Source organism: Momordica charantia (genome assembly GCF_013281855.1).
Source record: "Momordica charantia cultivar OHB3-1 chromosome 4 unlocalized genomic scaffold, Mcharantia_2.0 BLBB01000004.1, whole genome shotgun sequence".
Taxonomy (NCBI): domain Eukaryota; kingdom Viridiplantae; phylum Streptophyta; class Magnoliopsida; order Cucurbitales; family Cucurbitaceae; genus Momordica; species Momordica charantia.
The window spans coordinates 23,661,711-23,805,351 of NW_028275162.1; the positions used below are offsets into that span (position 1 = coordinate 23,661,711).

The 143,641-nt window shown below is 33.9% G+C and overlaps 11 protein-coding genes across 25 annotated transcripts; 5 read left to right on the plus strand and 6 right to left on the minus strand.

Annotated features, from left to right (window-relative positions):
- Positions 1-290: 290 nt before the first annotated feature.
- Positions 291-5,824, minus strand: LOC111011847 (Chaperone DnaJ-domain superfamily protein). The gene is made up of 9 exons (XM_022285763.2): positions 4,832-5,824; positions 3,709-3,968; positions 3,395-3,627; positions 3,098-3,233; positions 2,880-2,977; positions 2,546-2,611; positions 2,346-2,435; positions 1,290-1,466; positions 291-829 (listed from the first exon to the last, which is right to left on the minus strand). Exons 1-9 carry the CDS (start codon positions 5,422-5,424, stop codon positions 794-796), a joined length of 1,689 nt encoding a protein of 562 aa, XP_022141455.1. The 5' UTR covers positions 5,425-5,824; the 3' UTR covers positions 291-793.
- A 796-nt stretch (positions 5,825-6,620) lies between these two features.
- Positions 6,621-9,542, plus strand: APPR6 (Tetratricopeptide repeat (TPR)-like superfamily protein). Its single transcript, XM_022285651.2, has 2 exons — positions 6,621-8,598; positions 9,125-9,542. Exon 1 carries the CDS (start codon positions 7,019-7,021, stop codon positions 8,504-8,506), a length of 1,488 nt encoding a protein of 495 aa, XP_022141343.1. The 5' UTR covers positions 6,621-7,018; the 3' UTR covers positions 8,507-8,598; positions 9,125-9,542.
- A 436-nt stretch (positions 9,543-9,978) lies between these two features.
- On the minus strand, positions 9,979-12,903 carry LOC111012021 (keratinocyte-associated-like protein). Its single transcript, XM_022286044.2, has 5 exons — positions 12,750-12,903; positions 12,129-12,287; positions 11,465-11,516; positions 10,530-10,596; positions 9,979-10,263 (listed from the first exon to the last, which is right to left on the minus strand). Exons 2-5 carry the CDS (start codon positions 12,282-12,284, stop codon positions 10,173-10,175), a joined length of 366 nt encoding a protein of 121 aa, XP_022141736.1. The 5' UTR covers positions 12,285-12,287; positions 12,750-12,903; the 3' UTR covers positions 9,979-10,172.
- Positions 12,904-13,841: 938 nt separating this feature from the next.
- On the minus strand, positions 13,842-19,980 carry NADK2 (NAD kinase 2). 3 transcript variants are annotated; one of them, XM_022285992.2, is made up of 8 exons: positions 19,575-19,974; positions 16,780-18,720; positions 16,210-16,331; positions 15,977-16,118; positions 15,663-15,887; positions 15,452-15,526; positions 14,519-14,620; positions 13,842-14,294 (listed from the first exon to the last, which is right to left on the minus strand). In XM_022285992.2, the coding sequence occupies exons 1-8, from the start codon at positions 19,812-19,814 to the stop codon at positions 14,091-14,093; spliced, it is 3,051 nt and encodes a 1,016-aa protein (XP_022141684.1). In that variant the 5' UTR covers positions 19,815-19,974; the 3' UTR covers positions 13,842-14,090. The 3 variants fall into 3 exon arrangements, with proteins under 3 accessions (XP_022141684.1, XP_087978551.1, XP_022141685.1); XM_088122425.1 differs by having other exon boundaries at positions 19,588-19,729; XM_022285993.2 differs by lacking the exons at positions 13,842-14,294; positions 14,519-14,620; positions 15,452-15,526 and having other exon boundaries at positions 15,738-15,879; positions 19,575-19,980.
- A 1,830-nt stretch (positions 19,981-21,810) lies between these two features.
- On the minus strand, positions 21,811-35,271 carry LOC111011989 (ubinuclein-1). Of its 6 annotated transcripts, none has more exons than XM_088122426.1 (14): positions 34,677-35,269; positions 33,847-33,933; positions 33,569-33,655; positions 33,358-33,434; positions 31,456-32,062; positions 29,075-29,174; positions 28,866-28,975; positions 28,331-28,414; positions 27,622-27,747; positions 23,616-23,753; positions 23,479-23,526; positions 22,901-23,002; positions 22,737-22,787; positions 21,811-22,616 (listed from the first exon to the last, which is right to left on the minus strand). In XM_088122426.1, the coding sequence occupies exons 1-14, from the start codon at positions 34,944-34,946 to the stop codon at positions 22,143-22,145; spliced, it is 2,361 nt and encodes a 786-aa protein (XP_087978552.1). In that variant the 5' UTR covers positions 34,947-35,269; the 3' UTR covers positions 21,811-22,142. The 6 variants fall into 6 exon arrangements, with proteins under 6 accessions (XP_087978552.1, XP_022141686.1, XP_022141687.1 ...); XM_022285994.2 differs by having other exon boundaries at positions 31,456-32,059; positions 34,677-35,268; XM_088122429.1 differs by having other exon boundaries at positions 22,477-22,616; positions 22,901-22,995; positions 34,677-35,271.
- A 4,878-nt stretch (positions 35,272-40,149) lies between these two features.
- On the plus strand, positions 40,150-62,099 carry EFS (histone-lysine N-methyltransferase). Of its 6 annotated transcripts, XR_002601463.2 has the most exons (20): positions 40,151-40,432; positions 40,567-43,659; positions 43,806-44,007; positions 44,442-44,611; positions 44,772-44,860; positions 46,365-46,496; positions 46,761-46,877; positions 47,537-47,629; positions 49,544-49,621; positions 50,295-50,351; positions 51,543-52,323; positions 52,405-52,460; positions 54,335-54,414; positions 54,541-54,623; positions 54,739-54,818; positions 55,425-55,504; positions 58,300-58,345; positions 58,868-60,342; positions 61,319-61,444; positions 61,569-61,758. XR_002601463.2 is itself a non-coding variant. In XM_022285819.2 (18 exons), exons 2-18 carry the CDS (start codon positions 40,812-40,814, stop codon positions 60,122-60,124), a joined length of 6,249 nt encoding a protein of 2,082 aa, XP_022141511.1. In that variant the 5' UTR covers positions 40,151-40,432; positions 40,567-40,811; the 3' UTR covers positions 60,125-60,441. The 6 variants fall into 6 exon arrangements, 1 of the variants encoding a protein (XP_022141511.1); XR_015790171.1 differs by having other exon boundaries at positions 40,150-40,432; positions 43,821-44,007; positions 61,319-61,758; XR_015790170.1 differs by lacking the exons at positions 61,319-61,444; positions 61,569-61,758 and adding an exon at positions 61,834-62,099.
- A 7,661-nt stretch (positions 62,100-69,760) lies between these two features.
- LOC111012003 (kinase with adenine nucleotide alpha hydrolases-like domain-containing protein) lies at positions 69,761-73,648 on the plus strand. 2 transcript variants are annotated; one of them, XM_022286018.2, is made up of 10 exons: positions 69,761-70,132; positions 70,248-70,345; positions 70,583-70,832; positions 70,921-71,634; positions 71,738-71,992; positions 72,093-72,253; positions 72,344-72,420; positions 72,501-72,648; positions 72,740-72,889; positions 73,057-73,648. In XM_022286018.2, the coding sequence occupies exons 1-10, from the start codon at positions 69,958-69,960 to the stop codon at positions 73,297-73,299; spliced, it is 2,271 nt and encodes a 756-aa protein (XP_022141710.1). In that variant the 5' UTR covers positions 69,761-69,957; the 3' UTR covers positions 73,300-73,648. The 2 variants fall into 2 exon arrangements, with proteins under 2 accessions (XP_022141710.1, XP_022141711.1); XM_022286019.2 differs by having other exon boundaries at positions 71,738-71,986.
- Positions 73,649-78,878: 5,230 nt separating this feature from the next.
- On the plus strand, positions 78,879-88,819 carry USP (UDP-sugar pyrophosphorylase). Its single transcript, XM_022285718.2, has 17 exons — positions 78,879-79,177; positions 79,275-79,379; positions 79,858-79,974; positions 80,762-80,902; positions 81,010-81,106; positions 81,982-82,109; positions 82,187-82,258; positions 82,850-82,914; positions 83,708-83,768; positions 83,854-83,971; positions 84,599-84,723; positions 85,379-85,455; positions 86,033-86,138; positions 86,321-86,380; positions 86,645-86,725; positions 87,898-88,137; positions 88,470-88,819. Exons 1-17 carry the CDS (start codon positions 79,061-79,063, stop codon positions 88,602-88,604), a joined length of 1,845 nt encoding a protein of 614 aa, XP_022141410.1. The 5' UTR covers positions 78,879-79,060; the 3' UTR covers positions 88,605-88,819.
- Positions 88,820-89,383: 564 nt separating this feature from the next.
- On the plus strand, positions 89,384-90,483 carry LOC111011820 (putative calcium-binding protein CML44). Its single transcript, XM_022285719.2, has one exon. It carries the CDS (start codon positions 89,789-89,791, stop codon positions 90,287-90,289), a length of 501 nt encoding a protein of 166 aa, XP_022141411.1. The 5' UTR covers positions 89,384-89,788; the 3' UTR covers positions 90,290-90,483.
- Positions 90,484-91,145: 662 nt separating this feature from the next.
- Positions 91,146-93,789, minus strand: LOC111011902 (chalcone synthase). The gene is made up of 2 exons (XM_022285880.2): positions 93,574-93,789; positions 91,146-92,319 (listed from the first exon to the last, which is right to left on the minus strand). Exons 1-2 carry the CDS (start codon positions 93,734-93,736, stop codon positions 91,337-91,339), a joined length of 1,146 nt encoding a protein of 381 aa, XP_022141572.1. The 5' UTR covers positions 93,737-93,789; the 3' UTR covers positions 91,146-91,336.
- A 5,938-nt stretch (positions 93,790-99,727) lies between these two features.
- LOC111012006 (Tetratricopeptide repeat (TPR)-like superfamily protein) lies at positions 99,728-103,492 on the minus strand. 2 transcript variants are annotated; one of them, XM_022286022.2, is made up of 5 exons: positions 103,183-103,491; positions 101,983-102,121; positions 101,637-101,668; positions 101,081-101,167; positions 99,728-100,025 (listed from the first exon to the last, which is right to left on the minus strand). In XM_022286022.2, the coding sequence occupies exons 1-5, from the start codon at positions 103,429-103,431 to the stop codon at positions 99,876-99,878; spliced, it is 657 nt and encodes a 218-aa protein (XP_022141714.1). In that variant the 5' UTR covers positions 103,432-103,491; the 3' UTR covers positions 99,728-99,875. The 2 variants fall into 2 exon arrangements, with proteins under 2 accessions (XP_022141714.1, XP_022141715.1); XM_022286023.2 differs by lacking the exon at positions 101,637-101,668 and having other exon boundaries at positions 102,020-102,121; positions 103,183-103,492.
- Positions 103,493-143,641: the final 40,149 nt, after the last annotated feature.

Sequence of the window (143,641 nt, forward strand, 5' to 3'; positions counted from 1 at the left end):
ATCTATTGCTTTCTTCTCCCGTGAGAGAGTGACATTAACCTGGATAATCTAGTTACTTCTGCACCTTTTTCGACCAAATCATCGAAACTGATTGATTTAATTTCGAAAAGTGATCAATTCAAATCTTTCCAATAGTTTGGTTTGATCTAATTTCAGCACCCTAGTTGCTCGAAAATGAAACTGTGCATCACCACCTGTCTTTCCAACCTTCCAAACGTAATTAAAAAGAAATGTCTAAATCAGGGCCTAACACTAAGAAAATGAGTCATTCTGTAAAAAGAATGTGAAAGTTCGTTTAGAAGAGATTCATCATGATTACACAATTCAAGGACATTCTTGCCAGCAAACAATACAAATGGTTGAATGTACACTTCAGTAAACACAGTTTACAGAAGACAGATAAAAAAGATCTTTCCAGGAGAAAGAAAGAGGAAAATCAAAGAAATAAAACTCTCTACAAAAGCAATGAATCTGGCGCAAATTTAGAGGATTCTCAGCTCTATTGTATGGTGAAACCGTGTAAACCACAATATAATTTGGGTATGAAACTATGTTTTCTTTTAGCCTATGAAATACAAATTTCTGGTATTACCCCAATGTCAAGTAGTCACGACCCTTCATATCTTTCTCCAAGAACATGTCGAATGCAAGACATTCTCAAGACTGACCTGCAGAAAGCAAATGATTCCTGTTGTGCTAGTTTATTTAGTCTCCTCTCCCCAATTAGGATGTTCATACTTTGACAGTGACATGGTGGTTGACGTTGAAGAAAACAATCATTGAAGGTGTGTCTCTAAAGTTCCTCTTTGCTGAATTTATTCCAAGCTTCCTGTTTCATTGCAAAACGAGTTAGACAGTAAGAGATGACAGTCAAAACAAGCAAAACTAGTATTGCTGGGTCCACGGACGGAGTGAAGAAGGAGGGGAACAATTGCACATTTTTACTCCACCCTAGTTGAGACAAGAAAGTCCCCGAAAAAATGGAAAGAATAGTAAAAAAAACAATCATTTGTCTAGTTCTTCTAGGACTACTATAATTTGTGACAGAAACCTTCCAAATAGGAAATCAAATCATCAGGTCTTAATCTATAAATCTACAAATAATCAGTATCCACATTCAGTTTAAAAGCGCGTGAAAACGAATAACCCAATTCTCTAACATGTAAACTACCTTGAAAGATCATTCTTCCTCATCATTTAAAAACCAGATACCAAATTTAAACCAAAATTGGAATGTGCTGCAGAGCGGAAAGAAGAAAAAGGAGAAATTGAGAATATTGGCAAGTCACCTTAAGGATATCAAAAACCTTCTCTGCAGTATATTTCTGTTCAATACTGGCACCCTTCTGTTGAACCTTATCCGGATGGATGCACAAGACTGCCTTCCTATAAACTTTTTTAACTGAGGTAGAAGTAATCATATCTGTCAATGAAACTGGCTCCCAACCACATTCGGACCAGAGAACCTAATCACCAGTAGAGTGGAGATTAATTAGCATGCCAATAGCTGAATGAATCTATATTGTTGCCAATTAAAGCCATAAAATCTGGTCAGGTTCAATGTGTGCTCTCCTAATTTAAGGTTAGAGGTGGCTTCTTTATGTATATAACTATTTAAGTGTCTACAAGAGATTCTGAATGTCTGTGTATGTATAAATATATAATAAACACAAATATTGTGGGTAAAAAGAGATTAAACAAAAGAAAGAATCAGTAGTCCTTCCAGCCCCTGGGAATAGAACAACAAAACCCGAAGAAGCATATGTTAGATATAATTTTTTGAATTCAGAATCAATAATTAGTATCCAAGGTCATGGCCCATAAACATCATACACCATACAATTCAATAATAAATGATCAAGTCCTCTCCTCACAAGCATCATCAATTGACGGGGAAGTAAACACATCTTAAGAGTGGTTACAATTAACAATATTACCAAAGGAGAATTGATGGTTTTAAGCCTTCTTGTATCCTCTTAAAACAAGCCTATTGCAAGATCCAACAATGACTTATTGCTGTAAGAAGTCAAAAGGAAAATTTATACATTTTAGGTACTTTGATTTTCCATTATCCTCAATACTAGCCTACATTTTAGGTACTTTGATACATCATAAAGCAATTCCAAAAATGAGAAGTTTCTTCTCTTCAGGTGGATTAAAGGGGAAATGCACGAGCATATTAAGATCTTCTACTCTTCTCTTGTTGTTACTTGTTAGAGACAAGAGTCAAAAAGTACTTAGCTAATTGTACAGTTCACATTTAAAAAACAAAAAAAGTAGAAAATAACGGATGCTTGGTAAGGAACAACAGAAGTAGAGAGAAAAACTAAAACCAAGAAACGCACATATTGTAATGATGATAACAGTGCACGCATGTTGCCTTCCTTCCCTGCAGCCCAGCGCTTAATATCAGCATCTAAAGACTCAGCAATCCTCTGGTCAAAGCAAACAAAACTGGCATTAAACCAACCAAACCTATGTATTTTACCTAAATGAGAACTATACTTGTAAAATCAAAATACAATTACAACAATCGAATACTAACACGCTTCTCTTCTTGTTCATGCTGTGTTTGAAAGTCACGCTGATTCAAATCAGCCACTGCTCTTGCCTGAATTTAAAACATTAAGATGATGTAAATTCTCCTGTTTAAAGATAAGCCAAAAATGGAAATGAGAATTTGATAACATTTTGCCATAATTACTTGATAAGAACCCCACTTTTCCCTTAAGTCTATGCCTTGATACCTACTAGGAATCTATTTGGACTGCTTTTGATTCAATGACAAGAATATCCATCTAAGAAGATACTAGATAGATCTAGCCTCTAATAGGTAGACAAATTGTAACAAAGAGAAAAGAAGAAAGAGAAACACAAACTGCACGCTCTTGGGTCCGTTGTAGACGCCCCAATCTAGCTCTTCTTCTTTCTTCACTCTCTCCCTCAACTTCTTCAAAATGTCCAAATGAGGGAGCATCTACCATTAGAGAAAAGAGGGGGGGAAATCAAAATTTGAAGGATTGAAGAAAAATAATTAAGAAAATAGTCATCAATTACATATAATCATATACTAAAGCATCATTCCATGGTATATCACCTCCAAAAACCGATGCAAAGTCATCCACGAGATTTACAGCAGAAGAAGATTTTTTTATGTTGGATGAGGCTCCTGAAGAAGTTCCCTTGGGTATTTCAGGTGGTTTGTTGTATTTAGGAACGTCAAATAGAGGATCCTGAAAAATAACCCCCACAACATTTACAGAACTGTTCATACAGTAGTTAAGGATACAAAAAAACAAGCATAATATTGCTCCAACTGCAACTGCAACAAACTTTCATTTTTTTTTCCTTTGTACAAAATTTGATGGTGATTGAATGAAACAATGGCTCTCACCACAGTTGCTGTTCGTGACCTTGGAACACTTTTTGATCGAAAACCCACATTGAAAAAGGAGTCCAGATCATCTACAGTCTTTTGATTATTTACTGCTGCAGCATGTGCATCTTTACTATTTCTATTCGCTGTGCGTGTTGAAGCATTGACTTTCCCTTCATTGCTATTATTCTGCACATTCCCCCTCGCAAAATCCTCCAATTCATCAATAGGAGAGGAAGAGAAGCTCTTAACTGTACAGAACATCTTAATCCTGTCAGATTATGATGAGATTGAACATACCAATATTTATGAATTTAGGGAAGCAGAAGCACCTTTATCTGCCTTATGACCTGGCTTTGGTATTGGAGGAATTCTGAATGGTGGGGAAGAGCTTGATGAGCTGTCAAATTTTGTGCTTCCAGACTTACTGAACTTGCTAATTTCCTCCAAGGGATCTGAGAAAGCCTCAGATGAATTATAAGATGGGAGTGAAGTCGATTCTAGTTCTATAAAAGGATCTCTTGCTGAACTGAAAGTTGATTTAGTTGTATGAGAAGTTGATGGCTGGGACAGTTTGTCTGGCACGCTAGCTCTGTGAAAACAAATAGAAGTCTAATGCATCAAATTTCAAGTAAATACACTGAAGAGAAAAATGGACCTGCGGGCAGAGAATGGCATGGAAATGATCTAGTCAACAATGGCAACATGTAGAAACCATAGAGAGTTCGGCAAAAAGGGAACATGGGGAAGATAGAAATTTGCATTCTACAAAAACAATTAAAATTTGTTTTCCCCTATTGAAGAGGGCTTCTGTTGCTGAATGATATTGTAAATACTCTACGCATGATTAAAGATAAATAAAAATTGCTAGTCTATCATGGTATTAACTGCAGAGGCAATGTTGTCAGTTTCATTCCAGTTAGTTTGTACTTCATTGACAACAAAATGCTTTGATTGGTAAGCAAGGCTAAGCTAGTATTAATATGCCTCATCAGCAGAAACAAATGTATGCTGGCTAGTATTTGTCACTTGAAATAAGTATCGTCAAATTTTAATTTTCTGATTTGAATGTTGCATATATGGAACCAAAACAAGGAAATTATAAGCATTTCATCAACGACAAGTTACAGATACCATTATAAAACTAATCTTACAGTAAAGGAAATGAAATTGTGAAGCCAAGATTGTGCCTTGAGTTGTATAATCTTCTTGTAGTTATCAATTAAACTGAGTAGCTTCCAATATGATATCTAAGAAGCTAGATATACACAATATATGAATATAATTCTATGTCAGTCTATTAAGAAGTTTAATCCACATACGCACGATGGTAGAGCAGATTCACAAACAAAAACTAGAAATTAAACCACATTTTTCTGGTACCAACAACATAACTTAATGAAGGCACCTCAAACAATGCAGGCCAGTTTTGCGAGCATCATACAATAATTATACCTATTAATTCGAGAGTTGCTATTGCCAAAGCCAGAAATCAATTCATCAAAAGGGGCTGCGTTATTTGCTGCATTTTTTAATCCGTTCGGCTTCGGAGTAGTTGTCTTAGTCACATTGCTGCCAAAATCACCTAGCAAATCATCAATCTGAGAAGTTTGATTCAAAGAAGAGGAGAATGATCGGAGCGGATCCTCCGTCTTTGCTGTAACCGAGCTCTTGAATCCGGGAATCCCACCAAATACATCATCATAGGCTGGATCTGAATTCTTCGGCTCAAAAAATATTGAATCGTAGCCAAAAGAAGACGGAGCACTAGCGGAATTCCCCAAATTTTTCGTCGAATGATTGAGACTCCCGAAAAGATCATTGTAATCATCCAGCCCGCCGTAACTGTCGGGTTTAGTGTTTTTCTGAAAAGATACGTCAACAAAACCAGAATCGAACGAGGATTTGCCGTTCAAACTCGAATTGTACCCGGAATTCCGAGACTGGAAGGATTTTGAGGTAGTGGGTGTCTTTGAGGCAGCCATTGGAGCCGATTTTCCTTGCGGCTTCAATCCAAATCTTTCGGTTAATACCCCAAACTCGTCCATTGCAGGCGTAATCACAAAATCAAAACAATGGGATCACAGTTTTAGCTACGAATTCTGATCCCGTGACCTCGATGAAGAGTAAAGTAAGCGTGAGAATTTTCTATTCCCCCTTTTTTCTTCCTAACGCAAAACCAATCTTCTCCAAAGCAAAAGCGAGCTGGAATCCGAATAAAAGGAACTGGAAAACTGCACAAAACAGGAATCGGAGAACGGCGGATCGAGGAAGGGGATTGGCGATTAATAAAAACTAAAAAGTGGGGAAGAACGAAGAATTAATGCCGCAGATAATTGAACCATAAACAAGATTTTGAGGGGAAAAAATGGAAGGAGAGGAGCAGGTAAATTTAAATTAATCCAAAAATAATATAACGAAACAGCTTCGTGCCCCCCTGGTCTTCTCTCTGTGTACGTATAAATATTTGAGTGGAAGCCACGAGGCAAACAGCTGCTCACCCTGTCGGTGATACCCTAGCAATGGAAATTTCATCAATTTTATCACGTGAGCTTATGGAATATTTACTAGATAAATTAGTTACTAAAAGAAATTACTTTATTAAATTAGCTTTATTCAACCTGGTGAGGATTTGAATCTCACGTTAATAGTTTTTTTTTATAATAATCTTTAAATATTATTTTATCCATTTAATTTTGATTTTAATTTATTTTAGATACTATATTCTTAAAACTTCAATTTTAGATACGTTAAGTTTTTAATACAATTTAATTACTACGTTTTAAAAAAATTACATAATTAGTTTATGTATATATATTGTCACCTCACTTAAGAAGCATATTTTGAAGTTAACTATCAAAAGTAGTTTTTTATGGGCTCAAATGAAGTTTAAACCATAAATTTTCAATTTCACCCGATAACATTTTAAATTTTGGAAAGTGTTGCCATCTCCACCTTAAATTTTAAAAATGTTGCAACTTTTATTTTTGATAAATTGTTATTTGAAAATTGGTTGTAAAACGTTATTTTCATTCGCCAAAGAATTCAGAGGATACATTTTTTTATTGAAATTTGTAAGTTTTTGCCAGAATTATTAATCATCAAATCAATTAATTAAACTTAATTTTGTGCTTAGGTTGATTTTCATTAAATCGAAAATAAGATGTTTACGGTGAAAAATTGATTTTTTTTCTTTTTTTTTTTTTCTTTTCAATAGAATTGAACCAATAAACAGCTTCTAGTGACTCAAATCAAAACCCCTAAAATTCGTCGGAGTGTACAAACTGTGTCATCGGAGCAGAAATTCTAAGCAAAGTCCGGTGCCATTATTATACACCAAGTTGTATCGCACTGAGCATCACTGTCATCGGCCACCAGGCGGAAGGAATTTGTTCGCTCTCGCTGCCGTCGTTTCGTTCTTCCAGTGGCGCGAGGAAGAAGATGACAACGGTACGACACACTCGCTGTTTTGGAGTTGTAATGGATTAATAAAATTTTTCTAGTTCTGTTATCTTTTTTTTATTGTCCTGACAAAAATTTGAACTAGCAATAGTTCGGTTTGGGAATGAGTAACTTTCTGAGGCTGTGCATTCAATTAAATGGCGGTTTCTTCCACAATCTTATTCTCCATTACTTGTATTCATGTTATTGACACTGTTTGAGGCGAAGTTCAATTCTGGTACCATGATGAGAATTTGCAGCTATCAGAGAAATAATAAATTTCCAGTATGTAGATTGTTAGCTAGGCTGTATAGTTCTGGTGAACAAATTGATACGGTATCGGATTCAATCCGACGTATATGTAAAATCATGATGACATGCCAAACCCTGGCGCTTGATACCGCCCTTGACCAAAGTGGGATTAGGATTTCACCTGAGATAGCTGAGGCTGTCCTCAAAAGATTCGAGAATGCTGGCATGTTAGCTCACAGGTTCTTTGAATGGGCTTCCAAGCAACGAAATTATGTCCATAGTGTGAGGGCTCACCACTCTATGATTGAGTCCTTAGCTAAGATAAGGCAGTACCAGATGGTGTGGGATCTGGTGAATGATATGAGGAATAAGGAGATTCTAAATGTTGAAACCTTTTGTATTATCATGAGGAAGTATGCTAGAGCTCAGAAAGTTGAGGAAGCAGTATATACATTTAATGTCATGGAAAAATATAACATGAAACCCAATGTAGCAGCATTTAATGGGTTGCTGAGTGCTCTTTGCAAGTCCAAGAATGTGAGGAAGGCTCAGGAAATTTTTGACAGTATGAAGGACCAATTTGTTCCTGACTCAAAAACCTACAGCATACTCATTGAAGGATGGGGTAGGGCTCCAAATCTTCCCAAGGCAAGGGAGGTTTTTAGAGAAATGATTAATAGCGGCTGCATTCCTGATGTAGTGACATATAGCATTATGGTTGATGTTCTTTGCAAGGCAGGAAGAGTCGACGAGGCAGTTGGGATTGTAAAAGAAATGGATTCTAATAATTGTGAACCATCATCATTCGTCTATAGCGTTTTGATACACACTTATGGCGTAGAAAATCGGATTGAGGATGCAGTCTCTACATTCTTGGAGATGGAAAGAAATGGAGTTACAGCTGATGTGGCAGCATATAATGCTTTAATCACTGCTTTTTGTAAAGCAAACAAGATTAAGAATGTCTATAGGGTGTTAAAGGACATGGATTTAAAGGGTGTTCACCCGAATTCGAGGACCTGCAACATCATTATAAACAGCTTAATAGGCAGTGGGGAAACAGATGAAGCATTTAGAATATTTCGCAGGATGGTCAGGGTGTGTGAACCAGATGTAGACTCTTATACCATGATCATTAAAATGTTTTGTGGGAAGAAGGAGCTTGATATGGCTCTTAAAGTCTGGAAGTATATGAAGAAGAAGCAGTTCATTCCGAGCATGCACACATTTTCTGTTCTCATTAATGGACTGTGTCAGACAGGCAATGCTACGAAAGCTTCTATCTTGTTGGAAGAGATGATAGAGAAGGGAATACGGCCTTCTGGTGTCACATTTGGAAGGTTGAGACATTTATTGATTAAGGAAGGAAGAGAAGACGTTCTAAAATTTCTGCAGGAGAAAATGAATCTACTTGTCAAGGAGCCATTGTGTGATTGAGGAATCTCAGCTGGCTGGTGCCTGGCTGCCGAGACGAAGTCTTGGAGGTCTGCTTTCTGTCAGCAGGACCAAATATTTTTTTCCATTGTCAGGTAACCATTTCCCCTGTTGGCCTGCTCTTTGAGTTGAATTCGCTAAGCCTCACTTGCTATCCCAGTATTTGATTCAAAGGAACCTATTATCTTTGCATTTAAGGTCTCATGTATAGACATTATTTCTTTTGACACTGGATTCTTAGGAAATTGCATATTCGGCCTGCAAACTAACTTTTCCAACAATAAAAGAACATAATGTTGGACATTGAAAAAATCAAAGATTAATTACTTAAAAGTAGCCTTACACTTTAACATGCATGCAAATATTATTGCTTCTATACATCGGTTTTTGGATTAGTATTGATAGAGAAAGTAAACTTGGATAAAGTATACTATTTCAATGCTAGGATTTATAGTTTCTGTTCACATTCACTCTTTTCAAGTTTCCCATATTTCATTATATTATTATTTGCAGGCTGAATGACATGCTTTTTCTTTTTCTTACTTTCTTTTGGTGGGATGGGTCATGGGTGGTGGGGGAACCAATTCGTTTCTCTAAGTGCATTTCTTACTGCTTTTGCAGAGCTGAATTACAAAGGCTTAGCAAGAGGGTCAGATGGATTTGAGTTGCCACTGCTGATTTCGACAGATAAGTGTTTGTTTTCCAGACGAAGTCTCGAGCCATTTCTCGCTTGAGCCTCATCCTAGTTCACTTGCAAGTGATTTTACAGGCAAAGCATCAAGCTATTTCTCAAAACCATAAAAGCTGGTGGTTGTATGCAGAATCTGCACGATCTTGCTGAAGAGTTTTATTTATATCTGATCAAGCGTACAGGCTATGCATTTAAATCTTTTTGGCTTGGAGTGAAGAAAAAGTTGTTTACCAATCTCTGCCCTAATTTCGACCCTGCATGTGTAGTAGTTATTTTACTCCCATCATGTAACTGCAAACTAATTGGTAATTATAGTTCAAAAGCAAAATTTTCAGGTCATGGACCGTATTTTCGTTCTCTTGTTATAATTATTTATTAGGAAGATTAAAGAGTAAGGACGGGAGCAGGCACTGCTTTTGGAAGTGCTTGCTGACAAATGTCGAGAGCTGCCCCTCTACAAAAATTACTTGGGGGCACATTTGAAAATAATTTTAACATAACTTTTATCATATCACTATAAAATATTATTATGATTTTGACAATAACACAGCAAAAGTTACATGTTAGCCTACCACAGCCATTACCTTCAAACTAATAAATGCATGAGAAAATTTGAAGATATTATTTTAAGAATTTGAATGTAGCAAATTGGTAAACGTTTTAGAGATGAAGGTAAACAGCAAGCGACTATTATTTAGGGGGCAGTTCCTAACTAAGCGACAGGACCTCTAATCAGGAAACATTCCATACCAAAGAAAGAAAATATAGTTTGAAGGCAGTAAAGTCAACTTAACACCACCGTTAATATTATGATAATGATAAATGTAATTACTGTTCCCATTGCCGGCCTCTCCCCCAAATCAAAAACAGAAACAAACTACTCAGCACCATAGGGTGCAGTGATCCTGCAGTAGCTAGAGGGAGTGAAATATAAAATCTCAAAAACGTAGTTCCTGTCTGAAGAGCTTAGTTTCCATCTCAGTGCCTTTTGCCTCTACATTCGATTTTAGAAAGCGCCACCCCTGAAAGCTTGTTCAACTCATACAGCAGTCCACCGGAGAACAAGAAACTGCAGCAGAAGAAAACAGTAATTTCTCAAGATACTCAAAATTTTAGAATCAATCATATTGTTTTGATATGGTTCTTGTAAATCTCAATATTTGAAGGGTAAATAAATGTCTCAAGTCTTAATGGTAGGATTGGTTTTCAGCCTTATAATCACAATTTTTTTAATCTTTGTGAGGTATTTATTCATTATGGTGGTTCCTTCTCCATTCTTTTCTCCCATGGGACGTAGCTACGAAAACAGTAAAAAAGTGTGATAAGTCAAAATACCATGTTGTGATGCAAACTCTATGAACAGTGCTTGCAGCAATCAATGCAACTGCTTCTGCTACAATGACTACACAAGAAAAGTAACTGGTTAATTAATTCTGATTCATCTCCAAGGAACTTGGCAGATGCAGGCACTATGCTGTTGTTTATGTTAGCCTACAGAATTAACTCGCATTAAGGTTTTCAACCAATATCAAGGAAAATTAATTTGTTACAGAAGAACATAAAAGAAAATAGCATCTTGAGGACAAAGTTTCCAACCTTCCAAGCTCATTTTTAATCAACTTCAAAGAACAAATTTGCAATTGAATTTGAATGTCTACAAACAATAGCATTAAATCTAATGGATTCTATTGGCAGGCATTACAACAGCTCACATTACGATCTTTCTACATTCTTCAAGAGTAGAGCTTTAGCACAAAATCAGGAGAGAACTATTTTAAACAATGAAATTTCCATTTCATGCATGATTGACGAATCAAGTGTAGGACATAATCAACAAGCATTCAATCAAAAGCATAATCAAAGCAGTAGGATATGAAGATATGGGTATTGATAGCAGCCACAAATACATAACTAGGTCCATACACAAATTTATTTCAACTCACTCGAAAATCATCAACATTCAATGGCATTAAGGAATTGATTATTGGAACTTAGCCACTCGGTGATATCATAAAAGTATATAGTAGTTGCCATGAGTGTTAACCTCCCCCAGCATGTGAGGATTAATTATTTAAATTAACAATAACAATTATGAACATTTGTAGAAAACAGTTTTTTTTTATAAGAAACATTTGTAGAAAACAGTTAGGCTTCGTTGTAGTTAATTATACAAGAAATCAACAAATATTCTAGTCTGCTGCACTAGAAACAGACAAACTTATTAAGCAGAAAAAGATTGTGCAGACAAGAACACAAGCGACTAAACTTACCAGCTCCCCATCCAGTTCGCACGCCACTTGCTTCCTGGAAGTTTCCTATGAACTGCAATAAATAAATCAAGAGAATGCAAATTATCATGATGAATAAAAAATTTAAGCTGAAAAGCATAAATTGAATGTAAATTGAGCTCAAAAACAGCATGTTGTAATAGAAGCAATAGATCACGATCCCAAATTCAAAATTCTGTATACATGCTGATGAATGAAGCAATCAGCATGCAGCTGAGGCATTGCATAACTTGTCTTAAATGCATGAAATACAAATGGTTCCATAACACTTGACAGCATCATTTCTAATATGAAAAACCATTTCTCATACAACGAGATTGGACTGGAAGTAAACATAAAATGGGGACTCCAACGCTATAATAAATGTGCCTAGAATTGTAGACAAAGGAATGTTGCACAAATCCTTGTAAGTTGTAATCGATGCATGATGGAAGGCGACAAAATATCCCACAATTTATTCAAGCGATATCAGGCAAAAAAAATGTGACAAAGGTGGATGCAGCTGCTAAGGGGACAGGGTTGGAGTTATTCCAGAATTTCTCTAAACTCCCTCCCGAAAAAGCCACCAGATCCAGTTACCCTAGAAGATGAAATGCATCACACGTTTTGTCAAGCTGATAAAAGGATAGAAAGCGTTTGAACTCACCGTTAGAAGAACTAGAAATAGAAGAGAACTGGTGAATCCTCCAAGTATGGTAAACAATTCCGATGAAGCCAACTTTCCTCTATACATCTCTTGAAGTGAAAGAATGACAATGAACAGAAGAAATGAGTAAAGCATGGAACTCCCAGACCCCGCCATTGCCTTCAATAGTCACAAGCACAAAAACAATCATCAACTATCGAACCACGAATAATAACAGCAACAGAAATCACAAACCAGCCAAACAACTAGACCAGTGATTAAAATGAGCAACAAAATACACCCAATTGAGAATGCATAATTCGGAGCCTCACATGTACAAAAATTAAAAAAGAAAGAGAAAATGCGGATCCAAAACCACAGGGGGAACAAACATCTCAGCGTCACGCCTCCACTACAAGCAATAGATTAGTTCTAAATAACCTAGTTATAAGAATCGACTAATCAGAATCAATCGAAGGCGGAGCAAAGATAAATAATTTGAAGCAAAAACCAAAGGACGATGCAATTCAGTTCAAATTTGCTCAGTCGAGTACATAGAAAAGTAAATTGTAGATCCAATTTCATCTTTTCCACATGAATTTCCCAGCAACCTAATGGATCGAAGGAGAGCTAAGCAAATACCTCAGGCAGCAGCTCAATCGCAGAGGCTCTCGGTTCTCTCTTCTCAGACGACGCGTCGACGGTTTACGTCGATGGCCCCCTTACTAACCTGCTCTAATACTTCGCGTTTAAAGAGCGAAACGGTGTCGTATCAAAAGTACATTTTTTTGTTTTAAAAAAACTAGAAATAATTGCAAATTATATTTTCGCTATTGCCCATTATAATACAAATTATAATGTAAAAGGAATTGTAAAAATGTTATCAGAAAATAATAATAATAATAATAATAATTTTTTTTTTCTATAGAAGCTGAGAAACATAATTGAAGCTTAAAAGCTGAATTTATTGAAGGAAAAAATTTGGCTCAAGGAAAAACTCCATCTTGATATCATTAAATATTTTATAACTTATTATTTTTTTTTCATTTCTCTCAATTAATCGTCAAATATTCAATAGTGTTAAAGAAAAAAATTTTTTCCATTTATAAATAGGGAAAAAGTTTATCTTCTAGAGCAAAAATCCTCTCCTCTAATTTTTTATGTACGAGCACTAGAAATTTTTTAATATATGAATTTTACTTTTAGAAAGGGATTTTTCTTTTTCTTTTTATAATTTTTACGCACGAAATTTTTTGAAATATAGTCGTAAATTTATTATTAGAGAGTTTTCTTTATACGTAAAATTTGTGTTAAAATTTTGTAAATAAAAATTAAAATGATCACTTTTAAAAAGTAGAATGATCAAAATGTTCGTTTTATAGACCAAAATGAACTAAAACCGAAAATAGAAAGACCAACATAGTATTTAAATCAGTAATTCAAAACTTAAAACACCTAGACCTTTCATATTGCTATATTAAGTTTTTGGGTTCACAACATAGATTGGTCATTATAGCAATTTTTTTTCTTCACTTGTAAGTGTAACAAAGCTTATCAATCATTAATGTATGTGTAATTTACAAATGAAATAACATTATACCATTAACAAACGGTGACTATAGAGCACTTGATCTCCACTTTAAACAAGATTCAACAGCAATGGGTGAGAGCCATTTCCATGAATTAGGTGCACAAATCACAATGAAAGGTTGCATTATTTGGAGAGAAGGCAGATGAAGAAATCTATAAATTAATTTTTTTTCAATACCCATTGAAACTTCAATGTTCCAATTTGAAATTCCTATCAAATGACAGTATACAACCATCTTTTCTTTCACTTCTGATGAGAAAAGAAAGGACAGTTCAATTATATCCTCCTATGAGAAACTGAACTATTTACTGTAAAAGCCAAATTTTCTATATCTGTACAGTGATTTACAGAAACCTGATTTATTGATCTGAGATGATGTTGATGGTGTGGCTTCAAAGGGCCTTCTGATCAAGTCTTTCATTCCAGTTGAGGCAGCGAATCAAGCTGCGAAACCAATCACCGGTTTGATCAGACTTATTTACGGTTGGGAGCGGGTGCCTGCTCATGGATATCCTGACAGAATCTCCTCTGGAGAGTTGCTGCCTTCTCTTTCCATCAAAAGAAACCCATGCATTACTTCGCGCATCCTCGGGAATCTGTCGATATAAGTAGCACCATCTTCAATTAAAACACTAAGCTACAAGAATCAAAACTATTGTAGTAGATTAATCTCGAAACGAGTATGCATTTAATCCCTGTGTAATATATTATAGGCAACCGGAGGTATAGACATCTGAATCTTATGTAAATAACTTGAAAGACATTGCAGGTATGAATCGACACAAGGCTGTGTCAATAGCGTTGTTCTAAATGATATCACCTTTAACTCGAGTCGTGCAGAGTCTGGAAGTATAACTGGTCTAAATGAAAGAGAATGGGGACAGATTGGAGTAAAAAGCATGCAAGGAACGTTCGGATGCACCTGCAAGATAGAAGAATATCGGTTCAAAGATGAACAGTCACATTTATTAAAAGAATAAAAGCAGCACTACTCAGCGTTTTTCTTGCTTTCTACATCAAATAACTTTCTGTGTGACATAAAAAGAAGTATATTCGCCAAAGCTCATAACTTAAGTAACAAGGTAAACAAAATTACCCTCTATTGCAAGGAGGGCTAGTAATGATATTTTATTGTGCAATTGGATAATGAAAATAGCAGTCTCAGAAGAAGGAAAAAGGTATGACAGTAACGCGAGAGTCGGGAGAGAACACAAGAGATATATTATGATTTCTGCACAAGATGCATGCCACACAACACATAAGTCGAGCAGAAGCTAACAAACTCAGTAATTTCACCCGAGCTCTCCATAATCACTTTCAAAAACTACATTTTCCATTATGCATACCTATGGCCACAAGCCACTTCAATAAGTTGATATGTAAAAAAGAATCAGTATGACAGCAAAACTGCTGTTTTCAGGAAATTAAAGGTCCAGAAAACCCCAAATGGTGAACATAGTGGTTAAGGCTCATGGTTTCAATTCAACTAAGTTATAATGACTTCAAGCTTGTGGCCACCTATTTGCAATACTAAATATCTCCTAAGTTTCTATTTCAGACAATGCAGGATTGTGGCTAGCCCCGGATTTCATATCGAGTAAATACTGAGAGGTCAGAGGATTTTTGGGTATTTTAAGAAAGTACAAGTAACAATTCATAATACTCTAAAAAAACCAAGATTTATTTAAAAAGTTTTGAAAATTTTATGAGTCAGTAAAAAATAGTTGCCTGCGACAGAAAAACATTAGATTACCATAGAACCCCCTGCTGCGGTAGAGTAAGCAGTACTTCCAGTAGGTGTGGCCACAATGACTCCATCGCCCTGGACCTGAAAATCATTTCCACTCAAGAATTGACTTTCATATAATTGGTGGCTGCAGCCAATTGTTCAAATGATATCACTCTTGAAGATAAAATATGATGGCCAACATATTAGCGGCACTAATTTCCAAAAAGGAACCCACCTTTGTTATGAGTCGATCATGTTCATAACATTCAATTTTAGAAAGGTATGGATTGGAGCCTCGATCAACAACAACCTCATTGAGAATATTAAATAACTTCCCAGGAATAGCTTTGCCATTTCGAAATATTTCACACTGAAGACGCATCCTTAGAGTTATGTAGACACCATCCCGTGAATCATTTCCATGAATGACTTGTCTTAAGTCCTGCCTATAACTATCAAACTGTATCAAAAATTATTATTATCAAACAAAAAATCATTAGTGTTGGAGTTAATCAGAAGAAACCAAAAATCTTGAGTCAAAGAGCTTACAGTGTGAGAAGTCAAAAATCCAAGGGACCCCAGATTAAACGAAACAACCGGGGGAACAGCACCTCTAAATAAATTTGATGCATGGAGTATAACTCCATCTCCACCCAAGCATGCCACCAAATCAACTTTCTCATGCAGGTCACTGCACTAAGCACAAAACAGGATAAGCAAATCCCTGAAAAGGAAAATGTAACAATTACATCGACGTAGTCATAAGATCACAAATGCTGTACCTGGTGTCTTGACTATAAAAGGTTTGGACAAATCCAAACCCTGGAATTCTTGCAAATATGTCATGTACATCAGGTTCGACAAGGACATGCATCTTCTCTTGATGATGCAAGAAAGAGGCTACCTACAAAATAAGATGAAGGATAATGTTTGAATGGACAGAAATTATCGCGGACGAAAGAGAAACGTTCAAAGTCAGAATTCAGAATTCCACAACAGTCATCCATGAAAAATGAATTCAGAAGCTTTAAACTTGAACAAACACAATATTCTATCCAGAATGCTTGACATATTTCTATTCATTTTTACAGGGTCCATGTATTTGTCAGTTTTGGGCAGAGGAAAGTCCAACAAACAGAAGAGACCATAGTTAGAAAAGTGCACAAACTCCACTTATTTTCTGACACAACGAGAACCTATACGCTTATAAGTTTGATTGAAAGTGTCACACACAGTATCTACAGTTCCCTATTCCCCTTAACGATTAGGGATGGAGTTTTCCCTATAAAATTATATGTCATTTTAAACTCGAAAGGTATAATTCAAGATTCCAAATTCAGCTTTTGTGGTACCTCTTTCGCTTCTTCCATGAGCTCTTGACCCAGCTTTTTCAGAAGTAATACAGTCTTAGGAGTGGATTTCCACATAAGCATTTGTTGCTGTGTACTAGGATGAGTAAAGGCCAAAGAGGATTCAGTCACTTTTTCCCTGGCACATGAGAACCCGTCTGTTCGAACTAAAAACATCTCCGCTTTCCTTCTTGATTGCACCCTTACAACACCAGTGGCAGAAGCGCACATATTTCCTTCAACAGATTCCATGTCAACATTTCCAGAAACTGAAATTGCTTGACCATTGCTCTTTAACTCTTTTTTTTCTGATTCAGACTGAAACTTACTTCCAACGGCAGTAGAGGCTTCAATCGTCACAGAATTTCTTCCATCCACTTCAAGTCCATTAAGAACAGGATTGGCAGATACATGACTATCACCATTGACATACTTCATCTTCGTAGTAGATAAATAATGGGTGTTTGAGGATGTATCTTTTACACTTGGGCTGCCGTTAAAATTTCCCGCCTCCACAAACCCAGATTTAAGATTACTATCGTCAACACTAAATCTTTGAATTCTTCTTGCAGGTAACTCTGTAGAAAGTAGCCATTTTTCTCTCTTTTTTAAATGATGGTTGAAGTAATTTTGAGGAGAAATCTTTTTCGTCCTAAAAAAATTGGACATTTCTTTTTTTGAAAAAACATTGCATGGAGGAATCTGAGCTTTCAGGGGGTCAGTTTCAATGCCAGATTGGGACGGATACTCTTCCCCGCTATCAACTGCTCTTGGAGATGTCAGATCTTGTGTCGGAATAGGCCCGTGGAAAGCTCCATTTACAGTCTGACTTTCTGTCTCAGTTTGTGCACAATTTTTTTTACTAATCAAATCAATTGAACCATGACGAGCACTTTCTACCAGCAAAGATTGGTTGTCTTTTTCACAGGTAAATGTTTCTTCAATTTTAGAAATTTCCAGTGATTCTTTTGCTCCATTTTGATTATGTTCCAATTTGGAAGAGGTGTCTCTAAGTGGAATGTCACCTGCAATCGTCTGATTGGATACAAGCTGTGATTCACTACGAGTCACATATTGCCTCCATCTGGATATCATGGCTGATGTTCGCCACACACCTTCCTTACTGTGAAGATAGATTGGCCTATTGCTGCCATCTGAAACTAATGATGAAAACTTCTCAACCTGATCCACTGTTGGTGCAGTCCTAACTTCAACAGGAATCTTGATCACTTTAACTTTCGCAGAACAAATAGCATCATGTAAGAATGCATTATAAAAGTCATCCTTCACTGTCTCTGCCCGAAGATCAACAATCGTTTTAAACCCTCTCTCTATTAACCACTTCAGACCTTCTTCTGTTACCTGACCACCACTCCAAAAGGCTACATCAGAATTTTTTTCCAAAGTTTCTTCCTTGAAATTATGTAGATAAACGGGATTCCAATTAGCAAACAATGTATGGCAGGGATAATCCTCCCCTCTAGTAAAACCAGAATCATAACAGACGTTCTTCAGCCTCTGAAGTTTCCCCCATACATCCAAGCTCCGGTCATCACCAGGAGTCAAAAAGTTTTCAAGAGCAACATGCAAGCTTTCACAACACCTCTTCATCTCACTCCTAAAGGCAGCCAATGGAGGTAGACTATCCTCCGTTACATCTAAATTTGCAGCCTGAAAACAATTCATGGCAGCTGATCTTCCAGAAAGTACATCCTCCCTTCCTTTGTTTAGAAGTGATACTAAGCATCCGAGAACAGATACTATTTTATCCTCAATTACAGGATTTTCCCCAGGTGTGAGATCATATGAAACGCTACATTCTCCAGTCAAGGGATTGCAAAGTGTATCCATCAGCACAGAGTGGAGTCGTTCAGCAGTTCTGAAGATTCTACAATATGCCTCAACTTCTGCAATATCACCAGGAACCGGACCAATCCATGGCAACTGTAATAGATCAAAAATGGGAATGACTTACAATCGAAAATCAAAGGGGCAAAGTAAAACACTTGAAACCATCCTACAGACATCTATCTCACTGACACGCTCGCATACAGCACCAAGAAAGTTCATACATAAAATAGAAAAAGAGCATCCAACGTGGAGTACAGTTAAATCATGCCATAACAAAAAGCAAGTGCAATAATAAGGTGCACATGAATGGCTCAAGTACCCAAGAAGGCCAGAACTCAATATAAACTGCTATTTAAGGGAGATCTCAAGAGGGAATTCATTGGCTTAATTATGCAGCAAAATCCTATCTGCAAAGACGATGTAGATAAGGTTGACAGTGGGTGGGGGCGGCAAGGGGCCAGAAGCAGGAAGTAGATGGTTGTCGCTGGTTTATGAAACAGCAAGTATATATACCACGGCAACATATTCCCAAGTCCATTTTAAAAATATTGGATAAATACTCCATTTTCTGAAACCCCGCGATTTCAAGCAACTTGTAACTACATAATAATGATTAGCAGAGAGCCTTCAAATGCTAAAGAACTGAGAAGACCAAAGATTATATCATTAAACTAAAAACAATGGGTAGACCATCCTCATTGCCACAGCATCATGCTTACTATTATCCAGGAGCAATTAATTAGCCCGGACCTTACCGAACTTGATTTCGCCATCAACAAACCTTATCGTTAGCTCAGAGTTAGCCCCAGGTACAAACTACAAAAAGCTATCCCATCTTCAACTAGGGGAAGGAAAACGAGATTTACTCTCTCAGCCAGTTAACCGAAAACACCACGAAACTGAAAGATCAATGAAGGGAAAACAAATGGCAATTAAAAGTCAGAGACCTGAAATTCGGACCCGGAATTCAGAGATACAGACTTGGAGAGCTCCGCAGTGACAGCGAACTTTAGCCGCCTCCTGAGTCGCTTCCACGTCTGCAATTGGAATCCGAGAAATCTGGCATTACATGAAGGAAGAAGAGGCCTAAAAGGGGAGAGATACGAATGGATCACGGTGGCCGGAAGAGAGCGATTCATGCCGACGGCGATGGCGTCCAACTGCCACTCGAAGCAACATACCACCATGTAGAGTTTGCTGAGCTCTCTCTCTCTTCTCTCTCTCTCTCTACAGTGAAGAATAATGATATGGGGATGAAGAAAAAACGACAAAGATGAACTCGCAGAGAAAAATGGCGGGTGGTGTCGGGTTTCAGATTATTTCAGCATTATTTGTGGATGCCATTTTTAGGGATTTTCTTCCAATAACTTTGATTTTTGATAAGTGGATTTGACGCCTATGGCAATATCCAGCCCCTTTTTTCATTGGAGAATATATTCTTTTTTTTATTTCCTGATTTTTTTTCGTTATGAATTATTTGTCGCATACACTCACAAATAATAATAAAAAAAACTGTGGATTTAAATTTTAAAAACCATATATTTGTAAGAATTACTTAATGAAATAAAACAATTTAAGGGGTTTTTTCTTTTTAAGCAAAATTAGGGGTGTTCAATTTGGTTTAAGTTAGGTAAGGAGCTCATTTGAGATGGTTTGATTTTAAATAAATTCTACTCATGCAAATTAGGAGTTTTGTTGGCAGTCCCTGTGAAATTAATAAAGCTAAACATAACTTAATCTATAATTTAGACATATATTCTCGATAAAAATTAAAGTGATCTTTGAACTCAAAAATAAAATTGAACTTAAATTTATTGATGGCAAAATATATATTTTACTTATGAAGTAACATTTACCCACAATTTCACTCGGATCTATATTCTTATACTCATTTTAGAAAAATGTTAAAATATTATTTTTGAGCTCTCAAATTTTGGAACATAAAGTTTCAATGGTCTATTTTAATATTTATACTTTCAAATTGTTGATTTTTTTTCACTAACTTTTAAAATGTGACCATTTTGGTCATTGTTGGTAAAATAACCCAAATTTGATAGACAACAAAAACTCTTTTGTAAAAAGTTATGGTCATATTTTAATAAATTTAGAGATTATATTGTCATGCTATAATTATAATAAATAAAATGACATAAAAAAATAAAGGAACTAAAATAGTCGGTTCAAAAGTAGAGGGACCAAAATGTAACTTTTAAAAGTATTGGACAAAAATAATATTTAAATCTAAAACTTAACTAATAATAGCATTATTTATTTTATTATCGACAACTGCCTACCTTAGTTATTGTTTATAAGATAGAGATGATAATAGAGACATATCATACCTCACTAATATGCAATTGAGCAATTGAGAAAAGATAAGGTCTGAAATAGTTGCCAATTTGAATTTCTATTCCCGATAAAAAAGTCGTAAGTTTGAATCTCTACTCTCATAGGCTAATGTATTACAAAAATCTATGTGAAATAGTTTTTTTTTAAGTTTGAAAAAAAATTTATTTGAAATTTCCTAACATTTTTTACTATAGTGGCAGAACAATAAATATCACCCCTTTTTATATTAAAAAAGAAACATCCTACAAACAGAGGTCGATTCTTTTTTTTTTCCTGAGAAAGTAGAGGTCAACTCAAGAACTTAACAAAAGTCGTAGAGTTGATAGATAAAACTTTAAAACAATATTAGAGAAGAACAAAAATAATATTTTAATCTAATTTTTTAGTTAATCTATAATGTAGAGGTAGAGATTTTAAATTCTGACCTTGCAAAAAGTCATTTTATATTCTTTAACTAATTTCGCTACGTTGAGTTAGCTTAATAGTTCAAAGCTTATGGGACATGGTTTTTTTTCTTTTTTGTAGTATAAAACATTGATAATACATTATTGCTAAAAGTATTATAATTTTCATTATTCTTTTTGCATAATTGTAAAAGGATTGGCTTTAACAATCTAAATCATGCATTTTGGTCAGACAATTTAAGTTCAACGATCAAATTATTCACCTTCAGCAGAAAAAGTCACGAAATTTTATTGATGTAGATTAATTGATCAAACCTTAAAATTACCAATGTCGAAAACTTTTATCGATGATCGTCCTGCAATCATCGAAGTGTGAGTTTCAAGCTCTAAATCTGAAGAGCTCAAATTCTCTCATAAAACTAACAGAAAATTAGCATAGAGGAAAAACAAATAATTAGAACCATAAGAGTTGGAAAAAAAAAAAGAAAGAGGCCTTCAAATTGACTACTTTCCAAATAAAATTGCTACTTGAGCTCTCCCTACTTTAAGATACATTTCTAATCCAGAAAGCCCCATGCACGAACATGTAATTACAAAAATGGCTTCTTTTTTCCTGGCTTTTTCGGGTCGATAAATGAAACCCGAGAATGAGAGAAATGAGGGAGGAGAGGGGGAGAAAATTTTGTGGGATGCAGTGAGGGTGGTGATGTGTGACAGAACATTATTATGGTGTAGATTAGACGCATGGGAAGTAATATCATGTTAGCTTGACTGTTCCAGACTTGGAGGAGCAGCTGATTGAATGTTTGCCTTTGGAGGAAGACTGGCAGTTGGCTTGTTGATGGGCTTGTGTTTTTCATCTCCATGTTGGATGGGCGCCTTCTCGGGACGATTATGAGTTTCGTCCAACTCCAGCTCTGCCTTCCTCTTCGTCTTTTTCTTCGTTAATGCACCGTCCACCATTCTCATGTCTTCGAGGGAACCGCTTGAGCTTCCCTTCAACTTCTCGGATTTTAGCCTGTCTACGTTTCCAATACTCGTGGAAGGACATGGTAGCTGGGCCATGTTAGCTGCCGAAATAGACACTGGCTTGGCTGCTGGGACTGGTTGTACACCTGATTCAGAGGCTAATCGCTCCCTGGCGTACTGTGGCTGAGCTACTGAACCAATCTCAGTTCTAACTGTATCATCTACTCTTGGTGGTAACATCTTTTTCCTCTTGACTTTCTCTTGATCCTACCAAAGAATGGGAATGCGAAAAGACAACAGTATAAGGAACAGCCAATATAAATCCAGAATGTAACACGATGAACTTAATCTAATAAATAAAAAATCGACTCAGGGGGATGAGTATACATTTAATTCTGTCAACGAAATAGAAGAGTTTGGTTGCTGAAGTTTACATTCCTAACAAGAGGCAAGGGTCTCAGTTCTATATCAGAGTAGAACCTCAGCGGAAATTCCTGATAGGCTGATGATAGCTTAATTAGGGAATGAAAGAGAGAGGGAGAGTAACATACCTTATGTCTACCGTGCAACGCTCTACGTCTCTCTTTTGCCCTACATATTGCACGTTTGATTCCATGATTATCCATGAACCCATTTGGCCACAATTCTGCAAGCTGGAAAGATGGGACGATAGCCCATGACACAAATTAAAGATTGCACAAGTTTAGAAACTAAGATATTGATAAGAGGAGGTAGAACTAACATGACAAGATTTTCACCTAGTTTAAATTGGGAGAAAGAGACTTCAGAAAAAACCAGAGAGAAACTACACGACTGATAACAAAGACTGGCAACTAATACACAAAGTGCACGTGAACTGTAATAAAGAAACCATATTTAATTGAAAAAATCTTTTTCCAGATAAGAAACCATCCCATTGAACTTAAATTACAGACTACTAGGTATCCATGAAAAACAAACAAACAGACTACTAGGTATCCATGAAAAAACAAAAACTGACTGCTTTTATGATATGTTATGAGACCACTTGCTAACATCATCATACTCTCTCCCTATAATGGAGGTGGCAGCAACCAGATACAACTAATAGCCGATTGAGAAATCAAAAAATAAATGAGAGAACAACTACCTCTGCGTACAGCTTTCTAATTTGTGGACCAGCATCCTCATCCAGTCCCTAGAATCGTTAAGAAACAGAGATGAGAAAGTTTAAAGATAATCAAAAGAAAAAAAAAATGAAGGTTCACTGAGAACATGAAGCAGTACATCAACAAACAGATCGTAGAGATCACAAATCTTGTCCTCCAATGAAGGATCCATAACAAACTTTTTTTTAGGGACTCCTTTTTCTTCAGAAACAAGTTCACGGAGATTTTGAGGTGCTCCAGCTTGTTGTTCGAATGCCTGAAAGATATTTGATACTCTTATCAACAATGCTCTTGAAAACCTCTTCAAGCCCCAAAGAAACCAACTAAAAATAAAAATTAAATATTTAGATTGTACGGAAGAAACCCCTAACCTATATAAATTAGTTTAATATGATTATGAGCAATGGCTTATTCCACAAAAAAAATTTTGAAAACGTATTTAGTTGAAGTTTGTTAAGGTTAGACTTGAAATTACTATTCACGGACTGATTTTCAATGGAAAGCTTTACTTATTATTAGAAAATAAATTTCTGCAAAAAAAAAAATAATAATAATAATAAATTAAAGAAAACAGGTGAAAAGAGCTTCCAAAAAGGCAAATCAAACATGTTCTCACTAAACTTCTAAAACGACAGATTTTAAACTTAATTCCCCAACGGCCCTTAAACTTGAAGAATGAAACCAACTAAGAAATTTGATAGGCCTCTCCTTACCTATCTGCACTAGAAGGATGGTATGGGGACTACAAACAGGAATGTGGAAGCAATAAATGAGGGAAGGGGAAGTGTGGAGCCATATAGCACTACCAAGAGGAGCAAGGGTTTAAGCTTAGGAAGGAACTTAAGTGATATATAAGAAGTTTTTGGTTCAGGTTTGAGAGAGAGAAGCTCTCGAATCCTCCTTTGTATTGTTATCCTACTGCTTGATAAAATAATACTTTGAATCTTAAGCAGCTATAGCCCAGAGAGTGGCGAGAACTTCAGAAAATGCCAGATAGTAGGAAAATGGAGCAAATTAACACTATGGAGGAAAATATGTCTAAAGCACAGGAGAGATTGTTCAGGTGTTCGTAGTGCCATGGATGTAGGGTTGAGGCAGATGAAAGGGGAGATGCAAGAGCAAGAAAAGAATATGGAAAACATAACAAAAGGATGAAAGAAATGTGGCAGCAGAGTTAGTGGGAAACACTGCTCCAAGGCAGGAGTACGAGGTGCAATCCTCAGTGAGAGCAACTTAAATGGGAACCCAGAGGCAGTGGGGACGAAGAAAAGAATAGTCAGTGAGGAGTCTAGAAATACCAATCTTCAATGGGAAGGAGCCTGATGACCTGATTGTTTGAAGCAGAGTGGTATTTTGAAGTGAATAAACTGTTGGAGGAAGAGATGATTGAACTGGTAGCAGTACATTTGGAAGTGGGAAGCTTATTCATGGTTTCATAGTGAGAGAGGGAGAAGGCCCTTGAGGAGTTGATCGTGTTGCAATGACACTTGTTGGATAGATTTAGACCTTCGTAGGATGAAAGAGTGTGAGAGGTTTTAAGCTAAGCGTCCAGGTATAACAGTGAAGGATATCAGAACCAATTTGAATTATTAGCAGCACCATTAGAAGGAATTTCAGAACGGTTGTAGGAGAATTTTAAACCAAATCAAGGATAAGAAGTTAGAAGGAATGTCAAAACGGCTCTAGGAGAATTCAAGCCAAATCGAGGATAATAAGTTAGCCTTAAAGGTCCAACAAGTCTACCTTCATTCCACAACCCTAGGTGTGAGGGCAATCTATGTCCAAAATATTATATATAATCCATATGTGGAACTTATAGCAGGTATCCAGAGCAACAGAGAAAATTGCAATTAGTCAACAAGATCAAGTATATGGAAGTTTAATGAAAAGCAAACTACAAGCTCAGCAAGATAAAGGTTTATGTTTTTCATGTGATGAAAAATACTTATATGCTGAACCAGAAGGTAAGAGGTATACTTTAGATGTTATTGATTGGAAACCTTTGAATTACCAGTGTAAAGCCGGTTTAGAGGCAGCAAGTAGCCTTGGAAATATGACGTCGTTGGGTCCGGATGGTATGACAAACGAATTTTTTAAAAGATCATGGAACATCTTGAGAGGTGATTTAGTAGAGGTGTTCTAAGATTTTTACGAAAAAATGGATTATTAACAAACACACAAATGAGACTTACATTTGCAGTATTCCTAAGAAGCTGAAAAGCAACAAGGTGAATGAGTTTAGGCCTATTGGCCTTGTGACTTCTCTTTACAAATTATTGCTAAGGTGGTAATTGATGGTGCTCAAGCAGTCAAACGGCTTTGTAGAGGGCATATAGATTCTTGAGGCATTCGTAGTGGCTTCTGGATATGATTCGTAATAATGGCAAGATCAAGATGATTGCATAACATCACCTCTGTAGAGAAGAGATCGTGCAAGAATTGAAAATTGTCAACCACCAAGACCTCATAGTACGAGGTGATAATAGGAAATGGGATGTTAGTGAAAGGGGTGGGAGATGTGTCAAACAGTGGTCCTGACCCTACAAGAACAATCAATCATGGAAGAATTCTTATCACTGCCACTATGAAGTGTCAATATATTCTCAAAGAGAGTCAACCAAGGCAAGCTGAAAATAATGTTTAAAATTGGAGAGGAGGCCATGGGCCTACCACAATAGACATCTTGTGTTGAAATTTTTGGGTGTGCTTAATACCAAAATCTTTCATGTTTCCTGGACCACGCCTTCGGCGGGCATAACTGTCCACAATTATAGGGGTAAAAAGGTAAAGAGCTATTGATTCAGGGTCATTAAAAAAAAGGGACCCCCAAGGTAATCCAAATCTCAGGTTTAGTTTCCTTGACATCCAAGACGAACAATTTATGGAAGGAGGGCCATGGAATCTAGACAGAAATCAATGTGATCTGAGCTAAAGTAAGTTGCAATGGTAGGAAAAATTTAAGTTAAGAACGGAGGAGATTATCAACAGGTTTTACAACAATTCACCCATGCGTTCCTAACCCTTGCAAGCATTCCTCCAACCATAATCAGATCAGGATCATGCTATAACTTTAAACTCAAGTACAACGGCTGTACATATTCGATCTCATGATTGCTCACAAATCAAAAATAGGGGGATCAAATGCTTGGTCAGGGATATATTGGCAACAAGAGGGATCAGACCAAGACCTGCCCTTACTCCAGTCCTGTATTATTGGTCAAGAAAAATAACAGCAACCAAAGGTTTTATGCCAATTATCATTCTCTAAACCTCAAAACTACCCCATATAATTTTCCAATTTAACGGTGACGGAACTATTTGATGAGTTAAATGGTACCAACGTATTTTCCAACATTGATTTTTTCTTTTTTTCTTTTTTTTTTAACCAGAAACAAACTTTTCCAACATTGATTTAAAATCAAGTTTTCATCAAATATATATAAAATCAGAGAACACCCATTAGGCTACTTTTTGAATGCATGATGGACACTATGAATAAATGGTGATGCTGTTTGGTCTAAAAAAATGCTGGCTAACATTCCAATCCTTAAACGAGCAACTTCATTTTGTAAAAGTAATCTTGAAGTGATCTTGGACTAACTTCATTTTGAAACTTTCTACGAGTAGGATATTTGGATGGAAAGAAAAGGAAGAATTTTCCATGATGAGAAAAAGGAATTTTGAGTCCCCTTGGGATTTTATTTTCTTTCATATGTCTAGTTAGAGCCTTAAATTCGTAATTATTTTCTTCCCTTAAATCAATATACACTTCAACTAAAATAACACCAAGTTCAAAGATGAAGTTATTTAAAAAAAAAAAATAGATTAGTCATGTCTATATTGTGACCAATTGAACAGCCTTTCTACAATCTCCTTGGTTGTTGGGGTGAATGGCATCACCCTTTTGTACTTTTCTTATTCCTTTGGTGAAAAGCTTGTTTCTTATCAAAAAGATTTACGTGTAGAAGTAAAATACATGCGGTTAAAAGAGAGAGAGAGAATGTATGGTAAACCGCTTAAACTTGAGCATTCAGCCTGCCAAAGGAGCATCTTTGTAGTAAAGCAATGTGTTGGGTGTGGTAGACATAGGAAAGAGTAGTAAAGAAGGATTCAAAATATAATACCTTAGACTCCATGGATAAAGGCCGGATTTTAATCATCTCGACGACTTCTTTCTTTATCTGTTGAAACCTATCATCCTTCTCCTGCTTCACTGAGATACCCATGTTGATCATGACTTTTAAATTTCTCTATAGTAGGACATTGCATGTACAAATATGAAACATATCAATAAGCAGGAAAATTATATAGAATCAAGGTGAACAATATGATAGGATAGTTTCCACGGAATAAGAAAAAGAAAAATGGATAAAACATATTTCTTTTAAACCAAGTTTATAAATATCAGAGGTTAAACTACAAAGCTGTTGCACAACGCAAATTCCATAAACTCTTCATATAACAAAATACAAGCAACTCATCCTATTCAGGGAGTCAAAACTTACAGATGCAACTCATCCCATTCATTTATGTTAAATAATATAAAAATTAATCTTACAAATTGTTATCTGGCAAAGCAAAGGTTTTGAAGTGAAATTGACTATTATCCTGGTACCTTTGTGATTACATAAAAAGTTCAGAACCCAATTCTCTAAACCCAACAATAAACTCTCGAAAGAAAGAGTAACGGGATAACAAAATGTCCGAGTTTATACTACTAAACTCCTCCATGTGCATGGCTTTGACGTAAATGTAAAACTAAAATTGTAGAATTACAAGAGGAAAAGAGATTCCAAGCGCTATATTCTTATATTATATAATAGAAAGCAATACCTTTAGAGTTCGCAGTTGTATCAAGTGACCAAGAATGCTCATAAGTCGGTTAATCAACCCTTTTGATAATTTTCCATGGCTCGCCTGATAAATACAAAAAAGTTAGAACCCTTTCAGTTTTCTAAATATAGAAGAAAGAAATTTCATATGGTTGATCATAAGCACTTCATTCAACACATTTGTTCATGATTTTTGCTAAGAAGAAGTACAATGTAAGTCAGGAACAAAAGGCCACAAGTTGAAAACAAAGAAGATAGCTACAAAGATTGTTGGAACTTGGAAGATGCTAACAAACTATAAACCTTGAACAAAAACTAAATTCCACGTTTCCCAACGCACTTCTCCTATTGATAAAAACAAATTCTCACGTTTCTCTGTTTCCTCATTATCACAATAGTTTTCACTTTGTTCTTAAAGGGAGACCAAAGTCAAGCTGAAAAATAAAATTCTTTTACATCCCTGGCAGCAGTCCTATTCAATTCCACGCCATAAGTCAGAATAACATGTACATTAACCAACAATAACAGCATCATACCGCTAATCTGGCAACTTTAGCAAGCTTGAGTTTGATTTCTCTTGGCAATCTCCTTTTGACAGCCTGAGATGAATTGTCAGCCTCTGGATTTTCCGTAAGGGGTGGCCTAGCTGCAATATTTTTATATTAAGAGAATAATTAGATAGGTTGCAAAGAAGGCACCACCGGTGAAGTAAAAACTAGGTATTGAAAAAGAAAAGGAAGCTTACATTCCGCAACCATCTTTTCTAACTCTCTTATAGCTTTTTCCAGCAGGGAACTCTTTGGCCTAACACTAGAACCATCCTTTTTGTGCACATATGGTGTTTTCTGCATGGTTACACCAAAAGTTGAATCTATGATAGAGATGATAAATAAACAAAATTTCCAAAATAGAAATACCAAGACATGATAAAAATAAATAAAAGTTTTTTAATAGAAAACCGAATGATATAAATAAGAGACATAACAAGACAAGGATGAAAATATCCTGCAATAAAGAAAAATAAAATTACAAAAGAAAAGGCCATTGATAAAATTTGAAAAAATTCAGAAGTTTATGCATTGAACCCCTCAGCCCTAACAGGTACACAGACAAAGAGGGAGACAAATGGCAGTAGATTCATTTTGTAACCACATAAGAGTGAAAAGTAGAGGATACCAAATCCTCCATTAAAGATTCATTCCTTCCAAAAATCAATATTTGGAGTATTACCACTACCTAAATAGTTGACAGACAACTTCCAATATAACACTACAGTTTTCCTACCAAATTTTTCATTGCCTCAGAATTCAAGTTGAACCGCAGAAGATTGACTCGTCACAATTGAATCCCAACTCACACTATCTAGAATGTCTCCAAGACTGAAAAGAGTTCTTAATCTTAGTGGGACCATCAGCACAAAAAAGTATGTATCCACGAACTATAAGTGGGTTCAATGCATGTTGTCTTCCCCACTCTGAAGCCTTATAATAAGCTAACCTTTCCCCATGGCATACCACTTAGCACATTTCCTTCAAGTACAATTTGAAGCCAAATCCTTCTATTTTCAAAACTGATAAAATAAAATCTCAATCAATTAATCAAGGCATGTTCCAGTCTAATGAAAGTCCAACATCTTCTCGTTATTCTTCTCCTCCCATTGACTACCTCATTTGCAACATCTACCACCAATAAACGCCATTTGATTCACATATGCAGCACACTCTATTCTCCTTTTATCATTCCTTTCACCTAAACTAAGAAGCAAACAAAGTTATATCCAAGTATTATAGCAAAAAGAAAATTAGCATTGAAGTTTGAATCGATAGCTAAATGTCATGATCAAATAAAACTGGATTAAGTAGTTGGATTTATGAAATTATTCATTAAACAATGTTATTAAAATCTAACACTTCTTGCTATACTAAAAAAAATATTAATTACTTTTTATCTTACAGAGCCAACAATTACTAAGCCTGGTCAAAAATTTTCTTTCATTATTGAATTTTCAATTTTTATTTAGTAAAACTTTTAGTTGTTCCAATTCAGTTTCATTTTGATTAAACGTAAAAACTAGTTCTTAGCTACCAAGTTGGAGCATAAATTTGGTAATAATGATTAATGTAGCAAAGATCAACATAATTCTAAAAAAGGTAGACATTAGAAAAAGTAAATAATAAAAATAATAGATCAATAAATTAAAAAATAATAAAAACCATACTAAAATATGTCTGCAAAGTAATAGTTCAAAATCAAATTCTCATGTCCAGTATATTTTATAAGAAATACAAAAATTCCAAAGATACAATGAAACATCAAAATTATATTATACAAGTTAACAATAAGAAATAATTTAGATATTTAATAAAAAATATAGGCAATATCAAAATAATTGAGTTCAAGATCTAAAGAAAATTTAATGAGAGTTAGGAAATTAGAATTTTATTTTATTTTAAAATGTACCAATAACAATTAATAAATTATGCAAAATCCACCGACCGAGCATAGTTTAATGGATAAGACACTAATTACCTTCCTTGAGGTCAAAGGTTCAATTTCCCACCCCACATTTGTTGTACTAAAAAAAGAAACAAAACCCATACTAAAAGGTACGTGCTAGCAAGCTCATTTTCAACTAATAAAACAGAGAATTAACATATATCTCGAGAATCATCAATTGATCAAATCACAGGTAACCAACCCATTCAATACTAACCAGCTTCCAAAAGCACCCCATAGCCTTTTCCTTTTCTCTTCAGTAAATAAACATGTCTTGCTTATATTTGTGTAGAAATGATTATATAACAAACCAACCCTTAATTGAGTAAAAGCTGAAGAAAATTTTCATCCATTCAACCACAAATCTTATTCCTATTAATAAAGGGAGGGAAACAAATTCCATTTCTATTAAAAGAAGGAAAAACATGAACCTTCTCAATAAAACTTATACATTTAACTAACAAGTTTGGGTGGCACAAATCACAAACACCCATCTCAACTTTAGAGGTTCAACTGATGAACAATTCAAAAATAAAGTTTGCCATAGACTAGTAAAGAAAGTTGATTCATTTTCATAAACAATGATGAATCAGTACTTGTTCGTCATTTAAATTGCTTAAGAAAACTTACTGCTGTTTGCATGGAATACTTGCCCTCTGGCAAATTAATGTCTGGCAATTCACGAATGCCGTGTTTCTCTTTCAACTGAGTTGAGGAATCTACCTCTTCCACGCTATTCAATGGCCTCCCAGGTTGGGGTTTGAAGGGTGCATGGGCACTTTTCTCAAGTAGGTTCTGTTGTAAGGAATCAGATGGTCCACATGACTCTTTTGATTTGCTGGCAAGGTTCTTGGATGGGACAATACCAGGCTTTGATGGATCAAGGTCCTTCGCTTCTGCTACAGAAGTAGAGGTATCGCCATTATAAACTTTAATTGATGTAGAAGGGTCCAATGTCATTTTCGTGTCACCAATTTTTTTTTTGGAACCATGTCCAGGCATGTTCAATTGATTCTGCAATTTTTCATCTTCACGATGTTCATGTGTGATAGCCATGTTTTGTGACAGATTAGAAAAACTCTTTGCAACCATGAGTGCTGTCTTTCCCGTAGCTATCTTTCCTACTTTTGTGTGCTTATTTGATGAGCGACCATCATGATTTTCAGAATGACCTTTCTCTAAATCTTTTCTGCGTCTTTTCTTCAACTGTTGATTAGGCTGTCCAGACGGTTCACTTCTTTCCATGGATACAAGAAGTAAAAATGAGCATGGAAACTAGAATAAGTAAAAAATGAGAATATAAAATTCCAAAAAAAAACACTAAAAACAGAAATTCTAACATCCTATGTTCCAAGCATAAAATCAAATTCTTCTTGTAAGCAGAACACTGAAACCACACACACCCACAAAGTGAAAATAGAGAATTAAAAGATTGAAAATTTTTAAAATGTTACTCGTTAGAAATGGTGAAAATAACAAAACAATGAGGCACATATATTTGTTAAAAGGGGCCCTCTCTAAGCTTAGCTCATTCCTGACTAAAATTCTCAATGCCTCTCCTAACAAACTACTGCACAACAGTCAGCGGCCACCTATCCTCCAAAAGTCCTGAGCCCCTGGTTCCCACATACACAAATTCCTCCTAACTAACTATAGGATTATCAACATATAGGTAGGTTTAGTATCTAACGCCATGTCAACCACATCATCTACTCCAGTTGATCAATTGGGCTTGACTGACTAACCAGGCTTCCACACCTGGACTCAGCGAACTTACTCACTCATTTGGAAGTTTGTATCTTTGAACAATTTTTGTTCCTTTTAATATTCAATGAAAAGTTCGTATCTTATTCAAAAAAAAAAGTAAACGTAATAGGTGATCCATCTGGCACCCTTCGAGTTGTTACATCTGTCCATCAAGTTAATTTTCCTCAAGGTGAAAACCTGAGAACACTATAATCTATTCGTACTTCTCCCAGGTAGCTTTCAAAGGCCAGAAAATTTTTTACAGTTATGGTAGATTGACAAGAAATGTAAAGGAAGGGATTTATTCTTCGCACTTTATTTTGAGTAAACCAAATATGGACCTTTACTTTTCAAGGCACTGACCCCAAAATGAGCTTTGCTGCAAGGAAAAGAGAGTGGTACCCCTATAGTTAAGCTTGAAATTAGGCAACTTGCAAGGAAAATAACCTATCAAACTTAAACATACTATCATTATGCTTTCCTCCACTATCACACGATATTAGCCACCTATAGCATACCAAAAATAAGAAGTTCCAAACATAAGATTGACAAAACCAACACATACAAAGTCCACAAATAACATTATTCCAAAATAAAAGCATGACAGGACTCATAATTTTGGGCAGCTATAAAATTCAATTTCACCAACAGCAGAAAACAATGGTGGAATGCATTATCGACCACTAAATCAATAAATAATTCAAAAAATTAAAGTTAACTAACATGATTTCTGACAAATGATAAAACTGCTAATAAGGAAAAAGGTCAACAAGGTCAGAAACTTACATGCGCTCCAACTTCCCCCTATTAACAAAAAATCCATCATGTTTTATTGCCAAATCATCAACTTCAAAATATTCATCCTGCAGAACAAGTCATCAACAATAATCATCACACATAAAAATATTATTGTCACATTCTCAGGAAAAAAATGAAATTGTAATTTACATTGCAGAAATGACAAACAAGACCACACGAGCAACAGAAAGAAACCAACCAACTCGGTATCATCAATGAATGAGTCTTCTGTATCATACCGATCATCATCCGGAATTATATCTTCATCGTCGCTACTATCCTTACCCTACGGGAGATTAATTGTCAAGTTAGTATTAGTAACCATGAATTTGAACTATCCAGTGTTTCTTTGATTACTGAAATGCAAAAGGTGTATATAAAAAATACTAATTGAAAATGAAAATTTGGTTTCTTGTTCAAAGAAAACTACTAATTGAAAAACTAACGCTGATAACCTTAAGAAGGAAACAACAATACCATGTATAATCGTTCAATCTTCTCAATAACTGCATTAAAACGATTTGGTGCTGTTGCATCTTTCACTTCATCTTCAATCGGTTGTCCCTGGAGGCAAAGAACAAGGCAAGTGCTTTGTGATTTAAGATCATTGTCTCCTCAGTTATTTTAAAGACCAAACCCTAAATCCTAAATATATGGTTGAACATCTAAAAAGAACGAATATGGACAGAGACACAACATAAGAAACATAACTTGAAAAATATAATGGAATTACATGAGAAGAGATATTAATAAATATACGCAAAACTTAAAAATGTTCAGAAATATACACAAATTCTTAAAATGTCCATAGACATTGTCATGCCAATTATCAGTAGGGTAACCATGAAGCCAACTGAAAAATACTAGCTAGCAAATGAGCATCTCTTCTTTTAGAATTGTTCAAGGCTCTTTGCATCAGGCTTAGATCGTTAACACGTTCTGGTGACTGCATCAAAAGGCTTGATGTACATAGACCAAAATTGAAGTTCTACGTTTTTTCAATTTTCATACAAAAAAATAGACTCGCTACAATTCTAAGGCACCGCCCATCCAAAGTATTAAAGAAGTACTGTCGACCACTTCAAGAACCTTGCTTGAAGGATCGTACCCCAGGTTATTTAGTTACTTAAACTCGACCCTTTGCCCTTTCCCCTAACAAAATTGCAAGAAGTGAACTCTCGAGCTGAAGTGATAAATGATTCCAATGCCATAGCTAAAACGGGCTCTGGTATATTCCAATTACACTTGAGCGATAAATAAGACGCATTATACACCTATTACATTCAGTTGGAAAATAAAGTTCTCACCGGATCAATGCGACACTCAACAACGGGGTTGGGGTTGGCTGGAGGTTCGGGCACAGTGTTGAGTCCATTAACCTTGTTGGCGTCTTTGACAAGCTTCTTCCATGAAACTATGGTAGTCTCTCCAGGTCGTAGCTCCACTGTGAACATTTGCCGGTCCCCCGATTTCACAAACGAAGAAGAAGCTCTCGACGAATCACCGGAACCACCATTCCCAGTGCGGCCTCCAACGCCACTGCCGCCGCCGCCGCCGCTAATTTTTTCCTCTTCCATGGTTCGACGAATTTAGGGTTGCTCAATCAGAAATTAAAGAATCGGACCGCTGGGAAAGCACAAATGGAGGGACATAACCCTTCCGTAGATGAATTAAATCGAAAGAGAGAGAAATTGAGAGGCGGAAGAGAATTTAGACGCTGGCGTTTGCTAACTGCACATCGAACTCAGTCTTGTAAATGTCTCGCTCTCTCTTTCTGGTTCGTTCTCAGAGAAGGTGTGGGACTATAGGAGGAGGAGGGAAGGCGACGGACGGGTATTTGGCTGGTTAGGTCCGCACCCGAGTTCAGAGTTGCGCATTTTTTGTTTGAAATATGAAATCCACTTAGAACAGAGCTTAGGGAATTTTTTTTTTTTTAATATATACACATGTACAAACATTGTATATTCTATCTTATTATAAGCTACTTTTATAATATAGTGCGAATTATTTAAATTTTTCGATAATTGAGATTCAATATTTGAGCAATATTGGTAGCTTATATTAGACACTTTAATAACCCTAACATTTTCCTTTATATCTATGTAATATAACGTATTGGTTTTAATTTTTAAAATTGCCTTAGGAATGAATTAAAGTATCGTATTTGTTTGCTTGTCGTGACACGTTCGTAAGATTCCACTCAATCTACATTGTTTCACGCTAAATATGCTTAGACGTGTAGTTTTTATTAAGCAAGCTCTTGAATATATGAATTAGATGTGTGTTGCTAGTGTGGGTATCTATCAAGTATTATTTCTTTAAGTGAACCACCTTGAACATTTCGAATTTGAGATTTATATCATTCTAATGTGTAGTTCGATTATTCATGTGTCGCCTCACTTATAAAGTCGTCGAAATTTATCATTTGTTTGTAATCTATATTTGATACTAAAAGTTACTTTCAAAAATTATATCCCGTACGCACCAAGTTTTGCCTTGGTTCGATTTGGTCTCGTACAAGGCATCCTACTCATGTGTTGCGAACAATGAGCTACATTAGAAATTCAAACAAATATCCAACATTAGATATTTGGTCTCATACAAGACATCCTACTCACATATTGCGAACAATTAGCTACGTTAGAAATTCAAACAAGTATCCAACGTTAGATATTTTTAAAACATATCAACTTTTAATAATGGTCTAAATCTTAATTTGATATGGATGCATTTAATATGTAAATACTTTGGTCATCATTCACACACCAAAGCCCTTTTGAATGCAAATATGAAACCTCTGAAGTGGAAAGTCACGCTAATATAAGAACAAATTGATCAGAGCAATCACTTTTTAAAAAGTACATAAACCAAAGTAGATGTTTTAAATGTATGAAAACTAAAATAGACAAACGCTAAAATTGTATAGACTAATTTTGACATTCTGAAAATACATGGACCTAAAATAGACAAAATAAAGTTAATATATTAAACTTTTAATTTATCTATGTACAAATACTCGTAAAATCACTCTACTAACTTTTTATAATAGGTAAATTTAAAACTTATCTGAGCATGTATAGTTCATATGATTAAATTATATATCATCGATCAAAAAATATAGGAGGAGGTTTAAATCTCCACTCATATTTGATTGATTCAAAATCATACATATGGGTCACAAATGATGTTGTTTCCTTTATAAATTCTAGGGCATCCACTCCTTTACTTCTCATTCATTATACGTGATGAGAATCCTTGTGGATGCTGTTTGGTTCTCGTCCAATGGTTTTGTTGGTTGGGTTGGGCAATTTTGTCATGGAGCACATGGTAAAGGGAGTGTAGTTCAAATATGCATTGGGTTTTAGCATTGACAATGATCTTTTAATGGCTTAGGCATTGGTTTGTCAAAAAAAAGGAATGCTTCTTGCTTGCCATATTATAGGGATTGCTTAAGTATCATCATTTAACTAATTGTCTCCCATTAAACTAATCCATTTATGTTATGTAGGACTTATTAAATAATTATTTTAAATTTGTTTAATATGGCATTATATAAGAGTGGAGGTTCGAACTCACAATTTTTTGATCGAAAATATGTGATGTAAGACAATGGTACCCTGAGTACAAATGAATATCTTCACAATGGAATGATATTATCTGGTTCGAGCATAACCATCACAATTTTGTTTAGTAGTATTCTCAACGATTCATGAGGATACTACTGCTAAGTCAGGGGTATGACTCGGTGGTACTTTGTTCACAAGGAATGATTGATGGAAATGCAACAAAAGTCCTGCATCGGTTAAATAAGAAGAAGATCTTGTAATATCTCCATTGTTATGAGACATTTTTTGTGAAACCAAAAGTAAAGTCAAAAGAATTGTGCCAGATTCCGACAATATTATACTACTGTGGAGATACTTGGGGTGTTTGGAACACCGTTGTCCTTAATAAGCAGTATCAAAACCATAGTATCGAGCTAGTTGTGTCGGTGAAATCTTCATGTGCCAAACAAAGAAGTGGTTAGCATCAGAATATGTAGTTATGATGTAATCCGTAAGTGTGTTATATCCGAGTGTTTTTTGAGTTTTGGAGCAAACTCTCGTTGTAGTCCGCGAGGACGGATGAATGACTACTTGAGAGGAGGAAAGCTTTATGTTATTTTGTTTGAGGGGGATGATTGTTGGATTTGTATGTAGTGCAAACAAAGTCCTACATTAGCTAGAAAATAAGAAGATAATAGGTATATACGTGAGAGACAACATCTCTCTTTATACCATGTCTTTTGGATGAACAAAGTAGTTATAAAGTCACACAATTAATTGTATACTATGATCTTCTTCTTACTTAACAAATGTGATACCTTGACTATCTTAAGTTTCATATACAGAGGAATTGTTAGTCCAAAAATGAACAAACTATAAAGTTTTAGGATCAGAATAGACACTTGATTTCTACGACCATGAATTTTAAATTTAGGGATAAAATGAAATTTAAACAAATCTTATTCTAATGCATACATATCCACACTTTTAGGCGACACTCTTTTGTAAAGTTATATTACCTAGTAAGTACTAAAACAAAAATGTTGTATTAACTCATATTTAAAAAAAAAAAACAACAATAAAATAAAAGTTTACCGCCACACTTATACCTTAGGGTTGTTTCAGTCAACTAAGTCAATTAAAGCACGACGTAAATATAGTTAGAAAGATACTTTTCAAAGTCGTTAATTAATTAGGGCAAATACTGTAAAGGGAAAGATACTAAAAAGTAATGTTCATTCTTGTGATCTGTGTAGTGGTTATTTACATAGTAATAAGGTGGATTTATTTACACAACATATCATACAATCTCTTTAAAAATCAATGTTTTTTTGCCATACATTAATATATGTGTATCTCTATGGTACATTATTTTAAATTTAAATTTGTTTAGGATGTTAAATTGTGTAACAAAATACTACTTCGAATTTCTCACTCGTCTATGTTAACTAATCCAAAATTCAATAAATTAATTTGTTTGTGTTTATTTCCAACAATTTCAAATGGTCCTACAACTTGTTTGATAACATGACCAAAATACATAGCATAAAATATATATGAAAAAATAGTGTTGTATTTTTTCAAACGGTCCTACAACTTGTTTGGTACCATGGCCAAAACACATAGCATAAAATATATATGAAAAAATAGTGTTGTATTTTAATTAAATTGGTTGACTTTATTGTTTAGTTGCTGGCTCTTTGTTTATCAATAAATTCAAAAGGAAATTTTCAATATTTAATTGATTTTGTCAAGGGTTTGGATGTAAATCATTCAAACTTAACACGGTTGGTATTTGAATAAAAGGCGTTTATATAAGTAATAAAATAGAGACTAAAAATCAAATGTAAATTTTAAACAGTACAAAAAAACCTAAATTAATTTAATTAGAAAACATGTTGAATATCATCACATGCCTTTTAAGGTATTTTTAGTTGAGAAAAATAAAATTATTGTCAATAGTATAGCTCATAGCACTTCGTCCGTGAATTCGAAACCCCACTCCATATGTCTTAAAAATAACAATAACAATAATAACAATTTCTATTTATTACATCTCAAATGAAGAGACATGGATGCGACATAAGGAAGTCCAACCAAAATTTAAAAATATTATAAGATCGTATAAATGCAGGAGAATTTAAATAATAAAGTTTTAGAAAATGTTAATTAAATTCACTTTTTTTATTAGTTGAAATTGATCCCTAAATAGTTTGATGCGATCGTGAATGTTCAATTGGTCGAGACATATATCCAAACTAAAAGGTAGTGGGTTAAAATCTTCACCTCATTGTTTTTTGAATTAAAAAAAGCTATGCATAGTATGATAATATTTGACTACTTGGTACAACTTCAAATAGCTTGATCTTTGTATTGTCAGTTGAGGTTAAAATTATGACGGGATCGATGAAACATGCAAAACAGAATCACAACTAAATCAACGTAGGAGTTGAGTATGGAGTGTAGAGAGTATTCTCGATATACCTCTAGGATTTGGTCTATTATCTTATTTATAGGGATTTCTCCTGATATCTTTGTGGAGATATTCTCTACTGGACTTGCCCCACTCTCGGTCAATCAGGATGTCGAATCCTTGGCCCACTTGGACTGAGCTATGTAAAATAGCCGGAGAGAACTTATACGAGTTCTCAACCCACAGCCGATAACTACTCTAATTAGCACGGAACAGGGGTCGTACCTAGCTGATCTAGGCCTCTCGTCCTTTGCTCGGTCGACTCGTGTAGTTGGGCCCTTTTATATCCGGCTCATGTTCGTCTTCTTATCCTTTTGTCGAGTCCTATTCATTTAGCCCATAACAATTGTAATTTCAAAATGTCGATTTTAGTCTATATCTCTAAAAGATGATTATTATGGTCCATTTACTTTTATTTTTTTATCAAAATATTAACCCCACTTCACTCCCTGCATCGTTGAAATGTAAACAAAAGGATTAGAAAAAAAGAAATTTTTAGTATAACATTGTGAATACGGAGAATCGAACCTCCAACCTCAAAGGAAGGTGTACATATCAATTACGACCGAGTATGCTCATGTTGGCAATTATAATTTAACTTAAAACATAGATACACGATTAATTAATGTTTATATATATAAAAAGGATTAATTGATATTAATTATTATTATTTATAAGAAAACTTATCTGGCCGAGGCCGAGTCTTAGAATAATTCATGCTTGAACAGAACTCCCATATGCAGTACGCAGCAGGAACCAGGAAAGGGTGATAAAATTACGAAAATACCCCAAAACGTACGATCAGAGCGTGTAGGGCTAAACGGTCTCTACCGACTACCAATCAACACCAAATTCCTCCCCTCGGTCGGAAACTCTTGTTAGAAGAACGTTTATAAGGCGTAAACATCTCTCGTTGATTCCTTTTCTATTTCTCTCTCTCTTTTTTCCCTCTCCCTTTGCAATCGGATTTCCTAAGAGAAGCAGATTGGACGCCATTGAAAACTGCGTAAGTTCATCCGTTTACTCAATTTCGTCATCGCGGCAGGTAATTTCCCGTTTTTCTTTAATTCTTTCCGACTCTTTATTTGCTTTCGTTGTTGGCAGAACTGTGTGTTTTACGGCGCCAATGTTTCTGCATTGCCTTTGAAAATTCTGAAATTAGGGTTTTAATGCTTGCAGGGAGTCTGGCTAATGCCATTCTAGGTGTGTTATCTGGCCATTGGAATTCCTCTTGAATGCAACGGGAGTATCTTGTTTTGCTCGATTGAACATGCTGTGAGCTAGCGGAACCGGGATTTGATTGAAGGAGATTGATACACACATTACACTTGTTTCGGGTTAATCACGTTGTAGTCTTCTATCTCGTCACTCTATGCAATTTTCGGGTTATGGGTGTCGATTGGTTTTCGTTGTCGACAAGATAGATGGGTTCATGTGACGACCCGGCTGTGATCGGGGAACCGTTTCGAGGCTCTGTTACTCAGTTGGTCCGCTGTTCGAGTCAACCTCTTCCCAAGCAGCAGTCTCGTCAGAAGATGACTTCCTGTCCATCTAATTATAGTGAGGGTCAGATGTTTGAATCAGATAGGGGACTGGGAGCGCTAGCGACTAATATCTGCACGAATTCATCAGAGCCAGCTGCTGCTGGGGAGGATGGGACATTCAGAGGCTCCGAACATGCAGATACTTTAATATTGGATGAAAGGTTGGATAGTGATTCCGGCGTCAGTGATCCCTTTCTAAACGAGGAGAATGACGCTTGCAACTTGGAGAATAGAACATTGAGCTTGGATACGAAAGAGTCTCAAGATGTCGATGGTATAGTTGGTATCTCAGGCTGTAGAACGACCATGGATATGGTGTCCTTGACTGGGTCATCGGCAAACTGTGTCAAGCCTGATGAACTGGATGATAATAGTTGTGTAATTGCTGAGTCTTCAAAAGTTGAAAGAGATGACACTGTAGACGATAGTCCAATTTTAGAACAAATGGGTACTTGTACAGATGACTTAAAATCTCCTTCTCATGTCAGTGAAATTGTTTCTAATTTAGCTTCTGCCAATGGATTTCCAAGTGATTTCATACAGATACAACAAAACAAGCCGGATAATGATGGTGCTGGTTGTTCATTTTCAGATTCTGTGGACAGGATAACGGATGCTTCAGTTGAAATAGTAGCAGACATGTTGAATGAGATGTCCCCTTTACAGAGTGATCAAATACTATCAATACATGTAGGACAATCAGTTGCGAATTATGACCAGTATATTTGCCAGATGGATGGAAAGAGCTTAAGTGGTACCTCTGGAGAAACAGTTACTGAAGTAGCTGATATGAACAGCAATCCTGAATCGTGCTTGCAAGTGTTGCCTTCACAAGGCTGCCAGAGGATCAGGGAATACCTGCAATCTGATGGTTCACTAACCATCCACTCTCCAGAGAACGATGGATGCGATGAAAATCATGTCAGTAATTCTTCAAAGTACATTCCAAAGGTCGTGGAAGAAGATATTGATATTTTGACTTATGATAATGGTGATGCTAGAGAACATATAGTTCACAAGATTGAAAATGACTGCAATCTGGAGGAAGCTATTTTTCGAGTGAACCCCAATTGTGTTGAGCTACTAGCTTTGCCCTTGCCTTCTCAGCCCCCTGATTTTGGAAAAGATGGATTTTATGAGATGTTGAGTGCAGAAGATATTCTAATAAAGGATATTAGTTCTGTTAATTCTTGCGATGTTGGTTGTCAAGACAACAATGACATAGAGAAAGTTGGCTGTGTTTCTGAAGTGAAATGTCCCGAAACAGTTGTCCTGTCTTCTAAGAGGAGTGGCCGAAGGAGAGCATCAAGCCAAAAAAGTTTGACAAAAAGGGCACTTAGGAAAAGCAAAAAAAAATTGCCTCAGCCACTGATTTTTGACACTTCAAGAAAGAGGAGGAGCTCTATATCTAGGCCTGCTCGTCCTTCTCCTTGGGGATCACTGGGCTATATTATTCAGTCATTTGAAAAAAGTGACAATGATCTAGTAAATCAAAGCCAGAAACAAGGAAATAAGAAATCTAAAGGTAATCAAGGAGGTACCAAGCGGAATAAGAAACAGGCAAGTGATAGTTCACATAGATCAAGAAAAGGGACCCAAGGAAAATGTGCTACTTCAACCAATTGTATTCGTTTGAAGGTTAAATTAGGGAAGAATTCGGGTCATAATTTTCTGAACATTATGGTTCCAGAGGTTGCTGATTCATCATTGTCTGCCAAGGGTATCAGTTGCAATTATGGGAATGAATCATATTGGGAAGGTAATTTGGAATTTCCTCGATTAACCCATGGTGTTGACGATCAAAAGCCCGAAGAGGGGCCTTTAAGAAAAATCTTTTGCTATAATAGGAATCAGGAGAAAGAAGAGATATGTCCTGATGGTTCTGTTGTGAAGGAACAATGTGTTAATAATGACTCAAGTTTCACCGTTATTGCGGAAAAGTCATCTGAAAAACACGCAGATGATAATCATTGCATTTCCTCTCATTTGGTTGAGCCAGTAGAAAGGGCAGGTGATACAAGGAGTTTGGATCCTGGAACTTCACCTGATTCAGAAGTGATAAATTCAATTTTAGATATTCAAGTTGGAGCAATGCGACAAGAAACTTTGCAGGACTCAGTTTTGGCATCCTCAGAAGATTTTGCAGCTTCCGGAAATGTTACCAGTAGTAAGAAAGGAAGGAAGAAGTCAAAGTCCAATCAGGTAGTTAGTTGTTCTCAGGAGGGTGGCTCGAGTGCTCCTCCTTGCAGAAATAGGTCCAAATCGTCAAAGAAGCATGGAAGAAGACGGAATGTGGAAAATCAGCTTGGTTCCAGTGAGACATTTACTTCCACTGGTGCAAATGTTTTAAACTACTCTTTAAATAGTAAGGAATTGTCTATGGAGCAAGTGCCTTTGTCGACGGAGATTGCATTCCCAGAAGAGGCTTTGAAGGCAGATGGGATTCTCAAAGTTAAAGAATGTAGCAAAATAGATGTTGGCGGTGTGTTTTCTGAATCAGAGAATTCAAAAACATTGTTTCCTACTCAATCTGCAAGGAAGAAACATCCTAAAATTTCTAAATCTGTTAAAACAAGCAAAGGCAAGTACAAGGCTCCTGGCTCAAGAAACAACATAAAGAATGCTTCTAAAGAGAAGGTTTACCAACGGAAGTCTGTTAATAAGAGTAAAATCAAGAAGGCTATATGTGACCAAGCTGTGACTGGAATGGAAAGTCACCAAGTAGCAGGTACTTCTATTTTGTTTGATTTGGAGCACACTTGCAGATGATATATTTTTCTACTCTGAAGATGAGCATTGGAAATGCTCTACAATTTTTGTGCTGTCAGCATTGAAAATAGAAATTTTATTTCTAATTTTACTCTAATGTTTTAGGAAATTGCCTTGTAGACAAGCCTGATAAAAGCGATGACATCATTGCATCCACAGTGGCAGTGAATTTGAATTCTGTACAAGGTGCTGTGAGTGAGCAGTATACACCCCCTCGTGATGCTTGGGTGCTCTGTGATGATTGTCATAAATGGCGACGCATACCAGCTTCTCTTGTTGATAGTTTAGGACATGCAAGTTGCACATGGTACACATTTATTAATCATATACCACCGAGGGTGGTAGTGATTCATACTCTTTTTCCAACTGTTTAAAGTTCTCCTTATAGATTCATTATATGCATAAGAATATTAGAATGAATTCTTATTTTAGCTTCTTCATAAGTCGGCACTCTACTATATTATTTGTATGCATGAGCAAACTTTTCTTTTTATGAGAAATAAATATTTCATTGATAAGATGAAATATCATCTGGCTGTTGACTAGAAAATATGGGTTGGGAGTTGGGGAAATGCCAACTTTTGTCTTGTTAGGTTGCTTATTGGTACTCTCAAGTCTTTACTTTACTAATTTTTTTGTTTTTTATGCATCATATTTCCTTTTTTCTAGAACTAATATTCTACAAGGATATGTTTTTTTCTTCTATAATTTTTATTTATTTATAGCTGTTTGTCTTTTAAGGACCTGTAAGGACAATGTGGATAAAGCTTTTGCTGATTGCTCAATCCCACAAGAGAAGTCAAATTCTGAGATTAATGCAGAGTTAGAGATATCAGATGAATCTGGGGAAGAAAATGCTTCCAATAAACGGCTAACTTATAGGGAATTAGGGAGTTTTCATCCAACAACAGGTACTTGGATGCTGCTGGAGATGCCTTAATACCATTATAAAATTCAAAATTATTACAATTTTTCTTAGTGGGTAAAGATAACAATAATTTTCTTCTGTTGCCTATTATCCTGCATTTCTTATTTTTATAGTCCAAGTGTGATTGCTGTACTTGTTTGCAGTGAATGCAGTTCCCCAAGAGAACAAATTTGCTTCCATTAGCAGCAATCAGTTTTTGCACCGTAGTCGTAAAACTCAGACTATTGATGAGGTACATTCTTTAAGTGATGTTTCATCTGAGCAATGATTATTAAGATTTTTATGCACGTGTCCCCGAGCTTCAAAGTGGGTTTATCTCATGATCAAATTTGATCAAGTGCACTAGTTGGGAGACATGGAAAATGGGAAATGGAACAACATTTGAGAACAGTGCTGTGAGGTTTTGGGTGATATTCATATTCTGGTGCTTTAGTAATGAAGATTCTTGTTGTATGCTCATGTTCATGAGTTTTGTCTGTTTTTAAGCTTTGTTGCTTTTGCTAGGGCACCTAGCCCCTTTCACCTTTTTGTGATACAAATGTTTCTTTTTGGATAGAGTGTGGGTTGTTTCTATAAATTCAATTTATCCAATTCCTCCATCAAATTGGGGTCTACCTGTATAGTTATTATTATTTTTTGTTAAATAAGGCAAATTCATTACAGCAAAAACCACAAGGTAGTAGATAAAGGGTTATCCTAGCACTACTAATGGCAATTTCGATAAGGCCCCTTCAGTTAGTTTCAATAAAAAAGGGAGTACAAAAACCTTTTGCCATGCAGCTTAATTTTGAAGCTAGGAAAGAAGTATCTACGAGCTATAGAAAATCGCAGTAAACATCCTTGAAAAATCGCAAGTCTTCTCACGATAGCACTAGGACATAAAAAACTAATTAAAACACCTCCATACAAAATTTAACCACCACAACAGAGAGCAAAAGGGCGATTTTTCTTCTACAAATTCTTAGTACGCACCAGCAGGAGAGGGAATAGTGAATATTTTTCTTTTTGCTCTTCTTTTGATATTTTCATGGAGCAATAAGCAGAGGAAATATTTATAAAGTTAGTTGAGGGTTTCTTTTGTTTTCTATTGCACTGCTTTTATTCCTTTTTGTGTCTTTGTATTTGGTAGTATATATTCTTTTTATTGAAAGTTTTGTTTTTCACAAAAAAATTAACTTTTACCAAGCATACGATCCATGTATTTTATAACCAGGTTGGGCACAGTTTATTGTGCTTCAAAATGTTGATGTGCGAAGTTCAAGAATGAAATTTGAAATTTTGACTGTGCTTGTGGAAGTAATATTACTACATCGAGTCGAATTTAGTTGACATAGAAGGCATAAGACAGATTCAACAAAATTTAAATTTATGGCAAGTATACAGTGGATGGAATTGATGTTCTAATGCACCTGATCGTACTATTCTTTTTATTATTACTATTACTATTATTATTTTACCTGATGATGCCATTCTTGTAAAGTTCTGTTGCTGCTGCAGCTGCTTCTGTAGTCCTATTGCATGGTTTCTTATATATTATTTTCTTCTCATGTTGGTTGGGAATCAAATTATATATCTTCGCTTTTCTATGGATAAAATATAAGTTCTTTAACTTATTATGATTTGTAATTGTTAGAATTTTGAAATCACCTTTTTGGATGGCCAATTAGGTTTTGAATGAATGCATCTAGGCCAATGTTGTATTATCCTGACTTTTTATTTTTATAAATCTTAAACAGATAATGGTTTGTCATTGCAAACCAGCTTTGGATGGTCGATTAGGTTGTGGGGATGAATGCTTGAATAGAATGCTCAACATTGAATGTGTTCGAGGTACATGTCCTTGTGGAGACCTTTGTTCTAATCAACAGGTATGGCAACATTTTCTTGGAGCTCTAAATTGATCTTTTTGGTTAAGTAAATAGAGTTGTGATGAAAGGATGGATCTTTTATAAAATTTTTTATTAATGATAAACAAAGATTGTATTTCGATTTACGACAAAAAGGGCAACAACTAGGGGTTGGGTAGGGGAAACCCCATCGAAAGGATACAAAAGCAAAAAGAAAATCTTTCCAATCATTAACAATCATGAGGAGATGAAGGAATGAATTTAATTTTTGAATATGTGTTTCAGTTCCAGAAACGCAAGTATGCCAAATTACGGTGGGTGCGATGTGGAAAGAAGGGTTATGGGCTACAGTTGCTTGACAATATATCAAAAGGGCAATTTCTCATTGAGTATGTTGGAGAGGTAACTGTGACATTATCCATAGTACAAGACATATAGGAAGCTCTATCATGATCTTTGGTACTTTTCATGTTCCGTCAGAGTTGCATATAAATTTCTTGTTTCATTTGATTTGTTCCTTTTTAATTTTTTCCTTTCTATAATCACATGAAACTGGAATTATATTGATGAGAACATAAGGTACAAAAGAATGTAGCTTATAGGAACGCTAGCCAGTTGGGTAAATATAATAAAATGATAGTTGCAAAAAGTTTTGGTTTTAGTGTATATGCTGATAAGAAACTATTATATTAGTGGAACCAATCATGTATCCTCTGACTTGACTCTTTCTTCTAAGCCAAAATAGTTGTGTAACAATGTGAATATGTCCATCCACGTGTGAAATCAAGTTTGAATTTGCATAAAAATTCATTATGACCTACATTTCGGGCTATATAAACATAATGATGGTTGTATCATGTAAGTGATGAGAATGTGTACTTCAAGTCCTTTATGGCATTAATTCTCATGTCCAAGGGAGGCGTTCTTTGTAACCTCCAAAGTATGGGGTTTAGCTCTTCCTTTTTTTGTAATTACATCTCATCAATGAAATTGTTTCTTATAATTTTTATTATATGTGTTAGAAGTTGTATGATTTTATTTCTATTAATGGGTTTTCCCAGGTCCTTGATATGCATGCTTATGAGGCACGTCAAAAGGATTATGCATTGAATGGTCATCGACATTTCTACTTCATGACACTAAATGGCAGTGAGGTTGAATCTTCGTTTCTTTGTCATTGTTCTTAACACACTCTTTTTGAAGCTGTAGTCCCTTGATATTCTTTTTATTTAGAACAAGATATGAACTTCTCATCTAAATAATGAAAAGGAAATATAATGTTCCAAGAGCTGTCTTATGACCATTTTGTGAGTAGAACGTGGGAATTCTTTGCAACAATTTAGTACACTGCTACTAATATCCCTTTTCTATTCAACTCTTTATGTTTTCTTTTGTTTTGTTTTGTTTTTTGATAAGAAACTCTTCCTTATCAAAAGAGGAAGAACAAAAGAGATGAGATGATATTCAATTCTATATGCTTTTAAGATTGAAATGCTCATAACTTTGAACTATGAGAACTTCATTTTCTAACAAGGTTAAAACCCTTTGGATGCATTTTGTTCGGGCCATGCTTTAGCCTATTTGCTTTGAAAGAAATCATAGGATCTTCCAAGGAAAAGAGCGATCTATCAGCAACGTTTTTGAGTATATAGTGTCATTGGTTGTATCTTGGTGCAAATGCTCTCCTATCTTTCAACACTATAGTTTTGTCTCTCTTTTAACCAATTGCCCACCCCCCCCCCCCCCCCCCCCCCCCCCCCCCCCCCCCCCCCGGCCCCTTTTTTATGAGAAACTACCCTGAGAAGAATGAAAAAGATACAAAAACAAGAGGGACATAAAAAAAACAGCCCTGCAAGAGGGAATCCCTAAAGAAAAGGGGTTTGATGCCTAACTTATAATTACAAAAGGCCTTAGTGACCGATCCCCATAAATAAGCTTTTCATTTTGTACATCTCTCTCTTTTCATTTCATTACATTAAAGAAATTGTTTCTCTTCCAAAAAAAAACTTTGAACTATGAGAATGTTGTGCAACCTATTTAAATAGATTCATTCTGATTCAATGAAAGTTGTTCTTTTATGTTTTTGTTGTTTTTTTGGCTCCTGGGGATTTCCTTTTTTTTGTATTTCCCTCATGTATTTTTTCCATTATTTCTCAATGAAAGATGTTATTCTCATAAAAAAATAGATTCATTCAATCTAATACAATTATTTTTGTGGCATCATGAGGGTGCCATATGGTATTTTCTTTTTTGACTAAGGAGCTTTTCTCTTACCTCTGAGGGCCATTCTTTGTTCTCTAATGACGATGGTTTTCCCTTGGGTGCAGCTAAGAGAGATACGGGACCATGTGAATGCTATAGAAGTGTCACATGCGTAAATATGGTAGTCTTAAAAAGACCATTATTGGTGATTAAAATAATTTGCAAAGATAGAAGTATTATAATGTAGATGGCTAGATGCAAGTATAGGGTCAAAGTTGCAACTAACCTTTGAAGTCTATGCGTTTTATTTGCATGGTTTCTCTAAATATATAATAAAGCCTCTGAGGGCTGTATCTTTCATGCCCTTTTGAATTCTTTCTTAACGAAACTTCTGTTTCTCATAAGAAAATAGAAAGATAGCAGGCCCGTAAGAAATACCCTCCAAACCAGCCTTCACTATACTGCTAAAGTATGACTTCCACCTCTAGAGCAGGTGGTTTGACCTACCACGTTGCTAAATGTCTAAAAGCATTAGATCATTGCCTAACATGTTCAAGGATCTTTTCCCTTCACCTGGACATCTCTAAGTAATTCTTTGAGAATGTAATATGTCTTAATTACTAGAAAGTAAGACTGCTTGTAAAAGAATTGATCTTATCGTAACCTGTTGGAGCACCGAGCATAACATTTTGTTGTGCAAAAGAATTATAACTCGAGATTTAATCACGTCCCTTACTATCCTTGGCCACTGATGAGGAACCAGTATGCGGACCACTTTTCTTAATTGTATCATTTTTTTCCCTTCATTTCCCTTTTTACTGAAAATGTTATTTCAAGTCCACTTTTCATCTATTTGTCTTTGACAGGTAATAGATGCATGTGGAAAGGGGAATTTGGGGCGTTTCATTAACCACAGTTGTGATCCAAATTGTCGCACAGAGAAGGTTAATATCCTATTCGTTAAAATATCGTAGCATAATGTTATATTTTTCTTGATGTGGTGATGTAAATAACTTTTGTGGTATTTTACACACAATATTGCATGATCCAGTTGGATTGTAGCCTGTAATTTATAATCCCCTTACCAGCATTCTTCCCACCACTCCCATTAAAGGGGTTCAGAATACCTTAGTTAACTAGGACCAGAAGCACTGGAGGAGACTGTTTTAGACCTGGAGCTTAGCCTTTAATGCAGTGCAGGACTAATTAGTGGTTTATTTAAATGTCATGCCCTCGAAAGCATAATTTATCAGTATCAATGTCATTATGTAAAGAAGAAAATGATAAATATTTATTTTTAAGATTAGAAATGGTTGAATTGATAGTCAAACCATGGTGGTCACCTGCCTAGAATTTAATATCCTACGAGTTACCTTCGCAACCAAATGTAGTAGGGTCAGGCTGTTGTCTCATGAGATTAGTCTAGGTGCGTGCAAGCTAGTTTGGATACTCACAAATATGGCATTGGAGATTTATACTTCCCAAAAATTTCTTGTCATTATCGGTTGTGCTAGCAACTTAAACTTTTAAGTTTCGGAGTTGTTAGATAATTTACTATTTTGTTGTTTTGTTGTTTTGTTGCTCTTTTTAAGTTCTTATTACTTGGTTTTGGAACAGTGGATGGTGAATGGAGAAATTTGCATTGGGCTCTTTGCACTAAGGGATATTAAGAAGGTAAATTTATTGCTTGCCTTTATTACCTTCATTTTCTTTTTTATTTTTTTACTGAACCATTAAAACAGAATATCCATGGGTTATGATTCGGAGAACTTATGGTTGAAAGGAATTATGGAATTTTTAATGAAAAGAGTAGAGATTTGGTGGTGGTTGCTCTGATAAAACTGCATTCATTGTTTCTTTTTTGTGTTATATTTCAAATTCTTTTGTCATTATTCTGAACCTTCAGTAATGCTAATTGGAGTGTGTTTTTGTAAGCTGTAGGGTTGGAATTTTGGTACCTCTTCCGTGACACTTATTTGAAAAATAAATAACTTTGACTCAATGGTAGAGAATAATTCTGGAACGAGTCTGTTTAGTGCTCATGGATTGCAATTTTGGGTGGTTTATTTATTTCTCATTTTTCTTCTGTTGGGTTATCAATTCCTGCAGTACATAATATGATGATTGCAAATTTTTTTTGGCAGTCGGCACTCGCTTGTTATAAATTATATGCTCCTTTCCACAGCGTTTCAGTGTTATTTGTGCCACTTGGAAGAGGGTTTTGTGTGTGTGTGTGTGAGAGAGAGAGAGAGAGAGAGATAATAGAAAGTAAGTCGAGCAGTAATCAATTAGTTTTGTTGACATTATTCACAGAAGCAGGATCATTCAATTTCAGTATGGATGGATGAAACTGAACAGCCTTGACATTTGCATTCATTAACTTAGACTGTAAAATCTATTTTCTTTAAAACTATCCTTTCCTCGAATGCTTTGGCCAATTTTCTTGGTTGATTCAGGCATCTCCTGCATTTACTGTTCATAGCTTGATCTGTGATGCTCTTTCTGGTTAGCATCTGCTTTATTTTCTTTCCTCTTCTTCCTTTTTTTTTTCTCTTCCTTTTTCTGGGTAAGCGGAGTTCGATAAAAAATAAATAGTGTTCAAGAATAGACATCACTTATTCAAGACAATGATTGGTAATTTTCTTTTATCAGAACAATAATTACAAATTAGGGAGTACTTATTCATATTTCACATGTATGTAGGTAGCCAACAATTCTTGATGGATGTGTCTGATATATTTGGAGGCCAAACGTTTTCTTTTTATGTCAATGTTGTTAATTAATAATTCCTGATAAACTTCATGTTTGAGTGCCTTACATTGCGTTGCAAGAAACTGTATCCTTTCTACTTCTTTCCTGTTTCAGGGTGAAGAGGTGACATTTGACTACAATTATGTAAGGGTATTTGGGGCCGCTGCCAAAAAATGTTATTGTGGTTCTTCCCAATGTCGAGGTTATATAGGTGGAGATCCCCTCAATTCTGAAGTCATTATTCAGAGTGATTCAGACGAAGAATTTCCAGAACCAGTAATGCTTCGTGCATATGGCAGAAGTTTGAATAATAACTTGCCAACTGTAGTTCGTTCATCAGATGGTGCTGAAACGCAACCCTCAGAGAGTATGACAGCGGTTAAGGATAAGATCGATCAGCCTAGTAGTATTGCTATCATCGAACCGAAGATTTCAGAAGAAAAAGAAGATCCTCCTAGCCTTTCTGCCTCTACTGTTTCACCATTGCATAGTTCATTGGAATTTGAAGACTCGAAGGTTGTATCACCTGCTACACTTTTGCCAGAAACTACCCAACATACTGAAGATGTGACAAGCAAAGCCGTGTTTGTTGATCAGACAGAAATATCTCCTGTAGGCAATACTTCTAACAAGAACACATGCTCTATTGAGTCGGTGGCAAAGTCGCTATTTGATGACATTGATGCTCGTAAGAAGTCCAAGCTGGATGCAGGTGAAGATAAGCAAGTACATTTAAAGCCATATCCTTGCATGAAAACTTCACGAAAACCAGGTTCCATTAAGAAAGGAAAAGTTAGCTCTGTAGAAAAAGTTCAAATGACTAACAAGCCCCAGATTTCGTCTTTCAAGCCAAAACGATTGATTGAAGGTTCTCCTAGCAACCGCTTTGAAGCAGGTTAGTCATGTTTGGAATACTAGCTTTAGTTTGAATAGCTGTGATGGGTTTATTAATGGTTAATGGTATTTGATGCTTCAGTCGAGGAGAAGCTTAATGAACTCCTGGATGCTGAAGGGGGAATAAGCAAAAGAAAAGTGAGTCATTATGACTTCCCATACGTTGGTTTGTTGAATTTCTGCTATTCTATTAGTTTTATCCGGTGGAAATGAATGATTATTTTATTTGGGTTCTTTTATGATTTATCATCAGCTTATACTTCCATGAAGTTTTCTTTTTCTTCTAAGCTGGAGTTCAAGTAATATATCTTCAGAATAGACTGACAACTTGTAACACTTGTAGCATATCTTCTCTTTCTATTTTTTTTCCCTCGAAACAATGCATATATTCTCTTTCTAGAAATTCAAGATTTACAAACGATTGTGAAATCTTCTGTTAACTGTCCTGCTTTTAATATGTGTAGTTATCGTTGGAAGGGCTATGAATTTTGTCTTCTTGTACTTACTTATTTGAAAATTTATTATCATTGTTTACAGTTTAATGTTCCTTTTGGCATCATTTTGGTATAAAGAGGCATTGGAGCCTGGAGGATCTAAGGTTTTTAGAGATTCCTATAGACTTTGGGGTATCATTCTCCAAGTCGATATTATAGAACTCTGATGGATGGGGTTCTCCTAGCCTACAATCCAACAGTAGCATAGTATAGAAGAAATTGCTGGCTAGTCTCTTTGCTTTATGCTGAAGGATTTGGTTGGAGAGGAACTTAAGCGTGTTTCAAAAGAGGGAGAGGTCTTGGGGGTGGTTTGAGCATGATTCACTTCAATGTCCCCACTAGGTGGCATCCTCTTCTAGATTAGTGTTTTGTCCCTCTGTTTTTTAACAAGAAACAAACCTATCAATAAAAGTACAAGATGCGAATGATGGATGAAAAGATAGAAAAAATGTACAAGGATATAAACTTCAAAATAGAAAAAATGTACAAAAATAGAAAAAATGTACAAGGATACAAACTTCAAAAGAGAGGGAAAAGAGAAATAAACCATAAAAGAACAAAAAATAGATATCCAAATATTACAATAGCCAAAATATCGCATTGAAGAATACCAAGGAGAGATTTAGCATCTCTGAGAAGAAAAACTTGAGAAACCAATGAGCCAAGGCAACAAGGCTACTCCCACCGAGCTTCAAAACTGCATCATGCTTCAGCCCAAAAGAAAGATAACTGGAAAACTTTGAAAAAGGCCAAAACTCAATGAATATGCCCCAAAACTTTAAACAAAATCTCTCAAATAGAAGGCAACCACCAAAACTGGATAAAAGACCTCCTTTACAAAAAAGGTCATTGACTATCCAACCGCAGGCTCCTCATGCACCTCAACCTTATTGATGGCTCAACCAGAAGCTCTTCAAGCAGACTACCATATTCACGACTCAACCAAACACACTTCCCAGTTCCCTGTCTATCAATCACATTTCTTCATCAATCCTTGTGATCTGAGGATACCCTGCAAAATTTCTCGGAGAAGGAGAAATGGTGACAAACTTGCGTAAATCATAACAACCTTATTGAGCCATTGGATGTCGATTGATGCTTTAGGGCTTAGTTTCAAATAAAGAAATTCCTACTTCCTCCATATATTTCAATAGAGCCACATTCTTAGATTTGATGGTAGGATTATTGAACTCAACCTTTTTCAAGTTTTTTTTTTATACATCAACCTTTTTCAAGTTGACCTTTCATAATCCAATTTCGGAACTAGGACCGATAGATTCAATTGAAGACCTAAATCGGCTATTGGGGTTGGGCCTCTTCATTTCATTCTTTCGTGTTTTTTTCATGGCCCGAATATTGGTTTGGCTCTGTTTATATAGGCTAATTTTTGTACTTTTGTTTCTGTTGATAAAAGATGTCTTTTTTACCCAAAGAAGAAAGAAGGGGATTTACATTTTTCATGCAGAGATATATGCATAGTGTTGGAGTATTCATAAGTTTCTTCCCTCCCTCTACCAGGATGCCCCTAAAGGCTACTTAAAGCTTCTGCTCCTGACTGCTGCATCAGGTGCAAGTGGTAGTGGTGAAGCAATTCAGAGGTTGCCTTTGACTATTCTTTTCTTTAATCTGAATTATGAATTTAACCTGCCTTTGTAGTCATTTGAACTCATGTATGTTATGCATTTGAAAATTAGTACTTTAAGTGATTTTTCCTGTTTTGACAGCAATAGAGATCTTTCAATGATCCTTGATGCTCTTTTGAAGACAAAATCACGAGTAGTATTGACCGACATAATAAACAAAAATGGTAGAGTTTTGCACTTCTTTTTTGTCGCGTCTGTGTATTTTCTGTGATCTTCTTATCGTGCCATTTGGTTTATGGAATTCCACAAACTGTTTTTCCCCCTTCTTTTTCCTCCCAGGTTTGCGGATGCTGCATAATATAATGAAGCAATACAGAAGTGACTTCAAAAAGATCCCTATTCTTCGGAAGCTTCTGAAGGTAGTACTCTCTATGGCAATTGGCAATTGTGATATTTCTTTTCTGAGTTTGGCAAGAAACCTCCCAGTTCATCATTTTTATATGTCTAATTTTTTTTCGTCTTCATAATTTGGCTAATTAACGGTCACATTTTAGATATTTGTTTAAGTGCTCCTCTGATCAGAGACAGTATATTCAAAAGAGAGGCCACATAAGAAACAAACTAAGGCTGGGTAGAGGAAATCCCCGCATAAGAAGATAACAATAATAGCCTTCCAATAGTTGACTCTCATGAAAATTATAATTTCAAATGTGGTTCAGGTTTGAATCTCAGACATATGTTTTTTTTTTATGGTTTATGAGAAACAAATATTTAGGCCTTTTTCACTCCCTTAAATGTTTTTTTTACAACTCAAGGACATAGAACAAATCCTATTCAAGTAAGGTCGTCTCTTGAAATATTTTTATTTTCATATATCAATGAAAAATTTGTTTCTTATTAAAAAACAAATAATAAAATAATCAAGCTGGTGTTGGCATAGTGGTAAGATGATTGGTTTTTAATATACGTGACCCAAGTTCGAGTCCTTGTGTGCCTCAAAATAAAATAATCAAGCTCTTCTGCAGGTACTAGAATACTTGGTAGCAAGAGAGATACTCACTTCTGAACATATTAATGGAGGTCCTCCTTGCCCCGGAATGGAAAGGTTAGAGATTGTGATGCTTTATTCCAAACAGCCACTCCTAAACATTATGAAGATAGTGTTGAACTATGGGGTAGTTTAAATTTGTATATGCTGATAAAGTTTCCACCAATTTCTTCTTGATGGGTGTCTTACACATTCTAAAAATGATTTATTCTTTTTTTTCTTTTGAAGTTTTGCAACTTTTTTATGACCAATATATGAAATATTCATTGATAAAGGAAAATAAACAAAAAATTTTTGAGGGTACGAACTCTCGAGGGAGTGTGAGACTTTAAAGGTCTCCGATTTGATTGGCATGCTGTCTGAGGTATTGTTTCGTTATGGGGGGGGGGGGGGATATGTGTGTACGGTCCCCCGCCCTTCTAGGGGTTTTTCCAGCAGTTTCTTTTTCCATATTCCAAGCTCCCCATCTACCCACGTTGACCTTTTGTTTACCGCTCTTTGGAAGATCAAAATCCCGAAAAAGATGAAGTTCTTTGGGTGACAGGTTTTACTTGCTTGGGAAAGTCAATACTCAATACCTTGGATCGTATTTAGAGACAATCTTCTTTATGTCTGGGGCCTACAGTGGTGTGGGCTTTATAGAGGAGCCTCAAAGGATCTTGATCACTTGTTGTGGTCTTGTTAGTTTGCGCATAATTTATGGCTTTGGTTCTTTGGGTAGTTTGGGGCGTCTTAGGCCTGTAGTAGGGTTTGTAGGGCGATGTTGAAGGAGGTGTTGTTGGTCCCTCCGTTTCGAGATAGGGGTCTTTTTTGTGGCAGGCTCACTTTTTGGCTACTTTGTGAGGTGTTTGGCTGGAGAGGAACAATAGAATTTTTAGGGGTGGAGAGATCTGTGGGTTTGTTTTGGATCTTATTAGGTTTAATACTTCCTTGTGGGGTTTCCTTTTGTAATTCGAGAATAAATTAGAAAGTAAATAGCATTGAGGAGCCTTGAACTTCGCTATTTTGAAGCCATACTTTTAACTGGAGTTTGAACAAATCAGCTTTGGCTTCTACAAGATTCCATCCTGTATTGATGCTATTTATGGTTGTTTTATCCAAATGAACCTGCTGAAGAAAAGTCAAATAATTCTAGAATTTTAAAGACGTTGCTCAACCTTTTTTCCTTATCCTCACTAAAGACGTGGATGTCTTAAATGTAAGATAATTTTTTTACTCTTTTAGTGCCCTGTGAAGCCTTGCAGAATATTACATTTATTTGCCATACCCAAATGTTTGCTTAGGAGTGAGGACATCAGCCACTCGGAGAAAAAGAAAAGTGGATGCCCTTTTGTTTTGTTTTGTTTCTTTCTTCTTAAGGAAGCTTGGTTTTCATTAAAAAAATATGTACATATATAAGAAAAAGAAAAAACAAAGGGATCCTCTTGGCCTGAATCCCCTTGGAGCTTTAGTTTTTCTTCTTGGTCTTACATTGATAAAAAATGAGAAGGATGTATAAGTGATACACCCTCTTGTCCATCTTCTCAATTTGAGGAGGAACCTTTTTTTTATTATTATTATTAGAAAAAGATGTATTAACACAAGAACAGAAGTACAGACTAAAATCAGGGGAAGATGAGACCCCCCGAAAACTAGAACATTAAGGCCTTCCAATCTTGAAGCATCAAGGATAAGCTGTAGTTACAAAAGAATTTTTTGTTTTAAGCACCAAAAAGCAGTAGGCTGTATACCAATTCTAAAAGAATAAAAATTAGAAAAAATTCCTTCATAAACTCTATTGTTTCTTTCCTTCCAAATGTTCCAAAGGAAGGCTCTTGAAGCACACTTCCAAAACACCTTTGCTCTGCCTTTTAGTGACCAACCATTTAGCACCTCAAGAATCCAAGTCTCAATAGAGTTAGGCAAGCAGCGGGGAATATCAAAATAGCATAGTAGAAACCCAGCCTCTAGCTGCAAAATCACAGTGAATGAAGATGTGGTCTAGGCTTTCTTCAATTGTTTGATTAAGACTATAGATCGAAGGTCCAGCTACAAAACTTCTGCTGCAATTTTTCACGAGTGTTAAAGACCCCTGTGAGCAAGACTCCACCAAAAGACTTTTGCCTTATCCTCCTTACACACCTTGATTTTGTACCATTCATCAGCTGCACATTAGTCATTATATTATTGATTGTTTACGTTTTTAGTGACTAAACACCCAAGTTTTAGCTCTTGCAAAGGCCTACCATTTAGTGGGGCCTGTAGACTTTTTAGAGGAATTATACAATGAATACTTGAGTATTTTTGCTTTGGGTAAGAAGGGACAGATGTAGCAAAAATATATGTTTTTTTGTCGGAACTTTTATCATTTATCATTGTCAGACCAACCACCCTCACTAGTCATTGAAAGTGAAATTCTAGAGAGATTCCTTTGGTTCAGTAAGTGTTACAAAGTCTATCTTTTGGACCATTGAGGAACTTGTACAAAATAATTATAAATGGATTAAAAATGGAATTGCCTAAGAGGCAAAGTTGCTCAAAGTACGGGACATATAATAATGGCAAGTACTTCAAGTTGGAAGTAGTTGTATGTCTTCTCTCCTCAGTTCGATCTCCATAAAGAATAAACTTTGCTGCTTCATGCATGCAGTGATGTGTTTTTCTTTTCTTTTGAATGCCTACTTTCTTGGTCATAGACTAGAATAATGAACTTTCATCAAAGGATTTGATTTGCGTATGAATATCTTTAGCAAACTCTTATAAAAATAAAAATAAAAAATCTTTAGCTAACCTCTTTCTCCTGCAATGAGTGATAGATCCTTTTTGTGTGCCATGTGTGTTTTACTGATCCTTACGTGTATACTATTATGCAGTTTGAGAGAGTCCTTACTGTCACTGACGGAGCATGATGACAAACAGGTATCAGTTACAAATTATGTTTGACGTATATCAATCAGAGTGATGAGATGCATGTATTTTCCTTTTTCTTAAAGAACAATACTACAGCAAACAAAATAGCTAAGGAAAAATATTTATCTGCTGCAGTAAATGTTGGGGGGGGGGGGGAGTGTATTGAAGAGTGAAATCTTGAGGATGAGAAGAAATTTATCTTCTAATGAAAGATCTATGCAAAACTATACATCTACCTAAATGAAAGGCCTAGAAAAGTTCACTGATTCATTCTCCAGTGGGCTGTTGCTACTTGCTATGTATCAAGAAAAGAGGAATTACCTTAAAACTTCTCGTGTGCCCAAAGATAAGCTGGTAAAATGATATCTATTAGTGTATACAGCATCTCAACATTTTCTAAAGAACACTAGTAAATTCTCTTTAACGAAATACCCAAAAACATTCAAATATAAATCACGATCCTTTTCGATGTATTATATATGCCCAAAAGCTTTGAAGTTTAGTTTTAATGAGTTAAGCATGGACCTCCAGGTACATCAAATTGCCCGAAGTTTTCGAGACAGATGGTTTCCCAGACCTGTTAGAAAATTTGGTTACACCGAGAGGGAGGATGGGAGATTGGAAGTTTACAGGGGTTCAAACTGCAGTAGGTTTACAGTATCACACAGTTACCGGCATGATCTGGATTCCAGACCCACAGAAGCGATTGACTGTGTTAAGCAGTCAATGCCTACATCTCTGCCAGATACTCATCCTGCAGACATCTGTTCTGTGGCTTCTACAGGTGGCCAGTCGTCAAGTGGGCAAAAAAATCGCAAGCGTAAGAGTCGATGGGATCAACCTGCAGACACAAACCTAGATCTGAGATCCAAGGAGCAGAAGCTTGAATCATCATTGGTGCAGCACTTTGATTCCAGCCAATTAAATAGTGTTGGAGTGGCACCAATGTTGATAGACAAGGTAAATGGTGATGATAAGGACTCCTCCCTCTCTGACTTAGTTTGTTGTCGCCAAGAAGAAGATATTAAGGCAGACAGTACAGTGCAAGATGTACCTGAAGATATTCCTCCTGGATTTTCATCTCCTTTCAATCCCCCCCTGGCTTCCTCAAGTGCTTTCTCAACAGTTTTAGATCCTTCTCAACAGAGTACTGGAAATTTGAGTTGTGCTTTTTCCACAGTTGGGCATCCACAGGAGAGATTCATTTCTCGCTTGCCTGTGTCTTACGGAATTCCGTTTTCTATCGTTCAGCAATATGGAACATCCCATGCAGAGAATCTGGAGTGTTGGGATGTTGCTCCTGGAATGCCTTTTCACCCTTTTCCACCCTTGCCACCATATCCTCGAGGTGAGAAAGGCCCACCAATGTCTGCCTGTGGTACTGCAATTAGACAATCAGCTCAACAAGGGCAGGTTAACAGCCATGATTCTCGAACTTCTTTCTCAGAAGAAAGCACTCCTAGCACAAGTACTAATGTCCAACAGGATTTGTGCATTCCATTAAACAACCAACAGATATTGAAACGGGTGAAGGAATCATCATATGATTTGGGAAGAAGGTACTTTAGGCAGCAAAAGTGGCGTAATACAAAGTTTGGTCCCCCTTGGTTACAGAGAAGGAGTCAATGGGGATACCAGGGAAACTTCAGGAGTGGTTCAAGCGCTATAAGTGATGACAATGTACTAAACGAGGGGATAAATCCATATTGCTCAGATGAAGCAAGCGTTAGAGCCGATAAAGCTAACGATGATTTTTATCAGCATTCACTAAACCAGAATCAGCGCTGAGTTGTAGGAAACTGGTGATCTACTGAAATTTCAATAGAACCCAATGTATTCTCAGTTCCTTTTTCTTTCCTAGGTTTGATACTCAATGGAAAGTTTCTTCAACTTCAGTATGGTAGTTCTCTTACTTCAGCACTGGTAGTACTATGCGTGAGGTTGATCTTGCTTCCATCAGCATATGAGGTTTTGGATCTTTATCCATCAATCAGCACCTCAAAGAGGTAGGCATTCTTATTTGTATATCATTTTCTCACAAAAATTAAATTGTGACATGCAATGTTTAAAGATCTCGGGGAAATAAAAGTTTCATTGATTCTTGATGTCTTGCCTATGATTATTAGAGATTATAAACATTGCTTTTATTTTCCCTTTTCCCTTCAAGCTGTCTCACTTATCCTGCAAAGTCCATGGACCCTTGTTAGATGAAACTAAGTAATTATGCATTTGTCTGAAGAAAGCTGCTTTTGTTTTTATCCTTAATTTTGTACATAGAAAATGATTCGTTAAAAGTTTGTCTATAGTTTCTTATATTTCTGTATTTATGAAGTTATTCTTGTCTGGGTGTGATTGGAACAAATTGTTAAATGGAGTTCGCTCATCATTACTGATGACGGCAATTTTGCATTACTGATGAAAAATGGGTCTGCAGCATGAATTCGTCACAGGTACTCTTGTTCTATAAGATTTGTCAGTCTTTAGTCAGATCTGATGGCGTCCTTTCTTTATCCATTCTGTTCATTCTGCTTTCCTTTTGTTGTTGCTCTTTTCCTACGGATGATTGATTAGTCCTGAAGTAGTATTTTGTTCTTGTTTTTATATACAGAAGGATTTTTTTGTGGATTGATTTTTTATTTGTTCTCTCCAGGTCCTTGACCTCTTGCATATTAGGTATCTATGTACTTGCGATCATAGAGAAGCGTTCTAAATTTGATGTGTAAACCTGGGAAAACATTTGTGCATAATAACTATCATATCATGTGGTCACACGCTGTTTCAAATATCTCAATTTTTACTGAACTCTATTCATTCGATGCATCATCTTGTGACCATTAAAACTTTCTATCATAGAACAATATTTCCAACTTCATTGTGCTAATTTTTACATTGTCAAATTTCAATTTCACTGTGAAGTGATATATGTGCATAACTATTCCTTTGTTCTCAATTGCTTTCATGATTACCATATTTCTCATTCAGCTTGGGCCATCAGGAAGAGTAACAAGAAAAGAGATGTGTTTAAATTCTTAATGGCTGTCGAATCAGCAGTGGTTTTAATGGAGGGGGTCAAACGGTTCTATGAAGAGTACATATCTTCTAGTAGAGGTCAGTTCCAGGAGAGAAGCTCAATAGGGTGGGCCTGGCTTCCCCAGGGATGTAATATTTAAAAAAGGAAAAAATGCCAATGTTGACTCTGAAGCAAATCTAAAACACTTTGTTCTTGGTACAGGTATAGTTGTTGGGCTTGTATCGGTGGCAAGGGGTAGATTAGTGGACCTTATTCAGTTTCCATCCTGGAAGTTTGGGAAAACTCAGGAGGATTGCTGTTGAAAACAATATTTATAATTGTTTGAATTGAATGATGTCCAGAGTGGAAATAGAACTGAAATGAAATGAAGAACCATGGGCTTTTACTTGAATTGGCAGTTGAATAGTTTTTAGAAGAAAAAACCTTCAGATTCGAGCAATGCATTTGGTTTTGTTTTTGGTTGCAGCCTACCCAGCAAAAGTTTCAGGCTCTGGAGGTTATCTGTAACATCCAACTAGATTGCTTAAGTTGGATAATTGCCATGTTGGTTAAATTGTTGCTGCATAAACTCATGTCTAAAGACTTGAATCCTAAGTTATGGGATCAAGAAATCTTTAATAACTATTTGACCTCCAGTACTTGTCAAACCACTTTGTGATGTACAAGTTTGCTCCAACTTTATGATTGATTAGTAGTTAAGAGATATTCAAAAGTTCAATAATCTTTCTTTCATACATCATCCATCAATTCAAGATTTTCTCTGGCAATCCTTCCCTTAAACAATGTAACCATAAGCTATGGTATTTCACTGTCCCCATGTGAGAAAATTAGGATTCTTTTTTCAGTTGAAGAAAAATGGTAGAATTGAGAAATAAGGGTGAGAAGTTGTTTGTGTTGAATGTTCATGTTTAATGGTCGCTGTTGAAGGTTATTAGGAGGTTAATGAAGGAGGAAGCAAACATCATTTGAGTTAACTGCTGCCAGGTATCGTAAATCAGAGCTCTCTCCCTTCCTTAATTTTTGGTTTTGTGTGTGGCTCAAGTGTCTTTTTGGTTTAACAACTTCTTGGTTGCCATGGTTCAATGGGTTTTGATGTTGCATCTTTCATAGATTTACTTTATGATTCAATTCTAAAGGTTGATATGAAATCTATAATTTTAGCATCTTTTGGATTTACTTTATGCCTTGACATTGTTTTTTTTTTTTCACTTTTTGAAAATATATGTTTTTAACAATTTTTATCCCGGGGACGTGTATTAAAAGTATAAGCTTATATTTTCTTTTGGAAAAAATATGAAACAAGAAATAAAATGATTGTAAAATGATTCTTTAATTAATCTATTGTTGTATTTACAAATACCTCATGCTTACCTTCTAGAACACCTCATATTTTATATAATAAATTGAATGTCCACTGATTAAAAAAAAAAAGATGAACTCATTAAGAACAGTTGTTGAAAAACAAAATTACATATTTGTCCCCATAAATATCTATCCAACCCCCATTTGACATAATCTCCAGAAAAATAAATAAATAAATAAATAAAAATCTAATTGACATCCAATTTGGGAATTGTATCTAACCATAAATCTCAGTCCCAGAATGTGGTGAATGGTCTTAATAACTAATAATTATTTGGCCAATAATTGTGTGGGACAGAGTTAGGAGAAGGGATCTTTAGATCTCAGCCGTTGATTTTGAAGTGATTATGAGCACTGAAATCGAGGGCCACGTACGGGATCTTCAGATCTTTCGGAATATTACATCGTTCCCACACGCCGTACACTCCAGCTTGGGTTATTAATTTTGTTATTATTATGTGTAATAATAACTTCCCAAATAAAAAGGTGTAATAATATTAATAATACCAACCGACACAAGACGTTTATTGGAGTTTATGTGAAATGTTTTCGCTCTCTCTCTCTCTTAGTTTTTCCCAGTTTAAACTCTAAATATTATTTTATATTTATTTATTTTGGTTTTGGTACTTTTTTTATCTGTTTTTGTTTATTTTATACCCTTTGCTTTTAAAATATTTTTATTATTATTTTACTTTTAAAAATAATCATTTTAGTCTATAGTTTGTAAAATTTTAATATAAATTTTATATAAAATTAAAATACCTTAATATAATTTATGCCGAAATTTAGTGAATGAATTATTTTGTTAAAATTTTGATTAAAATAAATGAAATAAAAATGAAAATGAAGTGACTAAAATAATTTTTTTTTAAGTATAAGAACTAAAATAAATGTTTCAAAAGTTTAAAAGTCTAAAAACTAAAATGAACAAAAGTTAAAATAGGATTTAAATAGATATTCTTAAAATGCATGGAAGGAATCCAATCTGAAATTTTAAATATTTATAATTTCATTATGGGTTGAAATTCAAGTCCATCCACTCCAAATATGAAGGAGCAACAACCTAAGGGCGAGGCCGAAGAGGCCCTCCCCTACAAAGCTAATACATTACAACTTTCGAATCAGGAGAGAGTAAGACTATATTGTAATTACAAAAGAATCTCCTATTAGTAAGATACCAAGAGGCCGTTGTAATTTGTAATTTTCACAAAAAAATATCAAAAGGGAGACATTTACTGTTGAAAACTTTTTGGTTCCTTTCCTTACAAATACTCCATATTAGTGCTCGACGAGCACAACTCTACAGAAATTTTGCTCTTCTTCTCAAAGAGCCACCTTGTATGATTTCTAGAAGCCAATCATCTCTCAATTGAGGCAAACAACCATTTAAACCACATTCCATCATAAAAAAAAAGACCAACCTCTTGCTGCAAAGGTGCAGCGAGGATATGGGCAATTGACTCCCCATCCTAAGACAAAGTGAGCAACCCGAAGAGGATATCATCCAATTCTATAATTTTTTCTGAAGCTTATCCTAAGTGTTGATACTTCTATATGTCACGCACCATAAGAAGATTTTCATCTTTTTTCGACAAATAAACTTCCAAATCCTAATTAGAAAGAGAGCTTTGAATTTTGGATATTTTACATAAGAACAAGTAATTCTGAGTCAAATAAATCATTATAGACTAAATCATACAAAATTTGTAAGTCTTTTTTTTTCTTTTAATGTATGTTTCTTCAAATTAAAATGTAAAAATTTATAGCTCATTTTAATAAAGTGTATGATGACATTACCTCATTTTTAACACTTTGTGAGATTGTAATAGATTAGCGACTAAATTAAAAATAGACCCAAACATTTATGTGCTAAATAGCAAATTATATATTTAACATAAATTCAAATTTGCTCTTAAACTTTCATATCTCTATTACTTTTGTTCTTAGATTTTTTTTTACTATTTCATTTTAATTCTTAATCTTTAAAATATTTTATTTCAAGATTCAGCAAATTTAAATTATGTTTTTATCTCTGAAATGTTATGATTGTTTTATATCACTAAAACATTGAAGAGTCTTTTTTATTTTTCGTACTAAAAGATTCAAAAGTTAAAATGGATAAAAATATAATTTAGAGATCAACTTTAATGACAATTGGATTATATATATATATATATATATATATATATATATATATATAATAGAGTTAGTATAATTAGGACCACTGAAAAAATAGAAATAAATGCAGCAGGTGACCTCTCCCATAATTTAAAAAATAATTTAAAAAAAAAATGGTTGGGTAGGATATTTGGTAGTTTATGCACGTGAAATCCACGTACTTTGATCCACCGACACCCACTTCATGGCCTCACCTCCACTTCTCCTAATTATGTTTCATGTTCTTTCATAATTTTTATATTTTTGGTGAAATCCACCATCACAATTTTTCTTTTCTTATTAGCTTACTTAATTTTGATACCTCTATTTTTTAAATTTACATTTTTATTTTTTGTAGTCTAAATTTTTATTTATTTTAGTACTTTCAAAATATTTATTTTGATTGGCTTTACCAACTATTTTGGTATCTTCATTTTACTCTTTATCTCATGGTTTCTAATCACAATTTAACATGATATTATGCTTAATCATTTTTTTCAAAATGTAGTCATAAATTTATATTAAAAAGTTTTCGTTACTTATAAAATTTGTGTTAAAATTAAAGTACAATGACTAAAGTAAAAAAATAATTCATTAAATTAAAGTACAATGACTCAATAATCACGTTTTAAAAATAAATGGATGTTTTTAAAATATGTGAACTAAAGAGAAAAATTTAAGTACAATGACTGAAATAAGAAATAAAAATAAAAGTACTTGGACTAGAATAATGTTAAAATTTTTTGTGTATTTTCCGAAGGAGGAACTTTCTCTAAGCACTAAAGAGCACTATAAATAAATAAATAAATATATAGGCTTTTTCTAAGGATAATGGATAAACTGTTACGATATTTCTTTTTTCAGAAAAAAATAATAATAATAAAACAAAACGAAAAAACTGTTACGATATTTTAGTGTTGCTTAGGAAGTGATGCACGTGGCCGGCAGCTTGTGGTACACGTGATAAAGCCAACGGCCCCACAGTCCAAAGTCCCGCGCGGAACACGCCACGTGCACGAAAAGGAACGGGGAATACGTGATGATCGTTTCGGGCTCGCCAGCGTGTCACCGTTGCGGAGTTTGGTTCGCCGACGTCACGGATTTAATTAATTAATTAATTGGGCCTTGCGCCAACTCCGTAGGCTACAAGTCAACCTCCCTGCAGTATGGGGCCAGCAAAAATTTAATTCAATATTTTTAAAACGTTTAATTTCTATTTTGGTTAATAGTTTCTTTCTTTAATTATTTTATTTTAGTTCAGAAACTTCTAAAATCTCTTTATACACACGTGTACGTATTGAGTGCATGCATGGACTAGCTCATAAGTATTTTCGAGGCCTAATTTTAAAGCTAAGAAATTTAAAAGATTTTAATATCTCAACGGTTCGTTTGAAAATGATTTTAAAATGAGTGATTTTAATCCAAAGATATTTAGAGTGTATTTAGGGGGAAGTAGAATGAATGATTTTGAAAAAATATATTTAAGTAATTGATTTTCAAAAATCACCTACCTTAAAAATCAAAGTTAAAGTGAGTTTTAAACTTTCCTAAAATAAATTTTTTAATCTTACCCACATGATCTAATGTAATTTTGAATGATTAATATTTGAAGTTGAGAGGATTTGACAAAAGTTAAAGAGTGAACAAAAAATTTAGAGACATAAATTTTAGAGAGTGAGAGACAAGAATTTAGACAGAGAAATGAACTTAGAAACAAGACGAAACTAATTAAATATTTAGAGAGATTATAAAAATTTGAGAGAAAAAAAAATCAATAGGATAAACAAAATTAGAGATAAATAAAGTTAGAGAGTGACACAAGTTTGAGAAACGAAAAAGAAATATTTCTAAAAGTTTATGATAAAAATAAAGTGAAATAGAACTACAAATTTAAAATCATAACCATTTTAAAAACTAATTTTCTATTATTATTTTTTCTAAAAAAATGAATTGAGAGGTTCAAGTGATTGACCAGAAATCACTTAAATACTCTAGAATTATTGTCAAACATGACGTAGTGGAAGTAATTATAGCTATATATTAAAATCACTCTAGATTATCACTGCAAAAGATTGCATCATGTTCTCAAAATATTTTACTTTCCGAATTTATAATTCAGTCCATAAAATTTGGAGTTTATTCCCTCTTAACATCTAAATTTTCAAAATACTTGTAGGTTATGGCTATTAATTAATTTGCCTTTAATCATTTAGCAATGACACAATTAATTTACTTCCATGACATGTTTATTTATTAATAAAATAATCGGTACACGTACAAATAGCTTATATAACTAAGATCAATCACGTCATTTTAATGACCAGATGTTTGTTTAGCGAGTGGTTGGTGATGGAGATTTAATTATTCTCTGTACCTACTTTATTTTATTATTATTTTTTAATATAATTCACAGGTAAAAATTCAAACCTCTTTAAAAACAAATGTCTTATATTTAACTAGCTAGGTTCAGTTTAGACCTAGTATCTACTTTTAAGGCATATTTAAAAGTAATGGTAAAATTAATGATTTTGAAAAAATAAATTCAAATATAATTAATTTTCAAAATTTACAATAGTCCTGTTAAATTTAAGAGGATTTTATAGGAGAGAAAATAGAGAGAATAATTTGATTGGATTGAATTGAATTTTCCAATATGGATACAAAACTACCCACCTATTTATAATAAGAAAATTCATAATCAAATAATATAAGTCCTAAACATAAGTCTAATTCAAATAATATCTACCAAATAAAATCTAAATCATAATTGCAACTTAATACTAATATACTTTTAATCCTATCAAATCAAATTAATACCTTAAAAATGATTTTGAGAATCATAAAAGGGATTTTGGGATTAAGATTTAAAAGATCTTCGGATGACTTTCATTAAATTAAAAAAATCAGAAACTATTTTGAACTTAATTAAATTAATTAAGATATATATTAAGTTATAGGTTCGAATCCTCACGTATTATTAAAATAAAAGTGTATAATATATATAAACAAGTTCTAAATTAATTAAAGAAAAAATTGATATGGTTGGTCTCAAACCAAACTAGTTTGATGACATTAAATAATACCTAATTGAGATTATGGTACAATATTACTTCCAAACGGAACCTTCATTTCAATTTAAGACTACCAATTATTTTTTATAATTGTGGGTCAAATTAGTATTAAATCAAAACTAGCACGGAATCAAATTATATATTGTACAGTTTTAAACAATATTAGCCAGACTAATCACTGACGATTAAAAAAAAAAAACTATTAAGAAAATAATTTATGTACAAGTTACTTTAGTAGATTTTGAAATTAACACGAGATATCGCAAGTTTGATACTAATTTAGTGAAAATAGTATTGATGTTTTATTGGTTAAATAATAAGTTTTGTAATCCAACTTTAATTTTAAAAATTATGTCCAATAAATTTGTCAACTTTAAAAATAGCGATGTGTTAATAAAGTTCCTAGAATTTTAAAAGTGTTTGATAAACACTCAATTTTCAATTTTATATCTAATAAAACACTAATTTACTGAATACTTTTTAAAGTTTAAAAATTTAATGAAATGCGAAATTGAAAATCAAACATTTATTTGTTTATTTGATATTGGTTAAAGTTTAATAACATATTAGATATGATATTTAAATTTTAATAATTTATTAAACACAATTTTCGAACTTCAAGATCACAATTTAATCAATCTTATTTAATTGTGAGAGAAAATTTTAGCTGAATTAGAGTATATTTAATTTTTATACATATATTTTAAGGTTGCTTTTAAAAAGGTAGACGAAAAGTTATTGTAATTCCTGTTTAATGTTTTAATTGTATTAAAATATTTTCACCTCTACTCATTGAAGAGAAAAATAATAGTTGGTTTGATTACTTGGGCTAATATCTTCATCTTTTCAAAGCAAAAATATGACGGCGGTCGGTGGCATGCAATAAAAGCGATGGCCCACTGTGGCTTCCTATATTTTCAATTTGAAAATAAAAACATCTTATTAATTAAGAGACTATATACAAAATATAAATTCTAAGGTAATAAATAACTAAATAATATATATATATATGTAAAAGCGAACCTAACTAAATAATATATATACATGTGAAAGCGAACCTTGCTCAATCGTAATTTACATATATCTCCAATCAGTAAATTGTGAGTTTGATATCTTTAGAACTCAAGTCTTTTTAACTCTATTATTGACTATACGATTCACAAAAAGTTTAAAAGAAAAAAAAACCTCTAAAACTCTATACGTATAAGTTAGCTATATTATTTGTTTTAGTTACAAGTTGCAACTTGTTAATACAGGCAATGTTTTAAATATTGACGTTGATGGAAATGTTAAGGTTATCGACCGATATTTCTGTAAAAGTTAAAAGAAATTAAAAATTTGTAAAAAAATATTTAAACTAATGAATAAATATTTTCCTATTTTTAAATAAGTTAAAAATAATTCATATTAATATTAGGTATATATTATCGACATTTTATTGATACTTTTCATATTTTGTCGTTGTACTATGATGTAAATGTTGATTTATCTCTTATATTGATATCGAACTAAAGAAAACATGAACATGTCAATGAAAATGTCGACGTGTAGATGAATATTTAGAATCATAAATATAACTAAGGTGAAAATGAAACATTATAAGTTACATCATTTGAACTTAATTTTTATTTAGTTAATGCGAACTTTAACATCTGTCTTGACTAAAAAGTCATTGAATTGGACCTTCACTTGCGCGAAAAAGAGGAGGGAGACTTAATTTTCACTAAAATGGGAGCGGATGCACTTTAATATTCCTCACTTGCATTCGACTTATTTTTTTCCTTACTTTCCTAATTTTTTTAAGTCACTTTCTCGGCTGGTTTGCGAACTTGAAAAGCGAACGAACGAACGCACGCTTTACCCAAACATGTCCCTCTCCCTCTTTCTTTCCCGATGCTGTTGATATAAAAATACCCGAAATGGTTCTTCCCCACCGGCCAAAACTCGACGGAACTTGACCGACAAGTTCACTGAACCGCGCCTGAATTCCGACCCAGAAGATGAAATTGCTCCAGAATGGGGTAGCCAGCGAGCCAGAGCAACCCGATTCCGGCCGTACTGTGTTGGTCGGCATGAAATTGGACTCCCACAGTCGAGAGTTACTTACTTGGGCTCTTGTCAAGGTCGCTCAGCCTGGCGACCTCGTGATCGCTCTTCATGTTCTTGGCAATGGCGGTAAGTTGAAGTTCTGTGTTCAGGCTTTACTATTTTTTATGTGGGTAGGTGGGATTTTCGAGTTTTGTTTTACATTTTGTGAGATTGACCAATTTGGTGAAATGGGTTCCTGCAGAAGTTGTGAATCAAGATGGGAAGTCCTCGCTTCTTTCTATTGTTAAAGCGTTCGACTCTGTGCTCGCTGTATATGAAGGTTTCTGCAACTTGAAACAGGTCATCTTCTTGCTCTTTTCTATGTTTCTAGCTACGCGCCTGTTTGACTGCCGGGCAAATGGATGAAGATTGAAATCTCTTTGAACTTGTTTTCTAATTTAAGGGTTCTGATTCTAACAATTCATGATGCGATAATTCTAGTCTCGTGAAGTTCCATGACCCTTTTTTCCCCTGTTCTGTTTATTGATTATCGACGATTTTATAAAGTACTTAACGATTTTGTCGCAAATGATGCAGGTGGATCTGAAGCTCAAAATCTGCAGAGGTGCATCGGCTAGGAAAATTTTAGTTAGGGAAGCAAAATCGTATTCCGCAACTAACGTAATCGTTGGGACAGCTCGTAAGCACCACAAAATCCGTTCATCGACTTCCGTTGCCAAGTACTGCGCCAAAAAATTACCCAAAGATTGTTGGGTACTCGCTGTTCATAATGGGAAAGTAATTTTTGAACGAGAGGGCTGTCCATTGACCACAGGAGACTGCCAAGGTTTTTGTTAATTTCATAAAAATTTAGGTGTTCTCCATTTTTAGTCTTTTTCATGGTTTAGCTGAGTTTTGCTTTATTCTCTTTTCAGGGAATGAGGAACGCCGTGGAAGCAGTTTGTTCGGTGCAGTTTATGGATCATCGGGTAGCCCTCTGAAAGTGCAAAGCAGTGAGAGTTTTGCTTCTTTGTTGGCGAGGGACAAATTTAATCTGGTAATCGGTCAGGATTCTGATCAGAGCTTAGCGAAAGCCACAATGGATAGTTCAAAGATCGTTGACAAACAGAACTGCTCAATTTGTGGACCAGAGTCGAATTCTGTGGAACAATCTGCAGAGATATCTTCTGAGAATGGAGATGAACATGATGAATCTTTGGCTATAGTGCCAGTACAAAAGGTCAAGGTAGCTTCGACCTCTATTTCTACGTTGATCAGGCAATTACCTGAAGTAAAACCCGGTTGGCCTCTGCTTCGACATGTTGATCAATCGGGTCGGAAAACTTCTTCCAACCGATCGTCGGGGAAGCAAATCTCTGTAGTTCAGTGGGCAATGAGGTTGCCTAGTCGGTCTCCTTCTTACCCTGCTGCTTTGGAGTACAAACCTAATACCTCTGGCCAGTGTCTTGATGGGGAAAATGGTGCTATGGTTCTGGTGGGTGCTGAGGGAGTGACTTCTCTGCTCTCCCCTGACTCCGATTCCGAAACCTTACCGAAGGAATTGGAGGGCTTTCATGAGAAATACTCGTCGACTTGCAGATTGTTTAATTATCAAGAACTTCTAATAGCGACATCCAATTTCTTACCCGGTATGTTCTGTTTCCCTTCCGTGGCTTATGCTTCAGGTTTGTAAAATCTAGACTTATTTTCTAACGGTCAGATTATGTTTCAATTTGCTGCCTCTTTTTCCAGAAAATTTGATTGGGAAAGGAGGAAGCAGCCAGGTTTTTAGAGGTTGCCTTCCTGATGGAAAGGAGGTTGCTGTGAAGATCTTGAAGCTATCAGAAGAAGTTCTGAAAGAGTTCATTATGGAAATCGAGATCATTACCTCCTTAAGCCACAAGAATATTATTTCCCTTTTGGGATTTTGCTTTGAAAATAGAAAGTTCCTGTTGGTTTATGATTTCCTATCAAGAGGAAGTCTTGAAGAAATCCTTCATGGTACTAGTAAGTCCTAACTGTGCCTTTTTGTTTCAACAAATAGCAAACTTCGCTTGCTATAGGTTACTTTCCTTGAACTTTATGTTAATTGATCATCATAAACCAGGGATTAGTAAGAACCCAAATGCGTTTATTTGGAGTGAAAGATTTAAAGTAGCTGTCGGTGTGGCTGAGGCGTTGGATTATCTCCATAGTGATTCTCAGCGTGTGATTCATAGGGATGTTAAATCGTCAAATGTTTTGCTATCTGACGATTTCGAACCACAGGTGATGCACAGAGATATATCTATTTTCTACTGGACATAGTTCAATATGTAAAGTTTTCAGATCCTCATATACTTTTTTCCCTTTCTTCAGTTATCGGATTTCGGGCTGGCTAAACGGGCATCAACCTCGTCACACGTAACCTGTACAGATGTTGCTGGAACCTTTGGGTTTGTACCATTAATCCTTCTGTAATGTTTTGGTTTGCGATAAAATTTTTCGATAAAAATGTTAATGCTCTTTGCTGCAGTTACCTGGCTCCTGAGTATTTCATGTACGGCAAGGTAAATGACAAGATTGATGTCTATGCTTATGGTGTGGTACTCCTGGAACTTCTTTCGGGAAGAAAACCGATCAGTACTGACTATCCGAAAGGACAAGAAAGCCTAGTCATGTGGGTATGTCCTCCGAACTCGAAGGATTCAATTGTTTCTGAGTTATTAATAATATACAACGTTCAATATTCTAAACTGAAATCATATCATCCAGGCAAGGCCCATTTTAATTGATGCGAAGGTGTCTCGGTTACTTGATCCTAGCTTGGGATGTGACTACGACCAGGACGAGATGGAGCGTGTGGTTCTTGCGGCCAGTCTTTGCATTAGACGTGCCCCACGAGCTAGGCCTCCAATTAGCCTTGTAAGTCATCTCTCATTTGTTCATAGTATCGTAGTCAGTCGATGAACGTAAAAATTGGTTCTGTAGTTCAAAGCCAAGTTAACCTTTTGAAGAAACAAGAAACAGGCCATCGGTTTGTTCTCGTTTCTCAAGACTCGATAAACTTACGACTGGCTGTTCAATTTCAGGTTCTAAAACTTCTCCAAGGTGATATAGACGTAACCAAGTGGGCAAGGCAACAGATCAACGCTCTAGGGGACTGCAACACTCTGGACGAAGAAGTATGTCCCCGATCCGACATCCAATCACATCTCAATCTTGCGCTGCTCGATGTCGACGACGATTCGCTCTCCCTAAGCAGCATCGAACAGAGCATCTCGTTGGAGGACTACTTGCAAGGCAGGTGGAGCCGTTCATCGAGCTTCGACTAACAACATCACCTCTGCGCAACTCCGCTAGCTTGACGAGTGGCTTTGATTGGCGTGGATTTTTCGTATGTTCTCCGGTTTTACTCACACAACCCCTCTTTGTATCATCTCTGACTTGCCTATGAATGGGTGATGGATGAGAGGATGTTTGTGGTGTACCCTCCTCCTTCCATTTTAGGCTTTCTTTTTTTCTTTTTGCTCCTTTCTTTCTCCTTGCAAAAGGGTTGATCAGGGTGGAAGATGGAGTTTTGTTATAATGCTCTGATTCTGATTGATTATTATACAGATTGTGGTCATAACTTCATGGCTCTGCATATATAAGCAAATAAGAGCAGAGCAGTTTTGTTTCTTATGCTTCTTTGTACAAAATTCCACATTATCTTCACCCTTCGTAAGATGCAAATAAATTCTCATTCTAAACTTCTGAATTTTTCATTTTCATATAATTTAAGGCGCCCCAATAAAATAACATAGGAGTTTGTTTTCTTTCGAGTGTATTTATTGGGACAGAGTAAATTCTATCTTGTCTAAAAGCTATAAATTAAAAGTAGAGATTATACCTGATATTTTAGATAAGATTTAGGTTTATTGTTTTTTTACTATGAGAAATGAACTATTTTATATACGTCAAAAATTTATTGAGTGTGATATTATGTAAATGAAGGGATCAAAAGAGTTACTTTTAAAAGTTAAAATTGAGTTTTTAAAAATACAAAGGTCTAAAAAGTATTTAAATTTATTTAATTCATGAAGTTTTAAATTGTATCGGACTGATGAAATTTTCAATTTTATTTCATAGATTCATGAATTTTAAAATATTTAATAGATCTCTACCACTTTAGAAATATGAATAGCAGTTATTTTAATGGCATAAAAAGGGTAATAGTAGTAAGTTTATACAGGTGAGGGCCACGAGGGGACTGAGATCCGTGCGGCATGTTGATGGGTGGCCATTTTAATTTGTCAGTGGCCGATGCGATTCCATCAGTCTCTTTCCTTCGCCTCACCGACGCAAATAAATTCATGCCTTTTATTTTTTATTTTTCCTTCAAACTTGTAATAATAATAAGCGTCTATTAAAGCGCCTCTATTTAAATCAAAACATTATCTTGAGTTGACCAGCCAATTTGTGGATGATTCTAAATAAAAATAAAATATTTTTGATTGATGGATATGATTTGATTTAAATTGTGGTTTTTGTGATATTTATATTTTGGGAGAAAAGTGAGTGGGGTATTATTATTATTATTTGTGGGGTGGGGTTATTCTTTTTGCAAGAAGGTGTGGTGGGACTGACTTGGACACTGGACAGACAACAAACGGACGACTTTCTTCGATCCACCTAATAAATAAATAAATAAATAAAAGTGTTGCATTATTAAGTTGAAACATTGTCACAATCAAGGTGGAGGAGATAATGAGTTGGATCTAGGATGTTGGGCTTTAATGGTTTGGTCTTTGGGCTTAGGTTATGAGCCCAAATTGCCTTGGCGCTTGCCTTTTGCTCACTTCTATGGTTAAGATCGAAGGAAAATGAGCCCATATGTCCTTATTTATATTATTTCAAATTTAGCTAAATAGTAATTAACATCTGGTGTTATAAGTTTGAAGATTCCACCCCATCTGTATCTTGTGACTGCAGTGCTTTGTGGGTCCAGTGTCGATGGCATCCTTTAGAGTCTGGGGTTTTCAAGATGAATATCGATGCTTCGTTCATTTCCTCATCCCTGCAAGCAAGTTTATGTGTTATTGTTCGTGATGCAGAAGGTCACCTTCTCCTGGTGGCTTCCTTGTCATTCCCCATTGCGGGTCGGTGGACTTAGCTGAGGCTTTGGGTATTCGTGAGGGCCTATTGGTTGCTGTGGGGGCGGATTTCCACCATCTTCAGGTGGAAACTGTTAGAATCTATATAAACGAATTAAATTTATCAAACCCATCAACTTAAGCTTTTGGGTTGAGTGATTGTTTGTTCATTCTTAAGATGATATCAAAGTAGGAGGAAACTTTTAGGTTAAATGGTGGTTTATTCATTCACAGCAGAAGGTCCGCTCCTTTAAAAAAAAAAGAATGAAAAATGATCAACAGTCAAATAAATCCATGAAATGGATATCAGATTTGGTCAAACGGTGGTCTCCAGACTCTAGGGTTGAGATTTGGTCAATGGTGGTCTCCACGGTTGTGGAGGGAGATGGTAGAATGCGTTTGAAGAGTAGGAAGAAAAATAAAGAAGGAAGTGTTTTGCCTGCTTTTTTTTTTATAATATATTTTCTTTCAACGAAACAAAGGTGCATGATGTTACACATAGATTCAATCCAAATATAATTTTGTAGACAGACATTAATTATCATCTCAAGAGTTGATATTCGAACTACAACAATAAACCGTTAGATTTGATAATAAATGATTCTAAATGATCACTTAATTGATCAATTAAATATGACGTGACTTGATGACTTGTCAATTTTTTACTTTTAAATTACGTGGCAAATGAGCTGGAAAATTGAAAGATGTAAATTTAAGATGGTAAAAATTAAATTAGGAAAAACTGATCATCACTTTTCCTTCACGCATATTCTTGAACCACTTCATCTTCCTCTTTGCTTCTGAATTATTGAAGCATCTTCTTCGTTTCTTATTTTCGGCTGCTACTGACTTCCATTAATCCAACACTTAGGTTCTTGCGTCTGCAACTTTTGAAGGCTGAAGGTCGAGATTATATCTTCCGAGAAAAATTAAGCAGTATTTTATGCTCAATTTGCAAGAATATCCAAGAGAGTGTTATTTCATCCCCTGTCCTGGAAATGAATAAATGTCTGGTCCATCCCTTCAATGACCCCATATTTATACTCTTGGCTTCGTAAGTTAATGTAAAGAAATTATCTATCAATTTCCCCCTGATTTAGCCTACATCCACTATGTTATCCGAGGAAATGTTACAAGAGGTTAGTTACTGCTCTGTTCAAGACGTAACTCGTGGAAATAATGCTAAACCTATCTCTCTTCTCCCGATGGTACAAACGAAGCAATTTTGGGAAGAAGATTTGGAGTTGATTGCTTCGAGTGAAGAAAGTAAAAAAGCAGAAAAAGCCCTAAAATCCCAACCTTCAACGTTAAAAAATTGCAGAAACAAGAACCTAGGGCAAAATTGCAACATTTAATTTTAATGATAGAAGAAGAAGGTCTTGATAATTGAGGAAGGAGGTCTCGATAGAGTTTTTGGACATGGGGTTGAAATAGGAAGGAAGAAGATAATTCGATAATGCAGAAGCAAAGAGGGAACACGAAGTGGTTCAGGAACATGCGCGAATGAGAAGTAAAATTCGAAGGGTCACCTTTTTTCTAATTTAATTTTTAGGTGAAATGTTTTTTTCCTTAAATTTTTTGTATGCATGGTTTTTTATAAACTAAAAAGAGACCAAATGTGTTTATGAATTAGAAACATTAAATTGTTATACGACAAAATTTGACACTTAATTTTAATAAAAAAATTTACTATATGGATTAAATTGTTACAAATTTTAAACTACACGGACTAAATAGTTACAGGTTAAAATTAAGGACTAAATTGTTATTTTATGGAAAGTACATAGAATAAATCGTTACAAATTGAAACTCAGGGACTAAATTGTTACTACAATGACCAAATGTGTTTTTTAACCTATTTTTTACCATCTTAAATTTATATCTTTTAATTTTCCAACTCATCTGTCACGTAATTTTGAAAAAATTGACAAGTTATCAAGCCACGTCAGCATTTAATAGTCTAGTCAATAATCTGTAAGTCAACTAACAGTTAACTCAGTTCAAGGACTATTTAGAATCATTTTTGACCCAAAATGTCTATTTTAAAACTTCGAGGATCAAATGGACACTTAATCCAAACCTGAGAGATCAAAAATATATTTTTTCTTAAACTTTATTATAAAATCTATCTACTCTATCATTTTTTTAAGTAAGTGTCAACACCTTCCGCTCTTTCATAAGATTGCATGCTTCACTCTCCCTCATGCACTACAAGGAGGTGTAACCAGCGAGGACAAAATAAAGATTTAACCCCAAACTATATGAATTAAAAATATATTTTACTTTTAGATTAATAGGTAGAACATACGAAAATACGAAGTCAAAAAAAAAAAAAAGAACATACGAAAATACAATAACAAAATCTATCACTTTAAAGCTAAAAAGTTTTCAAAAAATTAGTGTGCTTATTTTTAAAGAAAAACAAAAGGGGGTCTCTTAGTGGATAAAGCATCAATCAATAATTTGGTCTCTAAGATAGAGATCTATAATTTACATTATTACGAATAGAAATTATAAAACATAAATATTTGTTTTTATAATATTAATTATTTTGTACGTTAAATATAAATATTTAATATATGCAATAATTCATGATTCTAACCGACTATAAGTGATGAAAATTTGAATATTAGGCGAAAAACAAAAATTAGGCATACCAATTAGGTTAAAAGTTGATTTCAAAAAGAAAAAATTAGGTTAAAAGTGTAACATGTACCAACATAAAGAAAAAATGTGTAAATGATGTCTACGTCTTTTCCTTGTCATTACCTACTTTTCTTTAAAAAAAAATTATTGTAATCTAAAATTTAACAGCCATCTTATTTTATTTAAATATTCTATTATCTTTTATCAAATTTCTCCAATTATACACCTATAGTAATATCTAATTAAACATGAACTGGTAAAAGAAAAAGAGAGAAGATTTTACGCTATTTAAATTTTAACATAATATTAATGAAGATTTTACTTAGACGCCCTCGTAAATATCATAAAATTCCATGTATGTGCAATTAACTTAGGTTTGACTTGTATTTTTAACCAACTTAAAATTCTACCTTTAAGATTAACTTGAACAAAGTTCAATTGGTTAAGGTATCTGTTTCAGACAAAAAATTTTGAGTTTGACTCCTCACCCCAATATTTTTATTAGAGATAAGTGCATTAACTAATTAAACTATGTTCAAGTTGACGACCTAAGCCTATTTAAAGTGACACATTTTTTCGTTCTTGGATAATAGATTTGAATTTTCCCCACCACCTTTGTAATATGGGAAAACTTTATTGAATTGTAGATTTGAATCTCCAACTTTTTGATCAGAAGATATAAGCCTTGACTAGTTGAATTATATAAAATTTTAATGTGATTTATTTGAATTTCAGAACATAAATATCATTACAATTTTAATAAAGACAGTGAAACAAATAAAACAAGAACTATTATTACTAAGAACAAACGTTGAAGATTTAAAATTTCATAAGCACAATTAAGTCTGGAAATATTTTCATATAAAAGTATACTATTCTTTTAGAGATTGAAATGAAAAATTGAATATATCAATTACCATTCAGTTAGTTTTGCCATATAAAATATACTATCGAGGATGTAAAAGTAGAAGTAAAAAATTAAAACAAAAAATGGAAAAGCATATTTCGGTATCCCCAAATATATCCGCCCTTGTTAATTAAAAAAAAAAATTAAAAATTAACGTTGCCAGCGAGGATCGGAGATGGGACCCATTAAACTGACCGATTGGCAACTGCAAAGTAGCGTCCGTTCACAGCGACCGGAGGGAATTTCCAGATCCACAAAACTCACCTTCCGTTTCGCTTCTATTTATGTAACTACTCAGCTCTTCAATTTCGTCACTGTTCTTCTCGATTCAACTCATCTCTTTCACTCGCGTCGTCCAATTTCTGTTCAGCTCACCCTTGCGACTTCCTCGATTTGATCGGAGGAACAATGGCATCCTCTGTCGATTCCACTGCACTCAAGCTTTCTCAGCTTGGTATCGATGGCGATTTTGCCTCCTCTGCTCCTAATCTGCAGAAGAATCTTCATCTTTTATCGGCAGAACAGGTATGCTTCGTATTGTGATATATGCATTGATGTGGATATTTTGTATTTTACTTCATTGTTATTTTTTGTGGTGTTGGTGGTGGTGGCGATGGAATAGATTGAATTGGCGAAGATATTATTAGAGATGGGGCAGATTCATCTTTTTGAGCATTGGGCCGAGCCTGGCGTTGATGATAAAGAAAAGGAGGCTTTCTTCGACCAGGTATTTTTTTCGTTTTTATTTTTTCTTTTTAACTTGTCGTGTACGGTTGTGGAATGAGTGGCTTTCTTCACTTTTGATTATTTGAATTAATGGACGTGCCTATTTATTAACAAACGAAAAGCTTCATTCTGTTTTGGTTAGGATTAAATGTTATATTGATCCAACCATAAAGCAGGAAAGAGAGAATAGAAATTGAACAAAAATTTCCCTTTGTTTTTAGGTGAAGGAAATGTATCATTACTGATACGCTAATGGAAGTAATTGAACTGTAATGCGGAGCTTCCTAGTCTTTTGAACCGAAAAACATCCTCATTTTATATAAGATTTAATTTTTAGAAATTACATCCGCGTTTCAAGTTTTGCCTTTATTGTCTCTTTTTCTCGTGCTACTGCTTCTCTGGTGGCATGATAACTGAACGAAATAGTCAAATGATTTGTCTCTTGCCTAGGAGACTCTTTAATTGGAATTTTATTGCAGGTTTCTCGGCTTAATTCTAGCTATCCTGGGGGTTTGGCCTCCTATATCAAGACTGCTAGAGGACTCTTAGCGGATTCCAAAGCAGGAAAGAACCCATTTGATGGCTTCACTCCTTCTGTAAGTAGACTTATACCATTGGCATTGGTGAAACATGCACTCTTTTTGCTGTTGTACCATCTATTGAAACCCATCATAAATTGGCAACAGATAATAACATTCTAGAACATTGTGGAAGTTTTTGATTTAGCTGGAAAATTTTCTTATACAATGCATGGACAACAAGTTATTTTTGTCAGGAGGTGATGGTAAATATATATTAAAGTTTACACTGCACTATAGCAATTAAACCTCTATCTATTACAGTTTTTTTATTTTTTATTTTTTTTGGGGATGAGAAACTAATTTCACATGAACAAGATCAAAGCCTATAAAAGTCAAAGAATTAAAAAAGATTCCTCCAGTTTGAATAAATCACTGTGTTTTGTACTTGCTAGCAATTTCCATAAAGAATGTAGTTCGTTTGGAAATCTCTATAGTGATTTTAAGATAAACGCCCGATTTCTTTAAGTTAAATTGCTCATTGCCAAATTGTGATGCTACCTTGAAGGGTGAGAAGTGGGCTGTTAAATTTTGATAGGCTAAAGATTATGTTATTGAACATTGAGAAACACACTATGTATAATGTTTGTCTGCATAAAATTAATTTACTTATAAAAAGGTAATTAATTAGTCACAGACTCACAAAGAAAGTGTAACATCCTTAAGTTACTGTGATAGTAATTTTTTCTTATGTTACCACAATGTCCCTCAAATTTTATCGTTCTTCTAGCGATGTGTTGCGTCTGGAAACATACTGGAGCCAATGGATATAATTTTTGCTGATCCCTGGATGATGCCTCTGTAGGTTCCGACAGGTGAGGTTTTGACTTTTGGCGATGATAGCTTCCTCAATTTTGAGGAGAGAGGCGTAAAGGAAGTCAGGAAGGCTGCCTTTGTTCTTGTTGCTGGTGGGCTTGGGGAACGGCTAGGATATAATGGAATTAAGGTGCTTCCATCTAACCTCACATGGAAGTTTCCACAGCTAACGATTTGTGACATGTTTTCTACATAATACAATTGTTCCAAGATTTAACAATAATACACATCTTTCAGGTAGCTCTTCCAGCAGAAACTACAACAGGAACGTGCTTCTTACAGAGTTACATTGACTATGTTTTGGCTCTTCAAGAAGCTAGCAATAGACTTGCAGGTCTGTCATTACTAATATGTGGGTAGTGGTAGAGACTTTTATCAAGGAATTAAAATTAGAGCTTTCCCTTTTTAAATTTTTATTTTTATTTTTTATGAATGGTAATTATGAACTCTTTAGTCTCTATGGAACTTATCGCCATGCAACTGTACTAGAATGTCAGAAAGACATCATGAATTAGGGTGATATTGTGTCTTGTTCTCAAACCCCAACCTCATTTCTGAACAATGGCCAACCAAATTGAGCTTGTTGCTGTGGCTCAACAAACGTAACATAAAAATGGCCCTGAAAATAGAGCAATTATATTCATTGTTGGAAGAATGAAAAATTCTGGATGAGCACAATACAGAGGAATTGGAAGTTTATGAGCAAGAGCAATCATACTTGAAACAGGCTTTCGACGTGTAGATATATTGAAACATGTGAGCAAAAAACACTTGAAAGTATATTGTGTGATATATTAATATATTTTTTAGATTTAGATCTGCAAAATGAAATGGCTTGGAGTATTGTTTTCTCCTTTAATCAACCTGAGAATTTTGGAATAAATTAGTTTTCTTGGAAGTAATATTTTCAAAGATCCATTAAAGTGATTTTGAGGACTATATAGTTGTTCTGACTGGGATGGTTGTTCTTGCTTCTTGGAACTGAAAATTTAGAAAGCTTAAAAATGTTTTCTATTTGGACACGGGAATGGGGATGTACACATGCATTATCAAATTTAGTCTCTTTAATTCTTTGGGTTTTAGGATGTTTATCAGTACTCATTATATTGATGATGTGATTACATTTACCACAAGTTTGTTGTTTCACTGAACTGGCCGGTTGCCATTTTTCCGCACATGGGAAGTGACAATGTTTTTTACACTTTATAGGTGAATGTCAAACAGAGATTCCTTTTGTTATAATGACATCAGATGATACTCATGCACGTACGCTACAGCTGTTGGAATCAAATTCTTATTTTGGAATGAAACCCACACAAGTAAAACTTTTAAAACAGGTTAGTATTTTGTATGGTTTATTAGAGAAGTTTATATCAGTTCTAAACGAGATTCTAAAGATGCTATCTTTTTATAGGAAAAAGTTGCTTGTTTGGATGATAATGATGCCAGGCTTGCCGTTGATCCACATAACAAATATAGGATTCAGGTTTTACATTGCTCTTTCCATCTCTCCCTCCCTCTCCTCTCTTCTCCCCTCTCTTTTGGTGAGGGTGGGGTGGGGGGATTAGGCTATATATATCATTTCATCTTTTTTTATTTTATTTTTGACATCTATATCATTTCATCTTTGAGTATATGCTATTTTAACAGTCTTAGCTATGATGTTTTGGAACTCTCAATCAAATCCCTTCTCAATATAGTAGTTAAAATTGAATAATGGAATGGTGACTTCACGTCTAAAGTGTGTAGAGATAAAAGACTTTTTAATTTGGGCAAATGAAATTAAATCAAGTAGGGGTGAAGTGAATATTTAACATAGCAAAAAGGAAAACTCATACGAAATAATTGTTTTAATTGCTAAATGGTGTTGAGGAGTGTTTTGTTTGAAAAAGTCTTGAAACACAAGGGACGAAATAGAAAACTAACGCCTACTTCAAGACAAGACCAAATGATATACTAAGCCTTTATATTTCGATTCTAGAAATATCTCCAAATTGTAGACGGTATGTACTATGCCTTTATATCATATATAATATATTATAATTAACTCCATCCTCAAACTTTTCTCATTTCATAGACCAAGCCTCATGGCCATGGGGATGTCCATGCACTTCTCTACTCTAGTGGCCTTCTGAAAAATTGGTAAGTCACATGGTCTTAACTCATGCGTCTAATACTGTGCTTTGGAACTATAGTCTCAGTATTATTGGATGGTTATTTTATGTGTTGTTAAGCTAGAATCGTTTTGGTGATAAACTTGGTTGGTCAGAGTGGTGGCTGATGCTTGCAGATCCTTAGTACACAGGACCACTGAAAGACGCATGATAGAATAATAATAAACTCAAAATTTATAGGTTTACGTTTACAAATTTCGTTCTTGAAGTTATGACTTATAAATAAGCTTATGTCGAGATGTTTATCTTGGATAATAATTTCTTAGTTTGACGGTGGGCTTATTAAAAGATGTCTATGTCTCGTACTGGAATGAGTTTTAAGTTTAAAAAATGTAATCCAAGAAGGATCCGTTATCCATCTCTTATTAAAATAAAAATATCACTAAATAGAGGCTTTTAATCATGAAGGAACTAGGGAATAGGTAAATATGAAATTTGGGCTGGTGGGTTTCTATTAAAAAGAAAGGTTTGGAGTGATGGGTATGCTTTACATGTTCATTGGTTTAAAAGTAATCTTAGTATGAAAAAACGATCTGTTGTACTTCTTTTCCTGCAAACAAAATGATGAGTTCCAATTTGCTCCAATTTGGTGTTTGAATTTGAGCGTAATAACTATCAAGATCCGTAACTGGAATTATGTTATGTTAGCAGTTGATGAAGTATTTTCTGCTAGGATTGCCTCATGTTGGATGGTATTTACTTTTATTAACCTTGTTGAATTTGTGCATTTAATTATTTTATTGCCTGGATGATTTCCTTAGGTATGATGCCGGTTTAAAATGGGTTCTCTTTTTCCAAGATACAAATGGGCTTCTATTCAAGGTTTTAACTTGACCATCCAAGTTTTTTTTGGAAGTTCTGGACTTCTAGTATCTATTATGATTCATCTTTTACTTGCATCATGTAGGCAATTCCAGCTTCTTTGGGCGTTAGTGCTACGAGACAGTACCATGTTAATTCTCTCGCTGTTCCACGCAAAGCAAAAGAAGCCATTGGTGGAATCACTCGTCTTACTCATGCTGATGGTACTATCGACTAGCCTTGTTATTATCAATTCTCCATGCTAACAAATAGGAAAGTACTATTCCTTTGCATGTTATGATTACATAAATGCCTAATGGTCGGATTGAATGTGCTATCTTGTCTGAATTTATGGTTATTCCTTGGAGAACAGAACACTGAGAAAAACATAGCGGCATATAAGAACTCTCTTTTTTCATTTTTCTTGTTATTACTGCTGTACCTTAAAATCTGTAAATCTTAATCTACTGTGGATTATTGCAGTTTTAAATTGTTGATAACATAACTGTGAGACAGCCAATAAAACATAGTGATCTCAACTATTTGGGTCCTTCATGTCTTTCTGTCTCTTGAATTGTTGTATAAATTTCTTTGTCACCAAGGGGCTAGGATCAGCTTCCAATAGTTAGCTGCATTGTGTATCATCCAACTTGTTGAACCAACAACATTCACATTTTATATCAATTTCTGGTAATTGGTGACTGAGGATTTCCAGACCTCCATATGTAGGATAGCAGTAGCTGTTATGAATTTCCCCTCTCAAGGTCTTTGAAAGTTTTCTTGGATGAAATTTACATTTTGGTACTTGCTCAGAAAATCATAAATGAAGCTATATTTTCATCCTTTGTCAGGGAGGAGTATGGTAATCAATGTGGAATATAATCAGCTTGATCCACTGCTTAGAGCAACTGGACATCCTGATGGTGATGTCAACAATGAGACTGGCTTTTCTCCTTTTCCAGGAAATATAAATCAAGTAATCTTCTATCAAACTTATAGCATTTCTTCTTCTCTTATATAAAAACTTGTGGCTACATTTTTTTCTTAGATGTTCATGCCACCTTACTATACAATCTCTTGAAGACATCACCAGTTGGTTCTACTTGCATGGATTAATAATAATTTGTACTCTCGGCTCATATTTGTAATTTTCAAATTCCAGTTTTTACCTAATCCAATACTTTTTGAGTGTGTTATCTGTCTATTAGTACATGTGAAATAGTATCATAAGTTTTTAATCCTTGTTCTTTTTGTTCCCAAGAGATTGTAGTTGACAGAAAGCTTGTAAGTGCTAGTACTTGTGAGAATGGAAGCAGAGAAAGATGCTACATCATCATTATGGACGATTAGATTTTAAAGTTAATTAACTAATTATCATCGCTTTAGTCCAACTCAAAGTATATATGAAATAGTTGGGAAAGACGGGTAATTCTTTGATTTTGTCTAGGTTTCTACTTCTATATACTGCTTTGATACATAGTGAAATCTATTAAAATGCTTTCGATATGTATGTTTCACAAGGTTATAAATGCGAGGAAATCCTTGTTCTGTGGATTTTATATAATGTGAAATAGTGGATTGGATTATTCTCTGGTCTTGTGTGTGATTTGCACTTCAACATCTTTTTGCAGTTAATTTTAGAACTTGGTCCTTATATTGAGGAGCTGAGCAAAACTGGAGGTGCTATAAAGGAGTTTGTCAATCCCAAGTATTTTTCTTGCCCCTATTTTTGGAGTTCCCATTTAGAGTTTGTATTTCTTTTGGTGTGAAACTCTTGGATTCTTATCCATTGTTTCAGAAGTTCTCATGGAAAGTTCAAATTTCTTGCATAGAAGTGGTATCTGTATTCTTATCCAGTTGCTTTACTTCTTGATAAGTTCGCTATCCTTGTCAATTTCTTCCTTTCTTTTTTAGTATTCTTTATTAGCCGTATGAAAATGTGAGCTCCATCTTGTAATGGAAATAACTTACTATATAGTCTAGTTAATATCCACGTATTGAGAATCCCCAAATAATAAAAATTCCATAAAGAGATTTTGTTATAATTGAATCATTTTGCTTTAGAACTGCTTTCACAATGAATTATTCCCTGGTTACAAAATTTGACGGGAATTTACTTGGTACAATGCTGTTGCTAGAAACAGTCTTGGGGGGAAAAAAGATTTCATCAGTTTTTAAAGATGTCTTTCAATTATGATAAAGGCCTTGAAAATTAAACACTGTTTCATTTTTTATTACATGATTACGGCAGCTTACAAATTCGTTCATCTTCAATAATTTTGCAGATATAAAGATGCTAGCAAGACTTCTTTTAAATCTTCAACCCGATTGGAATGTATGATGCAAGATTATCCAAAAACATTACCTGCATCAGCTAGGGTTGGATTTACGGTAATTTTTCTTCTCTTAGGAAGTAATACATATTTTCTTCTCCTAAAAAGCAACTTACTCTGATTCTTCTCATTATTTTTTTCTCGAGTCCAGTGGAACTTGTCTTAATTCTCTTATTGATGAAATAACTATTCTTGTTAAATATTTATTTTCGTTTAAAGCATTTACTTTCATTTTTTTAGGTGATGGATATCTGGCTTGCTTATGCACCAGTGAAGAATAACCCCGAGGATGCTGCTAAGGTAAAGTTGGAACCCCTAGAACAATTCACATTATTCAACAAACCGTTCGAAAATTATAGATATCAGGAACACATTTAGAACACATCTATTCATGTTCACCTGTTTCACTTTTATTCTTGGTTTTGCAATCTCAAGAAAGTTTGACCTGAATACATATCATTAAATTCTATAGTTTCAGTAAATAACTAAACTTTACGAGTATCTATATATCTTTGTGTGATTGGCTCACTTATCACTCAAAATTATGAACTAAATTTTTTGTAGGTACCGAAGGGAAATCCATATCACAGTGCCACTTCTGGAGAAATGGCCATCTATCGTGCAAATTGTCTTATTCTCAGAAAGGTATCATATCACAGTATCTCCCCCTGTCTAAGGAAAATGAGAAACTTTATGAGTAAAAACAAAATCACGAAAGCAATAAGATTTTGAAGTCCTATATAATTACAATCTATAACATGAATTTCGTTTTGTAAAATCAGAAGTATTCACCCTTTTAAAGCCCTGTTTGATGACCATTATGTTTTTGGTTTCCTATTTCTGAAAATTAAACTTGTCAAACACTACTTCTACCTATGTGTTTTTATTTTTTCATCATACTTGTAACAAAATTTTTCAAAATCTAAGCCAATTTTTTAAAACTACAAAAGTAATTTTAAGAACTTTTTGTTTTCAAAATTTGGCTGAGAATTAAAATGTGTTCTAAGAAAGGTGAGACTTGAGAGGAAGCATGTAAGCAAGTTGAAGAAATTGATAAATGAAAAAGGAAAATTGTTTAGGATACAAGCTCCTAAAGGAGGTGACGGCCTGCTACTTTTCCTCTGAGAATTTTATTTTTTATTTTTTTTGCATCCATTAGGGTTCTTTCATTATTATATCGAGCTTCGACAAAAATCAACAAAAATTGTTCTTATCTAGTGGCCTGTTGTTGAATGGAAAATACAGTCATCTTTATACCATAAAAATCAACAAGTTTTCCTTGGTTCAAAGGTGTGTGTACTTGGACTTGGACAAACGGGAAGAACCAGATGTTGAGGAATATTACCTTAACAACTCATCTATTTCTCATCTAGGTGGAATTTTATAGGTCCATTCTCATTTCTTCGCTTCTATCACTTGCTCGGCATTGATGTTTTGACTTTCGAATCTGATGGGGAGGGTATTCTGGTTCAGAAAAAGACTCCCTATGCCACTTAATATGTTGGCAGTCCTGGAACTTCTCACCGTTGGTGAAATGTTTTAATTCCTGTAACTGTCTTTCAACCGAAATATCTGTTTCTTTTCAGCTTGAGTCCTTTATTTATTTTCTTTCAGTGCAGGAACTAAAATTGGTGTATGTGTCTGCTGCGTTTACGTAGCTTGTATCACTATATACGATGGAATGAACATCGTGTATGAAAGTGTTGGCAGTGATGTCATATAAATCACTTTAGTTAGTTGCTGTCAGCTACTAAGATTAAGCTAGTAACTCTCTCCTTGGTATTTAGAACTTGAGCCTTTACTTTCTATCTTGGCAGGCAGGAGTCCAAGTAGCCGATCCAATCAAACAAGTATTCAATGGCCAAGAGGTTGAAGTCTGGCCTCGCGTCACATGGAAACCCAAGTGGGGTTTAACCTTTTCGCAGATAAAGAGCAGAGTTAGCGGAAACTGCTCCATCTCTCAGCGTTCTACCATGGTCATTAAGGGGCGTAATGTTTATCTTGAAGACCTCTCCTTGGATGGAACTCTTATTGTGAATGCAGTTGAAGATGCTGAGGTATGCTGATAGCAACGGATATAAAATTTAAAATTGAGTGATTTTCATTTTCCTGTTATTGGTAAGATCTGCCCACAACTATAGAAAACAATTTCTAAGATTTTTCTATTCAGCATCAGACTGGAAGCATATTCGGCTCTTTTGGTGCAGTATTTCAAACTACACATGCTTAGAATTACCTGCCAATTTGAATTATTCCGTCAAATACAATAGTTTCCATGCGCACATAGACAAATTACTATTTCAAACAGACAATAGAATTCTCCCAACTGTTGTGTGTTGATTGACCTTTCACTTGCATCAACTGAGCCATGTTGTATTCGTCTTGGCAGGTAAAAGTAGGCGGTTCGGTGCAAAACAAAGGCTGGACTCTTGAACCCATTGATTATAAAGATACATCGGTGCCCGAGGAAATAAGGATCAGGGGCTTCAGAATCAACAAAATCGAGCAGGAAGAGAGAAACTGAGCCAGGACTTCAGCCTGGAATGCCTCGAAGGTGAAGTTCTTATTCATGGTATTTGTTGGACCAGTTTTCACTGTGAAATAAGTTTTTCCTTCCTCACTCTAGGAAAAGAAACTTTGTAACATTTTTGTTCTGTAATAAATATATATTTTAAGTTAGCCTCGAATAATTCGGTTGAGTAATAAAATTTTTGAGATGGGAGGATGAAATTTATGATACTCCAGTTCTGTGGCATGATTGAACTTGACCCTTCATATCCAGAAAGGGGTGTGACCCTCGTGTTTGCATAATACATAGAATTAAAAGCTGCAACCCCACCTCAAAAATAGCCTTACTTTTTTCCAATTTGGCCTGTATTCATTCTCAACAAAACCGCCTTGTGAATTCCCACCACAGACTAGGACTACTATATTCTTTTTCTGGCAATAGAAAAAATGTTCCATTGACTATAGGAAATTTCCAGGAAAATGTGTGTAGCTCATTTTTTTGGCCTTTCCTCCTCTTGGCTAGTAGCTCTGTATAATCACCCAGGAAAATAAGAGGCGGCTTCAACTTGGTGATCTAAATTACGCACTTTTTCGAGCTATTAGAAACGAAACAACTTTGCATCTAACTGTTAGGAGAATGATACTACAATTTCTTCGTAGGCATCGCCACAGATTTGAGCTCATCAAACTTTTCTGTCTTTGCTGTCCATTGCTCGTCCAGGAGATTTAGAAACCCAAATAAAATCTGTCTTATTGTCTGACCAATCTGATGCTTTCCAGGATGAATGGAATCAACCAAAGTGGGGTGGGTATGGAAAATTGTGATTGACGAAAGCGATCAAAATATCTCATGAATTTCTACAAAATTTTAATGGGAAAAAAATCTTCTCAACTTCTGTGGACTTTTCTACAAAATTGATTTCATTTTGGATCCAATGGACAATGTTAGAGCTGACCATTAACATCCAATAGAATGTGGATTTGTACGAAACAGCAAGAGAAGACTGAGAAAAGTAGAAACTTCTAGCAAATTTCCATTTCTCCCTTTCTTTATGGCCCTTCAAAGTTCTCATCTCTTCTTTGTCTATAAAATTAAAATCTGCGGCAGCCAATCTATCATTCAGTGACAACAATAACGTAGCATTTCACGTTTCCTCTGGTTATCTTCTGTTGTGTTATTCAAAGCCAAAAACCAAAAACATGTCTCCGATCTGCTCCAACGACTTGCTTAAGATCTTCAACAAACTCGACAAGAACTGCGATGGCCTCGTCTGCCTACAGGAGCTCCATTGGCTTCTCGACCGTATTGGCATCCAGCTAACCATGGAAGAGCTCGAGTCATCTCTGGAGAAACCAAGCCTCGACTTCAATGAGTTCTTGTTCTTTTACGAGTCGATATCGAAGCGAAACAAAGGCGAGTGCAACGGCGGTGTGGGCGATGACGAGAATGAGATGTTGGATGGGCATGAAGGGGAGGAAGATGTTGACATTGTCTATATGGCGTTCAAAGTTTTTGACATGAACGATGATGGCTTCATTTCTTGTGAGGAGCTTCGGAGTGTGTTGTTGAGACTGGAGCTTTGGGATTCAAACAGAAGCGACAGCGAGTGCCGAAACATGATCCGAGCTTATGACACCAATTTGGATGGGAAACTCGATTTCGAGGAGTTTAAGAACATGATGTTGCTCACGACTTCTTGATTCTCTTTGAGCTGAGGTTGCTGAGAAGTTTTGATCTCTATTGAATAAGCTTAGCTAACACAAGAAAAGAAAAAGAGAAGAAAAAAAATACATACCTATTTGTCCTGCTAGGAAGAAAAAAATACTATCATTCAAATGTAGCCACGGTTAGTTCGTTTACATCTCTATTGATGCATCACATGGATTTATTATCATTTTAAAAGTTTTTTAAAAGTTGATGGTTCGATCCTCTATCCTACAAAAGCTTGAATTAAAAAAAAAAAATTCAAGGGAAAATTAATATTTAAAATAAAGAAGATACCTAATAATCTACGGTTATTTTTAATGGTGATTGTATTTGTTCAAGATGTCTATTTTTTAAAACCTATTTATTTATTATTATTGCAAAGGTTTTTATTATTGTTTTGCGTATCAAGTCTTCCACATGCTCGAAAATTCCAGGAAATTCGAGTATTGGAAAAAAAAAAACGGAATTATTGTACAAGTTGACAACTTAGACATGATGATTGTTCTAGAAGCTAGGAAGACGAATTTGAAGAGCTTTGATTTATATCTTACGTCCAACAACGAAACAACCAACGATAACATCAACCATAGAAATTGTACGCATAAAATGTATTCAACTTTGCATTTGGAAAGTCTTCCAATTTTTTCCTTTCTGGGTCTATTTTTATATAGATCTCTTATACTTTTTATATTTAAACAAAAAATAATTGGATAAGTGAGTTTTCTTTTCTTTTCTTTATTATTATTTTTTGCAAGGACTGATGATTTTGAATATTTTGAATTCAAGATCGAAGACACAAATGGAACAAAAAGTGACAATGAGACCTTATTTTTTTGATTATATCCACAATGATCTCAACAACATTTATTTTATTTTTATTTGGTCCGAAGGGAAAATATAGATCTCACGACCTGAGATCAAGGACACAAATATTAGAACAAATATACATGCCAATAAAAATACCACGAGAAACTCAACAACACAACTAAACTTATTCCGGCAGTTGATAGCACCAATCTCACACAGCAGTTGGCAAAGCTTTAAACTATGGGGACACTTTTCAAGATGAGAGTCTCAATGGTGAGGCCTGGCCCGAAAGCCATAAGCACACCACAGTCGAATCCATGGCCAGTGGTGCTCTTCCCTTGTCGAATGGATTTGTTCCTCATCTCATCCAAAACAAACACCACAGTGGGGCCTCCCATGTTCCCATACTCACTCAGCACCTGCCTGCTGGATTCCAATTTGGCTTCTCCCAGTCCAAGATTCTTCTCAATTTCATCAAGAATTGCACGACCCCCCGGATGAATCACGTAAAACAACGAGTTGTAATCACACTCAGCGCCAGCCAAGCATTTCTCGATGTTTCTGCCAATGTGTTTTGGTATGTTTCGTGACAAATGGTAGACCAAACCCATTTCTTTGATGCTGGCATGGACTCCATCATCTTCGGTGTCCGGGACCACTGTCTGCCCGGCCGAGACTATTTGAAACAGCCCTCGTTCCACGGCGGCATCCGGGTCGGCGCCAACGACCACGGCAGCGGCCCCGTCTGAGAAGATGGCCGGGCCGACCAACATGTCGACGTGTTCATCGGGCGGGGCGTGGAAGCCGATGGTGGTGGAGTCCACGCACACGACGAGAACACGAGCGCCGGAGTTGTTCTCGGCGACGTCCTTGGCGAGGCGGAGGGCGGTGGCGGCCGCGTGGCAGCCGAGCTGGAAAAGCATGTATTTTCCGACGGAGGGGCGGAGGCCGAGGAGGTTGGAGAGATGGAAGTCGGGTCCGGGCATGGAATTGGAAGAATATGTGGTGAAGATGAGATGTGTGATTGTGGAGATGGGTTGGCCCCAGTCTTGAATGGCTTTGAGAGCTGCTTCTTTTCCTAGTTTAGGGACTTCTTCCGCCATCATTTTCAGGCGAGCGTCCAACGATGGAGCACCATATTTGCACATGTTAGGGTTTGCCTTTAATATCTCTTCGTTCCAATGGAAGTAACGTTTTTTTATCGCCGACTTCTCGCCTGTACACAACGTATAATTGAAGACATCAAAGATTGCAGTTTGTCCATTTTGACTCTTTTCGCTTCACTTTAGTCTTCTTACTTTCCAAATGTTCGTTTGGATCACTATGAAGAAGGATCATTTTGGTCTCTATAAAATCATGGTTATATTTTAATAATATATTGAATGTCGTATCGTATTGAAATTATGGAACAAAAATAAGAGATTACTAATAAAATTTATGGACCAAAATAGTCACTAAAAGAACCAAAATGAACCCGGGAATAAAATAACCAAAATTGAAACTAAAAGGTCCAAATTGAACCTTTTAAAAATACATATATCAAAATAAACTAAAGCACAAAAACCAAAATAGATGTTTAACCTTTTGAGCATGTTGATTTACGAGTTTTGTGGGTGGAAATGGAAATTGGTAAAAAGATACCATTGTTTTTAATAATTTTCACTAATAAAAATATATTACTTATAATTAATTTATTAATTATACTTTAACTAACTAATTAAGATTATCTAATAAATCTAATTAATTTAAACTTTTTATTATTATTTTATTAATTAGTTAATTTATATTAATTCGAATAAAAAGTAAAAATATATTAATTTATGCAAAATAATTAAAATTTCAACATAAACATAACTCAACTAGTTAAGACACTTATCTCTAGGTCGTGGGTTCGAAGATGCTTAGACGACATCAATTTAACTTAAGATCAAAGATGCTGAGACAAATTAAAAAAAAACGAAAACAAAAAAACTAATTTCTTGGGTTCAAAGAGTCGACTTCTTCCCAAGATATGATGATCAATCGATCCTACTTTGAATGTTTTTGGCAAGCTCAAGACACGAATTATATTGCAAAATAGTTGAAGTAGCTCCTAGCCAAACTCAAAAGAAAAAACTCAATGGCCAAGATTATAACCTGAACTAATCTATCAAACAATCTAATGTCAAGAGTTTAGATAGCCTCCCAAGTACTAAACCCTAAATACCACACTATCAACCATAGTAACTACTTAATATGTTGAAAAATGGTAAGATTGAAAAGCAATAAAATTATTACTAACAAAGTCTTTAGGCAGTTCATATCATTACAATATTGTACGCTAAAACAATTTCATGCAGAATTCTTCGAGTTTTTGCTTGGACATAATTTGTGTGTATACGTTCATAAATAAATGGAGGTTGGATAACATTATTAGAGTAGTTGCGTTTGGAATTTGGATGATGAGATGAGAGGGAAGAAAAATGCTTACAAATACGTTGGAGCTTTTGTTTCAAGAGTGTGTTGTGTTGGGTGTTGGTGAGGCTGAAATAGAGATCGGGAAATTGGGTTTGGTAGACACAGTTGGGTGGGACGGCGGTGCCAATGCCCAAAATGGTAGCTCTGTTATTGCCTTCCTCTTTCTCCGACACCATTTAGCTGTTCTAATTTCAACTCTACAGAACAAGATGTACAAAATTATTTAACCCGATGGATTTGCTTTTCCAATTCGACCACATATATATATATATATATATAATGTTTTCTCTTTCTTTGTTTTTTTTTTCTCTTTTTAATGTGCAATATGAAAAGGTGGGAATTCGAATTCACGACTTCTTTCTTAGATAGATAAATATCTTATGGAACTTGTTATACCCAAGCTATCTAAATATAAGTCAAATTTGCACCCCAAATGCTTCTCAATACATAGTTGATTTTAATCAAATTTTTGATTTCCATTAAAATTAATGAGTTCTTGGAGATTTTTTATTGCTATTTGTTAAAATTAGGAAAATACTTTGCTACTAAAGATTCGTGATCACTTATCGGAATACCTCTTTGGCCCAATAACATGTAGATAAATGTTGGCTTTTTTTTCTTTTTTTATTTATTTACTTTTAATATCTCCTATTTTGTCTCTTCATCTCTTCTCTCCCCTATGTTGCATTACATCTCCTTCATTTTTCAGTTCTTATTTTACCTCGAACTATATGTTTCAATTCAAATGTTCGCTTAAAAAATTCGAATTTACTATATCTTTTTTTTATATATAAATATATTTTATCTTTTTAACTGTGTCTCTTCAATACTATTTCAAAAAGAATATTTTTTCCATGGTTACAAAAGAGAATTCTTATGTTTCTTTTTCTTGCCACAAATAAAACTTGATATATTTTTCATTTGGGTAGAAAATTTAACTTCTTTTTAAACAAATATTTGTCTTTTAGTTTATCTTTGTTTCTCATGTTTTTTAAATACAAAAGGATACATTAAATTGAACAAAAATAGATAAGACAAATGAATAAGAGAATTACTTACGATTTTTTAAAATAAAAAATATTAAAAAAATAGAGATAAAATTAGTGAGGCTTTGTAGAAGAGAGAAAAAGGGAGAATAAGAAGTTGGAGGAGAGAGAAAATAAAAAAAAAAGAAAGAAACAAGGACGAGAGAAAAATTAAAGGAGAAAAATAGGAGATAGATATTGAAGTTTGTTGATCACGTAGACATTTTAGGAGGACGTGCTACTAAATCTTAAGGAGCGAAGTTTTGTCCTTAAAATTAATAGACCAAATTAGAGAAAATTGAATAGAAAAGTAAAAATTACAACACGTATTTGAGTTTATGGTTCAAATTTTATATGAAATTAAAAGTTCATGGTGAAAATTCAAAATGTAAAAATAAAATTTTTTTTCCTAATAAGCCCCATTTTGAATTTATCAACTTTAATAATTTCGGAAAATAAACCTTATCTCTCTTTACAAGAAAGTAGCTATTAAAACTATCAATAAATTATAGCACTTCCATCACGGTTTAGACAATTATATTTTTCTACGACTCAAAGTTTGGGTTTTACGTTTTGATGAGAGAAAGCACAAAAAATATTATTTATATATCTTATAATCAAGTTTTACAACTACTCTTTCCAGTTCAAAAGAAAAACATATATATACAAATCTATGATTTCATAATGGAAAAGGAAAATTTCTACAAGTAAAAGAGCTTGGATAGCTAAGAAAAAGAACCTCCCCAAAAAGTCTGGTTCATTTTTTTTTTCTCGCATAATTCGAATAAAATAATAACATAATAATAAATGCTCGTGTATCTAAAAAAGAACAATGATTAATAAATGCTCAAAAAATCAACCAATGTCATCATATCTCCATCCTAACTGTTACATTAAAAATAACGAATGTCACCATATCACCTCGTAAAAAAAGTCAACTGTAAAAAGTCGAGCCCAATAATTACAAGCGCCTTGTGGAAGAAGGGAGTGGAGAAAAAGTCAAATATATCGGGAGTACGCAAAGTCGAATGCTTACACAAAGTTAGAAATTTATGGTTGACAAAATTTAAGAAAATTAAAATTTGCTCAAATTTGACTTTTGAATTTGCTACCAAACATATATATCAATAATTATTACTACCGGGTATATATTTCGATTTCGATTTCGATTTTAAAAAAATTTGTAGTAAACAACTCAAATGAATAAAAATCTCATTTCTAAATTAGATGGTCATCCTAAGATCTGAACCTATTCCTTCGTAATTAATCATAGTTAATTGAACTAATGATTCATCCATGATAATTAATACGTCTTTGTTTCTCAACACAAAAAAAAATCTTTTTTGTGTTGAGGAAGTATGATTAATTATTTAGATAAATATATTACAATTATAGAGTAAGATTAAATTCAATCTATAGAAAATATTATTTTTTTACATTAACCGCACATTCATATTTATCCTATAATACATGACTGACATGAATTCATATATATATTTATTTTTTGTTTAGATGAATATATTACACGGTAAAGATTTTAACTTAAAAAATATATATTTTTTATATCTTAATCATTTTGGAACCATTGATTTGCATTGATTTTTAAATCATTTATGTTGTTTTGTGTGAAAAGAAAGGAAAATTTTGAAATTGCAAAAGATTTAAAATCTGTTTTTTTTGATAAAAACAAAAAAATTCCGTTCCAAATAGGTCGAATTTAGAAGGATTTGAAATTAAAACATAAGAAGTTCCAAATTTACCATATTTTTAAGAGAAAAAATAGATTTTCCATTTTTTTTAAATTTATTCTCATCACTCTACCCTACACCTATATAATTATTTTATGAATATTTTTCTACGCAAATTGTCAAGCATACTGCAATTTTTCTTTTTTGTCTTTCTACCTACGTCTTTTTGGATCACCATTCAATCAACAACCAAATTAATTACCTATTTTGCTTGATGGTCTCGATCAGTTTTATTTCTTTTTTATTTCAATTTTATAACACTAATTAGGATCAAAATAATTTGAGTTCCAAATAAAATGGATTTGCATAGTTTGATACATTTAAAATTTCTATATATATATATATATTCTTTGTGCATGTGTTATTGTGTTTTAGTATGACATTTGTTATGTTTGTTTTTTTTTCAAATGAGGAAGTATGAACACAATAGTTCAAAAAAAAAATACGAGTGAAAATAGATTAATGGTTTGAGTTTTTTTTAGGGTAAATTGTACAAACCACCCCTAAAGTAACAAAAATTTTGATAAGTGAAAAAATTAGACCCTTGAACATTTATTAGTAAAAAATAAACCTTCAAATTTTCATGGACGATGAAATTAAACCTCTAAATCATTTAATAGTAAAAATGAAGCCCATAAACTTAAAAAAATTACATCCTATTTTACTCTATTTCTCCCACAAACCCTTAAAATGAGTATTAGAAGGATAACTAAAATTGTGTCTCACAAAATATTCAAACCCATTCTGTTTAACACCAAATTCTCTAAACAAATGCTGAAGAATTGGAATATCCATAAAATTAAATTTCACCTCTTTAATTGAGAAGAATGATATATTTGCTCCATTGAAAATTATCTGTGCCTATTTCTCAGTTACTGAGAAATAAAAGCTAATTTTGTTCTGTGTCTTTTTATTCGCAGCAACCTCATGGGAACTGAAGGGCCTCCACCAAAAATTTGTCACACTCACTCTCTTTGTTTGAGGGCTTGTGATCTTGTTTTCTTGGAATTTTATTTCACTTCCGAGTTCTGCGGTATTGAAGAAAAATTATAGCCATTAAATCAATCTCTGTTGGGGCTATTTCTCTTATAAATGATTTTCTTCATAATGATTTTCCAAAAAAAAAGAGAGAGAGAGAACGTCGAATTCCTGCACCTAAAAATCAATTTTCCACAATTTCCATTTCGACCGGAATTAAATGACCAAAATCAGTGAATGTTGGGAGAGCGTGAGAAAAAGTAGAGATCCGAAGGAAATAAGAGTAAACCAAATGTAATTTTTTAAAGGTTAGGGATGCAATTTTATCATTTATGAAAGTTTGAGGGTTTATTATTTACTACTAAATATTTGGGGGTCCAATTTTTTCACTTATCAAATCTCAACGTTTAATTTTTACAATTGAAAGTTTAAGGGTGTAATTACAACAACTACCATAGTTTAAGGGTGTTTTATGCAATTTACTCTTTCTTTTAGTTGTAATCAAATTGATTATTTTAGTTTAGATTTAAAAATATATATTTCAATATAAATATTTATATTTTTTATTTTACTTTTTCTAAAAATTTAATTGAAAAATTTAATTTATTAATTTGATTGGGTTAAATGATTATATTTCATGTGAAAATATTGTACTATTATTAATATAATATTACAAAATTACAAAGATATAATAGTCACACTTCCTTTTCAATTCTCTAATTTCAATTATTTAGAATCAATGTGGTTCTAAATACGAGGAATTCAAAATCATTTCCATTATTTAAAATTTTGTAATTTGAAATCATTTTCATCTGGAACATAAATCATATTTAAGTTTTTTTTTTTTTTTTAACAAAAGTCATATATTTAAGTTATGGATGTAACAGACATGAATTCATGTATATGAATTAAATTATTTTTTTCTATTATTTTATGTATGTCATGAACTTTAAGAATGTTGTATCGTGTTTTATCTATTATATAATGTTATATAACAAGACTATATTGTAACTATAATTATTATTGTTACCGTAAAAAAAGTTTAATGTACAATATTATATTAGGGGCAACTTGAGATATGGTAAAAAAAGTTAGGAAAATAAGCAAAATAGCAACAAGGTTTGAGTTTTTCAAATATAGCATTTGCTTTTGAAAAAAATGGAGGCCCACGTTCTAAATTACAAATATATCCTACAGGCCCGAACCAACGATAAATTACTTCTGATATACTAATGATTGACAGATATACTCCTGATATATATGTGATATATGTTTGATATACATATGGTATGAAATTGATTTACTTCTGATATAACTATGATATCTACTACTATAGGTGATATAGAACTGATTGACTTCTTGTATACTATTGATTTACTTCTCATATAACTATGATTAACCTATATACTCTTGATATATATGTGATAGAACTTCCAAATATTTTAGGTTGGATGTTCATTTCTTTATCGGTGAATATTTAAGAATATAACACATTTACTAACTTAAGTATAGCTAACTAGTTAAAGCAGGTATATTTTCAACCAAAAAACTAAATGATCGAGTTTCAATTAAAATAAATAAATCACGTCAACTCAAATTAAATCAAGTTCAACTTTTAAAAAAAATTTTATAAGTGCTTTGTGAATAAGCATTTCCTTTCGAATTTTAAAGATCACGGTTTACTTTGTAATTAAAATCTTAAAAAATACTTTGATTAGCAGGAATAACTTGACGCTCCTAAACAATATTTATACCAAATTCATATTCAATAAAGAGAGTATGCAATGAATTGAAAAAAAGAAAACAATAAAGTATTATATAATCAGCTAAATTTGTAAACTTGGGAGCTGTTTGGTGATCTAATATAATCAGTTTGGTCCAGAAGTTAACATAAAAGTTAGTCAATTAACCACTTAAATTCATCAACTTTGAGGCTGCATTGGTTGCATTTATTCATTTTCTTGAGATTTTGAAGGTTAAGATCCTTTGCTCTAACAATTTTTTTAAACTTTAAAAAAAATTACAAGATTGATTCCTGCTTGTCCAAAGGTATCTAAATGTATCGAAATCCAACCCCTTTATATCTATGCTCTCAGTGAAATTGGTGTCAATGATTAACCCGAAAAAGAACAGTATTTATTCCACCAATAATTTATATATTTCATTTACAATTACTCTTAACATGGAAAAAAAAATTATTTGACTAAAATCTACCTTTAAAAAAAAAACAAAACAAAAAGGAGATAAAAGTAATTTAAAGCAAACAACATTCTTTAACCAACATTTCAATTACTTTCACTGACATTTTATTACAGCTATTTTTCGGGATTTGGAAAATAAATAGTTATGTTTCATACATTATGTAGCTGTATATGCTTTTTCCCTTGTTTCAATATTCACACAAAGACGAAGGACAAAAAAAAATACATATATATATTCACACAAAAACAACTTAATTATCTGGGAACCAAATAAACTCAGGTACATGCTGTTTTTGGCCATGGTGAAATTCTAACCCCGTATTAAGAACCAAAATTACAAACTACATGGTATTCTGTTTCAGATTACTCTTCGTGAATGTCGGAATCTTTCGACTTGTCCCTGACCAAATAACGATTTTCAGTACTGCTTAACCCAGCTGAATGAAGCTGTTTTCGCCGCTTTATAAGATGCAATGCAGTTTGTCGATCACCTCGGGCATCCCCAGAATCAGGCTGCACAGCAGAAAGATTTATTCTTCACCATATAATATATATAGGATGGGGAGAAAAAAATCAAGGTTTTACAGAGCAGAGCTTTAACAGAGTTTGACCACAAGCAATAAGATTTTTTTTTGTTTCATAATTTATTATAAATTATTGTTGTTTTTTTTTAATGAGAAACTACTATTTCATTGAGAGAAATGAAAAAGCTACACAGGCCAATAAAAAACAGCCAGACACCTTAGAGAAAGGGGCTCCAATCCAAAAGAATAAATCTTAATTGATAATTACAAAAGACACATGTCGATCCCCGGAGGGAAGTATTAAATCTAATAAGTTCCCAAACAACTTCAATGTATCTCTCCATCCCTTTTTTTATTCTCTTAAAAATTCAATTATTTCTTTCGTTAGCCGCACCCACAAATGATATAAATACTACCGTTGCTTTAGCTTTACTCACATCAGTAGCATATTTCTATGCGGGTCTTAGCAAAAAAGGATTAGGTTATTTCGGTAAATACATTCAACCAACTCCAATCCTTTTACCCATTAACATCTTAGAAGATTTCACAAAACCCTTATCACTTAGTTTTCGACTTGAGTCATATTCCCTACAAGATGGCAAAAAAATAGGCTTGCCACAAAAACCTTCCTCTATCCCAAAAATATGGGGACAACACCACCTCCTTCATCATCCCCGACACTCCTTGGTGCGAACTGAAGACTTCCCAAAGAACCAAAAAAAAAAAAACATTAAATGAAGTAATGAACAATCAGACCGAAGAGGTCGCTGTTTGGATACTAAATGATGTAAGAATCCAGTGCCTTCAACTGAGCCTCGCCCCGAAATAATTGGTACATTAACAATCAAAATGGTTTCCTTTTATACAGTTTCTTGTGGGAACAACTATGAGGGTTAGATTTTAACTGATTATGTAAGCACACGTGACAGACCAGAGTCAGCACGAAACAGTTGTACCTTATTTTAGAAGGTTTAAGTATAGTATAAACATAATAGGATGAACCTGCCAAAATCAGGATTTTAAATAAAGCTAATAAAGGAGTACCTTGATGGCTAGAGCTCTGTCAAAACTTTCAATAGCACTATCAGGTTCCCCAAAGTTTAACTGTGCTCTACCGAGAGTGATCCATGCCTAGTCAGATCAAAACAGACTGGAAATAAGTTTGAAAACTAACACATGAATCTAACTTCTTCACATTTACAGAATCTAACTCAACAAATGAATGAAGCAGTACGTTGGATGAGGAAATTTTAAATATTAAATTCATATCAGCAAACCAGCTCTATAAGGAAAGTTGGTCAGCTAGACCAACTATGTAAACTGATGAGGATTCATTCACAAGAAGATGCATCTTATAACGAGTAAAATTAGCAGAATGAATCAAGTACAAAACTTTCTCATGTTCACCTTAAGTATGGAGCCATGAATACCAAGACAGACACGTTACTTCAAGATTGCAAGAGAGAGAGAGAAAAAATAGGCAATTAAATGAATAGAATCCCCTGAGACAAAAACCATCGAAGACAAAGAAGAAGGGCACAATTCTTATAAAGGTGTAGCTGGATATTTGGTATTGTACTGACATAAGAGTTAGTTGTACCTCAGCCCATGATGGATCTAAGTCAGTAGCTCCTGCAGGTAGAATTCAGGAATAGATGTTTCAAGGGCATGAAGAATTAATTTTATTTTAATAATAGAGTTCAATCCAAAAACTCAAAAATAGGCCACCACATAAAAGATTAAAAATTAAAAAAATAAAACGGAGTAAGGTATGGCTCAATTACCCAGTTCATAAAGAGAATTTCGATTGTTCAAATAAACTTATTAGTATGCCCATGCCTATGCCCTAAGGACCAATCACCTATTTCACTTTCAAAATGGAGTTTGCCCACCTCCATGAAAATCTTAGACAATCCAAACTATCAAAATAATTGAAAAGAACATACTGCTTGCTGCCTTCAAAGCACCCCAAGCTTCACCAACCTCCAGCAGAACTTGTGCCTTTTGTTCATGTAAAACTGCATTTCCAGGCATCAAAGTAAGAGCATTCTCCCATTTTCCCAGAGCTTCCCGAAACTTTCCATCCTGAAAAAAGAAAAAACACACGGCCTTGGAGTATAATCATAAAATTCAACTTGTAACTATCATGAGGACTAAATCCATAATAGCAACAAAACACTATGTCACTCCACAAGCTTCAATTTATAAGTAAATTCTCCTAGGAAAAATCAACCCAAAGTTTTATGAACAGGTCTACTTTTACTCAAAATGTACCAAATAATGTCACTATTATCTGAAGCAAAAAATTGAGAAGAAAACAATTATATAGATAGTTAATTTTGAACTTTCTATTTCATAAGATATTGAATCATCTAGAAACATATCCATTTCGAAACATTTTTGTTTGATTTTAGAATTCATTTTAAACAAGACATCACACCATACAAATACACAAATGACTTCTCAACTTCTCATAAGAGATATATGTTCTATCTTCTTTGATGAAATATTTTAAGTACAAATATCACAACTTAACATGAAAATTCTTGAGAATGAAAATTAAAAACCATTGCATCTATTAAAATGTAAACCATGGGTTCCATTATTTACACCGTACATCAAGGGTTAATTTGAAATCAGGTCCACAGTCTGCTATCCATTACTGTTAGGGTGTACTAATAACGTATATATTAAAAATCTTCTCCAAAAACATAGGATCAAGATGTCAAGTAGCCATGAAATTCCTATCCAAAAGGAGAAACTCAGCCAATACAAGATCCAAAATTAATAAGTTTTTTTCCAAAATGGTGCTCAAATTTCTTGTTCCCGATACGATAGCCCCCTCCCCCTTTCAACAGTTTCCTAAGCTTTGGGCTTAATGAAGCTTCGAACTAATTGTTCATGAAGACTATTTGTTGTTGTATAGCAAAATACCACTAAGCAGCAAGTTTGTCGCAGCGTAATTATTTTCTCTTTGATTCATTCACCTTATGATGCTCTCTCCCTCGAAATTTCTTAAAATTTAACATACAGAATTAGATACTGCTTTCAAGTTCAAATTTGAAAAGAAACTTGTAGTTGTAGGTAAACAGACAAAATTAGGTCAAATTCTTGAAGAAGCAAACGTAGGAGGAAAAAACAGGTACCTCGGCCAGCCTATCGCCTTGAGCCTGAAATGATTCAGCGAGCCGTTTGAGGTCTGAGGAGCAGTCCGATGATTCATCCTCTCTCCGGTCTACCGCCTCAAGGTTTACTTCTTTGTCTTGGCGATTATAAGCACTATCGTCTTCCACCTCGCCGGCGCCGGGCACTTCAAAAGGAAGATTTGAACGGCTTGAAATCGCCGTCAGAGATCGCTTCCTAGTATTGCTCTTGTTCTTCCATGTGAGCTTCATCTTCCTCTCCCTCCCTCAGGCCAAGCTTACAGAGCCTTTTCGTAGTCGGAATGAACGCCGAACGGGCAGGTTCTCGGTCAGTTTCGGACTTACCCGATCCGGGCTGAAATTGGGCCCGAACTGAATAATCGGGCTGTAATAGCCCAGATATTTACATACACGGCCCATTATAATTTCTATCTGCGACTATAATAAGAAGAAAATCGTTTTCCATTTTTTTAAATAATTTAAAAGAAACTAGCATACTGCATAGTTGGCAATTTTTCAAAAATACTTATAAATATGTATTTTTTCTTTTTCTTTTTTTCCACGCATTTCGAGGTTTGAACTCAAAACCTTCTGATTAATTCTAACTCCTTTGGACTCCATTATAGTTTATATTAAGATTTTATAAGAATCAAGTTCTTACTGTCACACGGTAATAAAAAGAGAACTATCTTTGAATTTAAAAAATCATAATAAAAATGAGTAGATGCTTTTGTTATTAAAATTTCGGCTTATTTTTTTTTTAATAAAGTATCTATCTTTTCATTTCTCTTTTAATTGTAAAACATTTTAATGATGGTGAGGACAAGATTAGTACTCACCGATAAGGAGACAAGTATTTTCCTTATCAAATGATTAAGATTCATTCTAGGGTAGAAAAGAAATAGTTTCTCCTATTTGAATTCTCTATGAATTCAAACTGCCCTCCGAAAATCGGAATTTCTCTCGTCCAAAGAATTCAAAAGGAGAAAATATTATATTTGAGTCTAAGTTTTTCCCTCGATAATGTAAGGCTTTTAAACTATTGTGTGCAAAGGGACTTTTAAACTATTTTGTGACGTAATGCACAACATATATTATTAATTAATAATATTTTCAAGATTGACAGGGGACTCGAATCTCATATCCAATCTAGAACTGTCGCCGAATTATTTGTATCATCCAAACTTAATTCCTCCATATGCTTAGGAAGGTTTCAACATCTTTTGTCATATAAACATATTTTTTAAAACAATATTTACGTACTTACTAGTTAGCATCACTCTCTTCTAATCTCTGATTTATCATTGTCAAATAATATTTAGGTAGGAAATTTTCAATCAATTAAATTTATTTAACGATTTCTTATGAGTCCTTGGTACTCGAAGAAGTGTCAAACTCCTCAATCCATTCTACGAAGAAATTGAAAATAGAGATTCTAAATTATTCGTAATTAATTATTTCTTAATTTTTTAAATAAAAAATCTTTATCTATAATATAGAAAATACCTAAAGAAAAGATGTTTTTTTTTATTTAAAAATAATGACCCATCAATTTTTGTAGTCCTAAAGCTAAATATTTTTCTCCACTTTATGAGCTCAATTTTCACGCTTTACAATCCCTGCTAGAAGTAGTGACATAGGTACTTGTGCTTGTCTCTGTCTATAATCTCCAATTAATAGACGATATAGATTATTTTGTCAATTGGTTTTGAGATAGAACCTCATTAATAGTAATACTCATGTCTTTTTCTCTTGCTTGTCTTTCACCGTTCAAACTTTCGGTCATTCATGGCCACAACTATTAACTTTCCTTTCCATTTTATTTATTTATTATCTCACTTGTGCCAAATATGTTATTGTAATTCTAGAATTCATGGATATTTGGGACATGCAATTTTATTGCTCATTATTAAAAATATGAAACAGAAACAGAAAAACAAAAACGTTATTAAATGGTTCCAAAGTGTTTAACCAGAAAGCACGGTAACTTCTAACTTATTTCAAAATATATTTATAACAAAATTGTTTTATAAAAAAATATATATGTTTTTTAAGTTTATCGATAATATTTCAATTCAACTTTTACATTTTAAGCATAAAGTCAAGTTGGCACATAATTAGTCTTGCAAACATATATTAATTAAGCAATGACTAAAAACTCATTTAACCAATTATTGCATAAGAATGATGTTAATGTTTAGTAAGATAAAACTAAAAAGTCTGCCCTTTGTGATTGAAAAGACATGCACAGGGGAAGTAATTGGGTGTGTTGCTGTTTGGGGGAACAAACCGTGTTTTTAAAGCGTAAAATAATACTTGTTTGGCAACATATCTATAATCTTCTTGATCTTTGGAAATATATTGACACAGATTAAGGAAGCATCCACACGTAACTTTCCAACCCATAAATTAATAACGAAGGATACTTAATTAACTCCTCTCACATGTCGATCTTAGTCGAATCTCATTTTTTAATAAGATGTTCGTTTGAACTTTTTGGACTTTAATACCATATCAATATTCTTGAGGTTTCATCTCAAAATCAATTGACGATAAAATGGTAGTCCATGTGTATTATGAATCTTTGTAAAGTCCCTTCTATTTTTAATTTGAGATGTTTAATACTCAGTCATTATTAAATGTTAGAAATACAAAAACTAGAGAATATTTTTTAAAAAATTAATGAGCTATATCGTTGTAACTAATAATAATTATCCCAAAATTAATAACACAATGCAAAATTCCTGTAATAAAAATCTAACACAGGGACATGTTTTTGCAGTTATTTATTTAGTTGATTAAAAGATGGACAGTTAATTAGTTTATGTGTTAATTAGTGTTATCAAATTGTTAATTAGTAATTTTAGAATTAGTTTGCTATTTTATAATAAGACTATAAATAGTTACTTTTAATATTGTAATATAAACTCTAATAAGATATCTATCATTTACCAAAACGAGCATAGTTCAACAGTTGACATATATCTACGTAATAGACATTTATCATGTTGCCAAAATGAGCTTGTGGAGCAACGCGTCCGTCACTGATTTACGTTGCAACTTGATGACCTTTTTTCTCATAGTGCTGTCATTTTCGTAGGGCCGGTAGGAGGAAGATTCCTGGGAATTAAGCTCACACCGACCCCAGTACAGGGGAGTTCACACTTCTCACCTGCTATAAATATGCCTCGCCCGGCCCCAAACAACTAGTCTTGCTATCACAAATTCAACCGAATTTTACAAGTTGAGATCGCATGGCGAGCTCTGCCAGGGTGAGCCCAGAAGTTGTTGATGTGATCATCAATATGGCTCCAAAAACTGTCCCACCTCCTCCACATCACAGCCCCATCAGCTCCCAAAATGGCCCTTCTGGTTCCATCCCCGTCACGAGCCCATCCACTCTGCAGCTGCTGCCGGTGCTCACCATCATGCTGATGAAAGAGCCCCGGTCGATGCCATCCACCGCCATGTCGAGACCGCGCAAGGTTGCGAGTGTTATTGCAGCTAGAAGAAAATTGGTGAAGACGATGGTGTTTGAGTCCATCATTCGCTTTCTTACTTCCTTCTTCGCTCCTCCCCCACCAAATAACGACACTCACGAGTGGACCATCGTGGAAGTTAGAATTTCACGAGAGGAAGTTTCACACGGAAGGTATGATGTTTATATTTCACTGTATTATCATGGCACTCAAAAGCTCTATTTATACAAAAGTATATCCTAAGTTTAGCAGAAAAAGAATCTAAACTTTAACAAAAATATTGTAACAAAAATGCACAATAATAGATATTCTTGTTTTGACTATGACGTGGTGTGTGGCTTCAACTTCCTTGCTGAAGTTACGTTAACATCCCCCCGCAAACGAACGGGTAGGTCAAGCACTCCGAGTTTGGATCGTAGTAGGTGGAACTGAGAGTGAGTGAGTGGTTTAGTCAGGCAATCGGCTAGTTGATCAACAGATGGTACATAACGAACTTCAAGAGCACCGCGTAACACGTGATCCCGAACAAAGTGGACATCTATTTCAATGTGCTTGGTCCGAGCGTGGAAGACTGGATTAGTTGCTAGAGCACCAGCACTGATATTGTCACACCAAATAATGGGCGGAGAACTAACGTTGACACCAAGTTCACCAAGGAGTTGTCGCAGCCAAATAATTTCAGCGGAAGCATGAGCAAGAGCACGATATTCGGACTCAGTACTGGAGCGAGCAACAGCCGTGTGTTCCTTTGACGACCACGAGACAAGAGTGTTTCCAAAGAAAACACAATAAGCAGCAATTGATTTGCGATCATCAATGTTTGATGCCCAGTCTGCATCAGAATAAGCTGTGAGAGAGACCGTGTCACTAGGTTGGATGTGGAGGCCCATGTGTTTTGTACCACTTAAGTAGCGTAACACCCGCTTCACAGCTTGCCAATGTATGTTGGTGGGCTGTTTGAGAAATTGACTCAGGTAATTAACAATATACGCGATGTCTGGCCGAGTGTTGGTAAGATATTGAAGGGCACCAAGAGTGCTTCTGTATAGAAAGGGATCACTCATGGGCTCTCCATCAGAAATTGACAAGTGTTTGCCCAATACAGTGGGGGAGGGGGCTGGCTTTAAGCCCTCCATATCCAGGCGACGCAACACGTCATCTATGTATTTTGCCTGAGTTAAAAGAACTCCGGAAGGGAGATGAGTGACCTGGAGGCCAAGAAAATAACTGAGCAAGCCAAGATCTTTCAACGCAAAAGTTTTATCTAGTGTGGCAACAAGATTGTCTATGAGAGCAACATTATTTCCAGTGACAATGACGTCATCGACATAGACCAGAAGGAGGATGATGGATGGACCGCGGTGATATATGAACAAGGATGTGTCTGATCTACTGTTGGTGAAGCCCCAAGAAAGCAAGGCAGATTTGAGAGTGACATTCCAAGCTCGAGGAGCTTGTTTGAGGCCATAAAGTGCTTTATGTAGTTTGAAGATATAATTCGGATATCTGGGATCGGCATATCCTGAAGGTTGAGACATATAGACATCTTCATCTAACTTGCCATTGAGAAAGGCATTGTTGAAGTCAAGTAGTCGTAGTTTCCAGCCTCGAGATAAAGCTAATGACAGAACAACTCGGATAGTGGAGGCTTTGACCACAGGACTGAAGGTTTCAAAAAAGTCTTTACCGGGACTTTGATGAAAGCCTTTGGCCACCAACCGTGCCTTGTGGCGTTGAATCGAGCCATCAAAATTGCGTTTGATGTGGAAAACCCATTTACACCCAACTACATTGACTGAACCAGTAGGAGGGACGAGGGTCCAAGTCTGATTTTGCATAAGAGCATTATACTCCAAATCCATCGCTGATTTCCAGATGGGAGTAGCAAGAACAACCTTAACAGTTGTGGGTTCTGTTACCGACCAATCAGTGAGAGTGGAGGATAGGAGCACCTTGGGCTTGAATATTCCAGCTTTCCCTCTTGTAATCATAGGGTGGATAGACTGAAATGGTGGGGGAGGCTGAGGTGCGATAGAGCTTTCAACCGCTGAGGTAGTTTCCGGTACAGGAATAGAGAGAGAAGGTAAAGGGGACGAGCTTGGTATATTTAGGTCAGATGCTTCAAGTGTGGGTAGTGGAGATAGAGGGAAAGATGGTGGATTGGAGGGGGTGGAGAACGCATGTTGGTCAGCTGAAATCGTACTAGGGAGCTGGTGGGATGGGCTAGAAATAGGAGATGTGTCAATTGGTAAAGGTTCATGGCTTAAGGGACTGTTTATGGGGAATTCTAGATTATTAGGTCGTGATTGGGGAGGTGAGGTTGGAGAGGTTGTTGGGGCCTGGGATCTAGGAGGCTGAGAGTTATGGGTGATAGGCAAATTTGGTGGGCATGGGTGAGGGGTGTTGGATGGTGGGTGAGTAGCAGGTTCAAGAGTAGGCAGGCTACCGAACCACGTGTGTAGGTTTGGAGCAGCGGTGGAATGAGATAAAGAATTGTCAGACACAGTGGATTGTTGAAGGCCAAATCCAGAAGCAAATGGATAATCACCTTCATTGAATTGAACATGTCGTGAGATGAAGACTCTTCCTGATGAGCTGAGACATTTATGACCCTTATGAGCTGGACTTGGACCAAGATAAACACACTTGTTAGTTCGAAATTGAAACTTATGAGTATGGTAAGGGCGTAAAAAGGGATAGCATGCACACCCAAATATTCTCAACTCGGAGACGTTAAGACTTCGTTGTATCAATAACTCCACTGGAGACTTACCATTAAGCAGAGGGGAAGGAAGACCATTGATTAATAAGGTTGATGTCAGGAAGGCCTCCCACAAAAAACTTAGAGGCATGGAAGCTTGAGCGAGCAAAGTGAGACCGATCACAACAATATGGCGATGTTTACGCTCAGCTCGACCATTTTGCGCAGAAGTGTACGGGCACGAAAATCTGGATTGTATCCCCAACTGATGGCATAACTGATGGACTCGTTTATATTCTCCTCCATTGTCAGACTGTAACATTTTAATATGGCTGCCAAATTGAGTCTTGATCATAGTAGTAAAATAATTAAATACTGAAAGTGTGTCACTCTTTAACTTCAAAGGATAAATCCATACAAATCGGCTATAGTCATCAAGAAAATGAACATAGTATCTATACCCATCAGATGACATAACAGGTGCAGGTCCCCATAGATCAGTATGCACTAACATGAATGGAGCAGTAGCTTGTGAACTAGATAGAGGGAAAGGCAGACCATGAGATTTACCATATTTGCATGCTTCACAAAAGTTGACATTATCATGAACTTTCAAGTGCAGATTACAACGTTTAATTAAACTTCTAAAAACTTAAGAAGACGGATGTCCAAGTCGACGATGCCAAATGTCCTTGGATACCACAACATTTATACTACTGGATGATTTGGGAAGAGACACAGAACAAATAGTTTTATTAGCAGCCAACTCCAAGCCACAGTCAACTGAAGTCGAAGTACTCCCAATGACTACTCCAACAGTATTGAGGCGGTAAAGTCCATCCTTAAGAGCCCCTTTCAGCACCACCTTGCCCGAACGTATATCCTTTACAAGACAAGAATCAGCATGAAATTCAAGGTATACGTTATTGTCTTTAGCGAGTTTAGACACGCTAACTAGATTTTTAGCTATGTTAGATACGCACAACACATTTTCAAGCATGACCAACCCACCGTCAGAAACTAAACAGGATTTGCCAACATGAGATATTTTTAATTTATCGCCATTACCTACTGTAACTCTTTCCATACCTCCATACTCAGTAGGTTGAACCATACTATTGTAGTCGGCGGTGACATGATTTGAAGCACCACTATCCACATACCAATTCGGGTCTATCACTTTTTCTGGATTGGCCAAAAAAGGATTGTTATTTTGGGTTGCTGTGAAGGCATAAGATGTACCTTGTCCAGAGTTGTTGTTAACCCCCTGGTTAGAGTCGCGATTGAAGTTTTTACCCTGGCTTTGTGTATTGTTCTTGTACTCCTTATCAAATCGATGGTAGCACGTTAGTGCTGAATGTCCAAGTTTTCCACACACCTGACAAATTTGCCGACTATTGTTGTTGTTCCACCGTCCTCTACCTCGATTTCGACCACCGATTGTTGTTGAATGGTGGCCGAGAGTTTTGATTTTGACGTTGGTTTCCACCACTTACACTTCTGCTACTATTAGCCATATTCACAGAAACAGAGTTGTTAAAAGATACTGTATTTTTATGAGAATTCTGAAGTTCTAACCTCTTCTCAAATACCAACAATTCGGCTTGCATTTCAGGCCACGAAATGCCTCGTTTTCCTTGGATCGTTGCTACCACAGGATTATACTCTTCATCTAATCCCAGCAAAACTTGAGAAATCAAAGATCGAGTGGGTACGGGGCTTCCAGCTTGACCCAAATTGTCTGCATGAGACTTCATAACACGCAAAAAATCAGTCATTTTAAGAGAACCTTTTCGAGTTTGTTCAAATACCTGACGGAGATAATCTTCTTCCGCCTGAGACTGTACTCCAAAGAGTTCTTGTATGGCAGCCCATAAATCACAAGCATTTTCGTACCCCATCACTTGTGTTGCAACTTCTGGAGTCATAGAGTTGTACAACCAACCAAGAAGTAGCTGGTCGGTAGTTACCCAAGACTCATATAGTGGATTGACGGCTGCTTCTGTTGCTATAGAGGAACTCGATGGTGCAGATATGTTCGTTTGGCTTGTTTCCATATTACCAATCGACTGTTGCACAAACATGGGCAGACATGGGTGCTCGCCGAAGAGGTGTCTCTCTAGTTTGTAACTTTGTAATATGGGTAAGGCTAGGTTTTTCCACAACAAGCAATTGGTTCTATCTAGCTTTATTGTGGTGATTTGGTTAAGCAATTGATTGAGTGGTGGGCTGCTAAAGGTGGGGTGGGTAGAGGTGTTGGAGGAGGCGTTGGTCATTACAGCTCTGATACCAAGTTAGAATTTCACAAGAGGAAGTTTCACACAGAAGGTATGATGTTTATATTTCACTGTATTATGATGGCACTCAAAGACTCTATTTATACAAAAGTATATCCTAAGTTTAGAAGAAAAAGAATCTAAACTTTAACAAAAATATTGTAACAAAAATGCACAATAATAGATATTCTTGTTTTGACTATGACGTGGTGTGTGGCTTCAACTTCCTTGCTGAAGTTACGTTAACAGTGGAGATTTAGTATTCATCATTAAATATTTGATAATTCATTGTTTTCTAGAGAATCTGGATGTCACTGTTGGACCAAAAATATTTTCTATTTTTTATTGCAATAAATATTAGGTGGAGATTTGAACAAATTTAAATAAAAAGGAATAAATCCATTTGAACACATTTCATTGATATTTTTGTTTACATTATACAGGTGAAACATGGGGTCCAATTTTGTCCAATAGGAAAACTGAAAATGTTGTATATTTTGTTGAGAAAAAAACACTCTCTCTCCCCATCAAAGCTATGATGTTTTTCCTTTTCTTCATAATGCCAACAAAGATATCCATTTCCCATCACGCATTTAAAAATCATAATTTTTGAAAATATATTGCACGGGAAGAGGAGGAGGGTTATATTGGTAAATTCGATAATGAAGCCAAATTATGATATTCATGTTCGATCAAATGAATTGGCTTATTCGAAAAAAGCCTTGTTCTTTGGAAGATCTATCTCGTGTCTGGTACTGCACGGTTCCACTCTGCAAGAACTCCGAATTATTCTCTTGAAGCTCATTCTCTTCATCATAAATGATCCGCTTGTCCCGAAACGACTTAGCCCAATAAGGAAACCTCAATTCATTGGGCCTTTCGATAAAATCAAATAGAAAGCCCCAAGGGCGCCATATTCTAGGAGCTCAAACTATGTGATTGAATAAATCCTCCTCTATCTGTTGCGGGTCGAGGACTCCTTCTCCTTCCCCTTCTTTAAACTCCAATTCGTATTGTTCATAGAGAAATCTCTTATCAACGATAGAACAAGATCCATTTTGTATCATATCTAAGGGATTCTTGGGTTCGGGCCAAAGAAGCAATGTCACTCGATCATTATCAAATCGACTACAATCTTTTTCTGTCCGTGAGGATCCCAACAGAGCGCCTTTTTCAACCTTTAATTGTTAATACAATATGCCAAAGAGATAATTAACATATACCTTCATCCAAAAGGATGTGAGTTGGAATCTCATCCTCAATATGTTGTATTAAAAATAATTGTTAATACAATATTGAATGAGTATTACATTAATTTAGATAAAATTTATATAATTTAATATAATTTGTCAAAAGAATTATAAATAGTGATGGGATAAGTACACGTCAATTATTCTAATTTTAATTTTATTAAGGTTGGATTTTTCATTTTGTAAATCCAATTTGACAATAATCATATTTGACACATCATTATAGTTATTTGTAATTTTGCCAATAACCATAATTTAAAACATAATTGAAACAAGAGGTATCACACACAGTAGTTCCAATGTGAGATTGATTCATCGTGGTTCGACGTGAGAAGGAACGAAACGACTGTTGGAAAAAAAAAATCTCCCACTCCACAATAGGAATAAGCATAAAATATATACTGAAATTATTTAAATGAAGCTTCTTAGGAAACTTCTCTACTACTAATTTCTACAACAAAAAAGCTTTTGGTTTTGCAAGAATTGAATCTGAATGCATTTCAATTCATTATGCATAAATAATAAATATATGTGTACTGTAGAGTTATGATATTTGATTTTGTTTTTCTTTAAAAAAGAAAAAAAAATTGTTTTGAGTTGAAAATGGAAGAGCGGGCTCTGTGTTCAAAAAAAATTCGGTAACCCAATCAACCCGATTTGGATTGGATTAAGTAAATTCTCGATTTAAGTTCGAATTAAAAAATATAAGAACGGACTAATTCGATTTAGTTCTCGAGTTTGAAAATGAAAAGCTCGGTTCATCCCAATATGCTGAGTTTTTTGTATTAGATGGCTTGACAATTTTGACTTTATCGCATTCTTGGGTCCCGACATACATAAGGGCCCAATTATTTGTGGCCCATGTTTATGGGTAAGTTTTTACTTATTGAAAAGAAAAGAAAAAAAAATATAAAATAAAACAAAACATAGAAATATGTGAAAAACTTGTTCGGCAAGCTGGGTTTCTCTGGTGTGTGTTTCGTGGGTCTCAGAAAAATGAAACAGAAAGAAAAATGTGGGAGCTTCAGTGTGGGTGCGAAGAAGAAGCGAAGAAGAAGAAAGGGAGAACTTGTTTTGTTGAAGGAATTGTGCAAGAGCCGAAGAAGAAGAAGTTGGTTTGTTTGCCGGCTCGTTGTTGATTTAGTTTGCTTCTCTCTCGTTTGAGTTTCTTCATGCCGTCTTCACCGGTGATCAGACTTTTCCTTGCTTGTTTTTTATTCCATCTTTGGTAGATGAAGGATTTTTGTGTATCAATTGTTAGCCAGGCTCTTGTCTGATGTATTTTGTTGTATCCTCTAGTTGCGACTAGGGAAGAAACTTTGTGTAACCCATTATTCTTATAGTGGATGATTTTCGGAGCTGTCCCGTGGTTTTTCCCCTTACACTGAGGAGTTTTCCACATAAATCTTGGTGTCTCTGCTTTTCTATTGTGTGCTTGTGATTTTATTTCTTGTAGAAAGTTATCGACTACATATTAAAAATCCCAACAAGTGGTATCAGAGCCAAGTTAGCAAGCAACCAAGTCGGGGTTGATTTTAGTGGTTGGTTAATTTTTTTGTGTGTAGTCATGGATGTCAATACAAGCCGAATGATCAATTTGAATGCAACAAATTGGCAATTATGGAAAGAGAAAATGAAAGACTTGCTATATTGCAAAAAGCTTCATGCTCCGATTAAGGGAGAGTCGGCTAGGCCAAAAGATATGTCCGATGAGGATTGGAATCTCTTGAATAGACAAGTAGTGGGATATATACGCCAATGGGTTGATGATAGTGTATATTATCACACCTCTAAGGAAACATCGGCACACACTTTATGGAAAAAGTTGGAGGATTTGTTCGAAAGGAAGACAGCAGGCAACAAAGCTTTCTTGATAAGAAAGCTAGTAAATTTGAAATACAAAGAAGGGACTTTGATTGCAGAGCATTTAAATGAAATGCAGAGCATTGTAGATCAGCTATTGAACATGCAGATAAACTTGGATGATGAACTTCAAGCATTGTTGCTCCTGAGTTCGTTACCGGATAGCTATGAGACATTAGTGATCTCTTTGAGCAATTGTTCGCCTGATGGAAAGGTCACTATGAGTATGGTCAAGAGTAGTCTCCTAAATGAAGAGGTGAGAAGGAAAACGACGAATTCTTCGACAAGTCAATCAGAAGCTCTGGTCACAGAGAATCGTGGTAGAAGCCACAGTCGCAACAGGAATCAAAATAATAGAGGAAGATCAGCGAGTAGATCGAGTAAAAATAAAATGGAAGAAAGATCAGAACAAGGAAAAGAATGACAAAGGGAATGAAGAAAAAGATACTCCAGTAGCCACAAATAGTGATGTATTGATTGTTTGTGAGGAAAATGCAGTTAATTTCGCATGTCAGGATACTGATTGGATAGTAGACAGTGGTGCAGCAATCCATGTTACTTCCAAATGCGAATTTTTCCCATCTTACAAGTCAGGTGACTTTGGAATAGTAAAGATGGGAAATAATGATACATCAAAAGTCATGGGTATTGGAGATGTGTGTTTGGAGACTAGTAGTGGATGTACCTTAATTCTGAAAAATGTTAGACATGTTCCCGATATGCGATTGAATCTCATTTCCACAGGACAACTTGACGATGATGGCTATCATAGTCATTTTGGAAAGAAACAGTGGAAGCTCATCAGAGGCTCGTTAGTGGTGGCCAGAGGAAGCAAGAACCTCAACATGTATGTGATGACTGCGGAACTTTCACAGAGCATGGTAAATGCAGTGGAAGATGAATCTCAAATGTCGTTATGACATAAGCGACTTGGGCACATGAGTCAGAAAGGGTTGGAAGTTCTTGCTAAGAAGCATCTCATACCACAAGCAAAGGACGTGTCTCTTAAAACTTGTACACATTGCCTAGCTGGTAAACAACACAGAGTATCGTTTAAAGCTCGAGCAAATAGAAGCTCCAATGTATTAGATATGGTACATTCCGATATCTGTGGTCTAACGAGAGAAAAATCTCTAGGTGGTGCCTTGTATTTTGTCACATTCATCGACGATCACTCTAGAAAGATGTGGGTGCGTATCCTAAAATCTAAGGATCACATCTTAGATGCGTTTAAGGAGTTTCAAGCAAAGGTAGAGAGAGAGAGACAGGGAGACAACTGAAATGCATTAGATTTGACAATGGTGGTGAGTATAGAGGCCCATTTGATGAGTATTGTAAAAGGCATGAGATCAGACATCAAATGACAGTTCCTAAGACTCCTCAACATAACGGTGTGGCTGAAAGAATGAATCGCACCATTGTAGAAAGAGCCAGATGCATGTTGTCGAATGCAAAATTGCCGAGATGTTTTTGGGGTGAAGCAGTGCAGATAGTTGTGGATTTGATAAATCTTTCTCCCACAGTTTCTTTTGAAATGTGACATGCCTCATAAAATTTAGACAGGAAAATATTCTTCATAAAATTAATATTTTATCAAACTAATAAATTAAGCAAAAATAAATCGACAAAAAAAAATAAAAGGACTAAATTTAATCACAAAGACACTCTATGAACTTAACCGTAAAACGAAATAGATAATTTCCTTTTAAAAAATCAATTAGTAAATAAAGAAGTTGTTAAAAATCAATAGTACCAAAATGCTCAAACTGATCAACTAACAGAATAATTAATACAAATATTTGGGGGAAAGAAATTCAACTAATTAACAATACAATATGAATTGGTCCAAAGTTTAATATGATAAAATTAAAATTTTAAAGTTAGATTTAAAATAAATTTACTCACAAATGCATAATCAATTTTAGCCACTACGCTTTTTTTTCTTTTTCTCTTCTTCTTTCAATTGTGTAATCAAAATCAATTCAACTGTAATTTCTTCTTTAAAAAAATCAGCTTTTCGTGTTCTGTTGTCACTAATATAAATCTAAAAATAAAAAAAATAATAATAAATTTAAACTTAAAAATATGAGATATCAGTGGTGACAAAACCATTATCCCTTGGTAATAGGTAGCTGATCCCCACTTAAGTATTGGGTAAAATTATGTTTGAATGAGGGACGTAATTGAGAAATAAATCACGAAATTGGGGTAAAGAAAATTTCAACCTTTGCAAGAAAAAGATTGCAACAAGTGGGAAGAAAGAGAAAATAGGAGAAGTGTGAGAGAACCAATAAACTTCGTTGTAAAGGAATCCAACTCCGTATTTGGTGAGCTACATAACTTATAACAACAGATTATCAAACAAAACTTTTATTATAAGAAGAGAACTTCAATTAAGTGTGAATTAATTAATTAAACTTTCTTTTTTAAATATAAAGTGTGGAGGTAAGAATTGAAACTCACGGACTTGGAATAGTTTTGTTTGAAGTTATTTTTGTGATATCAAGACTGTGGATGCCGTGTGTTAATTAATGTTGGAATGAAATGCAAATTCATTAATTAATAAGTTTTCTTTTTTTTTTTTTTTTTCCAAAATGGTGCCATAGAGGACGAAAATCAGATTTCGTCGCCATACACTTTCGGTCAATTATAACAATCTGCATATTGGTTAATTATAACCAGATTCATGTTTGATATACACATGTATTGTAATTTTTTTTCCTCTCTGTAATATTTTATCTCAATAACCATATTCTTGCAATTGGCCTAAATTCTTTAATGCCTGTGCTATTCTATACATCTCCAACATTTTAAAATCTTCGATTCTATATTTTATATATTGATATTTTATAATAATCAAGTTCTTGCTGTCACACAATATTGAAAGGAGAATAATGCATGAAATTTAAAAAACCATTATAAAAATGATTAGATGCTTTAATTGTTACTATGTTGAATTATCTAAATGATTAAGATTCATTATATGCGTTATGGGTAGAAAAAAATAATAGTTTTGCCTATTTGGATTCCATTATAAATTCGAATTGCCCTCGTAAATTATAATTTCTCTCATGTAAGTAATTCAAAATGAGAAAATATCATATTTGATTCTAAGCCTTTCGCTCTATAAATAATGTAAAGATATTGATCATAATCAAGGTACGTTACAAAATCATATTTCTTGCTACGTTTCACATAAACCCGATATAAAACTTAAGTATCAGAGTGTAAGTGGGCTAGCACTACACCGTTGTGTAGTTCTATCTTATTTTGCATGTGTCATCCCCTTTTTTGATGGGTGCAAGTTTGACAATTCAAGTAAATTCAAATTTACACATCAACTATATAAATTTACATGTAAAGGTTTTAAGTTGATAAGATGTCAATTTTTTTAGTGCAACAAAGGCAGAAATGTGAGATTAAACCCCTAACCTCTAAAAAATAAACCAGATATCTTAACCGAGCTAAGCATATATTGTCATAAGTTGCCAATTACCTTCTTTTAGGGCGAAAGTTGGATTCGTCCTATTCTTAAAAAAAAAAAAAAAGTAATGAATCTTGTGAAAGTTACATAGTTGCCCACAAACGAAAGAATTTGTGACTGATAATAAAGTCTGAGATGAGTTTATGAATGTACATATTTGGCAATGTGTGACCAGATTGAATACATTGACTTTATTAAATTGGCCTTCAATTTTGTGGTTTGGAAAAATCCTCGAGGGGAGAGTTCCTCCGCAGCATCCCCGTTCACAATCCACGATTAATAATATAAAATAAAATATACAATACAATACAATCCCCACTGACCTAAGAAAGATGGATCGGAAACTGAAACTGCCACCAACTTCCGGTGGGCCGTCTGCGGTGGCTCTTGATCATTCTATTTCTGTCCCCAAAGCTGCCTACGACGACGTCGTTCCGGCCCTTCTACTGCAACCGCCTCCCAATATGGACTCTATTGTTCCGGCCGGAAGAAGGTCTGTGAAGAGGAGAATGTGGGCCCTCCATCTCCACTTCGTTTGCTCCTGCTCCCGAAACGGCGTCGTCGGAGGTGAATGACATCCGATATATTATACATATGGAGAAGCATATAATTAATTAATCCAATCATAATTATGTTTTCTTGTATTCTCAATAATATATGTATGTTTACGTTAAGTTTGTGTTCAAGAGAGTAATTCTGGTGCCAACATCAGTTAACTTCAACGATAATTGATATATGTTTTCGAGTTAAGTTCAACGACAATTGATCACAAACAGTCATGAGTTTGAATCTCTATATCTTGCTTGTCGTATTAAAAAAATAAAAAACAGAGAGTAATTAGTGTATTTGTCCTCTCTATCAAAGGAAGGTGTGTTCTTGTGGTTTTTTCTTATCAAAACTACTTCTATGGTGATTATTTTAATAAAACACTGTTTTGGCTTACTAATTTGGTTTTGTTTTATATATTAGGTATTTTTTATCTTTTAAATAATTAATTAAAATCATAATTTAGCAAATATGAACGCAACCCAATCTTTATGTAGGAATCATGTTTCGGTAGATTCACCCACAACAAATTTATATATTAATATTAAATTGGTTTGAATTATAAATTTTCTCCTCTGTGTTTAATAGATTTTTTAAATTTAAAAAAAAATTAATAAATTATTGAACTTTCACTTTGTATGTTTAATAACTTCATAAACTTATAAACTTTTAAAAATATATAATAGGTGGCTAAACTTCTACTTTGTGTTCAACTGATCCTTGAATTAGTTTAATAGGTTAGGGATCTACCATAAACAAAATTGAAAGTTCGAACAAAAAAAAAAAATTTGAAAACGTATTAAACATGTTTTAAAGTTCAGGAACCTAATAAATACAACACTCAAATATTCATAGACCAAATTTATAACTTCACTATTGTGAGCAAAGGGGCTATTAAACTATTTTGTGACGTAATGCACAACATATATAATTATTTGTATCATCTAAACTTAATTCCTCCATGTGCTAGGAATGGTTTCAGCATCTTTTATGAGAAGTATTTTTTTGTAAAACAATATTTAGGTGTTTATTGGTTCACATTAATAAAAAATAATATTAAATTTAAATTTTTTACACATAACAGAGATAAAGAAAAAAAACTATATTTTTCTATTTAAAAATAATATTGACCTATCAATTATTTTTAGTCGTGGTTATATATATAATATGAAGCTGAATATTTTTTCTCCACTTTATGAGCTCACTTTCCCACATCACGACCCCTACTCCACAAGTAGTTTGACTTTGACACATTCCTATCACTATTCTTGTGGTTGTGCTGTCTCTGTCTATAATCTCCCAATCTTAATTTAATTTTCATTTCCATTTCCATTTCATTTATTTATTACCTTACTTGTGCAAAATGTGTTATAAGAGATTATTGAAAATGAATGATTTGATAAGGTTTCCGTTTCATATTTATTGTTTCTAATTTTATTAAGAAATTTAAATATTTAACAACTATTTATGTTTTTCTGTTTCTCAATTTGTAGAAATATTCTCAAATTATATTGAAATTTTGGAAATAATAAAAATAAGTTTTTTTTTCTTGTTCTCTCTTCCAATTTGTTCCAAAACATAAGTAAAAATTTAGTTTTATAATTCTTGAATCCATAGATATTTGAAACATGCAATTCTATTTTTCTTTACTAAAAATAAGGAATCGAAAACAAAAAACAAAAACGTTGTCAAATGATAATGTTTCCGTTTCTTATTTATTGGTTCCAATTTTAATAAAAAATTAAATATTTAACAATGTTTTTTCATTTCTGATTTTGTATAAACATTCTCAAATTATATAGAAATTTTAGAAATAACAAAAATAAATTTTTTCGTTCTTCACTTTTCCAATTTGTTCCAAAATATAAGTAAAGATATAGTTTTGTAATTCTTGAATCTATTCTCTATGAAAAGAAGGAAATGAAAATAAAAAATTTACGTTGTGAAATGGGTACTAACCAAAAGCACATGATAGGACAGCTAATCCACTATTTTATTTGAAATGGACTTCCAACTGATTTTGACTCTTTTTAACAACAAACATATTTTTAATTGAAATTCAATATAAAATTTGAGATAGGAAGTAGTTTTACCCTTCAAAAGCGTAGCTCTCAAGTTTCAAATTAATATAACCATTATCTCAAAAAAAAAAAATTAATATAACCATAGTTTGACTATCAATATATCAAAAACCTCAAGTGAAAATAATAAAAACAAGTTTTCTTTATAAAAAATATATATATTTAAGATTTTTTAAGTTTATCGATAATATTTTCAATTCAACTTTTACATTTAAGCATGTTGATGCTGGAATTCGGCCTCCTGGATTCTCGTCAAACTAACACCATAAACTTGATGATCACGGAATCGCTACTTGTAAAACCGAGTCGAGTTAAACTGGTATGACTTTTGTCACACGGGCTCCAATGCTAAAATTAGAACGAAAAAACAAGTTTGCCAAGTATTAAGGCAGGGATGTTATACATGCCTCTAGAGTTAGCATGTTGCTTAATTTATAGGGTTTTTCCCCTTCGAAATCCCTTGAATTAGGTTAACCTAACCTGCATTGATGAGGTCGTTGGATCACGGGGAGTTACAGGCTGGGCCACCTCCACTGACGGGAGAGGTTAGGAAGAGGCTTGGCCATTTGGCCCAGCCCTAGTCAGTCCATGTGGCTTGGTCCCTTCATTTGGCCAGCTTGCTTGACCGTTTGGCTTACTTGGGTCTCTTCGATTTGCTTAGGCCCATTTCTTCTCATTTCCAAATCTTATACCATAACAAAGCATAAAGTCAAGTTGGCACATAATTAATCATGCAAACACATTAATTAAGCAATGACTAAAAACTTATTTAACCAATAATTGTACAAGAATGATGTGTTGATAGTTATATTCAGTAAGATAAAACTAAAAAGTCTTCACTTTGTGATTGAATAGACAACATGCTGAGGGGGGATTAATTCGGTGTGTTTGGGGAAAAAGGTGTTCCAAATTAAACAATGCTTTTAAAATATAAAATAATACTTGTTTGGCAAGATATTAAAGGTGCTTTTTCTAGCTAATTAACTTTCCGAGCCATAAATTAATAATAACAAATACTTCCTTTGACAGGTAAAATAGACATTAAAGGTGCTTTTTCTAGCCGATCCATGGATCTGAACCGAATCTATTTTTAGATTGAAGGTTCATTTGAGTTTTTTGGACTTTGATGTCCTATCTATATTTGTGGAGTTGCATCTCAAAAATCAATTGACAATGAAAAGAATAGTCAATGTCTTATAAACGTTGGTAATATGTCTTTTCTTATTAACATAACGTGAGATCTTAAAACTCTCCGCTGTTAAATGTTAGAAATGTAAGAACTAGAGAATATTTTTTAAAAATTAATGAGCTATCCGTTTTTTAATAATGGTCAGCAAACATAGAAATAACTTTTTGTCGGTGGAGATTCGAACTCACGACTTTTAATTGATCAATCGTAAATAGATACTTTAACCAATTAAATTATGTTTGGATAAAAATTACCCCAAAATTAATAATAATGCAACGCAAAATTCCTGTAATGAAAACCAAACACAGGCACATGTTTTTGCAGTTATTTATTTACTTGATTAAAAGATGGATAAATAATCAGTTTATGAGTTAATTTTTTTTTTTTTTTCGAGTACAGTATGTGGGGTGGAGATTTGAACTCATAATTTTTTGATCAGAAATGCCTTAACCACTTGAGCTATGCTCGGTTTGGCAGTTTATGAGTTAATTAGTATTATCAATTTGTTAATTAATAATTTTAGAATTAGTTTGCTATTTTATAATAAGGCTATAAATAGTTTAATTTTTAATATTGTAATATAAGCTTTAATAAGACATCTTTCAGGTCGTCAAAACGAACATAATCTAATAGTAATATCGGGTTGGAACTATAATTTTTCAGTTTTTCTCAAAGTCGACATTTTTGTTGGGGCAGAGGAAGATTCCTGGAAAGCTGACCCCAGACTCAAGTAGAGGCGAGTTCACACTTCTCACCTATAACAAATTCAATTGAATTTTACAAGTTGAGATCGGATGGCGAGCTCTGCCAGGGTGAGCCCAGAAGTTGTTGATGTGATCATCATGGCTTCAAAAACTGTCCCACCTCCTCCACATCACAGCCCCATCAGCTTCCAAAATGGCCCTTCTGGTTCCATCCCCATCACGAGCCCATCCACCCTACAGCTGCTCCCGGAGCTCACCACCGTGCTGATGAAGGAGCCCCGATCAACGCCATCCAAAGACGTGGCCACCGCTGAGACCGCACAAGGTTGCAAGTGTTATTCCAGCTAGAAGAAAGTTGGTGAAGACGATGGTGTTTGAGTCCATCTTTCACTTTCTTACTTCCTTCTTCGCTCCTCCCCCACCAAATACAGACACTCATGATCGGGGCCATCGTGGATGAATACTAAATCCACCTGTAGCCCCCCGGTAGGAAAACATATCAATAGTATCATAGTACTAGAAATTTTCTTCTATGGTAAACTTCTTTACCATCATTTAATATTTGACAACTCATTTTTTTGAAAAATCTTGATGTTTTTGCATTTCTCTAAATATCTAATATCTAATGGTGGTAAACATAAGGTTTTTTTCTTTTCTATTGCCATAAATGTAAGGGAGGAGATTTGGACAAGTTCAAATAAAAAGGAGTAAATCCATTTGAACACTTGCATTACCATTTTAATGATATTTTTGTTTACATTTTATATTTGAAACATGGGACCAATTTTGTCCAATAGAATAACTGAAAATGTATTTTATTTTGTTGGAAAGAAAAAAACACTCTCTCCCCCACCAAATCTATGATGTTTGTCCTTTTTTTCCTTATAATGCCAACAAAGATATCCAAGTCGCTTCCCATCACGCATTTAGCAATCATAATTTTTGAAAATATATTGCACGGAAAGAGGAGGAGGTTATATTGGTAAATTCGAAAATGAGGCCAAATTATGATATTCTTGTTGATCAAAATTAAACTCCAAGTCTAATGTTTAATTATAAATTAGGTTTGTGTTTTTTAATTTAGTACATTTCTGGATTCTAAATTATGTCTATTTTCAACTTTTAACTGTTAATACAATAATATGAATGAAGTAATACTAATATTACATTCAATTTTAGGATAAAATTTATATGATTTGTCAAAATAATTACAAATACTGATGGATAAGTACATACCAATAAATACTCTAATTTTAACTTTATTAAGGTCGGATTTTCCATTTTTTAAATCTAATTTGACCATAATCAAATTTGACACATCATTATAGTTATTTGTAATGTTGCCAATAATTACAATTTAAAACATAAATGAAACAAGAGATATCACAGACAGTAGCTCCAAGGTGAGATTGATTCATCGTAGTTCTACGTGATAAGGAAACGACCGTTGGAAAAAAAAAATCTCCCACTTAACAAACAGGAATAAACATAAAATAACTTTAAAAAAAAAAAATAAATGAAGCTTCTGAGGAAACTTCTCTACTAATTTCTACAAAAAAAGGCTTTGGTTCGCAAGAATTGAATATGAATGCATTTCAATTCATTATGCATAAATAATAAATATATGTGTATTGTAGCATTTGATATTTGATTTTGTTTATCTTTAAAAAAGAAAAAAATTGTTTTTGAGGTTAAAACGGGCAGACGAAGCCTTGGATTGAAACTAATTTCAAACCATTTTTCATAAACTTTGCAATTTAGCTATCCCCACAAAAAAAGAAGAGATGATAATGATAGTCAAAACGACATCGGATAAAGATTAGTATTATTCTCGACTTCCAGTCCAACATAGATGTGTAATGAGACATATAATATTGCTTTCACACAAAAAAGAATAATGGTTCAATCACTATATTTATCAATATTGTTCTATATATATATATATCAATATTTGTTTTTTCTATTTTTTAAAAATTAAACTTGATTACCAATCTGACAAAATTATATATATATATATATATATACATTCCTATATGTAATTAGTTTGGTGAATGGATTTCAATCTTAAAACATTCTCTTTATCAAAATCGACACACACAAAAATAATAATTGATGAAATTAATATTTTATCAAACTGATAAATTAAGCAAAAATAAATCGACAAAAAAAGACTAAATTTAATCACAAAGACACGCTGTGAACTTAACTTTAAAACAAAATAGATAATATTCCTTTTAAAAAATCAATTAGTAAATAAAGAAGTGTTCAAAATCAATACCAAAATGCTCGAACTATCAACTAACAGAGTAATTAATATGCCAATGTGAGAATAGTTGAGTGGTAATTGGCATATATCTCCAATCAATAGATTGTGAGTTCGATCTCTCACCCACATATTGTAAAAAAAAAAAAACAGAGTACTTAATACAAAATACTTGGAGAAAGAAATTCAACTAATTAAGAATATGAATTGGTTCAAAGTTTAATATGATAAAATTAAAAATTTAAAGTTAGATTTAAAATAAATTTCTTTTCCTTCTATTATTTGGAATTTGGGTATGAAGATATTTTGTAAAAAAGGCAAAGATAAAAACAAATAAATTATCACCATTTCCAAACTGAACAAAATCCTTGGAAAACGACTTCGGATTGAGGGTTAGGTGAGTTGCGAGTGAACCCATCCAAGAATTCTTTTCAAATGCATATACATTATTTGTTATTTATTATAATGCATTTCATTCAAATGCATAATGTATTTCAGCCACTACGCGTTATCTTTTTTTTTTTTTTTGTCTCTCTTTTAATTGTGTAATCAAAATCAATCCAACTATAATTTCTTTTTAAATAAAATAAGCTTCGTGTTCTGTTGTCATTAATATAAATCTAAAAAAATAAATAAATAAATTTAAACTTAAGAACATAGATATGAGTGGTGATCCAATAAGTATCTCTATAGTATATAAGTAAGGGCAATTATGTTTGTTGATATAAGTTTTTTTTTTTTAAACTAAAAGTAAAGCCGTGAGAATTATACTTAAAAGTCATTAACAATATCAACAGATGCTCATTCAAGTATCAGGTTTATATAAATCCCAAGTTTTGAATTGAGGCAAAAGAGTAAGGAAGCAAGTAGCCTTAGGTTGGGAGATTAATGAGGGACGTAATTGAGAAATAAATCACGAAATTGGGGTAAAGAAAATTTCAACCTTTGCAAGAAAAAAGGATTGCAACAAGTGGGAAGAAAGAGAAAATAGGAGGAGAGTGAGAGAAACAAGAAACTTCGTTGTAAAGGAATCTAACTCCGTATTTGATGAGGCTACATAACTTATAAGAAGAGATTATCAAAAAAAAAATAAATAAATAAATTATAAGAAGAGAACTTCATTTCCAATTCCCCCGACAATGATTTGATGGGTTCGAAAACCGCCCGCACACACATATATTATTATTAATTAAGTGTGAATTAATTAATTAAATCTTTTTTTTTTTTGATATAAGTGTCTTAGTAATTTTCAGTTCAAGATTAATTAATTAATTAGTTAATTAATTAATTAATTTTGTTTGTAATTATTTGAATATTGTAAAGAAAAGGAGAGTCAACGTAGGAGCATGTAAAGAAAACGTTTTTTGTCGGACTCAGAAATTAAAAAAAATCGCTTCAATTTAATACAATATTGTAATTTTCTCAAAAAAATAAAAGAAAAGAAAGCATTTGTAATTTTGCAAAAGGGAGGGACTAAAACCTAATTTTGTAATTTGCAATAACCTAATTGAAACCATATAGATGGGAACCGCAGAGACACGGCGTCCAGTCCACGTGGAAGCTTCTAGGAATCTACTTCCATGTTCCTACAAATTTCTTTCTACAACAAAATAGCTTGCCTTTCTAACAAATTAATTAAAATGTTCTGCATTTCAATTTTTTTTATTTTATCTATCTTAAGAGTAATAAAATAAAAAAAAAGGAAAGTAGGTGCTTGGATTCAATAAAAAATAATAATAATACTACTATCAACTTAACCACGCAAGCTTATTTTTCTTTAGAAAATAGAGTAGATAAAAAAAAAGAGAGAGAGAGAGAGAGAGATGAAAACAATATGCTTAAAACTCAATTAAAAAAATATTCAACAAATTAGTAACTATCTCAACCGACTAAGAAATGTTAGTTAACTATACAAATATTTGAGGGCAAAAAGAAGTTGAATATGATAGAATTAAAAATTATTGGAAGTTAAATTTATTTTCATTCTATTTGTTTCTTGAATGACACCCGAATTAGTTTCAATGTTAAGAAAATTATTTTTGCTTCAAAATTTGGCTGATATTTTCAAGATATATTCTCTGGAAGGGCAAATTAAGATAAAAACAAATAAATTATTCCATTTTGAAACTGAACAAAATCTTAAACCCTGCAACTTGATGGACCGTAGAAGAAGAGTTAGTGGGAAATTGACTCGGATGAAGATTAGGTGAGTCATGATTGGACCAACTCGGATGAAGAACATTTAGAATTTGTTGAGAAAAATGTTATTTTCCAACAGGGAAAAAAATACATTTTCAAAATTTGACACATCAAAAAAAAAAAAATCTCGACAAAATTGGGTGTTATGTTTACTGAAGAATTTTATTATCCTCAAGAGCTCCATCATTATTGATTTTGTTTCTAATTTAAAAAAATAAATAACAAACTTCATTGCCGAACAATACTCTTATTTTTATTTATGAATTTAATTTAATGAATTAATACTTTTTAATTTTATCAAGATAAAACTTAAGTTCTAATGGTTAATCATTATATTAAAAAACTATCGTTAATTAAAACTATCCCACGATGTTGGGAAATAAAACATCTAGTCTTCGAGCTATCAAAATCATAACAAAAGAAATACGATATGAATATAAAAAGCAACACCAAAAAAAAAATATTTTGGTTGGCCTCAAACTCGGAGCTACGTCGAGTCTTTTACAATTGGCATGTTCTACTATGATAAAAAGATTAAATTGGTCTTACTTTCGCCGTACAATGCTTTCTAGACACCACAATAACGACTACCTAGTTTTATGAAAAATCTCGTTAGAATCGCGAAAACGGATTGCCTAAGACACTCTACACTGACCAAGTTTCTCCCTTTCCTCTCCTCTGTCGAAGGACGACCACCACTCGAAAATATATGCTTCTTGCCAAAAAACTAAAAAGGAAACCATCCTTTAGGCTATAATGCCGCACTCCGGCCAAACACATGCTGCAGGTTCCTCTCCATTTAGTTTTGGCTCCACTTCGCCATACATGAAATTAAATTACCAAATAATACAAAAAAAAAACTGAGTGATAAAAAATACTTAAATCTACTATTTTTATCACGTAAATTACACAAGTAAGAAGTATCCAATACTAAAATACTTAAACTTGGGTAAAAAGAATAATCAGCACAACCAAAATTACCAGTAACATTGAAAACAATTTGGTCTTTTTCCTTTTTAAATTTAAAATGTTTAGGGTGAGAATTGAGCTGCAGACGTGGAGTGCGTGGGACAACACATGGTAGTGGAGACCAACTCTATTATAGATGTACGACCGATGAGAAGAGCAACGTACAAGGACTGACAGTGGCATACAGACAACCCTGCAGCATCTGTAGTAAGGCTAGGATAACAGGCGACGAGGATGACACCACGCACCAAGAATGTCCTCTCTAATTGTTAAGGATCTCACATTGATAAAATAAGAGACCGAACAAACATTTATAATCTAAGTGAGATATTCCTCTCGTCGCCAATTAATTTTGAGATATATCCCATGAATAATATTAATATGGTATTGAGAATTTGAGAATTTGAGAATTTGAGAATTTCAAATTTAATTGATATACGATAAATTTGAGAATTTCAAATACTTTTGTTTCGTTAGGAAAAAAAAGGCAAAAGTAAGAAAAGAAGGGTGTATATAAGAGCTAGACCGACTCGGCTTTTCTGACTTAAATTGATTGGTTGGATTTTCAATTGGTTATTTTCGTGTCATTGTTGGACAATATGTTTATTCCATCTCTCATGTTTTAATGATTCCACTTCTAAACATTTAAACTCTATGAGACGAGGGATGAATTTAGTTATTTAATTAAATTTATTCGAAACAGTAACTATTTGTTATAGACTCACTTCATCATCTCTTTTTCTTGAATGTTTAGTTTAGGGAACTTTGATTATGTATTTTTATCAATTAAAAAATAATTACTATTTACAATAAGTGAAGGTCAATTTTAATTTTTACAGACCAAATCACAAACTTGGGTTATGAAATCAAAAGTCTCGGTGTTTATAAGTCTAGCATTTGGTTGTCAAAGGTTAAGTGCTTCTTTACTTGTCTAATGTTAACGTCGAGTTAATTTTCTCGATGACATGTTTTAAAATATTTTGTTAATTAATTTTCAACGAATAATTAGTTCGTGAATGAATAGATTATGATCTCGTTTAAACTAAATGGATTGTAGATTAAATTCTGCATCCTATGGATTATATTGGAGGTAGAAATAAAATGGGTGTGCACATGCAACAGTGTTGAGAGCGTCTATTTTAGAGAAGTGGCCTCTTTAATTATATCTGATTGACGGTTAAAAGGGATTGTTGTTCCTTTTGATGAAGTATATCTTAAAAAAATAAAGAAGTTCTTGAAAGATTCACAGATAAATTATAAATTCAACTTGAAAAGAGAAATTAATTTTACTATTTTGGATCAAATTGAATGAAAATTGGAAACATCAGCAAACGCTGACAGGCCTACTCAAAAAGAAAGAAAAATAGGTGTGGCCGACGGATCAGCGAGCCGGTGGTGGGCAAAAGGCAATTAGTGAGAAATTTAATTATTAAAGAAAATACATTGCAATTTATTACGTCAGCAAACGCTAACGCTTATTAACAACGCAAACGCTTGTCGACCCACACCCTTGTATATATATGAACTGAACCTCAAACTCACAAAACAAAAGAAATTAAAAAGGGGCAGAGAAATGCAAATCAGAGTCTGGCCGGAGAACGATCGGGTTCTGCTAAAACCAGAGCCAATCGCCGACGGGACCGAGCTTGCTCCAAACAATCCGGTGATGATCTCAGAGATGGCGGTGACGGCGAACGGCGCGATTGGGTCCAGAGCCGGCGGGAAAGTGAAATCTGTGATTCCGAAGAGGAGGATTTTAGTGAAGACGATGATCTACAACTTCATAAAGGACTTCATTATCTCCCTCTTCCGTCCGCCGCCTTCCGCCGTACCTGAACCTCCACCACCGCCGCCACCCATCCCCAACACGATTCCCAGCAAAATTCATGGATTCATGTAATAATCTTCACCTCAAATGTTTGCATTGAGCTGTTATGATGTTTTTTTTTTCTTTTTTGGTGGGTCTTCCTCTGCTCCATCACAGAGGAAAACAGAGCATTTTGTTTTTGCCTTGTTCTAGACAAATTACATTACAGACATGTGATGTAATGCAACGCAATATAGTGTTTTGTTCTTAATACGAAATCCTTCCGGTTGATATTGGCCGTCGTTCGAGTGAATTCCGCCGGGAAAAACAGTCCTCCGACACCGGATCGCCGGTTTTTCTTTTATTTTTATTATTATTTTTTATTGAATAAAATTGCTTATAAAAATCAAAAGATCACTCCAAATACTTCATCTTTAATTGAGGGGTGACTTGAAAATCTTTCTTTCTTTCTTTCTTTCTCTCTCTTTTCTCCATTTTAAATTCCAGCAGAGCTGTTTAACAGAGAACAGATCCAACGGCGGAGATTGGAATTGGAAACGCCTGTCCCCACAGAGAGGGGAAAAGGGATAATATACGTATGTTTAAAAGAAGTTACACTGTTGTAACCTATTGTTCGGCCAAACAAAAAGTTTCAGACTCAATTTTTTATAGGCGACAGAATCAACATCGAAAGTAAAAATAATAAATTAATAACTAATTAATTTATAATATCCAAGTTTATTAATATGATAATGTCAAAGTCAATGGTATAGGACCTAGAAGCCAAACAAATATAAATGTGTATTGTAAACTATTTAAAATTGAGAAGAGAATTTGAGGATTTAAATCTAAAATAGAAATAGCCTACAATACTCAATATCAAAAAATATATAAGAATTAATTTTTAACATAAAATCAATGAACCACTATGATAGTTCTAAAATAAAAATATAGGTAGGTCTTCAATTCCAACAAATATAAAATAAAATAAAATGAATAAGAATTATTATCTCAATTATTTGGAAAATATGGAGATCATAATTACATCTATATTAAAAGTAATATTAAGATATCTTTCATCATTATGATCAAATGTTTGTAATTACGTTGGAACTATGTCACACGTGCACTAATCTTATTGGATATATTGATGCTTTGATGTAATACAAAAAGTGCTAAAATTAATTAAGGATGATTTTCAACTAGTATTTTATTGTTTTCATCCGTTTAATTTGACTTTGCGCTCAAACATCAATCTTTTTAAATAGTTTTATTTACTCAATAGTTTATAATAATTATTTTTTCAATGTAAGTTGAGAATGCTATTATAATTGAGAATTGTCTTTGCAAATAATATTTGAAAATACTAATGCTACAACCGGTTCATAAATTGTAAAACTTTCGTAAAAGTTTGACTAAATAATAAAGTACCTTGTATCTTTCCCTCCATTTATGATTGTCTCGTAATCCCTTCTATAACTTAACCTGTAGCAGTACCTTGATCAACTCCATATCAAATAGAGCAAATCTCACGGCAACCCAACAGCAATATAAGAAGTGGCCTAAATCAACGTGAGTTTTACTAGACAACAATAATCAAGTATAAGTATCATGTATTTGTGATATGTTGGATAATATATACATTTTTTATTCCTTGTCTATGTCTTTCTATCTTTTTGTTTCGTAATTCTTAGAAAAAAATAAGCATTAATGTGCATGGTAACAATTATTTGTATTTCTTTTTATTGAAGAAGATAACATTTATTTATCTCTTCTGATCTCATATAAAATGAATTACAATATACAATTTTATTAAAAGAATAATAGGTTAAAAATTTTTACGTCGTAGTTCTTTAATTCATCTGCCAATAAAAACTTGATAAAGAAATTCATGGTACGTAAGAATTAAAATTAAAATTGTGACCTTTAAAAAGAAAATAAAACATTTTCAATAGATTATATATATATATATTTAGGCACGTGTACTAGAGATAAAATTGTATATTTAATCTTGTGGATAAGAGGAGAGATGGGGTGGGCCCCACGATTAGATGGAGATCAAGGGAATCTTTTTGGCGCCAACTTGAGCTGCAAGATACCTCTTTGAATTGAGGCCCACCACATTGCTCATTTATTTTCTATATCCTTTAACATCTCACTTAAACATAATTTAATCGTTAAACACGTTATAAAATTTTGAAAAATATTCAGTTTAGTCTTGAATTTGATAAAGTCTATAATTATTTTTTAATTTTTTTACCTTACTTTTTTCATCAAACTTAGTGGGTGAATTAGTAGAAGAGTAAAAATTACCATACTTATTAAGTTTAGAAAAAATAGGATCTAGAATTAAAACAATGGGAGGTGGCAAGAAAATTTGTAAGCAAATAGATATTAATTATTTTATAGAAAATTATATAATGACCTATCTAAACAATATATATTTTTCTCTACAATAAATGAGATTTTTCTATTATTTATTTCTTAACATAACATGATTAAATAATAATTAAAAAAATAAAGTATTTTTTAATAGGCAATGAACTAACAATTATTCAACCGTGGTCAATAAAATATATAATAAGCTTTTTTTTAGTACAATAAGTGAAAAGAGTTAGGGTTGGATTAGGTTTTGTTGATTGGAGATATATGTTAATTATTTTGAGGTAAGCGCTCCCTTTCACACATATTTAGTTAGTTAGTTATGTTTAATTAATCCAAAAGGTGAATTAATTTTAATTTGGGATAATTATGATAGGTTAGTTGAAATCATAAGGGCAAGAAAATCCGGCAAAAGATTGCAAGTGGCAAGTGGGAAGAAAGATACAAAATAGAGAATGGTAACACCGACCATTGGTAGAGTTTTCAGTTATCACGCATCGCATTTATATAAAGTTATTAAGGAGAGATTAATTTCAAACTCTGCCTCATATGTGGGTCCATGTTAATGGAATTAAATTTACAAGGGGAAGTTAGTGTGTATTAACAAATTAATTGAATAGATTTGTTTGTAATTAATTTATTTATTTGTTAATACATATGAGGGAATCTTAGGTGGACGGAACTGGAAGCGCCTGTCCTCACAAAGGTGGAAAAAATGAGTAATAGTAATTTTTAATTTTTTAGTATCCAAGTTTATTAATATGAAAGATCAAAGTCAAGATTCTAAGACCTGAAGCCAAATAAATATAAACTTCAAAAGTTATTATTATTGTTATTTACAATAAATTATGCCACTTGTTATGGGAAGAAAAATATAGAACAGACGAACTGACACAAGGGAAGATCGTCGGCTTGAACCAACTCGGATCGACCCATGGTCGACACTGAACACTGTTTGACGCTGACCAGGCCTCAACGTCGAGAACCCTAATTCGATTCCCCTCGATCCTTGTGCAGCCCCAATCTCGCCTGATCTCGACCCTTGATCCGACATTAGGTCCACGAAACACATGGACCCAGAAATCTACTAAAGATACTCGGGTTCGACTTCTGTAAACACTAGCGAGATTAGGATTCAATTTGGAAGTAAGCCAAATCGATGTATTCCAAAACCCCCTACTCTCCTCTTACTACTCATCACTCGACTTCTCAGCATTGGAGTCTGTGTGGTCAAAGTCACATCGATCCTAGCACTATTATGTTTAGCAGATCACGTCGATCCTTTTTATTCTAAAAGATTGGTACGAATTTGTCTAAATTTTGAAAGGTCAAATTTCTACGTCAACACCGGTGAGTAGATTCTAATTACGAGTAAATGTTAGCAAAACTCAAAAAGTCTTACGGACGTAATAAGATTTTTACAATCAATGAAAAGCCACCAATTACTTCAACACCTGCAATTCCAAATCTGGCCAAACTAGTTGCAACGAAATTTTTTATATTAATTATTGAAAATAATCTAGTCACTTTTATTTTAAAATTTCGGCACAAAATTCTAAAATGATTATTTATACAATTTTTAGCAAGTACATTTTTTTATATACAAAAATACAAAATACATCCATCAGTTCTTATTATATTTAAAATTATCAATTAAGTCCATTCACCAAAAAAAAAAAGTAACAAAAAGTTAATGTACCACTAAATTATTATTTTGTTGACATATTTGTGCATATGGGTTGACATATCATTTAAAAGAAGTAGACTTTATCGATGAACGAGTTATATTTTGATAATAGACGATTGAATTTCATGTGACACATTTTACATGTCATATTAATAAAACAATAATTTAATAATAAATTAACTATATATTATGAAACTTTAATAAATTTTTTTCAGAAAATGAGTTAATAAGAATTTTTTATGCCGTAAAAATAAAATTGTAAATTGTAAATCGTTGAAGATTGCCAATAGAGAAAAACTTAAAATATACCATGCAGACTTGCAATATATATTTAACTCAATAGCATAGGACCTCATAAAATTTCTGTTCGGTGTGGAAGAGGAATTTTCCTCCTGAATTTAGCTGAAAATAAGTGTTATTCGAGGGGCCCATTTTGATTCTCATTATTGCGAAGTTTCTTCTATGGTATTTTTTGAACTTTAAAGAACTCATTTGACTCGAGCATTTCTCTCATTATTGCGAAGTTTTCTTCTAAAAAAAAAGAATTGTATTTTTCAAACTTTAAAGAATTCATTTGACTCAAGCATTTCTCTAGTTAAATATTGAGACTTTTTATTTGTTTTTTCAAATATATCATAAGTGTGATACTGTTTAAGTGTGTGTTATAGATAATGCAATTTTTTGAAAATTTAAAATTGTCTACCCTATTTGAAAACTAATATTTACTAATACTTCGACTATATTTTCTAAAAAATACCTTTGAATAGTTAAGTTATGCTTTAATTACTATTTTATCTTTATTTTCTCAATTAAAAGCCTGCACAATAAAAGTGCATAACCAAGCGGGCGGAGCGAAAAAGAAAATAAGAAAATAATTACCACATAGTTCACCTTAGATTACAAAAAAAAAAAAAAAAAAGGTCGTAATTTAAGATTTTTCCTTTAATTTGCCTTTTACAAATTTTCAAAATTTTCAAAAGTATATATTAAAAAAAAATGTTATGGGGAGCAAAACGCAAACGGCAAGTAGCTACAAATTTGATCTTTTATTTTTTAGAATTTTTTCTACAATAAAAACCGCAAAAAGGAAATTACGTAGCAGCTTCCGATGTCAACTTCTCCCTCCATAGTATTATTAGAACTTGAAGTGAGTTGTTTTGTTGATGAATTAAGCTCAAGAGAAGAGAAAAAGGAAAACAGAGACAAAAATTAGCGAGCAATGGGATCCAGAATCACGCCTGCGGACAATCGGGTGCTCGTGATTTTCAAATCCGGATCAATCGCCGGGAATCCGATCGCCGTCGACGGGGCGGAGGCTGGTTCGAAGAATCCGGTGGGACCGAAACTGGCCGTGAAGGTGAAGCCCAAAGGAGAATCGACTTATGTGGTGGCGCCGGCGCCGCCGGTAACGTCGGACCCGGCGCCTGAAATGGCGATTGGGTATAGCGTACGCCGCGGCCACGGCGGCGGAAAGTTCAAAACTGTGATTCCGAAGAGGAGGAAGTTAGTGAAGACGATGATGTACCATTCCATAAAGGATTTCGTTAAATCCTTCTTTCGTCCGCTGCCGCCGGAGCTCCACAACCGCCGTACACCTAATAGCCAAGATTTAGCATAATGTTCAGCTCAGATGCCTGTTTTTCATTTTTGTTCTTTGTTTTGGGGTTTTTTTTTTTTCCCTCTGTTTTATTATAGGGAGAGAACAGAGTATTTTGCCCTGTTCTTGACAATTACAGAAAGATGAAATACAATATAGTTCTATTTTTTTGTTGGCTCTTATTCCAGTTGATATTGTCAAGCCGTTGTCCAAGTGAATTAAAACGCAGACACTTGACAAACCCTGCCGGAAAAAGAAAAAAAAAAAATCCAACCGGTCTCGGACGGGACCATCTTTTTTTCTATTGAATGTTATTTTTCAAAAATTAAATTAGTGACAAAAATCAACGGCTTCACTTCCAATTCCAAATAGTTCGCCTTGTGCAAGTTTAATATGCGACACTTACAAAAGAAAAAAAAAAGAAGTGACATGGAAATTACTTTTCCTCTCTCCCAATAAATAACTAAAAAGAAAATGAAGAGGAAAATCGGCTTAAAGCGTTGAATGCGGGGGTGATCAATTAATCTGACGGTGGAGATCAGCCCACGTATACAGGAAAGAGCTTCGGTGCATACAAGCAAGCAGAAGTGAAAAAAAAAAAAAAAAGCACTATCCGTACAATGAGAAAAATTTATATAAATTTTTAAAACTTCATTTATAGTTTATGATTAATTTTTAACATGAGAGCGTTTCTTTAGCCTTCTAATTTTATATTCAGATTCAGTTTACAAATCGGTTCATTTCTTAATCGACGTGGGGCTTTATTATATTTTCTTACAAACTCAATCACTACACAAAAGAGAAATAATAATAATAAATATATAAATAAAATAAGTATTTGGTATCAATTAAGTTTGTTAAAATCTAAATTAAGATACCAAAAAGTCTAATATTAAAGGAGACAGAATACAGACCAAATAATAAATGAGGCTCAGCAGGGAGGAATATATGAACTTTTTACCTACAAGGATGTTGAGTTTTTTTTTTTTTTGGTCAATTTAATTATGATCGTAACCCCAAAGTCATATATAGTTAAAAGTGATCTTTTCACTCAAGAGAAATATAAAATGGGGTAGGTAATTAAGCACAAATCATATTTTATCCAAAAATTGTGAATTTTTTTTTTCTTTTACTAATTAGAAACACAGTGTATATAAATTTATTTTTGAGCAGGATAATTTAAATGCAACGTAATTTGAAGAGAAAAATTCGGAAGTCTTCAACCTTCTATAATTTGTCAAACATAAATCGTATAATTATATTTCTTTAAAATATTAGTAATTATAGGTCTCGTTTAATAATTATTTTTATTAATCTTATTTTGTAAAATTGTAGCCACGTTGGGTAGCGTTTCGGATCAATTTATTCCAACTTATGCGTGCCAATTATATATACTAATACTATATTGAGTTGTACCCAAATTTACAAAAAAAAAAAAGGAAAGATACTATTGACATTTTTATGTAACATAACAAATGTGATTATGTAACGTAGCTTTCAAGCTTAATAGTATGTTATTTCCTAATCTCTACAAATATCTTGTTAAATATATATTTAAAATGTGATTTCTTCTTCTCTTAATTTCAAATGGTGTTTTTTTTTTCTTCTCACACATGCATTATAAAAATCACAAAAATCATTTTCTGGTAAATATATGAGCAGAGAAGTTGCCAATGTGACATGAAAATTGCCCCACTATGTGTGAGTTCTTATTGGCTTATAATTGCTAGATTTGAATAATAAAATGTAAGGGTGATAATTTGTTTAATTTAATTTTTTTTAATACAACGAATGTACTCACTCTAATCTATTGAGTTTGTTTGGTACTGATTCATTGAATTATACATGCCTATTTTTAAAGTAAAATGAAAAGATAATTTATCGGGTTCATATTATCTATTTTATAATATTTTATTGAATGAAAAAATGGATTAGTGAAATAGTTAAAAAAATACCATCTTACCAAATAACCAATGGCATACATTAAAAATGTAATCCAATATATTATTACAACTTTTTCCTATTTAAAAAATATAGTACAAATTCGATTTCATTAGTGTATTTTTATTTTTATTTGAATTTAGATTAGATCTTGATTATGATAATGCTAGTTTTTCAAAAGTTTAAATTTTTTCTACCATTGGAAAAATATATTTATAACATATTATATAGATAAATGATTTGTTAAAAATATGTGACCACTAGAAGAGATTTTGAAAAAAAAAACTTAAATTTTCATAGATAACAAAAACTTTAAATAAATAATAATACATCCAAAGATAAAATTGAAAATTTTAAGAGATTCTATGCGTCAAGATATTTACTTTTCTCTTTCTTTAGATAAGCATTAAAGATAAAGTTATTTATATAACAATTAAATTAATAAAGTATTGGACATTTAGTAATCTGTAGACCAAGATCAACGATCGGTTTGTTATCGGATGGTCGCACTGGTGAGTCAGCGGTGGATTACGCGGGTTCGTTACTTTACTTTATTATCCCTTTTTTTTTGTAATAAAAAAATTTATTTTATTTTATTTGAGAATTTTTTTTTGTATTTAGTTGATTGGCCCAACCACCATTTTCCAATGATTATGATATGACTTCTTTTTAGAAAAGAAAACCGAAAAACACAAAATTCCGTACGTCTGTCACGAGGTAGAAGGCAGAATATTTCAAAGGATAATGCCACGTGGCGCGTTTATGCCGCACCACTGTCACAGAACCGAAAAGTTCAACCCAGGTGAAGTTATCACTGCTCGCTCTATTTTCCCAATTTAGTGGCTAAACTTGATCACATTCAATCCACTATAGGGTTTCCTTTTTCAATAATTTTTCCCACTTTATAATGATTTAGTTATTTCTTAATCAGGAAAAATCAAGCTTTTAAGTAGTTAATTATTAATTATATATTTTTAGTCATGCAATCCAGAGTAAATAAAGAATTTGAAACAATCTCGATGAAACTGATAATTTGTTAATTTAACATTTACCGATAAAAATCTGAACTTCTTTTTATATATATATATATATATATATAATCAGTTAAACTATATTTAAATAGATTGATGGTAATCATTTTTTACGAACCGAACTAATTGAAAGAATTTAAGAAAACTTAATTCTACTTGATGTTTCTTGGCCTTACTCGATCATTCACACAAATTCATGTTGCTACTCTCTCTCAACTTTTTCTCCCCCTCACCATTTTGCTTTCTGTCCAAAAAATTTATTTCAAATGGGTTTGATGTGCACACCTATTCTATAATCTACTTTTGGTTAACTTTTTTTAATTAAAAAATTAAATGTTCAAGTGGCACCTCAACCACCCAGGAAGTTGGTAATCCCAAGCCAAATAGAAACTCCCATTGCCCAAGCCCCACGAGCAACCATGTGAGTCAAAGAATTTGCTTCCCTTCTGATGAAAATGACAGAGACCATTGATTTTTCCACCACGAGGGATTTAATTTCATCAACAATGCAATGAATTTCAGTGATATCTGCCTCCGCGTTGTTCAACAACTTTTCCATCTCCAACGAATTCGTCTCCAGGTAAATCTCATTATGGTCTTCATTATTGATGCTTCTTAAAGTTCGCTTTATTTAATACGCCGCAGCCTTTAATTTCCATTATATATATGCATACTATTTTGGTTACTGTAGTAGTATGTAAAATATTTGGTTCTAAAACAATAAGGAAAAACTTTGTTACGCTGCTATTAAATATTTTACAATTAAGAGAAAAGAAATACAAAAAGAAATAATTTTTAATATAATAATAAATTGTAAAATATTTAATAGTACAAAGATAACATTTTATTGAAGCGCTAAGTATTTTCCTATATTTTAAATATTAATTTTGGTTTATTTGTTTTTAACTTTGGTTCAAAATGCTATGAATAACAAGGAAACTAATGGCAGGAATGTTTGCTTGGTGGTAAAAGGGTTCTTGAAGATCTTCTTGAGAAAAGATGAAATGTATTTGAGACAAAGATCAAGAGAAGAATGGATCAATTGGGGGATAGAACTACAAAATGGTTCCACAACAAAGCTAGTCGAAGAAGAAAAACTAACCGGATTAAAAGACTAGAGAATCTAAATGAGGTCTAGACACATAAGGACTCACATGTGGGAGTAATAGCAACAAATTACTTTAAGGAACTTTTTTCATAAGGCAACACTTTCTCATGCAGATCTAGAAAGAATATTGATCTCAATTCCTATCAAGATTTTGGATGCTGAGAATGATTATTTAATGAGATCTTTTTGAGAGGCAAGAACTTCAGGTGGCACTTAAGAGTATGCATCCCTTTAAGGTTCCGGGACCAGATCGTTTTCAAGCGTTGTTCTATAAAAAATACTAGGACATTATTGTTAGGATCGATACAGTTAATCTTTGATTAAATTACCTAAATGGTAACTCAGAGTTGGAAATTCTTAATAGGACCTTCATTGTTTTCATTCCCAAAAAGTAAAATCCTTCAGATCTGAAAGATTTTAGGCCGATTAGTTTGTGTAATGTGATCTACAAAATAGTAGCGAAAGTACTCGCAAATAGATTGAAATGTGTTTTGACAAAGTTATTTATATTAATTAACCTGTGCTAGATAGACTGACAATGCTATATAATAGATTTTGAATGTATCCATAATCTAAATAACAGAAGAATTGGGAAGGAAGAGTGGTAGGCTACTAAGCTCCACACGAGCAAAGCCTACCTTTTATTTTTTATACTTTCAAAATTTTATTATTTTGGTCTTTTTATAATTTCTACCACAAATTTTACAACACAACCTATTTACTACAAAATCATGACTACATTTCAAGAAATTTATTTAATGTAGGATCATGTTGAAACCATGATAGACAAAAATGTGAAAAAAAAAATTAAAAGACAAAAATGATCCATTTTTAACAAAGATCGAAATCGATGTTTGGAAAAGACATGGACTAGAATATAAAAAAATGTACAAAAATTGAAATAGATATTTGGAAGATAATAGAGATTAAAATGAAGGAAGCTTAAATATAGAGATGAAAAAAATATATATTTTTTAAGTACCCATCAAAATAATATTTAAACCCCTGTATATAAACGTATATGTATTTCTGGTAAGATTGAGTTGGTTTTAAAAAGAATACTGGTAAGTAAAAACGCTCATTCTATATTATTTGTTTTTATAATTAAAGAAAATGAAGAGAATTTTAATGGATTTAAGAATATTTTCACACTTCAAATATTTTAAACTTACATTTAATAGTTATTTCGACGTGTTTATTAATCCACGGGAGTTACACCTCAACTAATTATATATACTTTTATCTACATATTTCTACTTGACAGATCAACCATTCATTTTTAGAATGATTTTTTTTAAGTACTATATTTGGGGTGAGGACCAGACTCACAATTTTTTAGTTGAAGATATATATCAATTATAATTGACCTATTTGTAGAATGATAACAGATACAACTTTATTTGGATGGATAAATTCCATTCATTCCAAAAGTTGGGGCGAAGTAACTTTTTTTTTTCATGATTTAAAATTATGATCCATTCTAATTGATATATGATATAATAGCTTAAATTGACTCTAATGAAATCTTTTTTTTTTTTTTTGAGGTAGACTCCAATGGAATCCTATTGTGCTATTAACTAACTTTTAATTTAGGATCCGTTTGATAACCATTTCATTTTTTTTGTTTTTGTTCTTGATTTTTGGTTTTTTAAAAACAAGGTTGTTTCAATTCAATTGTCTGTTTTTTGTTTTTCGAAAACATAGAATTTAACCAAAAACAATATTTAAAAAAACATGTTTTTGTTTTTCAAAGTTTGATTTTTTTCTTCTAATACTCAACCTTTTCTTTCTTTCTCATATTTATGTCTAACAAATTAATTTCTCTCTCTAAAATTTTTTTATTTATGAATTTCTTTGTATAAACTTTATTTTTCTCCTTCTAAAATTTTTATATTTTGAATATTTATTATTGTTTATCTCTCTCCAATTTTTTTTGTTTTTTTCCTTTTCCTAACAAACCAGCGTCGTTTTTCTCCCTAAAAATTTAATATTTTTCCTAACTTTTTTTCTCTCTAAAATTTCATCTTTTATAACTTTTCTTTCTCTTCGTAATCTATTTTTTTTTCTAAAAATTATATTTTATTTTCTTGTTCAATTTTCTTTCACGGTAACTTTTATTTATCTCCTCTAAAAATTATATTTCGAATCTTGTTTTTATCTCTAAACTTGTTTCCACTATAATTTTTCTCTTTATTTAAAATTTCTTTTTTTTTCTTTAACATATCTTTTCCTCTCGACTTTATTTTTTTTCTTTACAATTTTTTTCTTTTGTCTTTAACTTTTATTTTACTATTTTTTTTTCTAATTTTTTTTCTTTATCTTTCTAAAATTTATCTTCCAATAGGAAACGCATGTCCCGACCCGTCCCCGTCCTCGATTCTACTTTTTAAATAATTAATATATATTTATAACACTTTTTTATACTTCAATTCTAAAAATAATTCTAAAACAATTATAAAACTGATAACTTTTCTCGAGAACATCTCTTGGACCCAAGAACGAGGTGGAGACGGAGACTAAAAATTTTCACGAGCACGAGAATGATGGAGAGCATCCTCACTCACACCCACACCATTGTCATCTCTACTCTACATAACATTTTCTCTCGGTATTTTCAATTTTCTAACTTTTTAAAAACAAAAAACTAAAAATGGTTATCAAACATATATGGTTTTTATTTTTTAAAAACAGAAAACAAAAAACTATTGACTAAAAACTTTGGGCAAAAAATAGACAAAATTAGGAGTCGGACAAGTTTTCCTCAAATGTTTAGTAAAATCAGACAACGTTTCGGTTCTTGATACTCGTAAAAAAAGAGCGGGCTCATAAAATGGGTTTGGGCTCAGATTAGGGCCTCTATAGAACCCATGGGTTCTTTTGGGTTGGGCTTCATGGCGGTAGGCCCATTTGATCCCTTTTGGCACCACCATTCATCAACAATATCTGCTTTCTACTGCTTTCTTGAACAGTTCTTTTCGAAAATTTGAAAGATGTGTTCTAAGTAGGAAGAATTTTAAAGATAAAGTAGTAACGATTAAATAGTGTAGAAATAGAATTATAAATATTAAAAATGTATATCAATTAGTAGGTAGACAAATTATTAATGCGTTGCACTTATACACATATAATTGGCAAATATTTTAATGGAAAAAAAATTGATTCACAATTCAGTTGGTTTTGATTTTTGACCAAATAAAAAATCCAATTGGGATAGTTCTATATGTGCAAACAAAACAAAACCTAATTATTATGAAAATTGGCTTGAACAGGAGCAATCAATTTGATTTATTGTTTTTTAATTTTAGATTTAATAATGGGTCTAACTTTACCATACGTATAATATGAACTTAAATTTTAATTAAAGATTCTAAGTTTAAAAATATTATTTATTCAAATAAATGTCAATATCTCACCCATTGTAATAACATGACTCGGCAAAATTAAAGGGAGCATCATACTTGATTGAATTTGCCTTATTTCAGATTATAACATCTAATAGAATCAAATCGAACCAAACCAAATAAAATGAAAAGGTCGAATGGTTTTTTATTTTTATTTTTATTTTTTCTTCTGTAGATCATAGTTTCACTTATACCATAATCCCTTCCATCCGATCCAGGTACTGAATGGAACAAAATAAAGCTTTTCCAGCTATAGTTCCATTCATAACTTTTTAATGAAAATGTGGAGCCCCAATTTCAAATTTAACTTTCATTTGTTTAAACCTTTTATTTCAAACACCCAACAGCCCAAAACTAGCACACCATTACCTTTTCAGACATACATGGCCCGGTTTAATAAATTAACAATTAAATTAAATAATGATACCTAATTCGGTTCGGTAATCATTTTGTTTTTGGTTTTTTTGTTTTAAAAATTAAGTTTTTAAACATTAATTTTCACGG

Coding starts and splice junctions, on each gene's coding strand:
- USP (XM_022285718.2), top strand. CDS start 79,061: ATGGCATCCTCTGTCGATTCCACTGCACTCAAGCTTTCTCAGCTTGGT. Junction 81,107..81,981: donor AGCTAGCAATAGACTTGCAG/GTCTGTCATTAC, acceptor TACACTTTATAG/GTGAATGTCAAACAGAGATT. Junction 82,110..82,186: donor AAGTAAAACTTTTAAAACAG/GTTAGTATTTTG, acceptor ATCTTTTTATAG/GAAAAAGTTGCTTGTTTGGA.
- LOC111011902 (XM_022285880.2), bottom strand. CDS start 93,736: ATGGTGTCGGAGAAAGAGGAAGGCAATAACAGAGCTACCATTTTGGGC. Junction 92,320..93,573: donor ACAAAAGCTCCAACGTATTT/GTAAGCATTTTT, acceptor CGTTGTGTACAG/GCGAGAAGTCGGCGATAAAA.
- LOC111011989 (XM_088122426.1), bottom strand. CDS start 34,946: ATGGAAGAGGAAAAAATTAGCGGCGGCGGCGGCGGCAGTGGCGTTGGA. Junction 28,976..29,074: donor AGAAAAGATGGTTGCGGAAT/GTAAGCTTCCTT, acceptor AAAATATTGCAG/CTAGGCCACCCCTTACGGAA. Junction 22,617..22,736: donor TTTCGTTGACAGAATTAAAT/GTATACTCATCC, acceptor ATTCTTTGGTAG/GATCAAGAGAAAGTCAAGAG.
- NADK2 (XM_022285992.2), bottom strand. CDS start 19,814: ATGGTGGTATGTTGCTTCGAGTGGCAGTTGGACGCCATCGCCGTCGGC. Junction 16,332..16,779: donor TCATGGAAGAAGCGAAAGAG/GTACCACAAAAG, acceptor CTTATTTTGTAG/GTAGCCTCTTTCTTGCATCA. Junction 15,888..15,976: donor GATTTTTGACTTCTCACACT/GTAAGCTCTTTG, acceptor TTTTTGATACAG/TTTGATAGTTATAGGCAGGA.
- EFS (XM_022285819.2), top strand. CDS start 40,812: ATGGGTTCATGTGACGACCCGGCTGTGATCGGGGAACCGTTTCGAGGC. Junction 54,624..54,738: donor CGACATAATAAACAAAAATG/GTAGAGTTTTGC, acceptor TTTTCCTCCCAG/GTTTGCGGATGCTGCATAAT. Junction 54,819..55,424: donor TTCTTCGGAAGCTTCTGAAG/GTAGTACTCTCT, acceptor GCTCTTCTGCAG/GTACTAGAATACTTGGTAGC.
- LOC111012006 (XM_022286022.2), bottom strand. CDS start 103,431: ATGAAGCTCACATGGAAGAACAAGAGCAATACTAGGAAGCGATCTCTG. Junction 102,122..103,182: donor AAGGCGATAGGCTGGCCGAG/GTACCTGTTTTT, acceptor TTCTTTTTTCAG/GATGGAAAGTTTCGGGAAGC. Junction 100,026..101,080: donor ACAGAGCTCTAGCCATCAAG/GTACTCCTTTAT, acceptor TCTGCTGTGCAG/CCTGATTCTGGGGATGCCCG.
- LOC111012021 (XM_022286044.2), bottom strand. CDS start 12,284: ATGGCGGGGTCTGGGAGTTCCATGCTTTACTCATTTCTTCTGTTCATT. Junction 11,517..12,128: donor TATTTCTAGTTCTTCTAACG/GTGAGTTCAAAC, acceptor TATTTATTGCAG/TTCATAGGAAACTTCCAGGA. Junction 10,597..11,464: donor GCGAACTGGATGGGGAGCTG/GTAAGTTTAGTC, acceptor TTTCTTGTGTAG/TCATTGTAGCAGAAGCAGTT.
- LOC111011820 (XM_022285719.2), top strand. CDS start 89,789: ATGTCTCCGATCTGCTCCAACGACTTGCTTAAGATCTTCAACAAACTC.
- APPR6 (XM_022285651.2), top strand. CDS start 7,019: ATGTTATTGACACTGTTTGAGGCGAAGTTCAATTCTGGTACCATGATG.
- LOC111012003 (XM_022286018.2), top strand. CDS start 69,958: ATGAAATTGCTCCAGAATGGGGTAGCCAGCGAGCCAGAGCAACCCGAT. Junction 71,993..72,092: donor AGAAATCCTTCATGGTACTA/GTAAGTCCTAAC, acceptor ATCATAAACCAG/GGATTAGTAAGAACCCAAAT. Junction 72,254..72,343: donor CTGACGATTTCGAACCACAG/GTGATGCACAGA, acceptor CCCTTTCTTCAG/TTATCGGATTTCGGGCTGGC.
- LOC111011847 (XM_022285763.2), bottom strand. CDS start 5,424: ATGGACGAGTTTGGGGTATTAACCGAAAGATTTGGATTGAAGCCGCAA. Junction 2,978..3,097: donor CTTTGCATCGGTTTTTGGAG/GTGATATACCAT, acceptor CTCTAATGGTAG/ATGCTCCCTCATTTGGACAT. Junction 830..1,289: donor AGGTTTTTGATATCCTTAAG/GTGACTTGCCAA, acceptor GCAATGAAACAG/GAAGCTTGGAATAAATTCAG.